General features: G+C 39.2%; 1 protein-coding gene, 1 long non-coding RNA gene and 1 pseudogene across 5 annotated transcripts; 2 read left to right on the plus strand and 1 right to left on the minus strand.

The window, feature by feature from the left end:
- Positions 1–16,535: 16,535 nt before the first annotated feature.
- On the plus strand, positions 16,536–103,654 carry LOC149259810 (RNA-binding (RRM/RBD/RNP motifs) family protein). 4 transcript variants are annotated; one of them, XM_089419176.1, is made up of 13 exons: positions 16,536–16,800; positions 25,671–26,134; positions 26,314–26,813; positions 42,644–42,742; positions 42,952–43,274; positions 60,575–60,681; positions 60,793–60,868; positions 61,032–61,104; positions 61,260–61,313; positions 102,729–102,797; positions 102,883–102,948; positions 103,112–103,180; positions 103,290–103,654. In XM_089419176.1, exons 3-13 carry the CDS (start codon positions 26,811–26,813, stop codon positions 103,374–103,376), a joined length of 1,026 nt encoding a protein of 341 aa, XP_089275302.1. In that variant the 5' UTR covers positions 16,536–16,800; positions 25,671–26,134; positions 26,314–26,810; the 3' UTR covers positions 103,377–103,654. The 4 variants fall into 4 exon arrangements, with proteins under 4 accessions (XP_089275302.1, XP_089275311.1, XP_089275286.1 ...); XM_089419185.1 differs by having other exon boundaries at positions 26,325–26,813; XM_089419160.1 differs by lacking the exon at positions 26,314–26,813 and having other exon boundaries at positions 16,537–16,800.
- A 63-nt stretch (positions 103,655–103,717) lies between these two features.
- On the plus strand, positions 103,718–113,544 carry LOC149259811 (uncharacterized). The gene is made up of 2 exons (XR_016257908.1): positions 103,718–108,414; positions 113,091–113,544. It is a non-coding gene; the product is annotated as an uncharacterized LOC149259811 (long non-coding RNA).
- Positions 113,545–128,153: 14,609 nt separating this feature from the next.
- LOC149259812 (myosin-11 pseudogene) lies at positions 128,154–129,200 on the minus strand (annotated as a pseudogene).
- Between the last annotated feature and the right edge of the window lie 14,979 nt (positions 129,201–144,179).

The raw sequence follows: 144,179 nt of genomic DNA on the forward strand, positions 1-144,179 counted from the left end.
GATGTCTTTTTATCATTCATGCCTCTAATTTCTTCCATTTTCCATTATTTTCCTTCATTTTCCTCCTCACATGCAAGCTATGACCTTTCACCTTCCTTTTCTCCTAATTTCCTTTATTTTCACAAAACAAATGCCAATTAATGCCTCTTTTCCTTTCCAAAGCCTTTGTCATTTCCTTTGCTAATTTCCCTTAGCCATAAACACATCAAGTGATGCCCACTAGGATATTTTGCCCAACATTCAGCTTGGAATAAGTGTCCCTTAACTGTGGTCTTATTTTGTCTTTATTAAACCTTTTTACATGAAATTTTAACTCGGATCTGTTACAGATGCATTGGTGTACTTTATAATCTAATGATAAGCGAATGATGACATTGTTAAGTTCACCAATGGCCTGGACCAATAATCTATCTAGTTGTATGATACATGCATCGGTTTTATCCTATTTAGCATTAATTTTCTTAGCTACAGATAGAGGCATTACATTTACAAATGACCCAGAATCAACCAAACAATTACGGACATTATAATTAAATATTTCAAATGTTAAGAGGAAAGCGGGGTAGAGAGTGTCGGTGTTTAAATTTACAACATTAACTACATATTCGAGAATTCCAAGAGACTTATCGGACACAACTTGAGAAGTAGAGACTTTGTCACCTCATAGGGTCTATGATGAAAATGCTTGGATAATCAACTCACGTTGGGCTGCTATCTTAGCGAGTTCAAAAATTGAAATGTTGGCATAGGCTCTCTTCATATCTTCAACGATGTTATAATCAATATTTTAATTTCTAGTAAGTAATGTTGAAGTATCTGGAGGTGTAACTTTGTCAGAAACTTCTGGAGTGATGGGCTTGTTCTTATTACTCATGGAAGCATTCTTAGAAGTTGGAGCACTCCCAGACTTGTTTCGTGCATTCTGAGTAGGTTCAGTTTGTGGTCGAATCTTTCCTAACAATTGTTTCTTTAACTACTACTTTGAAACTAGCTCTTTACTCCTCAAGTTATATCGACCAATTGTAGACTAAGGAAGAGGTTCACTTACCAGTGTTCTTCAACACTTTTCTTATGTGCATTGAGTACGATGTTAAATGTGTTAATTGAGTGCCTTGCACTTGTACTTTCCTCGGTCGCAGTAGGTTCATTTGTCTCTTCAGTCTGCTCATCTGCTAACAAGGTACCAACAATGTGATCTACCATAGCATTCATGTTGTGATTCCACTGTGGGCATGTCTTCTATGAATTCCTCTCCTGATGGAAGGTGCAATAGTTGTCCATGCCTAAACTTTCAACATTGAGCAAAACATTTGAGCTTTGAGTAGATTTGTTCGCTTGATTGTTGTTATTTCTCTTAAGGAAGAATGACTTGGAAGTCTTGTTGCTGGTAGATGCCTCGCTTGACTTTCTTTTTAATTTAGATACCTCATTAATAAGTTGCTTAAAAGAATTGGCCAAATTTTCCATGTCGAAAGGATCCTTTTCCTTGGTTCTAGTCGAAGAGGCTTGATTTTTCTTACCTGCATCCTTAGAGTCTTTAAAATCATTAGAGTCTATAATGACCCCAATAGAACACATATCCTTTTCCACAACAAGAGCTTCTGCAAAATTTGAGGTTAATGTCTCCTTTGCAACTCTCTTGACAAAAGCAGAGATATTGGTAGGCAAGGTAGTTGTATAATAATATTTAGTGATGTCATCGTGTGGTTTCACATCTATGGGAAATTTATTCAATATACGAGTGAATCTTTGATTGAAATATTTCTCTCTCTTTGTCTCCCATCTTGAGGTTTCCGAGTTCTTTTAACAACATGGTGGGAGTTTTATCATCCACAAAATTTTCTAAGAACAATTTCTTAAACTCCCTCCAATTATGAATGGAATTGGGTGGAATACTGTGATACTATATAGATTCTCTACCTTCTAGAGTGTACAGAAAAAGTCTACAAGCAACGTTGTCAAATTGTACCTCAAGCATTTGTAAGTGCATGTAGAAGTCGTTAATATGATCTTTAACTTTTGTCTTCTTGTCTGGATCAAACTTTGATAACAACTTCTCTAAATGTTTAGGCATGTGGTGAAGATTATCCGGGAGAGCAAGAGGCTCATGGCCCATCCAATACAAACCTTTATCAGTGATGTCTTCTCATCCTTCCTCTTCTTCCTCAGAATCTAAAGAGTCTTCTCCTTCTCTATTCAGATTTTTGTTATAATCAGGTTGTTCTTCATTAGAAAAATGAAAATCTCCCTTGTCACCTTCTAAACCTTCATCAATAAGTGGAAGATACCCTTGTTGAACTATTTTTTATGAAGGCTCTACTAACTCTTCAAGGGTGTCAATAACAAAATCTTCTGCTTACGAAACCAATACACCAGTACAGGTTGTCTCTTTCTTTCTTAGGTTACGAGGAAGACTATGAGCAACAGGAAGTAATCCAAGAGCTCTTGCGAATTGACGAGTAATTGGCTAGATTGTTTGGAGTTGATCATCGGTAACTTCAAAGGTTTGTTCTAGGCCAACATGAGAAGATTCTCCAACTTCAGGAATAGGAGTTGGGATTGAAATCAGACCGTTATTGCCTTACATAGATGCTTCATTGTTTGGGTGAGATAAATTGTCAACCATAAAAAGGTGGTTGCCCTCCTTCTAGTGCCAGAATGTTGATGGTGTTGGATCTTGCCAACATTTAGGGGATATCCTCGATATGAAGTTCCTATTAGACCTCACACTGTTTGGTATAAGAGTCCCATCTAAATTATGGCCCAGTGATCCATCTGAAGAAGTGGATGTTCATATCTTTAGCAAAAACAATCCACGGTGAATATGTTGTTCACATTGTCGATGCGCAGGCACAACCCGCTACCAATCTGGACTCTGACCTCATTACGAATGGGCATATGAAGAAGCGGGGGCATCTGAAACAGTTGTCAATAAGTTGAACTTGCTGAAACATCGATTCTGGACTTCTCTGCAATGTAGCTCTCGGGCTATCTAGTTCTGTAGCGTTCTGGCTGTGCCACTACCACTATGCATCTCTGCTTGACCTTCTATTTCTTTGGCTACCTTCTCGCGTTGCCTAGTTCACGCTCTGTGGCTCTACGACTCTTGGCGCTCTCGCTTTCCAGCTCTCTGGCACTCTAGCTTCTCTGAGTAAACCCACGGCACTATCTAGCTATCTCTGGCTATCTGGCCCTCTCGTGCTGCAGCTCTCCATCGGGCACAACCTCCTCATTGGGATGATTTTGGCATTCAGGCTCTCTAGCACTCTAGCATAGGCTCTCTGGCCCTTTTTACTCCAGCCTTGGCTCTCTGCATCCATCGTGTTTTATAACACGTTTGGGACAAGGCCGCATAAAAATCGGGGTCTGTTGTTTAGGAATAGAATGTTGTTGAATGGAAGGATCAGTCAGGGGCGATGAATCCGCCCTTCCTTCACAAAAAAACCCGAAATTGGCCTTTGTTTGTTTAAACAAACAAATACACGCGGAAACACAAAATACACGAAAAACATTGAAAAATCTGATAAACCAGACTTCAAATTTCATCAAATCGGGCTTATAAACCTATCAGGTTCGCGTTATATCGCAATCACATATCGCCAATGTTAATGGCCCTGTATATCGGGGGATCGCCGATCACCAATTTGCCGATTAGATCTGGACCTTTGATATGTTCCTTGATAAGATGGTCTAGATTGCATCGCATGTCGCTATCACATCGCCCCTTGGTATCTGGGATCGACGATCTCCCGATCGCTGATTTAATCCTGGCTGTTGATCGATTTCTGATCCGACGGTTGAGATCGCATCGCATATCGCTATCGCTACGGCTCGGGGTCCTGCCTTTGGCATCTGCCGATGCCGATATCGACAATCGCATATCGCTGGTTCTAAAGGCCCGATATCACAACTAGCATGCCCTTGACTCCGATTGATCGGAGATTGCTGATCAGGGGTTCTAAGGCCCGACCTTAAGTCCACCATTTGGACTCCTTCCAATGCGATTTGCCTTATAAGGTTTTAAACCCATTTTTATGAGAAATGCCTCCTTTTTCAAAGAAACTAAGGTACTCTCTTTTCGCGATAACTTCATCATCCAGACTCGGATTGATGAACCGTTCACACCTCCACGATTAGGATGACGAGATCTACGCTCTGGTCCTGGGCCGACATCATTCTAAACACTTTGATTTTTGAGCGTTCATAAACCCTTTTGGTCCTGTGTGTCTTTCTGGAGCCACCTGGATCACTCGGTTGCCATTTACTTACAGATTTGACTTGGCTTGAGCAACTAGCATGAGAGAGAAGTGCACATGTGCTTTCAAATGAGCAAGATAATATGCCTTGTGGAATGTTCAATTGTAGAATGTATCGAGGTTCTTTTATTGGAAAGGAACAAAAGTGATCCTTCAAGAGACAATTATTAGTATTGTTCTAGTGAAGACAAATGAACATATGTGTGAGGGAATCGTTAGACATCAAGCAAAATAGTTAACATGAATGCAACGATCATTATAGCATTATAACACATCCTCAACAAGATAAGCACCAAATCTACCGAAATAGTTCAATTTCTTTAGAACATAAGAATGACAACATAAATCGTAAACATTCTAAGAATAGTCTTAAAACATCCACGATCTATGCATGAAAATGTGTTGGCCACATGGGATTCAAGTATTAAGGAAAAGCTCCAAGATGCATGAGTACAATGAAAAACACGTTCTCCAAATAGTGGAGCATTAGATCCACCACTTGCTCTCTAAAAGAACTATCTCTGTCTCTCTAATTCCTTGTGGTAGAAGCCAAGCTGAAAAGTCCTTTGCTTGAGTAATGAGGCTTCTTTTATAACTAGGGGCATGACTTTTCATATACCTGTGACTCTAGAGTTTATCATATGACTTTTCAACTTCTAATGACCTTTAGACTTCTATACAACTCTTGGACTTCTAGATGACTTTTGAACTTCTTTATGACTTTTGGAATTACATATGTCTTTTGGAATTCTCCATGTGGCTCTTTTGTCCATATATGACTCTTGGACTTCCACATCTTTGTATTTACAATAATTACATAATTATTTCCACATCATCATGTGGTGACAATATGATAGGTCACTAATATTGATGACTTGGACTCATATTGACTAATGACATGGACTTTTTTTAGAGGTGGGAATGTTGCCACTTTTGTCTTCAATATTGCATGCAACTTTCATGTTGTTGTTGCCTTGCCCTCCAAAGGGTCTCGGATCATATGGAGTCTTTATGGATCACTTTGATCATTAGGATTCCAATGTTATTCACCTTGTCACATCATGTGTTCTTTGTTCTTGAATGATTCCTTAAGCTACTCCTTTTGACATATCTCTCCATACATCCTCGCCATGTTGTTCTAAAACACCTGCAACTAAGACCACTCAAGGAAAGAAAACATCAACCCGAAAATCTCCTATGCTAACATGTTTCATGCAAAATTTCTAACTGTAAATCAACAATGCACTCAGGGGAGGAACACAATCTGAAGGATGAAGGAGGCTTAATGATGCTTGTTGATGCACCATGCACTCAACTAGGAATGCCTAAGTCACAAGGAGGGTGCAGGGTGTAGTGTGAAGGCCCAAGGGGGACTTAATGTTCACTGTTGATGGGCCATACACTTAGTTGAGGGCACAAGGCATAGTGTCAAGGCTTAAGGAAGGTCAACTGAGCATTGTTGATGCGTTGTGTGTTCAACCAAGAGAGAGACTTGCTAGAGGGTGCAGTTTAGAAAGACAAGGAGAACTTGTTGCTTGGGAGTGTGCTATGCACTTGGTAGGGGTGCAGGGCACAGTCCAAACTGGGAAAAGGGGTCCCGACTGAGCCTTAAGAGTACGTTATGTGCTCTCTTAGCCTTGGTGGGATCAGCTTGTGCAAACCAAAATTTGTCGAAGTCTGGAAGATAATACAAGGGGAAAACACAATGAGTTAGGATTAAAATCAAGTGCAACACATACCAACTCATCTGTAAAACTTATATAGGATTAAATACTAAGAAATACACATCAAAACGCCAATTTGCAAGCATTCTCCAAGTTTGACAAACAAAGTGTGTACGACTATGACCAAAAGTGTCTTTTTATAACTAGTAAGTGTGTTATCACCATGGATTGTACCATAAATGTTTTAAACAATGTGACGACAATTAAGAACAGACAAGAACACTTGAAGCATGTAAAATAACATGAAGTGACATTTAATGAGCAAAGCGATAATTGATACAATAGTTGGTAGGTTCTAAAATTCGAATGTAGCAAAATTTTGGAGAGTGTTGCAATAGCGACAACTTATTGATAGATCTTGTTACATCTATCCATTAATAGAAACGTGGGTCCAACAACGACAACCTACTCATAGATATTGACAATTTGTTAGTGGGGTATCAGGTTGTTAGGTGTTGAGCATCGAGATTTTACAGTGAAAATCTTCATGAAAATCCCCCAATATTGAAAGTACTTGACAAGTCTATATATTCACAAGATTTTTCCCAATGGTTGAGGGTCAATCCACTAGGCCTTCAAAGGTGGAGTATTGGGCTGTCCAGAGTCAAGTGTCGAGATTTTATAATGGAAACCTCCATGCTAACCCCCAATAGTGACAATGACAAGCCCATTAATTAACAAGAATAATAGTGTAATAGTTGACATTTGGGCCATTAGGATTTCAAAAGAGGACTATTCGAGGTTAGATATTGAGCTTTAGGTATATTCATTGAGATCGCACCAACATAGAGTCCTGATACTAACAAATCTCAAATAGTTTGTCGGCTAACACACAATTTGTCCATCAATTAATTATGACTCATTGAGCCTTTCAGTTATCAGTTTTCATAATATTGCATGTTGGGAATTTGGGCCCTTTGTTATTAGGTGTTCACCATGATATTAACAACATCCAATAAGGTGATGATGTGGCATGTTGATGTAACAAGTTGTTGTGCCTAGATGATGTCTCGTGATGACATGGCACAAGGTAGGCCTTGGATGAGTGGTGTTGACATGACAAAAAATATTACCATGTGTTTGCCATGTGGATAGTACAAACATTGACATGGCACAAAAAGGAAAAATATTTTAGTGGGCATAACTTTGTGCTCATAACTTATAATGAAATGAAATTTATATTACTAGAAAGCTCTCAATGAGTCGAAGACGATAACGATCCCGAAAATAAGTTTTAAAGTGTTTGAAGGAGGAGGAGTTTTGATGATCCTCATCTCCATAAAGTAACCTTGGAGGTCAGGTCTAGGTACCCTACATCCTTAATCAGGTAGTAGGGGTTTGGGTATGTTACATTTTTTAGGAATGAAAATAATGGAAATGTTTCTTTCAATGCAATCCAAGCATAGAGTCTGTAGAGACATTTCCAATGAGGTATCACATTAAGGAATCAAATTTTGCAAGTAGAAGTTATAACTAAGGGAAAGTGATATTGCAAATCAACTTTCCAAGGCTCATCTTTAATTTTTGCACCTCAATGCCTAAGGTTAAGTTTTTTGCATTAGGGTTTATGCACTGCCAATGGTTTTTGCATTGAGGTTTATGCACTATAAGATTTCTACTTCTTACTATAATAAAAAATAGTTTTCTTTCTTTTTTCTCATGAAGGGTTTGTTTATGACTAAGTGGAGATGCAACATCTCTTCTCAAAGATAAGATACCACTATTATAGCCATTATGTATTATTATGTGTGTTGCAATGTTTTCCATTTCTTTTTCTTAATAGAAAGTTGGTTTGATTACAATATCATGCTCTAATTTTGCAATAGTGTCTTTTGTTTCTTTTTCATGATATTTTGTGTGCCTTCATTTCATTCTCTACTAAATTCAACTCAAAAACATTATTCATACTTTGTTGCCAAAAAAATCTAAATCAACCTCCATTTCTTTGTCCCCAACTTGTCCTAAACTATTTTCATCATCTAAACTTGATACAATAATTCCTCGTAAAATTATAACTTTTCTTTGCTCCTATAACTCCTCCTTTTGATCTTGCCATATCTCATGGTCACTTGATTTCTTATCTCCTTTCCAGTCTAGATTGGCTTTGTCACCTCCCCCAAGCTTCCTCCTCTTCACTACTTATTCTATTATCTCATTTGGTTAGTTTATTTGTGTGTTTTTTTTATTATCTAATTTATTATCTTGTTTAGAAAGGGTTATGATCTCAATGCTTGGGTACTGTTCAATGGGTTCCCCTATTGTGATGGCTCCTATTGATTAGTAGCTTCCTCCTCCACTCTCAAGGATGGTTTGGATGTACATTTCCTCCACATTGTTTCTTCTCTCACCACTGGCTCAATTATTTTTGCTACTTTTGTTGTGATAACACCTCAAACTTATTGAAACAACAATCTTGTTTCTCATACCATAACTTATAATGAAATGAAATTTATATTACTAGAAAGCTCTCAATGAGTCGAAGACGATAACGATCCCGAAAATAAGTTTTAAAGTGTTTGAAGGAGGAGGAATTTTGATGATCCTCATCCCCATAAAGTAACCTTGGAGGTCAGGTCTAGGTACCCTACATCCTTAATCAGGTAGTAGGGGTTTGGGTATGTTACATTTTTTAGGAATGAAAATAATGGAAATGTTTCTTTCAATGCAATTCCAAGCATAGAGTTTGTAGAGACATTTCCAATGAGGTATCACATTAAGGAATCAAATTTTGCAAGTAGAAGTTATAACTAAGGGAAAGTGACATTACAAATCAATTTTCCAAGGCTCATCTTTAATTTTTGCACCTCAATGCCTAAGGTTAAGTTTTTTGCATTAGGGTTTATGCACTAGCCAATGGTTTTTGCATTGAGGTTTATGCACTATAAGATTTCTACTTCTTACTATAATAAAAAATAGTTTTTTTTTTTTTTTCTCGTGAAGGGTTTGTTTATGACTAAGTGGAGATGCAACATCTCTTCTCAAAGATAAGAGACCACTATTATAGCCATTATGTATTATTATGTGTGTTGCAATGTTTTCCATTTCTTTTTCTTAATAGAAAGTTGGTTTGATTACAATATCATGCTCTAATTTTGCAATAGTGTCTTTTGTTTCCTTTTCATGATATTTTGTGTGCCTTCATTTCATTCTCTACTAAATTCAACTCAAAAACATTTTTCATACTTTGTTGCCAAAAAAATCTAAATCAACCTCCATTTATTTGTCCCCACCTTGTCCTAAACTATTTTCATCATCTAAACTCGATACAATAATTCCTCGTAAAATTATAACTTTCCTTTGCTCCTATAACTCCTCCTTTTGATCTTGCCATATCTCATGGTCACTTGATTTCTTATCTCCTTTCCAGTCTAGATTGGCTTTGTCACCTCCCCCAAGCTTCCTCCTCTTCACTACTTATTCTATTATCTCATTTGGTTAGTTTATTTGTGTGTTTTTTTATTATCTAATTTATTATCTTGTTTAGAAAGGGTTATGATCTCAATGCTTGGGTATTGTTCAATGGGTTCCCCTATTGTGATTGCTCCTATTGATTAGTAGCTTCCTCCTCCACTCTCAAGGATGGATTTGGATGTACATTTCCTCCACATTGTTTCTTCTCTCACCACTGGCTCAATTATTTTTGCTACTTTTGTTGTGATAACACCTCAAACTTATTGAAACAACAATCTTGTTTCTCATACCATTTCCCTATTATTCTCTCCCTTTTTTGGTCTTGATTTCACCTCCTGGAATCCTCTAGGGTTTGAGTTACTTTCGTCAATACATTTTTGGCTCAAATAATTCCCCCATCAAAGTGACCATGTTCATAACAAGACTTTCACTAAAACAAGACGTGTTCTTGGTTTATAATCTATATCCATCCATTATCAATGTGGTTAAGTATTGCAGATTAAAGAAGGGGATTGCAATCGTTCATATTGACATAATAATAAGTGTAAAACCTATACCTTATGGCCTTGGTTACTACAAGGATTGACAAAGAAGCTGAAATGTATTCCTGATGTTTTATAGTATTTCCTCGGTCTAAAACTCTAATAGAAATAACCATATCCTATACCATATTGAACCTTTTAAGAAGCCTTCTTTCATTGGGTTGAAGTGCTTTGAACAAATATCTTCAAAACAATAATGAAGAAGTGAATAAGTATGACTTGGCTTGGAAAATTTATTGCTCTATCCTCCGTATTGGAAAGAATGGTAGTTAAAAACTTTTGACATATAATTGTAAATTTTTAGAGCCCTTTACCTTCCATTTTCTTTTTTTCCACTAGAAAAATCGTAATCTTTCATTATACTTGAAAAATTACATATTGTAGATGCATGATGCATATGCTATAAAGTCTGTCAGCCTGAGGGCTTAGTAGGAGATCAAAAAAATATCAGCCTAATTACCAGAAACATCACGCAAGATGTTCATTTAAGTCCTTTCTGTTTTATGTAAATATTTGCCACGCAGGGCCATGTATATACTTCTGTCCATAATATAAACAAAAAATTGTACAATAACTTCAAAAATATATCATAATATTTAGTTCATGGGCTATCCGCCCTGTGGTAATGTGGGTCTATGTAAGGTCGATGGTAATATTGGAATGCATTTGGCCCTCGTTGCTCCTGGATCAACCACTCTCCTCGAGGAAGTGACGTGGCCGCCTTAGATAGTTCGTCAGCACTGCTGTTATATTCCCTGTAGATATGAGTGCAAGTGATATCATTAAAATGAGCCTTCATAATATTTATTTCATCCAATATATTGTTGAGTGTGTGAGTGTGGCAAGTAGTAATATTATTGAACCAGTCTATAATGATCTTCGAATCTCCATATATATGAATGTTCATGCAGTTATGACCCAACGAGAAATGAATGAGATGACGAAGAGTAATGATTTCAACAAAATTGTTTGAGCCAATCCCCAAACCCATTCGGACTTTATAGTAGTGTTGTTCGCTAATGTAAAGGATGAAACCACCTTCGCATCCCTGCTGTTGGGCCGCCCCATCAAAATATGCCCAAGGGGCATTTTTATCAATGTGCAGAGGGTTGTGAGGCCTTCGGGTTCGAGGTTGGTGAGGCTCGGGCATATCGTTGTAAGCTGATATGACTAGTGCAGATGTGTGCGGCCAGCTCACAGGTTTGTAATCGAAAATGTTCTGGTTCCGTGCCAACCATAGATACCAGCTGATGATTAGTGGGAGGATCTGTAATTTAGATCCTTTATGCCGGTGATACCAACTTTCCCAAGCTCTGTTTAAATCCTCGCCATCCCATGTGCCCGAGAAGCGGATAGAGTTAGAAATGTTTTGCCACAGGTCCATCAGGGCTGTACACTTCAGGAAAAGGTGTGAAGTCGATTCAGCTGCATTTTTACATAGTATACACCAGGTAGGCCCGTAGATGGCTCGGTGAATGAGATTTTCACCAGTGGGGACTTTGTCTTTTAGTATACACCCAAAAAATAGTTTGATCCGAGGTGGTGCTGTGAGTTTCCAAATAGCCCTCCACCAAAATGTAATTAAGTCTGGAACTTTGTGTGATATCAGCGCTAGATAGCCTGACTTTGGAGAATACATACCGTTGTCTGATTGGTGCCATATGAGTTCATCCTGTCCCTCTTTGATCCTAATGTGCGATTCAAGAAGAGCTGTAATATAATCATTCCATTCTTGGTGTCAGCATTGAGGAAGATTAATTTGTTGTGCAGATTTCCATCGTTGTGCAAAAATGGTAGTATTATGATGGTTCGCAATGTTAGCTAGGACCTTAATCTCGTGGGAGTGTAGATGTTGTATGAGGTTCCTGGATAACAGATGTCTGCCACCACTCCCAATCCATGGATCTAATCCAATGCGAGCCAAAGAACCATCATTTATTCTCCAAACCAGATTGTCCCTAATGAGTGGCAGTGAATGAAGAAGTGCCTTCCAGACAGATGAAATGCCAGTTTTGGGCCAGTTAGGAAGTCAGATCCATTCTGTGATATTCAGAGGCCAAATGTATTTGTGATATGAGATGCAAGTCCAAAGATTCTGTCCCGTGAGCAAAGTCCACCCCACCCCATTTTGGCGGCAAGAGCTTTACCTTCCATTTTCTATTTATCTACCATTATTGATTAAAATGAGCAAAAGCTCATGTTTCAAAAAATAATCACATTGTTTGTCATATATTTTATGTTCCCACCAAGCTTGAGAGAGGTGATATCTAGGCATGAGATTTTCATGACATTATTTAGATAAGCATAAGAGCGTCTGGTAGAAGAGGTTGAGTCCTTCCTCATTGACCTTGAGGCAACTACAAGAAACCCTTTTATTCTTACCATGACTTCTCTATAGGATAGTAGGGATGTTTACCCCTCACGAGGAACAAAATAATAACAATAAGAATATTAGATAAACAAGTTAAATAAAATGATTGAAAAAAACCACATTCCATTTACTTTCTTGAAAGCCTAGTTGAGGAGCTCTTCCATTATTTGCCAAATTTCATATTAAGACTTCCTTTGATGATTAATAAAACATTCTGCATAACTTTTGATTAAAAAAAGTGGGTTGTGCTAAAGTGAACATAAACAACACTATCAAAACCAAAAATCACACACCACCTTATGCCAAGACCCTTAAATACAAAGAGTCACAATAAGCATGTGTCCATCGTAACAAAGCACTCACATATAAAATACATGAACTATACAACCTAATCACAAATGATAAGAAACAATAATGCCAATAATAAACGACGATCATCGTGGTCACTAAGGGAAGGGACCTAACTGATCGCTAAAGGGGCATCATCCATGTGCTATCCCCATCCATTATATTGTCATATAGGGGCTTGGGGTTCTTTAAAATGGTTAGGGCCAAGGTTGAAAACTACTCACGTCTCTTGATTATGGTATGGATTAGCTATGCCCATGTTTTATTTGATCTCAAACTTGATATTTTGCTTACAGGTAAGATGCATTATCACCTTGGTCAGACTATGCTAGTGGGGCCAATATGGGAAATGAGGTGCCCCCTTGCCCATAGTACAAGGAAACCACTCTGGAACTCCAAGCATTGCTTTAAATGCCCCATTCCATGCAAATATTTCATACTTGTACAATAATGTCCAAGCACATGTTGACACATGTTAGTGCATTGCCGCACCATTAAAAAGTGCAAGGAAACTCTTTATCATTAAATAGAACATCACTGCTTTCACACGGATGAAGTAAAACACTTCAAAGTGAGATGACAAAAACATAAAATGGAATTTAAGAGTCAAAGGGAGATGGCTACCTTATAGAGAAACATTCCATGAAATGGATGCTGAGAGGTATTGCCAACATAAAGTTTGATCCTAGGTCCACACAAACTTGGCTAAAGGGCATAACCATACAAGATGCTTCAATTTCTCAATTTGCCACATTAGGGATAAGATGAGTTTCACACTTTTAGATATGTTGATCTTTTATGCAGTAGTAGACCTTTCAAAATTCCTCACAAATAAGAAACCAAGAAAAGAGGGCTTTCTTGAGCTCCAAGGCCAACATCTAGAGGATTCTCAATCATAACAAAAATGACCTTACTACATGGAATATCATCTCTACAATTTAGTTGAATAACTTTGATTAAATTTCAATAGGGAACATGGAAAAGGAGACAAAAAATGTATAATCTTTCTATTCGTATTGTTAATAATCCCACACATATAACAACTATAAGACATGGGTGGTTTAAGGCATTACTCCCACAAAAAGTTTTTCCAATTTGTTAGCTTTGAGATGTAAGGTCCTCAGTTCATGTGATAACGTTTCATGGTTTTGTGCTAACATCACTAATGGTGTTGATGTCATGTCTTATGTGCTGTCTTTTTATGATGTTACAAGTTATCTTGGTATTTGCTATAGTGACACAACCCTTTGTTGGGTTTTTGTTGCACATTAATACTGTTTGCTCATGTAAGTGTGTGTTGGTGATAACCTCACATACATTAAATAACTAAATGAATATAGTTTATAATGTCTCACTTGCACCAAAAGCTTTTCTGATTGGGATGCTACCTTTTCCAATTTAGATGCTGGCCTTGGGATGCAAGTTCTCAAGTTAACTTGATAACACCCCCCCTCTCTTGGATACCAACATCACTAGTGGTTTCAATGTCATCCCTTGTTGTTTGTGTTTGACTTCTAGTTCTCATTTATGTGTTGTTACAAACTATCTTGTTATAACGACACATCCCTGTGTACGATTTTCCTTCCACATTATTACTCATTTTTCTAAACAATTGTTCATGTGTTAATATTGTCATCGATGTGCGTTATGAGTAACACATAAATAACCACTATGAGATGGAGATGGTTTATAAGATATTACCACATTATAAACTTTGCCAATTAAAACACTGACTTTTGTGTGTAAGTCGCAGAGTTGATTGTTGGACATTGGATAAACCAACACTTCTCGTGTGTTTTGCGACAAGTGCTTAACTGTCTCTCTTGGATTCGTTAACTCCGGCGATGCATCTGTTTATTAACACCCGCGGGTTTTGGTGTAACGACAATCGTGATTCCAACAAGTGGTATCAGAGCCAAATGTCTCGAGTTCGAATCAAACCCGACTTGCATCGGGGGGAGGGGGTGGGAGATTATTGGACATTGGATAAACCAACGCTCCCTGTGTGTTTAACAACATGTGCTTAATCGCCTATCGTGGATTTGTTAACTCCGGCGATGCGTCTGTTTACTAACACCTGCAGGTTTTGGTGTAACGACAATCATGATTCCAACATTGATTTCATAACATTCTCACTCCAGTACTAACATTGCCAACAATTATTTTGTTATTCCTCATGGAGTGTCTTGCCAACATTTTTTGTGTTATTCCTTGTGCATTGTCTTGCCAACAATTTTTGTGTTATTCCTTGTGCGTTGTCTTTGGCTTATGGTTGTTGTGTATTTGATGTTACCTACATCAAAAGCTTTGTTGCTTAGAATATGGTTTTGGGGGTGCAAGTTCCAAGTTGACATGTATCATTCTCCCTCATTCTAGACATATATAACAACCATAAGGCAAAAATGGATTTTAAGACATCACTTGTATCAAAAACTTTGTTGATTTGAAAGCATGCTTGTTTTCAAGTACACAATTTCAATATCATGTCTAGAGTTACAACAAGTCAATGCTAACTTCCTCAACTTCCTCCCCACTTCTCTCTCTCTCTCTCTCTATATATATATATATATATTTTGCACATACAATTTTTGTTTTAAAATAACACGTATGACTAATTTTTTTTTTCCTATGCTATTTCAATATCGAGATTTTATTCCACATAATAACATTACCAAAATACATCTTTCATACCCACACCATTTCCATACATATCTCAATATTGAGATTTTGTTACACATAACAATGATTACAAAAACATGTTAGTATTAAATATAAAGAACATCAATCAGCACAAAATAAAAATTGCTAAAATATCAATAATAACACTTTTAAATATTTAAACAAGGGCTACATAGTAGCCAGTACCTTCAGCTTAGCTTAAATATAACTTAATGAAACAAAAAATAACAAAGACAATTTCATCACAAAAACAAATATTATAATTGTCTATAATTAAATTTATTCAAATATGTTTTTAATATAATAACAAGGCAACTTAAATTGAAAATATTGTGAAAAACTATAATTCATGAAAATAGAAATAATAGAAAAAGAAAAAGAAAAAGAAAAAAATTAAATAAAAAAGAAATAAAACTAAAAATAAAAGTAATTAATAAAAATAGAAATTACTAAACAATCCATAATAAAACATCAACCAATGACTTTACAAGTAAATAAATTTCAATAATAATGAAAAATAAGGCTTGCAAGACTGATTTTCAGAATAACAGATCTCGGAGACTCATTTCAGAAATTGAATTTCTACCAGGGGTTGAGAGCTAATAACAAGGAGGCGGACATTGAAGCCAACAAAGGAGCCCTTCTTACGGCTGGAGCTTTGCTCAGAGGCGGATAGGAAACATGGAAACCAATTCCTTAATTTAGAGAGCTGTTATGTTTTAGTGCGTATTGTTAAATCAGTGTGTATGTATCCACAAACTTGGGAAAATCTCTGAAATTGACCACATAGTAGCAACTAAAAAGAGATATGAGCTAAGCATAAATAACACGGCCTTGCAAGGTTGTGTGGGACTCGTGGCATTAGGCTTTCCTTTTGTAATCCGCTTTTTGGCATAAAGCCAATTATCTAATATATTCACTACCTGTTTCCGTTTAAAAAAATAAAAAAAATTAAAATCCTAATATTAAACTATAAATACGCATCATAAATTTTTAATCAAACACAAACCAATTCCAACACAAAATTGAATATACCTTCCCAGCCCTAAATATAATCAATTCAAAAACCCAAAATTAATCCCAAACCATACTTTTACAATTAATCAAATCACAATTTTACATCAAATTAAAATTCCATTTCATTTAAAAAAGCAAAATCCGAAAACAATAAAGCGACATGATAGCCCTGTTCCAAACACATCCTTCATAGCCATGCCGTTTAGTTGTAAAACAATTGTATTAAAAAGTAACATCTTTCAGTTATTCCCTCTATATATATGTACAGCAATCGAATGAAAAAGCAACATAACTAGATCTGTAGATTTTAACAGAAGAAAGAAGCGGACTGATCCAGCGGTCGATGTCGCGAACCTATTCGGACAAATAGAGGAAGTACTCCGCAATTCACCGACCTGAAACCATCTGCAACTTAATTAATTCTTGAATTCATTGAAGCGCCAAGGACTTCTGTAAGTAACAATTTCAATTCAGCAGAGAGTAATAGTATATACGCACGGTAGCATGTTCTAGGTTATCTGGAGAGGTTCTTCCCCTACTCTTCTCTAAATCCCCCTTGTTTTCTCACAAACCCTAGATTGGAATTGATTTTTTGCATCGCAGTATCCCTTCACACCTTTGTTATTTGCATGAACAGAATAAGCGAGCAACGGATGGTGAGAAATTTAGCCAAATCCATAAACTTTATCTAAAGATTTTCCAGATGATTAATGCCATTGCCGTGCACGATGCTTATCTTTATTTTTCCTTCAAATTTTATAATAAACCACAGTTTGCCAGATCGCTCTTCCTCGCATGGCAGTGAATTACCTTAATTTCCCTTAGTCTGTGCTAAAGGGCATAAAATATCTGTCCAAGTTGCAAAATTCAGCTAAGAACTCGTATGAAATCAGACTTGGTCTGCACTGATCATTATGTTCTTTTAAACTACAAAGTAGATTGAACTAGTTTTCTTTCCAAAGATATATGGTCTGGTTATCATTAGGGCAACTCTCCACTTGCTGATAAGTTTAACCAAGTTTCATTTTCTACTTGTTCACACATGTACGCATTCACACTGTGATTTTACAAGGTAGAGCCCAAATTGAAATAAATTTTGCCTAAGTTTAAAGTAGCGGTGAATCAGCCAGTTGAGGCGATTAAATGTTCCATTAAAGTTGCCCAAGACCTGCATCTGGTGCCGGCCAGCCCAGCAAGAGCGGGATGACCTGTGCTAGATTGGTACCCTTGTAGGTGAGGTAATGTAAAGTTTTGTAGATGTTCTATGCTAAGAGCAATTTCACTTTTCTCACAGCAATCATACAAATAGATAAGCAAAATGCAGATAGAACATATAAGCAGATCTTACAGAAGACAAATCAGAAACAAGAAAAATGTATGTGTTTGTTTTGGCGGTCAACAGGATGCTTCAACCAGCAAAGTCTCCTTTGGTCAGCCAGCCCAGCATGTGTCATAACAACCCTCCAACCAGTAGATGAGTCAACCCAAGTCAGTTCTACAAAAGTCAATGCTGTCCTGAAAAGTCAACGCAGCAGCAAAATGGTCAACCCTTTGACCTCGATTTTTGTGCCAGGTAGTATGGCCTTCAAAAATCGAACCTCCCACAAGTTTTCAGCTTGTTTGGACCAAGCGTTGACCAAAGTCAACGCTGGTCAAACTTTTGCGAAACCCTAGCAGCAGAAAAATCCTCTTCATCCTTCCCACGTGTGGCTGAAATTCGTCCTCTAGGTAGCTCGTACTTTTTAGGATGAGAGAGGAAGATGTGAGTTGTTTTTGTGATCAAATTCTCTCCAACTTTTCCTGTATATATATATCCATCAATGAGGGTGTGTGACACATCTGTTGGGCATGTGAGCCTACATTACAAAACTGGCTGACCTTTGCACATATAATTTATTAAGAATAATAAATTCAAAATATAAGTTCTGCTCATCGGATTAAGACTATTTTTATATGGATTTTACACCTCTCAGAAAGAGGAATCCAACAAAAATATTAGCCTCTTAATCTGAGCATCAGAACATGGAGTTTGGACCTAGTTATCCAAATTTAACACTCCCTCTCAACTAGGGAGAACTCCATCTATTAGTGCAATTAACATCGTGAGTCCTCCCGCCGAAACTTGCTTTGCTGGCTTCTTTATTTCAGAACAGAAGTGGGTCAGTCACAAAGACATCATTCCCCGACTGACATAATCAGTCCAGAGGTCCCAGACCTCACAAATCTTGATCCCAGATCAAGTGGTTGGACCATGCCATCCTAGATAGAGAGTACGGCAATCTCTGATGCGTCCATCAGTCTTTGCTAATAGTCTCTAGCTTTTCCACACCTCATTGGCCAAATGAGAGGTACTTCCCATGAGCCCTGAACTCAATGGGTAGGATGCATACGGGGCACAGATTAAATGAGTGGCGAACCAGCTCAATAATCACAAGGGTGGGGCAGAAGCATTATGAGTGCTTATAGCTCCGAGAAGCTCTCCCCAAAGCCCCCCAGAGCTCCCAGAGCTCATTGTCCAACAGGACCCACATCATAGGGTCTTTCCACGACTCTCACGGAAGGTTAGGAACTTGACCTTCCCCAGGGGCTTAGTGAGAATATCTGCGGCCTGCTCATCAGTTCCTATATGATCGAGCCTTACGGCGCCTTGCTGTACCATATCCCGGATAAAGTGGTACCTGATATCAATATGCTTGGATCGGTCGTGGAACACAGGATTCTCAGTCATACGAATCCCACTCTGATTATCACAGAGTATTACAGTGGTATCTAGCACATGTTGGAACAGCTCACTAAAGAGCTTCCTCAACCAAACTGCTTCACAACAGGCCATACTAGCAGCAATGTATTCGGCCTCCGCGGTGCTCAAAGCCACCGACTTCTGCTTCCTGCTCATCCATGAGATCGAAGCAGAACCAAGATTGAAACAGCATCCAGATGTGCTCTTACGATCCACCACACTGCCAGCCCAATCGGCATCAGTATATCCCCGAGTATCACACTCCCGGCAGTGTATCTCAGCCCATGGTTTATCGTGCCCCGAAGATATCTCAAAAGATTCTTGGCACCAACCCAGTGAAAATGATGAGGCTCAACCATCTGTTGACTCAAAGTATTCACTGCAAAACATATGTCTGGACGGGTGTTCACTAAGAACATCAAAGCTCCTATGAGTTGACGATACTCAGTAGGATTGGCCAAGATAGGCCCTGCAGCGCTGCCACTCAACTTCTTAAAGTTGAGTTCCATTGGTGTCGACACGGACTTACAGTCCACCATCCCAAATCTTTCCAGAAGCTTCACAATATACTTTCCTTGAGAAAGGAAAATCTCTCCAGGTCTCTGCCAGACCTCCAGGCCTAGGAAATAGTGCATCAGTCCTAGGTCTTTCATCTCGAACTCAGCAGCAAGCTCCCTCTTACATTGATGAATGAGAGGGTCATCACCTGTCAGGAGGAGGTCGTCCACATACAGCACTAGAATGAGAGGCTTTCCTTCCTCAACCTTAAAGTAAAGGTTTGGATCAGCATTGCTTCGAGTGAAGCCCAGCTTCATCAAGTAACTATCCATCCTCTCATACCAAGCTCTGGGTGCTTGCTTTAACCTATAGAGGGCTTTCTTCAACCTGCAGACATAAGTGTCTCGATCTTGAACTTCAAATCCCAGAGGTTGTTCTACATACACCTCTTCCTTTATTGCACCATGCAGAAAAGCAGTCTTGACATCCATCTGATGAAGACTCCATCCTTGCGTAGCAGCAAGGGCTATGATGGATCGGATGGTGGTATATCGAGCCACAGGTGCAAATATATCGTCATAGTCAATTCCTTCCTTTTGAGAGAAGCCACGGGCAACAAATCTTGCCTTAAACTTTTCAGCACTCCCATCAGATCCATGTTTAATCTTGTAGAGCCATTTAGCGGTGACAACAGATTTGTCCTTCGGTCTCGGGACCACATCCCAGACATCATTCTTCATAATAGCCTCATATTCTTCATGCATAGCATCCTTCCAGACTTGATGCTTGATGTCTTCTTCAAAAGATCCAGGTTCAGATTGTATAATAGTACTCATGGCAGCTAGATACCCTTGGTATCTACACGGCTTCTTGCTTTCTCGGAATGTTCCCCTTGGGGCAGCATGACCCTCAGCATCTTCGAGGGTGTCCCTGAGCCATGATGGCCTCTTTCCTAGAGAAGGGAAGGATCAATAGGGTCCATTGGCTCTTCAACATCAGGCATAGTCTCATCCTGGGGTTCTTCCAGATTTCCAGGTCTTTCTTCATGGTTTTCTTCAGATCTAGGAAGATCTACTACTTTCTTCAGGGAAGCATCTTCGTCAAAAGTGACATCATGGCTTATCTCTACTTCCCTTTGACCAGGTACATAGACTCTATATGCCTTAGAAGTCTCACTGTAGCCCACAAACATTCCTTTCTTCCTAGTAGCGTCCAGCTTACTTCTCTTTTCTTTCAGCACATGAAAATAGACAGGACATCCAAAAATTCTAAAATGTGAGACATCAGGTTTCTTACCAGAGAAAACCTCTTCGGGAGTTTTGGAGTCCAAAGCGGAATGAGGGCATCGGTTTTGAATGTACACAACAGTATTTGCAGCTTCTCCCCACAGAAACTTTGGAAGACCCTGGTCACATAGCATGGCACGGGCAGCTTCCACAATAGTCCTATTCTTGCGTTCAGCAACACCATTCTGCTCAGGAGTATATGCAGTGGTAGTCTCCCTCTTAATGCCAGCTTCTCTGCAAAAGTCTTTGAACTCATTTGACTCATATTCAGTGCCATTGTCAGTGCTCAAAATCTTGATCTTCTTTCCGGTCATATTTTCCACCAAGGCTTTGAAGGTACGGAACCACATGAAAGCCTCATCCTTCTTCTTCAAGAAGTATATCCAGGTTTTGCGAGAGAAGTCATCAGTAAATGTCATATGGTAAGAACATCCCCCAGGGATGTTACAGGCAACATACCGAAAGATCAGAATGGACCAGTTGCAATATCTCAGATGTCTTTGTGACACTTGAGGGGAAAGGTCCCCTTGTATGTTTTCCTTCAGCACAGCCCTTACATACACCTTTATGATTATTTCCAAAATCAGGCATCCTGTCACCACCTTCCTTGCTTCGGGAAGAGCCTTGTAATGAAGGTGTCCAAATCTTCGGTGCCATAGTTCGGTTTGACGGATAGTATCACAAGTCATAGCTCCCAACGGACTCCCTCCAACTTGGTAGAGTGTACCAACTCTAAAACCAATTGAGATAGCTTCCTTGAAGCTCTTCTTCCACATGAGTACCTTTCCATCAGAGAAAGTTACATTGAATCCTTTGTCTTCCATGGCAGATACAGACACAAGGTTCTTCTTCAATTTGGGTACATAGAGTACATCTTGTAGATGGAGGACTTGTCCTTGAGACAAGTGGAGGGTCACAGTCCCGGTCCCTTTCACAGGATAAGTGGCATTATCCCCAAGGGTAATTTCTAGATTAGTATCCCTTTCAACCATGTCAGAAAGTGCTTCCTTGAATCCGGTGATGTGTCTTGAGGCACCACTATCGATTAGCCAGACATCCATAGTGTCGGGCGGAGATGCAGCTGAGAGAGCAGATATTAGAATATACTCATTTCTTTTATCAACAACATTAGACTCCTCATACCTGGTATTTCTGGTCCTTTTAGAAGGTGGATGGTTTCCTTCAAAGTGAGCCTTCCTCTTTCCTTTGGATTTGTCATTTCTTTGATTCCCATTCCTTCGGTTGTTGTTGTTGTCGTCACTATCGGGAGAATTCTTCTGGAAGGGGCATTCTCTAGCATAGTGTCCAGTCCTATGGCAGGTGAAACATTTACCCTTCTTCTTTTGAGTCTTAGTCCTTCCTTTGTCCTTGGAACCACCAGAGTTCTTCTTTCGGGAATGAGCAACATAGGCAGCATTTCTTTCATTATCAAATTCCTTCATCCTTGTTTCTTCTTGCATACATCTAGACAGAAGCTCATCAAAGTTAGGGATGGTATTATTGTTGAGAATGGTAGTTGTGAATACTTGCCATTCATATGGAAGTCCTCCAAGTGCGGTGAGAACCATCTCACGATCAGCTATTGTCTCCCCAATAGCTAGCAGATTGTTCCTGGTTTCGGTCAACTTCATAAAGAAAGTTTGAATAGACTCGTCTCGGCCCTTCTTCATATTCTTCAACTTGTTCTTGAGGAATAGCACTTGGTTCACATTGTTTACTCGGAACATAAGTATCAGTTTGTCATACATCTCCTTGGATGTGCCTAGTTCAGATATGTAGGCAACCAAACTCTTATTTATGGATTCCCTGATCAGCAGTTTTGCTCTGATTTCTCCCTTCTTATACTTGTGTTTAACAGCAGCAGAGGCATTTGATGGAGGTTCTTGAATCTTCCCTGTCACATGATCTAGGAGATCATGATCTTCTAATTTGAGATCTAATAACATCTTCCAGGCATGGAAGTCATCACTTCCAGTCAGCTTGTCATTCTCCCTGAATTCAAGCTTAGAGGAATCCATTTCCTTTGATGATGATTGCTATAGATAGAGTTTGTCTTCACCTCAGCTCCGATTCCATGTAAAGTTTTGTAGATGTTCTATGCTAAGAGCAATTTCACTTTTCTCACAGCAATCATACAAGTAGATAAGCAAAATGCAGATAGAACATATAAGCAGATCTTACAGAAGACAAATCAAAAACAAGAAAAATGTATGTGTTTGTTTCGGCGGTCAACAGGATGCTTCAACCAGCAAAGTCTCCTTTGGTCAGCCAGCCCAGCATGTGTCACAACAACCCTCCAACCAGTAGATGAGTCAACCCAAGTCAGTTCTACAAAAGTCAACGCTGTCCTGAAAAGTCAACGCAGGGGCAGCAAGCTAAAAGTCAACGCAGCAGCAAAACGGTCAACCCTTTGACCTCGATTTTTGTGCCAGGTAGTATGGCCTTCAAAAATCGAACCTCCCACAAGTTTTCAGCTTGTTTGGACCAAGCGTTGACCAAAGTCAACGCTGGTCAAACTTCTGCGAAACCCTAGCAGCAGAAACCCTAGCAGCAGAAAAATCCTCTTCGTCCTTCCCACGTGTGGCTGAAATTCGTCCTCCAGGTAGCTCGTACTTTTTAGGATGAGAGAGGAAGATGTGAGTTGTTTTGTGATCAAATTCTCTCCAACTTTTCCTGTATATATATATCCATCAATGAGGGTGTGTGACACATCTATTGGGCATGTGAGCCTACATTACAAAACTGGCTGACCTTTGCACATATAATTTATTAAGAATAATAAATTCAAAATATAAGTTCTGCTCATCGGATTAAGACTATTTTTATATGGATTTTACACCTCTCAGAAAGAGGAATCCAACAAAAATATTAGCCTCTTAATCTGAGCATCAGAACATGGAGTTTGGACCTAGTTGTCCAAATTTAACAGGTAACAAGTCATCATCCTCACCATCGAACTAAATAAAGCCCCATTGGCTGCACTTTTTTTAAGGAGATACGAAATATCTAATTTGATTTAGATTTATATATCTGTAGATGGACCTTTGTCCTGGCCAACAATAAATTTATCCTTTTTTTTCATAATATGCCAGAGTAAAGTGTCGTTTTTCTTGAAGGACATCCCAAGGTTCTTCAGGATACTGTCAAACGGTGCAACTTCAAATCCAAGTTGGTTGACTTTAAACCCAATGAAAATATCTAACAGAATGCGGAATGAAGTAAACGAAGAAACGACTATAGATCAGTTTAATCGTTTCTAGGTGAATCATAGTTACCAAGTTTTGCCAAATCTAGGAGATCAGAGTTTCACACTCAGTTTAGTATAACAAATCATAATACATTGACTGCAGTGCAGTTTGCTCTTGTCTTCGGCCGCTGCATCATCTCAGCTTTAATTTGGCTTTCTGAGAACATTATCATTCCATTATTCAATGATTTGGCTTATATGAAAAATATATGGTTTTGTTCTGTTATGTTTTCCAGGGAAGAGCATTGTTCTCTGCAGCAAAATCTGGGAACATGTAAACATATATTAAGTAGTATTTAAGAAGGAAACTGCTGCCTTTTTCCGAGTATTAAAGATATATATTCCCATATTTTTCCTGAACCTAAAGGTTTTCATCCAAATTTTTCTGCAGGATACCAAATTTGAATTCGAACTTGGTATTTATGATGAAATAGCCCTTTATTGAGCTCTGCACAGTGTAAAGTGGCCCTTGAGTCAAATTTATAACAACCAAATATTTTGCATTCTCTGTATTTTTTATTAAAATGTTAATTTAACTTTATTCGTGAACAATGGAAAGTGTCGATATCTGGTATGTAACAGAGTGTTGCGATATATGGCAGGATTTCAAGTAACATAATTATGTTTCGCTCTTGACTAAGAATCTTTCGTAAATTGATGTTTCACTGTGTTGCCAAAACCACGAAACAGTTTTGGAATGCAAGATGAAAAGCTTCTGATAAGACCACAGTCCAAGGTGGGAATGATGAGAAATAAAGAAATCAACATAATCAACCACAAAAATACAGTAGTTTAAACATGGTGAATGTGGTGAGAGTCTAGTGAACATGTGGGAATGTGATTATATTTGTACTTTAGTACACTTGGGCATTCTATCCTTCTGTCTTTTAGCCGATTTATTCTAAATTGATCAGTCACTCACTTTTTTGTATTTTATTGGAGACTGTGTGTGAGTATCTTCTTGCATTGCTGGTATTTTGTTCATATCAGAATACAATCCAAACAGACAATTAAGTGAAATGAACATAGTGACCATGTTGAAATTGGCTTGGGAAAAACTAGGGAAAAATAAACATTTCATGAAAAGGTGACTCCATGTTAATGAAGATGTCTTGGATGACTGCAAGCATGGTGAAATTGCAGAAAACTATCATTTTGAATACTAAAGGTGTTTTCTCAGTTTTTTGGCTTTTGGAGTTTAAGTGTGGTAGTTTTGCAGTGTAGGTCTGGTTCCCTTTTCCTGTAAATACAATACAAAGCATTGAATTTTTTCCACATCTGTATTATTTTTCACATGTCATCCTTCATATTCCTATTGCTTTTGTAAGTGATAGTGTGTATTTTGTTTAGTGATTTAAGAGTTGGCAGTATAGGTCAATGTTCAAGATTGCAAATTCTGTGTCAAGCAAACAGCACAGGCCATAATTCCAAATGTTATTAAATTCATTAACGGCCAACTTGGTCATCTCTGGGGAGCTTAATATATTGTTATTTTGACGACGAGAATATGTTTATCACAGTTAACTGATATTTTGTTTGTACTGTGTGCAGATACTGTGATTGTCTGCATGAAAGCTTGGGTTGCAGAACCTTGATATCAATTGGAGGATGACCTTGAGAAAGGGGTCTATCACCATATTGTTGGCTTGTTTTAGATGTTGTGACTAATTTCAGCAGGACCAACAAATACAAATGGCCTATTAACATTTTGGGAACTTTATCACTTCCTTTTCAAGAAAAATATCACAAGTTCAATTCCTTTACTTCCTATTTCATAAGAAGGCATTCTTGCACCTTTGATGCTGAAAATTCAAGGATGTCCAGTGTTTGGTCTTCTTTAAGTTCTTCGATGTTTCAAGTTTGAAGTGAAAAACCGGTTATCAAGCATCCAAAGTATTAGAAAGATGACGGTTGATGATGAAAATTCAGTATATGTTGGTGGCCTTCCATATGATTCTACTGAAGATTCCATTCAAAGGGCCTTTGAGATTTATGGCACTATTATTGCAGTAAAGGTTGTTTCTGAGCCTCCTTAATGTTATTTTGTTATTGGTTTCTATGTTGACTTGGGAATCATTTTATTTTCCTCATTTCAATTTTCTTGTTGCTAATGAAATGAAACATAATGCTGTTTGGCTGTGCTAAGAAACTGTCTTATCTGTCTTTTAAATTCTTCTTTTCTGGTTATCTTTAGGCTCTATCCAGATATTCATATTCCAGATTTGCCTCATCATGCATCCTTATCCGAGATAGTTGGGCTTCTACACATGTGAATTTGACATCAATACACATCTCTTCTCAAAACGATTATTGCTTATCAACGGGAGTTTTTTTGCTCTAATATCGCTTTTAGTCCGGCAACATATGGCTTATCTTTATTTGAAACGTGGTACTTCTGGGCTTTCATCGATATATGTATACTTCATTACTGTTGTAATTGTGCATTATTGGGACTCTATTCTCGGCTTGAAGAGTGCAGCGGTGTTATTGTTGGACCTAATCAGATATTGGTCAGGTCCACTGGTGGTCCCTGGTGCCAGACCTAATATCAGAGGCATCATATACTGCATTATAAGAAATTATCAAGGTGCCAATGTTTCAGGAAAACTTGGGCAGCAGACCTAATTGTCAAGCTTTATTGTTTATGATCATTACTGTCTGGATTGTGATAAATTCTATGCGGAGAGCCTGATGGTAAGTTCTGAAGGCATAATAATATTTTCTGGGTGCTAATGTCTAAGTTTTGCTTTTGAAGAGTTGTTACTTCTAGATCAAATTGCCTTCTGATATTATAATGCAAAGCAAAGTGTTTATAACTTGGATCCTATACTGCACAGTAGGAGCTGTACATTTCAAAATGTGTATATTTTACTTATAGATGGCAACTGGTTATATGAGCTGTTGTTTTTTTCTAATTGTTCTTTCCATTCAAAACTCATTGTATAACCTACTTGAGCGCCATCCCACTTGTTTGCATCAATAGACCTTACCTGTCTTTTACCCGAATCATGATTTTCATCCATGTATAGAGGTGAACCCTCTGCACTCCTAGATAAGAGGAATACTCCTGCAGAGTCCTTACCTTGGTTTGACCTGAATCACAATTTTTTTCCATAGCCACCCAGTGTAGGTGAATGATCAAATATGTGAGGACATGCATGCAAATTATGAATAAGTATTTCTTTGTTCTTTCCGTAATGGTCCATGAAACTTGTCTTCAAACTTCCATTTCTATTTGATGCCCAAGGCTTTGTCACAGTCTTCAAATCCAGTTGTGCAAGTTGGGCATCAAACTGCTTTCTGTCATCCCCAGTATGGAGCAGTTCTGTCACTTCTGTTTCTTAAAGTTATAGGGCTTTGAATTACGGTGGTAACTACAGACTTGGGCAATAAGAGAGACTGACTAGGTCCAAATTTTTAGACTTATTGTAAGCCATCTTGTCTGGTTATTTGAAACTCTTAGTTGTTTCTGTTAGACACCTAATCCGTTAGGGTTATGGTGTGGAATATGAACTGTCATCAGGAATCTAAAAGACCTTGAAAGATGAATCCAATGGTCAGAACATCGTATTTAAATGTGTATCATATCAGTGAAATGTAACTCATTCTCATCTTTCAAATTTCTGAGTAGTCCAACAGTTTCTGAGCTTCAGAAAGTATCCTGAATGCTCTTTATAGTCTCCCAAGGTCATTTTCTGTCACAGCGGACCTGTGGAAGAATATTCCCTTGTGTTTGTTGGCCCCTTCCCTATAGCTTCCAGTTATGTTATTTATAATCAGAGTTGCCAATTGTGACGCCGGAGCCATGGTTTCGCCACCAGAACCTATTGACTCTCTCACCCTTATTGTATTGGCTGTATCAGCTGACAGGGCCAAATCTAGTAGATCCAACAATTTCTGATAGAACTAACCAACGTTAGAGAGTCCACTGCATGCATAGATGTGAAGAGAGCTGTCAGCTGATTATCAACTGCACTACCTCAACAGTGTAAATTTGGATTTGTCTACCCACAAATTTCTGGTTATTATAATGATCTCTTCACTTTTATTTTACTCATCTGGATGATGACTATGCTTCTCCAAGCTTCCCGTCTTAGAGATTCCCATATTATCTAAAGAATATATTTTCCTTCCTACATGGTTTGTAGCCTGATTCACTTCTGTTATATCAAAACACCTTCGAGAATCTGACAAATGATCATAAAGGCATGTGTGAATGCATGACTAAAGATATTTTGTCATGAATAACTGACTGTTTTTTGAATGAATATTACTTCCTGGAATGGATGGTAGTATGACAATTGCTTATCCACATGCAATTTTAAAATATGTTTCATTTAAGAAGCCAGTGTTATAAACATAACAACAACAACCACCTTGTGACCCATGTTCTCTAAGCTTCTTGTAGTTGAACATATTATAATAAATTTTCTTCAGGAGATTCCCTGTTATAAGATTCTCATAAGCCTGGATAATTGTCAATGAGGGATGACAAATTGTTAACCTCTCCTCTTGATTCTCTGCATCTAGACAAGTTTGCCACCTTTGCTGGTATCTGGCCATGAGGCCAAGGAAATGCTCTGAATCCTGATACCAGTGTCATGATTGTATTTTTAAAACTCTGATCTGTTCTTACTGAATTAACAGAGCAAATATAGCTTGGTCTACAACAATAAATTCAGCATTTGTAGTGCAGCAGGTTTTCAATAATTGTTGCTGCAAAAGTTAGCACAAGAGAAGGAATGCAGCAACTATATAGTCTGGAGCAACACATGATACCTGCAAATTCCACAGTCTGAATGGCAGATATAAAATATGGACAGAACAGAAATAGCACTGGGTCTCATCAACACAGAAATATGCTCTTGATAGGTATGGATGCCAACTCAGGCCCAGATTTTTTCATGGCAGTATGTATTATGGATGCTGCCCTTGGCTCAGCTTAGTCATTAAGGCACGAAAAAGACCTTGAAGCGTTGACAATTGTATTCCATGCATGCAAGTTGAAGAGGCAGCATGTTGATGTGGCCTTTGAGTTTGTGTCGGTGAATGATATGGCTAAATATGGAGGAGAGTTTACTACTATGCATAGCATATGGGGTTTTCCATTAGATCATTGAAGTGGTGCATGCTAAGGGCTATGAATAGTTTTTAGGGAATGGTTGTGGTCATTCTAGTGTGAATGCATGCTTGAAGCTGGATGCAGGTGCTCTTGCATGTGTTAGTTGGATGCTGAGTATGATTATTTTGGATGTGTGAATTGGAATTCGGGTGTGATTACTTTACATGCGTGTGATGGAAATTGAGTGGGTTACTCTCCATGTTAGGGTAGGAACCTGAGTGTGATTACTTTACATGCATTGGTTGGTAGCCAAGGTAATTATTTTACATGCATGGTTGGAAGAAGGGCATAGTTACTCTTCACATTGGGCTAGAAGTTGAGTGTAGTTACCCTACATGCCTGTGATGGATGTTACGCTGTTGTTACTCTATAAAGATGAAATATGGAAACTTGGTGGTCAACATTGATGCTCATATGGTACTGTGAGTATCGCCAAGCGTCCATGCTAGTGCTCATATTGGTGATAGTTGAAATTAAAATGGATTGGCATGTTGTCTACAGTGTACACTAGTAGGTGGTAATCATTCAACTAGGTCTTGGGAGGGGCTTTGTTCTTGCAAATGCTAATCCTGGCAACACATGTAAAGGTGAATGTGTGTAGGAATTATTGCCACAGGTTAAATTTTGTTAAGAAAAGTGGGGTTATGCTAGACAATTATAATCTAGCATGCCATATTGTGCACTGGGCTGGGGCAATGTTTATCAAGATTTCAAGCTAACTATGGAGGTGAAACTCGACTGAAGTTGGTGTTCTAATCTGGTAGGATAAAATTGGTGGCTAAGCATAACTAGAGAGTTTGGATTGCTATAATGTTTGAGTGGACATGAAACACTAAAATACTTGGAAAAATTTAGCTTCATCTATGGTGAAGGTGGTTGGATGAGGTGGTATGTGTTGAAACCATTGTAGAGCAGGTCCTTGTAGAGACTGTTAAAGAAAAAGATTCTTGTTGCATCAATGAGAAATCTTTTGGCCTTCAGATAGCTTTGTATTGCACATAGGCAAATTATACTATTGGTTGCCTTGACAACAAGTACTTCTAGGTTGGGGTTGATCATGGGGATAAAAACTCTTTATCCAGAAAGAAATATTAGACGCTAAAGGATGAGATAGAATTTATGCCACCAATTTGGCAATGGAACTAGTTTTTATGGTGAAATGGGGCTTGTGTTTGTAGTGAAACTTACGATGTGCTTGATGTTAAAATTGAGTATGTTCTTTCGGAATAACTGATTAAGATTAAACTTTCAATGTCGTCACAAAATGAGTATAAACACAATAGTTATAAACTTTCCTCTCCGTGGTACCCTAACGTGCAACCTCCCTCACTGATCGCATGGTCGCATTCATTTTCCTCAGATATGCATCCAGGGAGTGATTTTTTCAAAGACGCGACTGTGTGACCTCCAACAAGCTACCAAGAGTGCGACTTGTTTGAGAATCGCGACCATGCAATCCCCATAGGTCACAATCCCTCCCAAGTTGTAGGATCGCATCATGAGGCCTCAAAGAAGTAGCTATAGTGCGCTACCTCTTCTAAATGGCGACAGTGTGAACCTGTGTGCTTATTGTTTTGCTACCAACTAGTGGGCTTGAATGCGGAAATTGAATCTAGACTATGTTCAGTTTGATGTAGCCGCAGAGCAAAATATTTTGAAGTTTCAACTATGAAGACCCATTCCAAAATTTTGCAGAGCAAAGGCGAAGCATAGTCAAGAGAAAAGTGAATATATTATGCAGCGGCCTTTATATTTCCTAACATGATAGATGTGAAAGTTGTGACCATCATTTAAAACTATTGTAGAATTGTTAAATCATTACCTAACTATAATAAGTTCTATGTTTTACCTTTTATCACGAAATGGACAAAAAACAGATTTCATACATGAGTAATGGTCACCAAACTAAAGAGATTGTGTAAGAAGAAGCGTAAGGTGTATGTGGAATATGGAGAGCTCAAGGCATAGTTTCTCTAAAACAACGACACGATGTGATGATGGTAATGTGATGGTGATCACATTCTTAAAACACAAGGAATTTGTAGCATAATGTGCAACGCATCTATGTGAACCTGTGTGCTTCATCAAGCCTGCATACATTTTCCTTATTGGACATTAATGTGTTTGGGAAAGGGAAAAGCCAAACAATGTGTAGGCCAGTCCATCAATTAACAAGAAGACATAACATGTGCAGTTTCGACACCAAGGTCCAATTAAGAGAATGCAGTTTTGATTGGAAGCGCTCTAATGGTCTTAGCAAACTCGAGTGTGGTTTCCATCAACATAAAAAATGGTGCAGTTGGGAGAATGCAAGCATTAAAAATTTGGCACCAATCGATTTGAACAACTCATGACAAAACAATTCATGTGGGCACGATTGTCAACCTACACATTTAAGACTGGTTAAAGAAGGCATAAGTAAGAGGAATGTGGTTCTTGACAATCGCCCCAGAGACAATCAGACAATGCGGTCACACATATAACCTGTGGTACTAGCCTAGATAAGGTACTGTGCCAAACATGCTGGGAAATGTGGTTACATGTATGTTTTGCTTTCGAATCCGTGTTTACTTATTTCTTGCCATGTTAGTGATATATTGTGAACTATTTTGCAATTAACTTCTGGCATGTTCCTGTTTATTGTATGTTTGATTGGGTTTTAGCTCACTGATCCCTCTCATGGCATATCTCTTCTTATTGTTGCGGAGACTTGTTTATACCTCTTTTTGCAATTTGTTAATCTTGGGTTGATTTTGTTTCATTGTCTGGGCATTTTGCTCTTGTCCCCACTCCAAACACCTTCTCATTTGACAACCAAGAGCAAAAACTTTCATGGTGGTAGTCAGGCCCACATACTGGATGGGGCTCCTATCTCAAACGGTGTGAGGTCTAATTGGGACTTCACACCGGGGAGACCCCCCCTAGTAGTTGGCGATACATTTCGGCCTGTCAACAAATTGGCGCTAGGAGGAGGGCCAGATGACAAGTTGAGCCCTTAGACCCTGCAGTTTAGTCTCATATCTATAAATGGCTCCGTCCCAAATCTTGCTCCCGGGGTGTTTATTTGATTTGTCCATTTTTCAATGTTCAATCCCTGATGAGCATCACTATCACTTGTCTCAGTTAAAGTTTGATTGTGAGGATGGAACATCCATAACCGAACAAATTTTTGATTTCCTTAAGTTTTCCTTAAGAAATGATCCAAACAGAAAGACATCTTTGGACCAAGGCCCGTTGGAGGTGAAATCCACGTGACCTGAGTGTATAATTGATAGATATCCTCTCTAATGGATTGATTCAGTTCTTGTTTAGTCGACAAAAGATGGCTCGATGCATCAAGAGATAATCTGAATGGGGGAGGCGCTCTAGGGAAATGGTCACAGACTGGAAGAGTTGGGATGCCTCATGTAACCACCATCGAGCTTGGCCTGTTGACTAATCTGAAGTGAGGGCCTTTGAGGAGCAAACTACTAGGTAGGGGTAATGATCTCTCCCCATTGTAGAGTCTCAGAGAGATCTAACTTTGTGGAGGAAAGAGACTAGGCGGAAGATGACCTCAAGGTTGAATCGATGGGCCCCAAACTCTACCTGGATAATAGGCTGTGGAACTGTACGCTTGCATTGTATGATGCATTTGAGAAGCAAGGTTTGGACTCTCTCCGTCTGAGCCCAATCCATTTGTACCAGACTTGGCCCCTAGATCTTGGAGCCATAAAGAACTGTAGGTTGAATAATCACGTCCATGAGGTGGAATTTGGATGAGATGTTGTGAAACTGTCTCTTGATGAGGGCAAGAGAGCCATATCCTTTGTCGAGTGGAGGCTGAAGGGTCTATCTCATGCCAAAACGAGACCCTATGAACTGCACTCCTAGGTAAATATAAGATTTAGTGATCTCAATCTCTTCTCCCGAAAATAAAAATGCAAGTTCGTAAGAGAGCTCTTTGATGTGTTGAAAATCATAACCTGGTTGACCTTCAACTGTTGAAGGTCACAGAAATTGGCTAGGGCATCTAGTTGTATCTGCAAGCACTCAGGGGTAGAGGCTAATAAAACTAAGTCGATATGAAGAAGGCAACAATCCCTACCTGAATATATGCTCCTGGAGGAAAGACTCCAACCTGTCGATATAAATCCTGAAGAGGGTAGGTGAGAGAGGGCATCCCTGCTTAACACCAGTGGTACTCTAAATGAAATTTGAAAGGTCGTGTGCCATCTTTAGGCATCCGATAACAAACTCTGATGGTTGCCAAGAGAGTCTTGGAAATCCCAATGTCACGGAGTCTCTGAAATAGTGCCTCCCTCGACACTGTATTGAATTGTTATAATTGCAACTAGGGCCAACCTCCACATGGGTCATCTTATTTATGATAACTGATATTTTTCCTGGATTCCTCTCCCCGAGAGGTATAGGATTGATCTAAAGATCATCCGATTTTGACATGTACAAATGAAGTTATGAATTTATTTTGATTATGGTCAAATTGTCAAGGTCAACCAACAAACTTATGTAGTCTTAGAAGCCCAACAGTCACGTCTATTCATCCTCAATGTTGCATATAAATAGAAGGTGACTTAGCCTCATTTGGACACACTCACTTCGCACGTCTCTCTCTCTCTCTCCTCATTGATTGGGTACGGATTTCTGGGCCTCTCCCTCTCCACACGTCCAAAATTTCAGGAGAGCAAAATTTCAAGAGGCTGAAATTTCGGGAGGCTGAAATTTTAGGAGAGCAAAATTTCAAGAGATCGAATTTCTGGACAGTTTGACCAGTGTCGACTGTAGCTAGGACTGATCGTAGGTGGGCTGTTTGACTAGATTTTGACTGGGCTGAATTTGACTATTCTGAGGGTTGGTTTATCTTATTGTTTGGAGGCCGAAGTTGATTGAAGTTGACCGATTTGCGGATGGTCAAATCTACATTGTTGACCAATGTTGACTTTTCTGGTTATGGCTCTTTTGTTGCTGTGATAAATTATCAAATTTGTAAATTGTACTATCTCTCTCTGTTGAACTATTGAAGACTAAAAGAAGATTTGATCAAGGGTTTCCCCACATTGGGGTTTGTCCCTAGTTGGTGCCACATCTTGTGTCCTCTTGTCTTGGCTTGTTTTCTATTGTTTATGTTTATGTTCTATCTTCATTTTACTATCATGTTGATGTGATTGCTAATCTAAATATTGATACTGAGCCAATAAAGAAATTGAAGTAAAATTGCTCTAAAGCATAGAACATACCATTGTTGCCTAAAATTAACATGGTATCAGAGCTGAGGTGAAGACAAAGCCCAAGCAAGAGTGAAAGAGCAATCACCAAAGACAGTTGGACAAGGACAAAAGGCTCAATGGGTTCCTCATCCTACTTCCCGGCTAAAGACAAGCTCCATGATAAATCTGACTATCATGGATGGAAGATGTCTCTTGATTTGACCTTGGAAGAAAAAAAGAAGTGATGGATTATGTCCAGGGTAAAATCCATGAGCCTCCTTCAATTGCACTGACTGCTACGAAGACCAAGTACAATAGCGCTGAAGTCAAAGTGAAGAAGATTATTAGGGATTCCATTGACAAACATCTGGTGGCCTATATCTACGAATTGAAGACCTCCAAGGAGATCTAAGACAGGTTGGTCGGCATGTTCAAGGTTAATAATGCAAATCAAATTCTATTTCTCAAGAATAAGTTGAAGGATATTAAGAAGGGAAAGGGCGTGGACATTCAATCCTATTTCTTGAGGATTACTGAGATCAAGAATGATCTACTCTCGATTGGAGAAGTCATTCCTGACAGGGAACTTACTCTCACCACCTTTGGAGGACTTCCACCTGAGTGGTATATATTTAGAACCACTATAATCAACAATGATCAAATTCCAGGGTTTGAAGAATTGATGTCGAGATGCATTCAAGAAGAAACAAGAATGGTGGAGCAAGAAATGCCTTCTAATAGAAGCAACCCCATTGCATTCTTCACTCATGCCAAGAGGAAGAACAATGCAGGTTCAAAGAAGCAAAGTCAAGGAAGACCGAGATTCAAAAATGGAAGAAAGGGAAGATGCTTTGTTTGCAATAAGTTTGGCCACTATGCAAGGGAGTGTCCAAATAGAAGGGACACTTCGCATGATGATGATCACAATTATTCCAGGGGCAACTTCAACAACAATGATCAAAGGAATGGCAGGACCAATGGCAAAGGAAAAAGGAATACATGACATCAAGGAAATGGTCAACCCTCCAAGAAATTAAGGAAATCCAGGTATGAAGAATCCAATGTTGTTAACAATAAGCAAAAAGAGTACTATCTTATATCGGCCCTCTCCACTACCTCTCCCCCGGACACTTTGGGAAATTCGCTGATTGATAGTGGTGCCTCAAGGCACTTCACCAGATACAAGGAAGCCCTCTCTAATCTGATAGAAAAGGAGACAAACTTGGAGATCATCCTTGGAGACAATGCCACCTATCCCGTGAAGGGAGTAGGGAATGTTACCCTTCAATTGAATCAAGGTAACACTATTCATTTGCAAGAAGTACTATATGTACCCGATCTCAAGAAGAACTTGGTGTCCATTTCGACAATGGAAGACAAAGGATTCAAGGTGGCTTTTATCGATGGAAAGGTACGTGTTTGGAAAAGAAATTTTAAAGATGCTTTTACTCTTGGGTTTAGGGTTGACATTTTGTATCAAGTTGGAGGAAGTCCATTAGGAGCCATGTCTTGTGACACATTTCTACAATTTGAACTATGGCACTGGAGGTTTGTCCATCTTCATTATAAGGCCCTACCCGATGTGAGACAGATGGTGACAGGTATGCCCGAGTTCAAAGTAGAGCATGAAGGTGTATGTCCGAGATGTGCCGAAGGAAAACTTACAAGGGGACCATTCCCCTCAAGTAATATCAAGACCACAAATATATTGCAATTGATCCACTCCGACATATCTGGAATGATCCCCGTAAACTCTTTGGGAGGATACTTGTATTATCTCACTTTTACGGATGATTATTCTCGCAAGACCTGGATCTACTTCTTGAAGAAGGATGAAGTGTTCACCTGGTTTCGACACTTCAAAGCCTTGATCGAAAACCAATTTGAGAAGAAAATCAAGATATTGAGGACTGATAATGGGACCGAGTACGAATCCAATGAATTCCAAGATTATTGTAGAGAAGCTGGCATTAAGGGGGAGACTACAACACCATACACTCCTGAGCAAAATGGTGTGGTTGAAAGGAAGAATCGCTCTTTTGTAGAAGCAGTTCGTGCCATGCTTCATTGATCAAGGCCTTCTGAATTTCCTATGGGTTGAAGCTGCAAATATAGCCATGTATGTTCAGAACCGATGCCCTCATCAAGCATTGGACTCCAAGAGTCTTGAAGAAATGTTCACTGGTAAGAAACCTGATGTCTCTCATTTTAGAATTTTTCATGTGCTGAAAGAGAAAAGAAGCAAATTGGGTGCATCTGGGAAGAAAGGAATCTTTGTGGCCCTCAGGAAGATCAACAACCGTCCTATCCTAAGGAAGGATAAAGAAGCTGACACCGGAAATCAGGGTGCAAAAGAAGACGAAACGATGCTTGATGTTGATAGACCTATGGATCCTATTGATCCTCATCCTCCAAAAGGAGACCCTCATGGCTTAGGGAGACTCTCGAAGATGTCGAGAGACACATTGCGCCAAGGGGGACTTTCCGTGAAAGTAAGAAGCCGAACATGTATCTAGGATATTTGACTGCCAGGAGCATTATCATTCAAAATGAGCCTTCATAATTCGAAGAAGCCGTGAAGCATCAAGGATGGAAGGATGCTGTGAATGAAGAATACGAGTCAATTATGAAGAATGATGTTTGGGATGTGGTCCCTAGACCCCAGGACAAATCGGTTGTCACCTTTAAGTGGCTCTACAAAATCAAGCATGGAGTTGACGGAAGTGCAGAAAAGTTCAAGACTCGCCTTGTTGCTCGAGGCTTCTCTCAAAAGGAAGGTGTAGATTACAATGAGATTTTTGCACCTGTTGCCCGATACACCACCATCCGCTCGATCATAGCCCGTGTTGCCTCGGAAGGATGGAACGTACATCAGATGGATGTCAAGACTGCTTTCTTGCGTGGTTCAATCAAAGAGGAAGTCTCTGTGGAACAACCCGAGGGGTTTGAGGTTCATGATCGGGAATCTCATGTATGCAGGCTAAAGAAAGCTCTCTATGGATTGAAGCAAACACCTTGGGCTTGGTATGGGAGGATCGATAACTATCTGATGAAGCTGGGATTCACTAGAAGTGAAGTTGATCCAAACCTTTACTTTTAAGGTTGAAAATGATAAACCTCTCATTCTGGTACTTTATGTGGACGACCTCTTTCTGACAGGTGCAGACCCTCTCATTCACAAATGTAAGAGGGAGTTGGCTTCTGAATTTGAGATGAAGGACCTAGGACTGATGCACTATTTTCTAGGGTTGGAGGTTTGGCAAAATCCAGGTGGACTGCAAGCCTGTGGCTACCCCGATGGAACTTAACTTTAAGAAGTTATGTGGTAGTGCTGCTGGACCTGAATTGAGAAATGCTTTTGAATATCATCAACTCATAAGAGCACTGATGTTCTTGGTGAACTCCCGTCCGGACATATGTTTTGTAGTTAACACATTGAGCCAATACATGGTTGAGCCTCATCATATACATTGGATTGCCACCAAGAATCTTCTGAGATATCTTCGGGGCACAATCACTCATGGACTGAGATACACTGCCAGAGTTGTGAGGCTGCATGGTTATTCTAATGCTGATTGGGCTGGGAGTGTGGTGGATCGCAAGAGCACTTTTGGATGCTATTTTTCTTTGGGTTTTGCTTCGATATCGTGGATGAGTGGGAAGCAGAAATCGGTTGCCTTGAGCACCGCCGAGGCCGAATACATAGTTGCTAGTATCGCCTCCTCCAAAGTTGTCTGGTTGAGGAAGCTCTTCAGTGAGTTGTTTGGACATGTGTTGGATACCACCGTGATCCTTTGCGACAACTAGAGTGGGATCCGATTATCATAGAATCCCATGTTTCATGACCGCTCCAAGCATATAGATATCAGGTACCACTTTATCCTGGATATGGTACAACGAGGAACAATAAGGATCCATCACATTGGGACTGATGAGCAGGCTGCCGATATTTTGACAAAGCCCCTGGGGAAGGTCAAGTTCTTGGCCTTCCGAGAACGACTTGGAGTCCTGGAGAGACCCTCTTATGAGGGTCTTGTATGAGATGGACATTGAGCTCTGGGAGCTCCGGGGTGTTTGGGGTACTTCTTGGAGCGATGAGCAACCATAGGGTGAGTGGTTCAACCTTCCCCTAGTGGTTTGCTGCGTACAGGGTGAGTGGTTCAGCCTTTCCCTGTGATACCCCTTGGCGACATGTAGGCAGGATGAGTGGTTCATCCTTATCCTGCTGAGACATCCTACCGTTGCAGTCTAGGACTCATGGGAAGTACCTCTCATCTGGCCAATGAGTAGGGAAATGAGGATAGGGACCATAGTACTACCGATGGACGCATCGTGTACTACTGTACTCCCTATGCTAGGATGACCAATATTGATCTGGGATCAATTGGAACTGACTTTGGGTCAGTAAGAGTGGTATGAGACACTCTTTTGATTGGAACTGATTTCGGGCCAGTAAGAGTGGTATGACACACTCTCCTTTGATTGGGATTGACTTTGGGTCAGTAGAGAATGGTATGATACATTCTCGATCACTTCTTCTTCTTCATAGTTCAGCAGAGTAGAGCAGAGCAGTGCATTGATGGTCGAGATAGTACAGATTGGCAGATGGATTTCTCCCTAGTTGAGTGGGAGTGTTAAAATTGGAAACTAGGGCCAAAATCCACACAGGTCATCTTATTTATGACAATCGATATTTTCCTTAGATTCCTCTCTACGAGAGGTGTAGGATTGATCTAAATATCACCCGATTCTGACATGTACAAATGAAGTTATGAATTTATTTTGATTATGGTCAAATTGTCAAGGTCGGCCAACAAATTTATGTAGGCTCAAAAGCTCAACAATTACGTCTATTCATCCTCAACATTGCATATAAATAGAAGGTGGCTTAGCCTCATTTGGACACACTCATCTTCACACCTCTCTCTCTCCTTATTGATTGGGTACGAATTTTGAGGGCTGTTTTATCTCGCTGTTTAGGTGTCGAAGTTGACTTAAGTTGACCGATTTGCTGAGGGTCAAATCTGCACTGTTGACCAACATTGACTTTTCTGGTTAGGGCTCTTTTGTTGTTGTTATAAATTATTAGATTTGTAAATTGTACTCTCTCTATGCTGAACTATTGAAGACTAAAAGAAGATTTGATGAAGGGTTTCCCCACATTGGGGTTTGTCCCTGACTGGTGCCACATCTTTTGTCCTCTTGTCTTGGCTTGTCTTTTACTATTTATGTTTATGTTCTATCTACATTTTACTATCATGTTGATGTGATTGATATTCTGAATATTGATACTGGGCTAATAAGGATATTGAAGTAAAATTGCTCTAAAGCATAGAACATACCATTGTTGCCTAAAATTAACATGAATTCTTTTCGGAAGTTGACAAAGCAACTACAGAGTCTCGAAGAATGGTGGTAGGCCTCATCAATGATGGCTCAAAGTGTGTAAATATGTGGTCAATCGTCTAGTAGTTTGGGCAAAAACCTGCTTGTGCCCTAGCTCTGTGATTTTGTTGTTCTAACTCTCTAGAAAACCACTGATGTAGAATGGCAACGTAAAGTTTGGAGAATGTATGACCCACGATAATAGTTCTGTAGTTATTTGGATCCAAAATGCTCCCCAACTTGTGGATAGGATGGATGATGTGTCTGTTCCAGGGAGGCGGAATGGCAGAGCAAACCACTTGGTTAAAAAGAATCGACAAGATAGGACTTGAGGGGGCTTATTGCCATGCTTTAGGAATTTCGCTTGAAGGCCTCTTTTGAGTAACTCTGCTAGAGTTCAGAGCTATGGCTGCCCTCTTGACATCCAATTTCGAAAAAAGGTGGCATGAGGGGGGGGGAAGACGTGGATTGGAGGTTGCATGGGAATGTCATAGAGGGAGGCAGTATGTGAAAACATGGTTATGGAATCCAGTTCAGGTGGGATGGTTTGATGCTTGGGGAAAGGGGTATGCCAAAAGGCCTTGTGGGGGCAGTGGAGGGTCTCACGAAGCTCTTGTCTCCTTTGGGAGAGAAATATATGCTTTTTATGGCGAAGGAGTTTACGATAGGATGTCTGGAGAGAAGGGGAGGCAGAGGGATCCTGTGTGAGGGCAAAGTGAAGTTGCTTGTGGAGAGCTTTGCAATCTTCATCGTACCATTGATTCATGGGACACTAGCCAGGAGTGGGCTTACAAGTGTACTTGTGAGTCAAATGGGAGTAAGAGCCTAGTGCGGCTTCCACAAGGCTTTGAAAGTAATTCATACTTGGTTGTGGCAGTTTCCAAGGCTCTAAAATGGGAGATGGGGGGGGGGGGGAGCAGTTCCCTGAGATGGGTAGCGGATAAAGGGGCATAATCTCTATTGAGATGAAAAGTGGTATGGGGGGTAGTTTGGTGGTTAGGAAGGTGATGGAGGTAGCAGGAAGAGGGCGAGTAGAGAAGAGGAAAGTAAGGATGGCATGATCGCTTAGAAGGAGGCAGGAAATGGAGAGATGTTGGATATGTGGGACAAGACCATGGGTGGTCAAGGCATAATCCATGACACTCGCCCCCCCATTGTGGGGAAAACAAGTGAAATCTTCAGAATAAGTCAAATAACTAACACCAGATCTCAACCAAGTCAACATCTATGAGAGGATGGAATGTTTCCAAAAGTTGTCGCTAGCATTAACAAATTTACTTCCTGCTAGGCTTATTATTAAATAGATCCTGAATTTCCCTTTCAAGATTGAAAAAGAAAATCCTTTAATGATCAATCTTATTGCTTAACAGGATATTCATCGCTATATCTTTCCTTTGACTATTAGTGTATATCAATTATTAAATAAATTAAATCATCTTCTCTTGTATAAGTGATATGAGTGACAGACTTGTCATATCTCCTAAAACCCTACAACTTGTTTGTAGACAGCCTCCATACCCTTCTGACTGGACAGTGGAAAGTAGGGAAGTTTGCTTTTGCTTTAGGAAGAAATGATTGTGAATCTTTTGCCTCATTGGAGATAAAATTTGTTGATAGGTGGCTGAGTATGTCATGATCATGGTTGCCCCTCACTTTGTTTTTGGTGAACATCCCACTTTCCTTTCGCTTTTGGTGCTTAAATATATTCTGATGGCCAGGTTCATTTCCAGCAGGTACTACTTTTTAGAGTGTATCATGGGAACATCTAAGGCTAGAATTACGAATTTGTTCCAACTTCTATCTGGTTTTGGGTCTGGAATTTTTCTGTTTTATGAATTCAGAGATTCGGCCAGGATCTCTTTGCCTGCTTATCCCTAGGAAACTGGATCTATGATGAATTTTAGACAAATTTAGCATTTCCTTATAAGCCTAGCCATGATTCTCATCCCAAAAAGCCTAAAAAATTCTAGATCATTATACACGTAGTGTTGTTTTTTGCATGCATTTTTGTCAGGGAAATGGGGTTTTTGAAATTCAAACAAGAATGTAATGTAAAGTAACTTTAAAGTTTTATTTCATCTTTGCAAGCAACATTAATTATGCCGATGGGCATGTATATTGGGCATGTATATTTTGGAATAGGGCTTCCAGAGTTTTTATTTAATTACCAATAACTGCTAGGTGGATGGTAGGGATTTAACCTCCATAGAATATTCTAGAATATTCTTAGTAGTATACAGAAATCAAAGGCTGAGATTTATTTCGAAAGTAGTTATGCCTTTTTTGTCATTTTAATTAAATTCATTAATTAAAAGAAATGTCATATGAACAAGTGTCATTAAACGAGTTATTGTTTTTTGGGCATGTGGTATTTATACGCTATGGTTTTGGCCCATGATATTGTAACAAAACCTATTTTCAGATTAAGAATCTCCATGACAAAGTGGGGGTGAATTTCCATGGTTAAGAATCTTGTAACATGTTTTTTTTAAATGTATACATGTTTAATTTATATAGTAATTCTTTTTATCACTAATAATAATATTTATATTGAATAATGTGATAAGTTTTTTTTTTTTTTTGGTTTTTTAAAACTTGAGATGTATGATGAAGTAAGTGTTTTGATGCTTATTGTGGATTGATGCCTATTGACATTTACGAGCCATATAATTTATATGGCTGCGCTAGTGTATATTACATCAAAAGTTCATTTGCCTTTAGAGATTACAAAATGTCATTGTAATAGTTCTGATTTATCGCAAGAAATATTAAAAACTATGTGCTGATTGTTTCTGCTTGAGTGTATGCAGATTGTGAATGACCGAGAGTTTGGGGGTAAATGCTATGGATTTGTCACTTTTACTAATCCCAGAGCTGCAGTTAATGCAATCAATGACATGGATGGAAAGGTGTGCATTGCATGCCTTTGTATTTGGTCAAATTAGTTAATAAGTTGTTCTTACAGTATCATCATATTGCTTGTTCCACTATAGTGGCGTGGACAGATAGATTGAGTATTGGGGCTCTGGTGCATGATATTTGAGATCAATGTGCTTATAAGTTATCTGTTTCCATTTCTTCGATTTTATATTGATGGAGTACCAATTTGTATATCTAGGCAATCGGTGGGAGGACTGTAAGAGTGAATGAAGTAAAGAGTAAGTCATCAAGGGCCACATTTGCTCGAGAAAATCACTTTAGGGACAGGATCAGAGATAGAGACAGAGACAGAGAAAGGGAGGACAGAGATGAAGACAGAGAGCCGCAAAGAGAGCGCGTTAGAGACAGATATGAAGACAGAGAGCAGCAAAGAGAGCGTGTTAGAGACAGAGATGAAGACAGAGAGCAGCAAAGAGAGCGCGTTAGAGACAGAGCCAGAGACACGGACCGAGATAGCGATTTGGATCGAGATAGAGAACCAAGATTCAGAAATAGGATTGGGTGAGGTTCATATTTTATAGTGTCTTACAATTGTTTGTAATTTGTTAGTCTTCCAAATTACTGAGAGTAATACTGTAGAATATTTTTCCTCTCTTCAATTTTTTTTCTCCAAAAGTACCATTATTTTTCCAGCAAGATTTCAGAAATAGGATTGGGTGAGGTTCATATTTTATAGTGTATTACAATTGTTTGTAATTTGTTAGTCTTCCAAATTACTGAGAGTAATACTGTAGAATATTTTTCCTCTCTTCAATTTTTTTCTCCAAAAGTACCATTATTTTTCCAGTAAGATCAGTCTTGTTAGATTTTTCCCGATTCAGCCCTTTTGGTCAGCCAAAAATGACTTTTAATTCTTTGCATGCTTAACACTGAAGTGCCATCATATTTGTTTTTTCGCTGTAGCCTTTGATTTGGGTATAGTTCTGCTTGGTGGTAGATTCATCAGCTCTTAGGAAAGTATATTTAAAGTCATGTTTTGTTGTCTGGCATTTGATATTGGCTTCCAGTGCAGGTGAGCTACTAGACAGAAGGGAATGGCATTTCTCAGAGCCTATCTTTTCTCTTTCACTTTTGAAGCTATTTAAAGATTGAATAGTTGTCTAGACTCTAGATAGTGTAGCTAAAAATGTGTCTAGTGTGAAGGATCACTATTTCTTGCTATTATTACTAACTTGAAATTACTGATGACAACAAATCAACATCATGTCTTATCTTTGAATTGCTTTTACAACCTTAAATAGAACAACATCATCCTTTATTTCATCAATGTAGAACAACATCATCCTTTATTTCATCAATTCTAACACTTGCTCTCCAATTAAGAGAAAAACCCAGTTCTCTTTACAAGAGAGCTTTATTTATAACTCAGTGCAATGTCTCTTGGCCTTTCATCACATCCGGCTAAAGTGACTTTTCATCTTGCCTAAAACTTTTCAACCTTAACTCATTTTCGGATGTCTTATTCTACTTTGCCATTATTGGGTTGAAAAGTGTCATTAACTCTTTTACATGTTTTTTAATAGGAGAGTAATTTTTATAGAATTATTTCTTCTCAAGGGAAAATCATAGTTCACCGTGGGTTTAATTGGTGAAATTTACAATCAACATGGTTCTTCTTCTACCCATTTGAGCAGTCACATTTTCAAGGAGAGATTGTTTTTTTGTTGGCCCTGTTACATATAGTAGAATTGCTTTTGCACTTGTTGCTTGTGCATGCTGCTTTGATAAATTTCTCAGTAAATGCTGTGGATATTAATTTCCAGAGTTCACTAATGGATTCATTGTCTACCTTCTTTTGCAAATGCTAGATGACAGCATATCATGCGTTTGTTCGTGGGCTTTTGAGATTGTTGTTTATTGTAAGTGGATCTTGTGCTTATGTCATCAATCCCGTGCTTATGCCATCAATCCCGTGCTTATGCCATCAATCTCGAAAGGATGCAGAGTAGGGACTAGCTTTGGAAATGGGTGTTGAAGAAAGTGTAACTAGGTTCGGTCTTCATAAATGTAATTTTGATCTGTGTACTTGTAAAAAAAAGAATTATTATTTTTGTCATTATCAAGAATGGGTTTCTTGTCAATTTGATAGGTCAAGCACATGTTTAAGTGCTTCTAGTAAAGTCAAAGAGTCAATGTAATTGTTGAAGATCCATGTGGGCATGTTACACTATGTAAATCTATGTATTAGAGTCAAAGAAATATGTCAAAATAGATCCTCCAAAGCAAAGACAAGTCTCCTCTTCAAGTCGGCTCAAAGAATGAATTTTTGGTGCACTTAAAGTCGAGCTAGCTCAAGTCGGCCCAAATAGGAGGGACATACTCCTATATATAGGGCCATTCAACCTCAAAATTAGACCATCAAGTGATCTCTGAAATCAGCGAAGAAGAGAGTCAAGAAAGAGGTGTGAAAAAGGAGCAGAAAGGTGCTTCTAGGGCAGTGAAGAAGAAAAAAGTAGAAACCGAGTTTGGGAGGACTGTTTTAGGGCCTAATTCTGTCACACGTGCGAAGAAAGGAGGGCAGTTCTGCAGTCACATCAGATCCACAAGTGCAGCAATATATAGGAGTTCGATTGGGCTAAAAAGAGACTCCAAATAGCCTCCATCTCAAGTGAAGGAGGTCCCACATCTAGCAAAGAAAGGGAGCCAGTAAAAAGGTCTATCTCAAGCCTTAGATCAGCCAAATGTGCGAAGAAATCAGGTCCGCAGTAGGGTTAAGAGGATCAGCCTCTAACTCAGAGATATACCGGAAAAAGAGCCTCAATTCTGTAGTCTAAGTATCAAGGAGAAGGAAGATTGCCAAGTGAAGGAAAGTGAGGCATCGAAGAAGAGGCCTCTAAGAAGACCTAGGGTTTCTGCAATTGCCGGAAAAACAACGAAGGAAAGTGCCATTAGTTGCCGGAAGAAGTGCGAAGGAAGAGATCAAGGTGCAGTGCAGAAGAAGGCCTTGATTGAAGAACATAAGGTAAGGTTCAAAAGAGAGACTGTGCCTTGTGCTTGGAGGATCTACTGGTCAAGGGTCTAGGGTTTGGCATTTGTCAATTGAAGCTTCAATCAGAGAAATTTACAGAAGGGTTTTGCTCTCTAGGAGAGAGAGGTTTTACCTTGGCTGAGAGCCAACATCTTGTGTTCTTGTCTCTTTTGTTTTGGTAACTGTTTGATGAAGTAAAAGAACACACACTAATAATAATAAGAGAAGATTGCACTGTTAAGAAAAACAAAAAGTACCTCACAAATAGTTATCATCGTCAGAAAAATCATCCTAAACCAGATGCCCTAGATTCCTCAACATGGTATCAGAGCTAAGGCGACACATCAAGGAAGGGCATCTCAAGAACACAAAGGCTGAAGCATTAGATCTACAAGCAAGGGTTCCAGATCCATCAAAGACAAGGAGGATTTCCATCTCCTCTCCTAGATCCATCAATCTAAAGGCTTCTACTAGAAGGTACATCTGAGAAGGGTTCACATCAAAAACTCATCATCTTCAAAGAAAGGTACTCAGATCCCGACCCATCATTGAAGATCTTAAGGTCTACACATTAAGAAGTTTTCATCAACAAGCAAATCACTCACAAGGCACCTTGAAGGAAGCATATTGAAGAAGTCCAATATCCAAGAAGCCAAAGCTTTAATCGTCAAGGAAGCAGCGAGATCTCTTCACAACAACACTCTCAAGTAAGTATTTTTATGTCCTCTTCGGAACATATCAAAATGTCTTTTTGCAAGCAAAGCAACAAATTGGTTGGGATTGCTAATTTCCTTTCATGGAAAAAGAGGACTGATCTACTTCTCAAAGAAAATGAACTTTAGGACTACTTCAAAGGGAGTGTCATTGTTCCTGCTAAGTGTCAAACTCAAGCCCTTACAAAGTATAATAAGTATGAAACAAGGGCTCAAAGGATTTTGATAGAATCCATCAAGGACCCTCTCATTCCTTATGTTTCGAAACTTGAAACATCTAAAGAAATCTATGATAAGTTGGTGGAGCTATTCTCAGTTAGTACAGCTGGAGAAGTGATATCGTTGTGTAATGATTTATATAAAATGAAGATATCCAAGGAAGAAGGAATAACTCCCTACTTCATGAAGGTCTCTGAGATGAGAGACTAGCTACAAGAACTAGGAGAAGTTATGTCAGACAGAGAGATGACAATTGTGGTGCTCAATGCATTACCTGAGGAATGGGGCAACTTCACATCAAGTATATATGCCAAGAAGGAAGCTACCCCGTTGAATGAACTTTGGTCTCTATGCAAAATTGAGGAGACTAAACTTAAAGCCAAAGATGATGTGGGATCAAAGGAGTAGGCATTTGCTGCTATGGCCAAGAGAAAAGGGGAATTTTGCAAGTTTGGTCCATAGAGGAAGGGTATAAGAGATATGTCCAAAGTCCAATGCTTTGGCTGCCAAAAGTATGGACACTATAAGAGGGATTGTCCTAAGTTCAAGAAGGACAACAATAATAGGAAACGAGAAGATGCCCACATTACCCAAGAAGTGAAAGAAGAAGAGAAGAAGCATAAGAAGGAGAACCCTCCAGATCTCTACTATGACTGAGATCAACTTCTTCATGTAAGTCTTCTTTAAAGTTTTGGGTATCATAGGAACATGTAACAGTAGGATAGAATGCATGGTTTATGAGAATGGCATCTTCAGGAATATAGGAGCATTATATAGAGATAGCTTAGATAAAGATATTCATATAGGAAGGATGCAACCATTGAATGACCTCATCTATGCATAAAGGAATGATCATGACCAGGAAGAATCATCTTAGAAAGCCACTATCATCAACAGGAAGGAGCATTTGCAGAATGAGGACTATAAGGATCCTCCGGTGGAATCTTCAATAGAGGGTTCATGACTTTCAGGAAAAGTAGATGTCTTGATAGGAATTCCACTTTCAAGAAAAGGATGATATGTAGGTAAGGAAAGATGTGGCAAAGGAAAGGAGATTGAGGTAATCTCAATCTAGGAAGCTGTCAAAGGAAGCTGAGATCATCATGGAAAAAACTAAGATGAGGTATGTATGCATCTATGTTTTCAGTTAGAGTCATGTCATCATTTGTAAGCATGGGGAATTGCTCTGGAAGCATGGTCAAGAATAAGATGAGATCTCTTTCATTAAGATATGCATGAAAGCATGGTTCACACATTGAAAAAGACCAACATGAAAAATATCCTCATATGAAGTATGAGGTGATTGACAAGAGAACCTATAAAGAAGCATGTGGGAAAAGAGATCAAGAATAAAAGGACACCATGGACACTAGGAATCAACACCTAATAGATTTGTTAAAGACATCTCCTGGAAGAAGGCACGAGAATTCTGACAAAGGAAGAAAAAGATCAAAGGACCCTTGACACTTGGAAAAGGCCTTGGAGATGTGAAACATGTAGGATGCTAATGATTCAAGCCAACAAAATGTCATGATGAGAAGCCATCTCTTAAGGTATTATTTGATTTAATGTTATTTTTGATTTCTTGAATGATATCTGGATGAGTTCATGCAGGGCTTACTAGAACAAAGGTTGTAAGTACAAGTACAACTAGCATTCATGTGGTGGATGGAAATTCGTGAAAGAAGCATGATGGAAAAGAAGTAGCCATATGACGAAGGTTCTAGATATGTATCAAGAAGGGCACTTTCCATGAGGAAAGGAACAACATGACAAAACTAAGAAGGAAAGTGATCGATGGTTGATGCCCTACAGGGAAGAAGCTTGGATGAATTTCATGACATCAAGGAAAGAAATTGATCAAGCAGCTGAAGGACCCATAAGAAGAAGTTGCTGATGAGAGTCCCTACTTGAGGGGGCTCTGACAAGTCCCTAACTAAAAGGGAGCTTGGGCAAGTCCCTGGTCAGAGGGAGCTTGAGTATATTCCTTTACAGGAATGGACATATCTTCCCTAATTGAGAGGGAGAGATAGACACAACATTCTTGTCTTCACTCATGAAGAAAGAATGGAGGATTGGGTAATCATCTGGCATCCGATGCTCTTTGAGGATGTGTAAGGCATCCAAGATAAGAGTAGGCAAGAGGATTGATATTCTTTGAGGGTTGGGAACCCAAGATAAGAATAGTCCTAGAAGGTCATGCCCATTCAACACTCGGTTGGGTATGTACCTTGAGAGACAATGATGAAGGTGTCTATAGTCATTGGTCTCGCCAACATTTTGCTCTGATCTATTGAGAGATAGAGCTGTTAGTCAAGGCCTTGTTGTAGAACAATGTTGGTTACTATGATGTTATAACAGATGGATTGCTAATCCGATTTCTCTTATGTGAATTCTTCAGATTGAAAATGTCCAAACACCTTGTAATGATTTATGAATACCTCCCTAGTTAAGAGGGAGTGTTGAAGAAAGTGTAACTAGGTTCGGTCTTCATAAATGTAATTTTGATCTTTGTACTTGTAAAAGAAAATAATAATTATTTTTGTCATTATCAAAAATGGGTTTATTTCCCATTTGATAGGTCGGTCAAGCACATGTTTAAGTGCTTCTAGGAAAGTCAAAGAGTCAATGTAATTGTTGAAGACCCATGTGGGCATGTTACACTATGCAAATCTATGTATTAGAGTCAAAGAAATATGTCAAAATAGATCCTCCAAAGCAAAGACAAGTCTCCTCTTCAAGTCGGCTCAAAGAATGAATTTTGATACACTTAAAGTCAAGTCGGCCTCACTAGCTCAAGTCGGCCCAAATAGGAGGGACATACTTCTATATATAGGGCCATTCGACCTCACAATTAGACCATCAAGTGGTCTCTAAAATCAGCGAAGAAGAGAGTCAAGAAAGAGGTGCGAAAAAAGGAGCAGAAAGGTGCTTCTAGGGCAACGAAGAAGAAAAAAGTAGAAACTGAGTTTGGGAGGACTGTTTTAGGGCCTAATTCTATCAACATGCGAAGAAAGGAGGGCAGTTCTGCAGTCACATCAGATCCACAAATGCAACAACATATTAGAGTTCGATTGGGCTAAGAAGAGACTCCAAATAGACCTCCATCTCAAGCAAAGGAGGTCCCACATCTAGCAAAGGAAGGGAGCCAGTAAAAAGGTCTATTTCAAGCCTTAGATCAGCCACACATGCGAAGAAATCAGGTTTGCAGTATGGTTAATAGGATCAGCCTCTAACTTAGAGATATACCTGAAAAAGAGCCTCAATTTTGTAGTCTAAGTATCAAAGAAGAGGTCTCTAAGAAGACCTAGGGTTTCTGCAGTTGTTGGAAAAAGAGCGAAGGAAAGTGCCATTAGTTGCCAGAAGAAGTGCAAAGAAAGAGATCAAGGTGCAGTGCAGAAGAAGGCTTTGATTGAAGAACATAAGGGAAGGTTTAAAAGAGACGCTGTGTCTTGTGCTTGGAGGATCTACTGGTCAAGGGTCTAGGGTTTGGCATTTGTCAATTGAAGCTTCAATAAGAGAAATTTGCAAAAGGGTTTTTGTTGATATTTCCAAATGTTACACATTAGAAATCCCTACTGCATTATCTTGGTTATTTCACATACTTGTTCATTCCTTAACAAGTTATTTATTCATATAAATACTGAAAATAAACACAAATGTAGCCTTAACTCATATACAGATCAACAACTGAAATACTAGACAAACACACAAGGGACACTGTTATTTTTGGACAATCGTCCCCGGAAAAACCCAATGCGGGAAAATCGATGCAACAGTTCTGAGGGTTTTATTATTATGCGGTTTTCTTGAGTACAACTAGGGTGCCAAACTGGCTCACCCAACAAAGATTTTTACACGGCAGTAATACCTCTTCTCGGAGACAGATATTCAGAGTCTCAGCGCTAGTCTGCCCCATGAAAATCCTTTCGACGCTTCTCCAAGGCTTTGTGCAAGCCCTGCTAGCCTCTGTGTAGCTAAACTCTCTATGTCAGCTTTCTGCCTCTCTGCGTTAGCTCTATGGCCCTCTGCGTCACCCATGCAGGCCCCTCAGCCTCTACGCAGTCCCTAGTTGCCTTTGCGTGGCTCCTGCTGCCTCTGCTTAGCCTCCTCAGTCAATGCGCTGACCCTTTGGCACTATCTCTGCCTCTCTGCTATGTATTCACTGCCCCTTGCTGCAACTAAGATCACTTGTTTGAATTTTCTCAGCAAACCACGCTCCAGAAAATTGAATTGACTGATCAATCTTGGTGTATCTCCAACTGATCCTCAAGCCTCCTCTTATACTTTTCTTGTTGATTCTTCAACGACTGATATTAAGTCTCTAATCAACGACTAAGATTAGATTTGGCTTGATCCATGTCATTTAGAACCTTCTCACCCAGTTTTATATTCCAACAAATCAGCAACCGGATGATCAACCCCATAGTTACTTTGGCTGTTCCTTGTGATGGATAGCGAAAGCTGCTCCAAGCACTCCTTTGGAATTGCGTCACCCACTCCCGGCTGATCTGCTCTCAGTTCGCCCCACATAACCTCCATAGCGCAACCTCTTCATCCCAACGTTAACCTCTACAACACTTTGTGCTCTCTCTTTAGCCTTTGTGGCTTTCTGCGTCAGCCTTTGTGGCTTTCTGTGTTTGCCTCTACGGCTTCTGCATCCTCTGTGCTGGCCTCCTTATCCTCTGCGTCAACCCTCCTAGGCTCCGCGTTGCCTCTTCCGGCACTTTTGCTACCTCTCTGATATGTATTCTTCAGCGTCTTGCTGAACTGCCCCTCATTGCAACTGATCACTAACTCGATTTCCTTAGCAACCTAGCCCTAGAAAATCGAATTCTTGATCTCTCTTGATGTATCTCCAACTGACCCTCAAGCCTCCTCTTATACTTTTCCTGTTGAGTCTTCAACAATCGAGATTAAGTCTCTAATCAACGGCTAAAATTAGATTTGGCTTGATCCATGTCATTTAGAACCTTCTCACCCAGTTTTATATTAATACCCATTAATATTTTAATTTTCCTAAGTTTAGACTTAGGAACTCCATTAAAATATTAATTATTTTAATATCTCTCTAACCGGATGGAATTTCCCCAAACCATTTCTGGGTCTTGGAGATCTCATGTGCTTTAGCCTCTCCACCAATTTTCATGGCTAGAGCACATCCGATGCTACCACAGATCAATAGTTTTCCTCTCTAGGAGAGAGAGGTTTTGCCCTGGCTGAGAGCCAACATCTTGTGTTCTTGTCTCTTTTGTTTTGGTAACTGTTTGATGAAGTAAAAGAACACACATTAATAATAATAAAAGAAGATTGCACTATTAAGAAAAACAAAAAGTATCTCACAAATAGTTATCATCGTCAGAAGAATCTCATGCTAAACCAGATGCCCTAGATTCTTCAACATTGTGTAGTGTATTTCTTACCAATTCATTTATTGAAGTTCCTGAACTTTGAAGTGCAAGATTTCCTCCATCATCTCTATGGTGATCCAATGAAAATCAACCAAGGTGCTTTGAAGGCTAGTCATAAAGAATTAAACTCGTGGATGAATTCACCACCACATCAGTCACTATTTTGTGCAAAGAAGAGATTGCCTTGGCAAATTTTGTCTTCTAGGTTGGTTCACTCTCCACTACTTAGCTCCACTTCTTGAAATATCTGTTTCTCAGTACATGGCTTTTATATCTGCATGCATAAATTCTATCTTAGTTTTGGTCGTTTGTGCAAAAACTATGAATTCTGGACCATTAGTTGATTAGTCTCTATCCTTGCAATAACCTTAAATATTGTTGTACTCCATAAAACCTAGATTTTTTTTTCTTGTTTTCCTTTACAGAAAATGGCCAAGAGTACTCCTTTAAAATCCTGCCACCTAAGAGCTTCAAAGATGCAAACTCCAATTACATTATGCAAGGGTGTTTTGAATTAATGACCTACTTGTAGTCTATCAAGGAAAACCTTATCATCAACCTCAGATTACAGACATCTATGAATCAGACCATTAAGATAAGGCTGGTTTTCTTGTAATACCACACAAGGCTCTCACTTGATAGGGGAAATCATGATTTAAACATTTTGTCAAACATGCTGTGCATCCTTCCTTTGGCATGTTGTCAAACCTGGGTGTGCATCATTGGTTTCATGAGAAATGGTGGACATTTGGGTACACACATTTTAAGGGTTACATAGGGGGCTTGCAATTTGAGTTGAGGGGGATGCATCTGACAGGTAATGGGCGAGTGTGGTTGTCACGGTGTAGATGGTCCTGAAAAGTATCTTCTGGGCATTGACTAAAAAACCCCTTCTCTCATTAACTGCATTGGACATTGACATGATTTTGGTGTAGCTGGTTACATTAATCCTTTGGTCAATGAACTAGTCTAGGGTTCAAATCTTGCCTCCATTAGCAACACTAAATTTATCATAGTAGTGGACCCAAATTACCTTTTGAGGCTGCACCATGAACATCAATCCGGAGGCCAAAAGGTGGGTTACACTTTCAAATTTGGTTCTCTGATGCATAGAAAGATATGTTTCTTCATTTTGAGCTATTACTATACATATTTTGAACTTACAGTGGCAGAAATGCGATTACCTCCAGGGAGGTGGAGGTGCAAGTATTCTCTCTAAAAAGACTGAAGGGAGGCTGTGTCTAAGCAGAATCTAAAATGCTTATGTGAAATTAGATGGATTGTTTACATCAAGAAATTTTGTTTTTCCAGTCTTTTCTGGTTCACTGTTCATAATGAGTTCCACGAGTTTCACTACTTGGAGCTGAAGATTAATCTTTTATGGTGTGTCCCACTTTAAGAATTATCATAGGACTCAGTTTTCTGTTAATTATTTAATACTAGCCTTCACAAAGCTGGTATTTTTTGTGGGCCTATTAGTTTTACTTCTATTCAGTTTACTCTTCAGCATCAACATTCCAATGTCCCAAATCTGTCTAGGTTGTATATTTACTTTTCAAATCTTATGGCCCTGTATTAATAACTTTGATATTTCTTTTTGGATTGTTATTGTTTTTTTTTGCTGAAACAAGCACCGATCCTTCTATTTCATTAATCCAAACATAAAATTACATAATGTACAAAAAACCTGATCCTTTACAAGAACTCGGGAAAAAAGAATTCCTGCCAATGACAAAGACCCCCCCCCACTACAATGATCACCAGACATATGAGAAACAAACATGGAAAGACTACAAGAGCCCCCACCCACTAGGGACGTTCTAGAAAAAATACATTTCCCGGAGCCGACATACGACCACCGACCCCCCGACCGTGCAGTACCGACACCCCACGAAAGAGGGATAAAGCCCACCTGGCCCAACAAAACTGCACTTTCGATCCCAACCGATGATCCTGGCTGGATCCAACGGCGTGGACTCATATTGCGCAACTTAACACGATTGAAAGATAATTTGCGATCGAGGGTGGTTTCAAAGTCAACCACCTTGCCACGTGTTGCCATCCCTATGGGATCGCTCTTGAAAATGCAAAAACACAAACCGCTGATGAATCCTGCGATTGTCGGAAAACCGACTAGGGCATGGCTTCCAAGCCCGAACGCTGCAAGGGGGAAACTACCAGTTGCTGGAAAAACTAACCTCGCTTTCTGCCTATTCCTACTACGGAACCTGGACCCGATACTGTGCTTGTTTGGGGAAAGACCCAGCAAAATATCTTCCGAAAAACTGGGGATCCCATTCAACAGACCCTAGGGTAAAATGAGATACAACTTAGCTTGCCCATCTACCAAGTACATACTAATAGGTTGTGTATGTTCTTGCCGGAAAAATCAATTCATGCTTGTCATCCTGGCCCGATATCTAAACACTTCTCTGTCTTCTGCAGCTTGTTCATCGCAGAGAGCCTTTAAACGGTTTTGAGGTATCTCCTGCCACATTTTCGCCATCCTGCAATCTGCATTGTTCACCCCTTGGTTGGCCAAAAGGTCCGCTAGTTTGTTGGCAGATCGTTGAACATGGTTGAAACTAAGCGTTTGAAGCCTCTGGAGGTGACCATGGATTCTTTGGTAAGCTTGGATTAGTTTCCAGTGATTAGAGACTTTCTCTGGCTGAGTACCACAGTTGATTCTTTTCACAAAGTTAATGGTAATCTCTGAGTCCGCTTCTACAATGACATTTGAGCCTTGGTTCTGGATCAGAAACTCTAGACATTGTTCTAGAGCCATTAATTCTGCCATATTGTTTGTGGCTCTTCCTAAATGGCAGTGGAAGATAAAGATAATACTGCCCTCTTCATCTCTTAAAACTCCTCCAAAACCAACTGTTCCCGGGTTGCCTTTTGAAGCCCCATCAATGTTGTATTTCAGATAGCCTTTCGGTGGAGGTTGCCAGAAATCCTTCTCTGTATCCATAGTTGTGACCTTCCTGATTAGCCCTTGGGGAATAATCCCTTTCATTTCCAGTTGTCTGAGAATTCTCAGCTTAGTCTCAGAGGGGGGATTTTTGGGGAGATTGCGTACTGTGGTACTAACTGTCTCTCGAGCTGTTTTAGGATCAAATCAAATAGACAATGAGGTATAGCCTTTTCATTCTTAAATATTCTTTTATTCCTTTCTTTCCAAACATTCCAGATAATGAAGCTTGGCGTGAAGGCCCAGGCCAAGTTAAGGAACTCATTCTCCGAATAGTTTCCTCTCCACTTGTTTAGGGTATTTGTGATACTACTTTTGTCCCTATCTGTCTGTTGGAAAATGGTAGAGAAAGAATCCCACAGCCAGGTGGTGTAAGAGCAGCTGTTGAGAATGTGCTCCATAGTCTCCTCCTGCTCTTCATAGAGCTGGCATCTAGAAGGCCCCATAACACCCCTTTTCCTAATGTTGTCCCAAGTTAAAATTTTCTTATGATGAACCAACCACATGAAAAGCTTGATCTTCATCCAACCCTGGTGCTTCCAGAGGTGCTGCCAGGTCTTTTCTGGAACACTGGAATCAAGCCCAAGGAGAATACCTTTAGCTTCTTTAAGATTAAAGGTGCCTTTATTGTTATTGCCCCATCTCAATTGATCCTGCCCCTCTGTTACTAAAATCATCCTTTGTTTAAGCAAGCTCCCAAGAGCCTCTGCTTTAATTTTTATGGGGCTATCATCTCTGCAGTCAATTTTTCTCCAGCTTCTCCACTTTCCGGAGATCTGAGCAAGATCCCAGAAATCCTTGACTTTGTTTAACCCTTGGGAATTTGTTTCCTGCTTGAGGCTTAAAAAATCCTCTGTTAACAACGTTGGTTCTTGTTGCCATTTGTCTTCTCAAAACAGTGCAAGATCTCCTGCTCTGATTTCCTAGAAACTGTTTTTCTGAACAAGGCTTCTGTTTTCCCAGGCTCTATTCCAGATGTGAGAACCTTTTACATTTCCAGACATTCTTATAAGATCATTAGTATGCCAAGAGCTGGCATATTTCTCTTTCCAAATCCTTGCCCATTGGGCTTTTGGCTCTTGAACCCATCGCCACCAAAGCTTGGCTTCTAGAACTTTACTAAGAATCTCCTGATCATCCAATCCTAGGCCCCCGTAGCTCTTGGGTTTACAGATTTTATCCCAAGAGACTAGGGCCCATTTCTTCTTTGTTTCTTCCTTACCCCAAAGGAAATCTCTTTGTATGTTCCTGAATTGTTCTAAAACCCCTTTGGGAGCTGGAAGGGCTGATAACATGAAAACCGGGATAGATTGCAGAACTGCCTTTGTCAGAACCAACCTGCCTGCCAGGTTCAAGACTCTGAAGGTCCAATTTTTGACTCTGTCTTGCAACTTATTAAGCACCGGTTCCCAGATACTCTTGTGCATTGGTTTGGCTATGAGAGGAATTCCCAAATACTTTTTGGGGAGGGAATCGCTTTGGAAGCAAATTCCTTCAGGATTTGATTGTAGGCTGAAGCTTCTTTGACTGTGGGGATTCCTTGCAGCATGGTGTCATCTACAAATTGTTGGTGAGTCAGAGCTTGACCATTCTCAGATAATTGAAGACCTTTGATTTTTCCCATTGCCTTGGCATGCTTAATGGACCTTCCAAGTCCCTCCATCATGAGAATGAAAAGAAAGGGAGAGAGAGGGTCTCCCTGCCTGAGGCCTCTAGAAGGAAAGAAGATCTCTGAGGGAGAGCCATTCACCAAAATTGAAAAGCTAGAAGAAGTCACCAGAGCCATGACCCATCTGACCCAGTTGTGGTCGAACCCAAAAGCAGTGAGAACCTTCTTAATGTAAATCCAATTCACCTTGTCATATGCTTTGGCAATATCCAATTGCATGATCATCCCTGCCTGCCTTTTACTGGTAAGCGTGTGAACCACCTCATGGGCTTGAATAATGTTATTTAAGATTTGTCTGCCCTCCACATAACCTGCCTGTTCCTCTGACACTAAATAAGGAAGGAGAGGTTTTAGTCTATTAGCCACAACCTTGGATATTATCTTGTATACCACATTACATAAAGCTATGGGTCTATACTTATCTGCAGTTTGAGCTGACTCCTGCTTGGGGTTTAGGGAGATGGAGGAGGTGTTGAGGGCTTTCAGGATAGTTTTGCTATCCCTAGAATCCTCCACCACATTCAGAATATCCTGTTTGACAATATGCCAACAAGCTTTAAAAAAATCCACATTGAAACCATCCAGGCCTGGTGCTTTGCAATTCTGCATGTCTTTGAGAACCTCGCTGACCTCCTCTTTAGTAACCGGTTTATTGAGGTTAAAATTGTCCTCTCTAGACACCAGCTTAGGGATATGCCTTATAATTTCCCTAATGGATTGTTCCCTGTCTGGATTGTTTTCCCGAGTGATGTTTCAGAAATGCTGAACAAGCACAGCTTCAATATTCTTATGAGTGTTTTGTAGCTCCCCATTCTCGTCCTTTATCGTAGAGATTCTGTTGTATGCTCTATTAGCCATAGTGGATCTGTGGAAAAATCTTGTATTCCTCTCTCCTTCCTTGAGCCATTGAACTCTAGACTTTTGCCTCCAAAATATTTCCTCTTGTTTGCATAAATTTTCCCATTCTTGATGATGTTTGTTAGCCTGATCACTTTTGATTTTGTCAAAGCCATCTTTGATCAGTGCCTGGTTGAGTTCCTGAATTTTGATCTCCAATGATTTTTTGTTCACAAAAATGTTACCAAAATCCTTCTTGTTCCATTCTTTGAGCCTAAGCTTAACATGCTTTAGTCTTTTATGAAGGAGGTACATTTTCGATCCCTGGATTTGCAAGTCTTCAGACCACCATTTTTCAATGTTACTGATGAAATCTGGGTGGGAGAGCCAGATATTCTCGAATCTGAAGGGCCTATTCCTGGGAGAAACCATACCCTTGATTTCCAATTGAATCGGCCAGTGATCTGAACCTCCAAAGGGAAGGACTTTTGCTGTAATTTCTTTATCTATAAGCATGAGCTCCTTTGATATCATGAACCTGTCTAATTTAGAGGCTACCTGTGCCTCACCTCCTCTTTTGTTGTTCCAGGTAAAAAGGCCATTGCTCAATTCTGAATCAACCAATTTCATATCATCTGTGAATGATTGGAATGCTAAGGAGTCTTTGTTTAGCGCTCTGGTGCCTCCTTTTTTTTTCCGAAAGAGATTTGATCATATTAAAATCACCTCCCATGATCCAAGGAATCCCAACCTGTCTGTTCCTGAGATCTCTTAGGGATTCTAGCAATTTGAGTTTGTCCTCTATTCTTTGAGGGCCATAAACATTTGTGACCAGGAAGGTTTCTAAAACCCCCACTGGTTGAATGACCACTGATAAGTAATTTTTGGATGCTTCTGCATCTATTATGCTGATTTTCTGGGGATTCCAAAGAGTTAGAATGCCCCCCATTGTGTTTTCAGCTTTAACCTCTAGAAACTCAAATCTATTGAGCCATTTGCTATGAATTTGTTTTATTTTCTAAATGGAACATTTCGTTTCCTGGATGAAGATCATATCTGACATTTCTTGTTTCATTCTATAACTGAGCATTCTTTGTTTTATTTTACTACCTAGACTTCTGATATTCCAGGATGTGAACTTCATATTTAAAGATTTGTAAAGGAGTAACTGGTTAGGTCTTTCATCTTACCCGAGTCTATCATTAGCTTTCCACCCTCCATTAAGAGGTCCTTTTGCTTTTTCCTACCCCTCTTCTTTCCTGCATTTCTAGTAGCTAATCCTGGAGTTGATTTCATTGTTTTCACACCTTTGTACTCCTGCTTGTCAATGGTTTTTCCTTTATGTAAACCCCTTGCAGTCTTCTTGGGGTAGTGAATCTATCCCTCCCGTGGTTCTCTGCATCAAGAACCCTTCCAGATCTAGGTGTTCCTTATCTAGAATTTCCTGAAGTTCATTGTCCTCCAAATCTGTTTCACTCTGGGTCATTTCCTGATCCATCTCTAGTTCTGTTTCACTCATCATAGTTTCTTTCTTATTACCAATCTCTTGTGTTGGGTTGCAGTTTACTTCCTTTTCCTTTTCATTAGGGCCGTCCTCCATAGATTGGTCTTCATTAGCCATTTCTTCATTCTCTTCCAGTGCTTGATACCTATTTTGACTGGCCTTTTGACCCTCATTACGATGTTGCTTTGGTCCTTTTTTGCCTCCTTTTCCTCTACTTGCCGTTTTCTGAAAGTTTTCTGTGTCCTTCATTACATTAGGTTTGCTCTTGTTGTCTGCTCTACTAATAGGGCAATCTCTGAACAAGTGTCCATGTTTGTGGCATGTACGACATTTGAACGGTCTATGCTTATAGTCCACAGTTTGCACCCATTCCTCATCAAAAACTTCCAGGATGACTTCATCCGGAAGGGCTCTTGATAGATCCATTTCTACACAGATCCTTGCATAGGAAGTGTATTTGCCTCGTCTTGTTGCTTCCGAAGCTTTAACAAAACTACCTAGTTTATTGCCAATGGCAGCAAGCGATTCAGTTTGCCAGTAATCAAGAGGTAGAGAATAGAGCCTTACCCAGACAAGCACCGAAGTGAAAGTCTCCCGCTCTGGAACGAAGTTCATCATCCAAGGCCGCATATAGAGGCCAACTACTGCATAAAAGTAGGGTCCTCCTTCGAATATTCTGTCTTTGTCTTTGATGCTTGAGAACACCACGGTGAAAAATCCCTTTGACCTAAGATGAAGATCGATGCTTCCTCTGGGTTTCTAGTGTTACTTGATCCATATTTGTAAAGCCTTCACCGTGGGCCATAATTCCATGAATTTTCAGATAATAGCGTAAGTCCCCATATGTTCCCTGGGCGTCTGCAGTGCAGGATCGTTTAACACTACTCTAGGAGTGATCTGCATTTTGGGTCTGCACGGTCCCTTTTGTTTATTGTCCCTTGTTCCTAGCTTTTGTCTTCTTACTCCTTATCTTTAGTGCTGACATTTTCCTTGGGCCTGACCCCATCTGTCTTCTTTTACAGAACCTCTGCCATTACCCTGTGGGGACTTGCCTCTGCGGGCAACGACATCCTTGTAGGAGAAACCCTGGCTGCACGTTTTGTTTGTTTGTTTTTGTTGTTTATTCTTATTGCTGGTCATTCAATGATCCTCTTTTTGGATCGTTATTGTTGGACCTTTCCAAGGCATCATATTGTTTTCTATATTTCTTTCTAGAGGCTAGTCTAAGCTTTCCGAGATCATCTGCTTTCTTGTGGGCAATTTTGGAAAAGAGAATTGTGGTCCTCGTTAAAGGTCATGTGTTATCATTACTTTCATTATCGCACTAGAAAAGCTTTCTGAATTGCCATTTTCTTGGTTAAACCTAACAAGTTGCAATTCTATGCATGCTGAGCCTGTTGTGTAAATGAGAGCAGACGACCATTTTCTTAAAATCGTGGCTAAACATTTTTGTCCATTCAAAATTGTGACATCCAATTTAAATTGGCCATGGTATTGTATTTTATGCAGAACTGCACGCCGTATTTCTTCTCCAAGGGACCAGAAACCATCTCCTAGAAATTTGAATTCAACAGTGAGACGTTCTCTACGTGAAAGGGGGGGCCGATCTCCAAGAGGTGCAGCATTCTATTCTGGCTACAAATTTCTGAATTAGCATCATCTTGACTTTATTTGAATCTATTCCGTACTTATTTAAATTCATTGTTGGTGTTATATTGGTTTATTAGGAAGAAGCTATTCCGGCAGTTCATCAGACAAAAAGCGTAATGCATCTGAGTCTCCTTCCCCTAAGAGATACGAACGGTATGCTTCATGAGTATTTGTGAAGGTCCATTCTATTTTGTTCTCTGATGATTTTAGGTGTTCGGTTGATTTTCTCAATAATAATGAAAGTCTGCAGTGGATCATTCTTTCGAATATTAGCAGGTAAAATATTGTTACAATAACTTCTTCCATCATTTGTCAGCAGTTTAAAGATAGATGAAAATTCAAGCAAGCAAAAGCTGACGAGTACATTGAAAGAGAAGGATCTGGAAAAGGTTATATTTATAAACGATAATTCAGTATTAAATTTTAATTGTTGATAAGAAGATTGCTTCTCAGTTTCTGTGAGGTGAAATTCTCGTGTCTTACATATATACTTATGTATGTTGCTCAAACATATTCATTTCTATTGTCTGTGCTAATGAGATAGGTCAAGGAAGAACTGGATGAAGCTGTTCAGAGACGTGATGAGCTAAAACATGAGGTACATTTTTTGCTTATGCTGTAAAGTTGGGACCCCACTGAAGTTATTTTTTTCTTCCTTGTAACCAAGAACTCCACCCTCCAACCCATAGGCAAGAGAAATATATTCTTTTCTTCAGGGCTCAAGGCTGTACAGCAACAACGCTCGAAGCCATTACAATAATATTCTCAATACGAGTTCAACATGTCACTTGCAGAAATTGAACCCAGATGCTGGGGATACAATTGTTCATCCGAACCACCTGAGATAAACCCAATCAACAAGGACCCCTTTGAAGTTATCCATGTTATTAGGTCCATTAGTGTATTGGTTAACACATAAGCCATTTACAGATACCATGAACTGAAGCATGACGTACATTTGTTGTTTACACTGGAAAGTTGGAACCCCACTGAAGTTATCCAAGTTATTAGGTACCTTAGTGTATTGGTTGACAGATGAGAAATTTGTCCCACAATATTTCTAGAATCTATACACATCCCATATAAACGAGCAGGTATGCATAATAATACAATCTCTCCCTTTATTGTTTCAGTTACCAGGATGATAAATGCCATAATTACTTATGTACCATCTATTATTACAATGACTTTTTCTTCCTATCTATTCACCATTGCTTGCATCAAAAGCTTTCCACTCTAGATGTTGGTTTTGGGGTCAGTCCCCTAGTTGCAGTGATGGCATCTTCCCTTACTCTGGTACTAACATTGATGATAGTTTTAGTGTCATGTCTTGTGGTTGTAATCTAGGTAATGTTCGTAATTACAATCTCTTACTTCAATGGTATGTTCTTATGATAGGATTTTGTTCCTCTTGCCATATGAGTTTGCATTGTGTATGTTCATGGATGGATAACATGTTGAAAAATGTAGCTTGGGCAGGAACTTCTTGCACATGTTTCAGTGTGAATGTGAAGGAAGTGGATGCATCTTGTAATTTCACTTGAAAAATAAAAAATAAAAAGTGAAGTCTAATGTTTTGAAGTCGACTTAGTCCTAGGAATTTAAATGAAATGGTCTAGAAGTTTAGAACATTATTGACTTAGATTAGGATTTAATCTCAGCTATACACCTCAAGATTGAGATACGGGTGGCTAAAAATCCAGGAGATCAATTTCTCTCAAAAATCAAGAGGAAGAGTGCATTAAGAAGAAAATGAGCATATCTGCTAAGAGACCAAAACAATACTAGTAGGCCTTTCCAGTCTGGACCATTACTGTAGCTGACTTTTCCCTTATGCACAAGCTGTACACCTTCAGATCTTGCTGTACATTATTGGCTTCTGTGGATTGTTGGAGTGTGCTTCATTGTTGGGAGGAGAGAGAGTGATTTGTGAAAATTTCTGAATCTAACACAACAGAAACTCCTACTGCAATATCTGGTTTACTATTTCCTACTTTTTCTTTACATTAACAAGTTATTTAATAACATAAACATCGAAGTAAACACAATTGCAGCCTTCACAAATATAGAGATCAACAACCGAAATAAACTGAGACAACACAAGGGACACCGTTATTTTTGGACAATCGTCCCCAGATGCGGGAAAACGGGTGCAGCATATATGAGGGTTTTATTATTAAGAAGATTTCTGAATACAACTAGGGTGCCAGAAATGGCTCACCCTTTAGAGAATATTCTTGGCAGTAGTACCTCTATCCGAAGACATATATTCCAACAAATCAACAATTAGATGATCAACCCCACAGTGAAAGCTGCTCCAAGCACTCCTTTGGAATTGCGTCACCCTTTTCTGGCTGATCTGCCTTTAGTCCGCCCCACAGAACCTCCACAATGCAGCCTCTTCAGCCCAGCGTTAACCTCTACAGCCCTCTGCGTTGTCTACGTTAGCCTCTGTGGCTTTTTGTGTCAGCCTCTGCGTTAGCCTCTGTGGCTTTTTGTGTCAGCCTCTGCGTTAGCCTCTATGGCTTTCTGCGTCAACCTCTGCGTTCTTTGCGTCTGCCTCTACGGCTTCTGCATCCTCTGCGTTGACCTCCTTATCCTTTGCGTCAGCCCTCCTAGGCTCTTTGCGGCCTCTTCCGACACTTTTTCTGCGTCTTTGATATGTATTCTTCAGCCTCTTGCTGAACTGCCCCTCACTGCAACTGATCACTAACTCGATTTCCTTAGCAACCTAGCCCCAAAAAATGGAATTCTTGATCTCTCTTGGTGTGTCTCCAACTGACCCTCAAGCCTCCTCTTATACTTTTCCTGTTGACGATTCAACGACCGAAATTAAGTCCCTAATAAACGATTAAGATTAGATTTGGCTTGATCCTCATCTCTTAGAACTTTCTCACCCATTTTATATTAATACACATTAATATTTTAATTTTCGTAAGTTTAGACTTAGGAACCCCATTAAAAATATTAATTATTTTAATATCTCTTCATCTGAGTGGAATTTCTGCAAACGATTTCTGGGTCTTGGAGATCTCATGTGCCTTGGTCTCTCCACCAATTTCATTGCTAGAGCACATCCAATGTTACCAAAAATCAACACTCCCTCTTAGTGAGGAATGTGCTCTAGTAATGCTTCACCATAGAAACATCACACTAATCTTCCGCATCAGTACTTGTGTTGATGCTTGGCCTACTGCTTCACATTCCCTGCACTGCTGCTTCATGCACTGTTGCCCATGACATAGCCACTGCCACATCTGTACTGCAACTCCCTCTCAACATGCTGCATCATGCTGCCCATAGCACTTCCACTGCAAATTGTTGCACTACAACTTAGTTACCGAGAAGTAAGTAACTGACTTCACCCAAATACTGACATCTTGGTCAGTCTGGAAGCCTCGTGATGTTGAAGCTACCTCTGCTACTATCCTGTGCTCCCTTTGCTGCCACCTCTTCTGTGCCTCTCGCACTGTTGCAACCTCCATTGCGTTGCTATAGACTTCTGCGTTCTAGCACTGCCTTGCCGCTCCATCACACCTTGCTCCACTCGACACCTGTCATCATGCTACTGTCGTTAAGGGCTCTCGTAGCTGGATGTGATCCAAGAGTTTGGGCAACTCAAGGATCCTGCCCCTGCATGTAGTCCTCTCGAGTACAACTCTATATCTCCCCACCTCTTCTCTAGAGGCGCATTAACACTCATGGCACAATCGTCATCAATCTCGACATCCTTCTCTCTTTTTGCTGGAGCTGCCTTTGAGTCAGAAGCTTCTCCCTTGCCTTTCTTCCTGGGGCACTGAGATGCATAATGTCTCAGCTCCCCACAATTGAAGCACTTGACCTTGGAGATGTCCTTCTTCTTCCTCTTCTGAACCCCTTGCTGTCCCGCAGATGCTAGAGCCACATCCTCCTCCTCCTCTTTCTTGACTCGAACTCCCTTACCACTACTCTCCGCCTTGGTCAACCTTCTGATCTCTTCCCGTCAAAGAGCCGCCCACATCTCCTCCCAACTGGGGAGAGTCGCTTTGCCCAAAATGCTTTGACAAACGTCTCCCAGTCCTCGAAGACTGCATTCAGAGCAATGCTGACCATAAAATCTTGATCCGGTGTATAGACCCCATGGAAGTAAGCTGGTCGCGAATTCCTTGCAATGTGAGAGGGAAGTGATCTATCTCCTCTCCTTTCTGCATATGATATGACCTTAGCTGATTCTCCAATAACATCTTCTGCTGCGCGGAAGAGCCTTGGTGTAAGGTGGTCAGAGTCTCCCACATCACCGTTGCTGTTGACTTCTCAACAATATGTGGTATTACATGATCCTTGACCTCGTCTAGGATCATGCATTTCACCTTCGCCTGGGCCTCCTCATACTTCTCATTAGCATCAGGGTCAACTAGGACAACTACTATTTTCAAGGCATAGTCCTTGATGCGATGTTTATCCAGGATTGCCAGGATCCTGGCCTTCTAGATGACAAAATTGGAAGCCCCATCCAATCTGTTCTGATCCCTCAATCCGTTTACTGCCATCTCTGCTTCTCTTCTCTAGACTCCCTCTGAGTCCTGATTTCCCTCTCGGAAATCCTCTGGCCAACTGTTGAATCACTCCTCTCCAATCCTCTTTTGTCGCTGCAATCCGGGTGGAATTTTTCCAAACGATTTCTGGGTCTTGGAGATCTCATGTGCCTTAGCCTCTCCACCAATTTTCATGGCTAGAGCACATCTGATGCTACTAAAAATCAACATGATTAGTATCCAGGAAAGGCATAATTAGAGCAATCCGTATTGCTGTAGCTGTAGCCTCTCTTGCAATCCATAGTGCTGTATCTGTACCCTCTCTTACTGTTTGAGGTGATGTTATTAATCATACAAGTGCTGGTTCAAGCAGTTTATGTAAGCTTTGATCAAAGGTATGAAAAACTGATTAGAAGGAAAAATCCGTATATGTGCTTTATTTCTTTCATTGTTTATTTTTCAGCTACTGTGTGATTGATGCCATTTTTAGAAATTTAATTTTCTGTTGTTAAATAAATTCTGTTTTTGAGTTATTTAATGAGAGGACATTAGGACAACAGTCACCTAGGCTTGAAAAGTACACATGGTATCAGATCTATTTCTATGATTCAGATCTTAGGGGTTTGCATCAGTAAGTCAATTGCTGGGAAGAAGGACCAACAATTAAAGGGTTTAAATATTTATTTTGAAGGACTAATTATCAGATTTGAGAGTTTGTGCATTAGATATTTAGATGGCCTCAACGAGCATTAGATTTGAGGATGAGTGGATGCCGCCTCCAATTTCTTCTCATGGAAAGTTAGGGTTACACTCTTAAGAAAAAGGAATGATCGTTGGGATATTTTCAAGGATGTTGTGGCTTTGCCTACAACTCTATAGCAATTGGCATCTCTCATGAAGAAGGAAGTGATGGCCAAACCTAAGTTACTAGAAACGTATGGAGAAATTGCCTGAAACGTTGTTCTTGGTTTCCGAAATGTAAATGGGTACGATCTGTCGTGAAACGCTGTCAAAATGTATTTGATCTATATCAGTATTTCGGAAACTTTGGATCTAGTTAGGGAACCTTTTTTGGAGGCTTTAAATTTTTTTGGATCCGTTTCCGGAAATCTGCAAATGGATCACGAAATTCATGATCCGTTTGCGGATTTCCAGAAACGGATCCATTCGCAAAAGATAAATGCCGGGAACAGAGTCACTTTTTTTTTTCATCGGGAGAAGTCGAGAAAGATCAATGTTGAGGGCTTGACCCACTCTTGACCTATGTAACCCTATTTCCATTCGATTCATGCCTTTTTTGTTGAGCACTGTGAGCACCGCCCATCGTTGGCAGCTGCGTGGAGATTTGGAGTTGGAGGCAATCGCTGTTGGAGGCCACACATCGCTGCTTGGAGGTGGAGTTATCGGTCACTGCTTGGAGACTAGAGTAACGAATTGGAGGGCAAATACGCATAGCGGGCTAGCTGCCAATGGCATTGGTAAGTTTTCAATTTCAAGAATTTCTAAATTAGAAGAGACTATTTTATCCCAGGTAAGGGTTTTTCTATTCACTAACAACCAAATGAATGTGGATACTTTGGCTAGAGTTTAGGATTTCACACCTTGGGTCAAAGATGCGATTTGCTTGAGTTTTCCTAGCTTGTTGCTACTCTGTAGGTTTCTTTGACTTAAAAGTTGCCATCCCATTTCCAACCCCACCTTTGTTGCTAAGGAGTTGTTCTCCTAGATTAGGGGCTAGGAGTCACAAGGTTTCTACTTACGGGTTCCACTTGAGGGCTTTTCTGTTAAATGTAGGTATGTTCTATGCTTAGAGCAATTTACTTCAATTTTTGATATTAGCTCAATGTCAATATTCAGATTAGCGATCACATCAGCATGATAGTAAAGTGCAGATAGAACATAAACATAAACAGTAGAAGACAAGGCAAGACAAGAGTACACAAGATGTGGCAACAGCTAGGGACAAACCCCAATGTGGGGAAACCCTTGATCAATTCTTCTTATATTCTTCAATAATTCAGCAGAGAGAGATAGTACAAATATACAAATCTGACATTTTATGACAACAGTAGAAAGTACATCATTATGATAGTCTTTAATCATTAAGAGTGCTGTAGCATATCTTGATGCAACATTCCTCCAATTGCTATTTGCTCCAACAATTCTAGTTAGGGCACAAAATGCAGCCCTGAACTCCCTTGACTGTGATGAATGGCTGATCTGATAAGGGCACCCAAAGTTATCCTAAACTTCATAATCTTCAAACAGTCGTAAGAGAGCAGCTCTAAGAAACCCTTGCTATGATGCTATGGCCTATGGCCTAACACATAGCAACACTGTAGTAAATGTCCTCAAGACAATTACACAAACATCATCAATGCATTATTATATGATTGCAATAACTCGACTTAATGCTAGCACCCAATTTGCATGTGAAATGAGCCCTACAAAGATATGATCTAAGTCTGAGGGCAAACTTCTTCAACACACAGTCTCACCTTATGACTGTAACTTCCAGCCTTGCTAACAACCCTTTAATTCAAGCCTTAAGGCTGGCTTATTTTCCATACTGTCACCTACAAACAAATATTTCCACGTTGTCCATCTAGTCTTCTTCATGTTGTCAACAGGCTTCAATTAGTTGCGTTAGGGTCTCTCCTTGGCTGCAAATTAGATGTTTCCCTTGACTGCGTATTAGGCCTTTCTTAACTGTAGTTAGGGCCTCCTTTAGACAGCAGGTTAAGGGCTTCTTTATACTGCGTATTGGTGCTTCCCTTGACAGCTAATAGGTCTCCTTTTAAACTGCGGCCATACCTCCTTACAAGACTTCTGCTAGGGCTACTGCGACTAGGCTTCATTGATTGCAGCTAGGGCTTCATGACTGCGGCTAGGCTTCCTCTAGACAGCGTATAGGAGCCTCCTTCAACTGCGGATATAGGGCTGCATCAGACCTTCCTTGACTGCGACTAGAACTCCTTTAGGACAGCATATAGGGCTTCTCCTTAAGACTGTGATTAGGGCTCTTTTCTTTAGACCTCTCTTTCCACCAAAACCCAAATGAGTGGAGAGAGATCACAAGAGATGAGTGTTTCTAAAATGACTTGAAGACTCTCCTATTTATAATACAACGTTGAGGTTGAGTTGGCGTAATTTGCTTGCTGGCTGACCTTGACAATTTGTCAAATAATACAAATAAATTCATATCTCCATAAATAAATGTTGGAATCGGATGATCTTTAGATCAATCCTACACCTCTCGAAGAGAGGAATCCAAGAAAAATATCAGTTGCCATAAATAAGGTGACCCACATGGAGTTTGGGTCTAGTTGTCAATTTTAACATCTTCTAATTTCAAGGATTTTTTGATTCTTCCATTTGTAGGTTACGAGCATTGGTTGATTATGTTACCTTTTATTTTTGTATTTATTTTAAGTACAAGATTTTGGATAAGTACTTGTTATTTGTAATGTAAGCATCCAGTTTCGGACAAATTTGATAATGTGGTCTTTGATGGAAGACTTATTAGTTATTACCTGCACAATTGCTCTTCTAATTTCAAGAATTTTGTTTTATTTTATTTTGTAGTTTCGATTTACATCATCATCATGGCAACTTCAAGTTCATCCATTCATAATGAGGAACATGAAATTGAATCTGCCCCTAAAGTTGATCCAAAGTCACCAGTTTGGAAATATGTAACTATTGTAGGGAAGATCCAAGGAGGCAGATCATTGGCATGGGTTTACAGTTAGTGTCAAAAGGAGTTTAAGGGATCATGCACCCCGGTTAAAGCAAATTTACTTGGGTTAAGAGGCAACGAGATTCGAATATGCACTGGCCCACCTAAAGAGAATGAGACAAAGGGAAAAAGTTTAAATGAGGCAAATCTTGCCTCTCAATTCAAACAACCAACAAGGTTGGGAACATCTTCATCAAAGCCTCCACTTCCCTCTTATGGAATTTGCAACCTTGGTTCAAAGCGGTCTAAGTTGGGACTATTTGAAAAGATTTTTAATCAATGTTGCGAAAATCGTTATCGGGATAATATCGGCGACGAAAATAATTGGGAAAAGATCGTAAAAATCGGGAAAAAATCAGGAAAAATCATAAAATACAAAAATATTCATTTTTTTTTTCAAATTTTTAATATCTAAAGCATCTACAACATAAAATAAATACATTGACACATAAATATGATAAAAGAACTAATATATAAGATGTGTAATATCATTTCTAGTGCTACATCACACATAACATCGAATCATGTCCTAAATAGTAAGTCCTGACTCCTGATTCCCAACTCAGCCTCAAAATATTAACAAAAAATATAATAATGCATCTCATATCATGAGTCATAATGTCATATACAATGAAATGAACCAAATAACTAAAGTCTAATACCACTGATTTCCTCTGCCCCTCTTGCTTAAAAATGCAATAGCTTTTCCTTTCCCTCTAGATGTAGATGCCGGTGGAGTTGGTAGTGGACTCTGCTGTGCTCTAGAACCTGAAGAAGTAGGAGCTAGAGGAGGTAGACCACGTCCTCTACTGGTGGCAGGGGTAGCCCGGGTAGGTGGTGTCACTTCCTCCTCCTCCCCCTCTACGCCTTCCAGTACTTCCTGCTCTAACCAATCATTGGCAAATTCCATGAGAGGCCTCTCGGCCTCAACCCTCCATGTAGTAGTGGTGTCAATCCCATCCAATGAGATGGCATCCATATCAGGTATCCTCTCAAGTTGCCTCACCCACAATCGAAGATTATAGTAGACGTAGACCATGTCATTAAGTCGCTGGGACTCCAACCTGTACAAAGATCATAAAATAATAATTATAAAAAAAATATTGTTTAATGAATTCAAAAAATTAATTGGAAATTTGCAATATTTTAAGTTTTAAGTTTAACCTGTTGCGCTTCTTGTTGTGTATTTTTTCAAATACACTCTAGTTGTGCTTGCATCTTGAGGAGCTACATGTTTGGCTGAGGATTCGAATGGCAAGCTTTTGCAGATGGGGTACCCTGGCACCATAGATTCTCCACCATGCATCTACAACAAAATTACAAATAAAATTATAAATAAACATTAGAAAAAAATGAAATTTGAAAGTCGAAGCAAAGTATGAAGTTATGAACTTGAAGAGACGATGAAATTTGAAACAAATTAAAAAATACCTGGCATTTTAGTTGTCCTATCAGTCACAACCATCTCAATGCCAAATGTGCCACTTGCCATCCTGTATATCTTTATTTCTTTGGAGATTTCTGCACGTTTTGTTGGAGATCGCACCATCCTCTGAACACAGGTTAAGAATCCATCCATGATCTCAACATTAAATACGAACCCACATGGGTAAGAAAATGCGGGGTTCAGGTAGATTCCTGTAGCATGAATGAGACGATGGAGTGTGTTGTTCCATCGTTCATCAATCACTTCCCATAGGAGGAGTTGTTTTTGAAACCCCTCATCTCCCTTATTATCATAGTAGGCCCGAATGGATTCTTTGGCCCTGTCCATGGCCTCATACAAATAGCCCATTGCGGGCTTCTCACTATCAACTAATCGAAGAACCTTTACCAAAGGTTCAATAATGGTGCACACCTCCTGCACTCCTGCCCAGAAGTCTTCCTGGTATGAAACTAATCTGCATATGGCCTCTCCCTCTGGTTTACGGCTCATTGTCAAAGCACACCACTCCTCTGAAAGAAACATTCTCTTCACATCCCCACATAGAAGAGGGATTGAAGAGATATGAAACTGGTGGCGAACTGTGTAATGGCGGGGCGCACCAACTCCTTGTTGTTTGTGAATTTTCTCATTAAGCTAAGCACAAATGTATGATTATATATAAATTTTGTAATGTTTTTTGATGAGTCAACAATATCTTTGACAAAGGAAATTTTTCCTATGTCCTCCAACATCAAATCAATACAATGTGCAGCACAAGGTGTCTAAAATAAAGTAGGATGCCTCTCCATAAGCATCCTGTCAACAACAACATAATTTGCAGCATTGTCCGTTATGACTTGGACAACATGTTCTGCACCCACCTCCAAAATAAACACATCCAACAAATGACATAAAGTTTTTGCATCTTTGATATGTGAAGATGCATCAACAGATTTCATAAACATTGTCCCCTTGGGACAACTAACCAAGAAGTTTACAAGGGTTCTCCCCTTTTGGTTGGTCCAACCATCTGACATCACATATCAACCTGTTTGTGCCCATGATGCCTTAAACTCCTCCAATCAACGTTTTCATCTTGAAGAATGCGGCCTCTAAAGTCATCATAAGAAGGGATTTTGTACCCTGGGCCAACAGTTACAATAGCATCAACAACAGGCTGGAAAAATGAATTATTCCTGTAGAAACTTTTTCTACAATTATCTAGCTCTGATACCATGTAGAAACTTTTTCTACAATTATCTAGCTCGCTTTGATACCATGTAGAAATTTTGAATAATTTAACACATATTCAATGGAGATTATCCTGATCATGTACTAATGCGGAAAACATACACAATACATAAGCTCCTCTACGTTGATCAAGAATATAGCAGCATCAATAACAATAAAACATCAAGAGCATTCACACATTAACACAGTATGTATCACGGGGAAAGCATCTCGCTAAAAACCCCACACTATCTGTATATTAATGATTGAGTCATGTAACATTACACAGCATAATACTTCTCACAAGTATCTCCACCTCTGTTACACACAATACAGCTCAGATCTGATCTCCAAATCTCTTCCACTGCTTGCCTGCCTCCACTGCTCAATACCTGCTCAAGAACTGATGAGAATTGCTTCCCAAACTCGATTTTCACCTGCAAAATAGTCACTCACTCTTTGTGGACGTGAGCAAAGGCTAAAATGCGGGCCAAATACGTGAGCAAACTCATTGGCATACTCAATCCTTTGATTGTGCAAGATCTGGTGCACAACTATAGTCACAACTGATAGCAATCTGATTCTCTACCACCTGTCCCTGTTGAACTGAACATGCACTGACATGCAACTGAGTTAATAATTAGTTTAACAACTCATCATTAGTCTATCTGCAGTTAGACTAACTACAACCAGTTTAACTAAGTTAAACTGAACACAACTCCATCAACTGTACCTCCAGTCCACTAAACTCAACTCACTTGAGTTCTAACTGAAGTCATGCATGCAACAACTCAACTGACTCATAAGAAAAACGAATTTCCTTCTGACAGCTGCATGTGCCACTTCCGTAGCTCAAACTGAAGTGCTCCAAGAGAATAAGATTAAGTTTATAGTCCAAATATTATTGTGAGATAATAATATTTGACTTTTCTATTTTTGACAGCCAGTCTAAAAATAGACTTGATCACTCACACTGTGATCACTCACACTTTCATCAAAAATAGAAGTCCATCTATTTTTCCCAACTTGATCAATCATCCATAAACATAGACATGATCCATATGTCTAAAAATAGACATAGTCTAAAAATAGACTTGCGCCAAAAATAGCCTGCGGGCCCACTTAGTGAAGGCGACTCTTTTCACTAAGCTCCATCATCTTGTTGCAATCTCAACACTCCCTCTCGACAAGATATGGATTATCAGCAACCCCTATCCTGCCTCGGTGGTACTCGAATTTGCTCCTGGTGAGAGCCTTCGTCAGAATATCAGCATCCTGATCCTCCGTTGGAATGTACGAAAGTAACATGATCCTCCGCTGCACACAATCTCTGATATGATGGTACCTGATGTCAATATGTTTAGATCTATCATGAAATACAGGATTAGCCGAGAGTTTAATGCAACTCTGGTTATCACAGTAAATCACAGTAGGATCCAAATGAGAACCGAACAAACCAACCAGGATCTTCCTCATCCATATAGCCTCGCATGCAGCCAAACTTGCTGCCATATACTCGGCCTCCGCTGAACTGAGTGCCACAGATCTCTGCTTCCTGCTGTACCAAGAAACTGCTGTCGATCCGATACTGAAGACCCCTCCTGATGTGCTCTTTCTGTCTGTTGGGCTCCCTGCCCAATCTGCATCCGTGAAGCCACATAGCTTCACCTCATCCTCCTGTCTGTACCACAAACCATATCCCGATGTGCCTCTCAAGTAGCGCAATACATGCTTGCCCGCCTTCCAGAAGAGCTTGGTAGGCTTAACCATAGCTTGTGAAAGCTGGTTAACTGCATAGCATATATCAGGTCGTGTATTGACCAAATACATCAGCGACCCCACCAACTGTCGATAAACAGTGGCATCCACTTCTTCTCCCGAAGTGGCATCCTCCTTCCTCCAACCTCCAGGAAGAGGAGTATCAACAGGCTTGCAGCCATGCATGTTGAACTTCTCCAGTATCTCCCGAGCATACTTGCCCTGAGAAACAAACAGTCCACCACTGCGCTGCCATATTTCCAATCCTAGGAAATAGTGAAGGAGGCCCAAATCCTTCATCTCAAACTCTGTAGCAAGATCCTTCTTGCATGACAGTATCAACAGCTCATCACCCGTTAGAATCAAATCATCAACATACAGTACAATGATAAGCAACTTACCCTCCACCACAATTTGGTATAGGTTCGGATCCGCCTCGCTCTTGGAGAATCCAAGTCCTGTGAAATAGCTGTCTATCCGTGTGTACCAAGCACGTGGTGCTTGCTTCAACCCATACAGCGCTCTCTTGAGCCTGCACACATTCGACTCGCTGCTGAAGACTTCAAAGCCTTCGGGTTGCTCAATGTACACCTCCTCCTCAATGACTCCGTTGAGGAACGCAGTCTTCACATCCATCTGATGAATGTGCCATCCCATCTGCGCTGAGAGAGCAAGAATCGTCCGTATGGAAGAATACCTTGCGACAGGTGCAAAGGTCTCCTCATAATCGATCCCCTCAATCTGTGAAAAGCCTCGGGCAACAAATCTTGCCTTGTACTTATCCACACTCCCGTCAGCTGCCTGCTTAACTTTGTAGATCCATCTCGAACCTACCACTGATTTCCCTTCCGGTCTAGGAACAATCTCCCATGCACTGTTTCTGACAATAGAATCATACTCTTCCACCATGGCGTCTACCCATGCGGGATCCTCCACAGCTTCCTCGAAAGAGGATGGCTCAGTCACAACACACTTGCTCATAAGAGCCATGTATTCAGTGTACCGATCAGGTGACTGTCTCTGCCTGCGTTGGGCTGTAGGTGGTCCTACAACTTTCTCTGCATCTTGAGCCAGTCGCTCAGCTTCTGTCAAGCGCTTTCGCCCTCTGATGGTTGGCGCTGCATGAGTGGTCTCTTCCACTCCATGAACCTCGTCCTGTGGCTGATCCACGTCCTGAAGCTCATCCTTAGGAACTAATAGCTCCTCATCTGCATGCAAGTGTAGCTCCCTCTCAAGCGAACACTTCATGGCTTTCTCCTCCTGAAATTTTATATCCCGTCGCACAACAGTTTTACCACTGTCTGGCAAATACACACGATAGTTGTGGGGCGTATAAGTGTACCCCACAAATATCCCAACCTCTGCAGTCGGCTCCAACTTCTTTTTGGCATCCTTCGTCACATGCATGTAAACGTTAGCACCAAAAATCCTCAAATGAGAAAGATCAGGCTTCTTACCAGAATAAGCCTCCTCGGGTGTACTCATGCCAAGTATCCTATGAGGACAACGGTTCTGCACATAAACTGCTGTATTGCATGCTTCCGCCCACAAGTGAAGGGGTAGGCCCTGATCATGCAACATTGCCCGTGCAGCACCCACAATCGTTCTGTTCTTCCGCTCAGCTACCCCGTTCTGCTGTGGGTTATGGGGAGCTATGAGCTCTCTACGAATCCCTTCTGCCTTGCAGAAATCCTTGAACTCGTCCGAGATGTATTCACCACCATTATCGCTCCTAAGAGCCTTCACCTTCTTCCCCGACTCCTTCTCGACCAGTGCTTTGAATTCACAGAACTTTGAATATGTCTCGCTCTTCTTCTGCATGAAGAAGATCCAGCACTTACGAGAGAAATCATCAACAAAAATCACATAATACCTGTGTTTTGCTGTCGAAGCAACTGAGAAAGGTCCACACACGTCTGTGTGAATTCTCTCAAGGATCGTCGTGGCGCGACTATCCTTCTCGTGAAAGGTGGCTTTCACAAACTTCCCCAAAGTACACCCCTTGCATTGATCTGACTGCGCAAGTGTGCCTTTAGGAAGCCCTGTAGTGATCTGCTGCAGTATCTTCAAGGCTCCATGGTGAAGGTGACCCAATCTCCTGTGCCACAACTCGCCATCATCCCGGCTCACCAATCCTTCTGCCTTGCCTGCCATTGCTGCGCATCCATCTACATGCAACTGATAAAGGTTCCTCACTCGAACCCCTATCTTCCGGGTCTCACCAGTTGTCTTGCTGCGCAGGAAGGCCTTTCCCTCGCTGAAAACAACATCATACCCCTTGTCTTCTAACATCACCACTGAGATGAGATTCTTCTTCAATCCTGGAACATGCATGACTTCCTTCAATACAAAGGGTTTACCAGACTCCCTCTCAAAGGAAATGGTACCGATACCGGTCGCACTGTATCTACCATCATCGCCCATCTCGATGTGCACTCCAAGATCTTTGTCCTCCAGATCAGAGAACAAATCTCTATCTCCCGTCATGTGAAAAGACGCACCACTGTCCAGAAACCACACTGATCCCATCACACTTGAAACCAAGCATGCGATCAATGAAAAATCAAGCTCAAACTGAGAAGCTAAAGCCTCTCCCCCTGCAGATCCAGCAGCTTGCTTGTTCTTCTTCTTCTGCGGACAATTTGTGGCATAGTGTCCATGCTGGTGACAGTGAAAACACTTCACCTTGGACATATCCTGCTTCTTGCCTTTCGCACCAGACTGAGAAGCTTTCTTGCTCTTCCCTTTCTTTGCTTTGGCAGCCAAAGCACAATTCTCTTCATCAGCTCCCTTTGACGAAGATCCGTCCCTGGTACTCCGCCTGATCTCCTCCTGCACAAGATCTGACCATAGTCTTTCCCATCCTGGCAACTTCTCCCGACCATTGACAGAGTCCTGATAGGAATGCCAACTCTTCGGAAGACCAAGGAGAGCCAAGCTCACCAAGTCCTCATCATCGACAGTAACCCCCACACTTCCCAGCTCATCTCGACACTGAGTGAACTTCGTGAGATACTTGGGAATACTGTCTCCCTTCTCGCATTTGATGTTTCTGAGTTTATCTTTGAGCGCCAGCTTCCTCTGATCGCTCTTGCTTTGGAATAATTCTGTTAATGATTTCCACATCAAATATGGAGTAGCCTTTCCATGGAGGCTGGACACAATGTGATCCTTCACGCCCTCCAACAGAATTCTTCGACATTTTGCGATCTTCTTTTGCCAAGCATCAGCTTGAGTAGCATCAGTAGGCTTTGGGATATCCGTATCTATGAATTCCTTCAGCCCGTTATCATCCAATACTGCCTCCATCCTGTCCTTCCATGCAATATAGTTTGAGCTGCCCTCAAGAGCATACTCCAATCGCAATCCGTTGAAAGACATTGCTGCGTTGTCACCAAGAAAACACTGCTGCAAATTCGAATTCCACCAGCAACCAACTCAACTGCTTTCGATCAACCCTCGCTTGATATCCTGTAAAAATCTCTTCTACAAATCAAGCTGCTCCGATACCATGTAGAAACTTTTTCTACAATTATCTAGCTCTGATACCATGTAGAAACTTTTTCTACAATTATCTAGCTCGCTTTGATACCATGTAGAAATTTTGAATAATTTAACACATATTCAATGGAGATTATCCTGATCATGTACTAATGCGGAAAACATACACAATACATAAGCTCCTCTACGTTGATCAAGAATATAGCAGCATCAATAACAATAAAACATCAAGAGCATTCACACATTAACACAGTATGTATCACGGGGAAAGCATCTCGCTAAAAACCCCACACTATCTGTATATTAATGATTGAGTCATGTAACATTACACAGCATAATACTTCTCACAAGTATCTCCACCTCTGTTACACACAATACAGCTCAGATCTGATCTCCAAATCTCTTCCACTGCTTGCCTGCCTCCACTGCTCAATACCTGCTCAAGAACTGATGAGAATTGCTTCCCAAACTCGATTTTCACCTGCAAAATAGTCACTCACTCTTTGTGGACGTGAGCAAAGGCTAAAATGCGGGCCAAATACGTGAGCAAACTCATTGGCATACTCAATCCTTTGATTGTGCAAGATCTGGTGCACAACTATAGTCACAACTGATAGCAATCTGATTCTCTACCACCTGTCCCTGTTGAACTGAACATGCACTGACATGCAACTGAGTTAACTGATGTATTCTTTAGTTGTATTATGAGTTAATAATTAGTTTAACAACTCATCATTAGTCTATCTGCAGTTAGACTAACTACAACCAGTTTAACTAAGTTAAACTGAACACAACTCCATCAACTGTACCTCCAGTCCACTAAACTCAACTCACTTGAGTTCTAACTAAAGTCATGCATGCAACAACTCAACTGACTCATAAGAAAAACGAATTTCCTTCTGACAGCTGCATGTGCCACTTCCGTAGCTCAAACTGAAGTGCTCCAAGAGAATAAGATTAAGTTTATAGTCCAAATATTATTGTGAGATAATAATATTTGACTTTTCTATTTTTGACAGCCAGTCTAAAAATAGACTTGATTACTCACACTGTGATCACTCACACTTTCATCAAAAATAGAAGTCCATCTATTTTTCCCAACTTGATCAATCATCCATAAACATAGACATGATCCATATGTCTAAAAATAGACATAGTCTAAAAATAGACTTGCGCCAAAAATAGCCTGCGGGCCCACTTAGTGAAGGCGACTCTTTTCACTAAGCTCCATCATCTTGTTGCAATCTCAACAATTCCTTGCAACGCTGAAAGGAATATCACTCCAAAGAATAAGTTTGCCCAACAACTTGTTAGCTTGTTCTTTCTCAATTTTTTTAAGCATTGAAATGATAGATGTTTGTGAACCAGACGTGGTTCTAGGAACAAAAAATGATGAGGCAGCTATAGGGTTGGTTGTAGACATTGATGTTGAAGTAGAACAAGTGTCACTTCCATATTCACCCGAGCCTAACACTCTCCCTGCTAGTTGCTTCTTCACTTCTGCTTTGGCCACTCTCTATTGCTTTAATTCTTCCAATGATCTCATAGCTCTTCGGATGATTTCCGCATTTGTATTTTCGCAAGGCCCTACATCACGTCTAGAGATTTTTGCAAGGTGATACTTCAATCTATAAACTCCCTCTGACATATGCTGCCCACACAACTTGCAAGAATTAAAAAAAAATTACATACATGACATGATGACACAACACATTGAATTTTTGACAATTTAACAAACAAAAAAACCTCAACTCAATCCAAAATGAACTCTCTCCTCTCCATGCAACAAAAATGAAAAAAAAACACCATCAGATCTAGTAAAAAATCTTTGATAAACAATGGGTTATAGAAACCCAAGCAAAAAAAAAGAAAAAAACCAAAACAAAATGGCCAAATTTGGTGCCCATACCTGGAAACCACGGTTTGCTAGAGAAATTTGATCCAAAGACGAAGTTCTCTTGCTTGGGATGCTAAAATCTCCAACCTTCCTCCTCCTCTGCCCTAGTAGATGCCTTCCAGGGTTCCTCTCCTCCTCAGCTCTCAATCCACCAAGGTTTTCTCCTCCTCAGCTCCTAATCCACTAGGGTTTTTCTCCTCCTCAGCTCCCAATCCACGTTGCTGCCACTGTCTGTTCAAAATGAAAAAGAAAATTCATTTTTTGCCTTATAAAACTCGTCGTGCGTCACCCCCACGATAATATCAGATCGAATCGCAATTATTATGAACTTATCGCGATAATTTGAAGTTAGCGCGATAATTTCACGATTTTTTGTGAAATTTTTTTCATAGTAATCAGGCAATAATATCGGCATTTTCAAAAACTCGCGATTTTTTTATTGTTATTACGATAATATCTCGATTTTCGCAACACTAGTTTTAATAATGATGCTTGAGAGAAGGTAGATGTAGCTATAGGTCAATGCATTTATGCAAATGACCATCCCTCTAACCGTGTGTGATTTCCTTATTGGGCAAAGATGATCAAAGTAGTGAATGAAGCCCCAAAAGGGTACAAGAGCCTTGGATATGAAAAGGTCTGCACTACATTGTTGAATGTTGAGAAGTTAGATTTGGAGGCTAAATTAAGCCCCTTTCGTAATTCATGGCGCATTTTAGGGGTGGCCATCATTTCTAATGGATGGAAAGATCAAAGGAATAGGTCTTTGATCAATGTGATTGCTCAGATCCCAAAAGGGGCAATGTTTTTTGAAGGCAATGGATTATGAGGGGCAGCTTAAATATTCCCAATTCATTGTTGACATCTTGATTGAAGCAATTGAATTGGTGGGGCCAAAAAATGTTGTGTAAGTAATAACTCATAATGCAATGGTGTGTAGAACAGTATGTCTAATTATTGAAGGCAAATATTAGCACATCTTTTGGACCTCTTGTGCTTTACATTCATTGAACTTCCTATTGAGCAAGATGCAGAAGCAAATTGAGTGGATTTGAGTTATATTTTTGAAGAGGCAAAAGAAATTCAAGCCTTCATCACAAACCACCACGTGTCCCAAGGCATCTACAGGGAATTTGCGAAGTTGGAGCTCCATAAAGTACCTAAACTTTAAAGTTTGTTTCATAAATTCTAATTTCTATGACTCAAAATTCAAATATGTAAATTGGATTCTCAAATGTCATGATTTGTGAATCATAATAGGTATTCAATCAATTATGGTTTTTAATTTATTGAAACATTGGCACTTGCAGGTTGCTGAGACTTGTTTTGCTTATCACAAGGGTTATGCAGGTGAAAGAAGCATTACAATCAATGGTATGCAATTCTTTTTGGAATCAATTGAGGCAGTCCCAATTTGAAAGAGCATAATTAGTGAAAAGATTGGTTGTGCCGATGAATGGTGGGATTGGGTGGAGTACGTCTTAGCATTTATTGAGCTAATTTTGGATTTGCTACGCATGTTTGACATAGATATGCCTATTTGGGAGAGTTGTATGAGGGCATTGACTCCATGGTAGAAAAGATAAGGGTGGTTATAAATGCCAAGCAAGTCTTTTACAAAGAAGTAAAAGATATAATGACGAAAAGGTGGAACAAGATGACCGCCCCATTGCACCTTTTGGCCTATGCAGTGAATCCAAAATATTATTCTGTAGAGTGGTTAAGTGATCAAAAAAGAATTGCACCAAAAAAGACCTAGAAGTCTCACAAGGATTTAAGAAAGCTTTTAGAAAGCTATTTGTAGATCTTGATATTGGGATTCAGATTCATTCAGAGTTTTCTCATTTTGTGGGATCAGAGGATTTGGGTGCAAATCTTGATTCTATGCAGGACAAGACCATATTAAGTCCGATTGATTGGTGGAATTACTATGGTGGGGAACTTCCACATATCCAAAAATTGGCCATCAGGATCTTATCATAGGTTGCTAGTTCCTCTTCAGCAAAAAGGAACTGGAGTACATATGGCTTCATCCATTCGGTGAAGTAAAACAAATTGGGCTCCAAGAAGGTTGAGGAACTAGTGTATGTTCATTCGAACCTTTGCCTTTTGTCACACAAGAGTGACAAATACAAATTTGGGCCCACCAAACTATGGGATGTGGAACCAGAGTTGCCTGACTTGGATATGACATTGAATGCCATGTATCATATGACTTTGTTTGATGAGGAGGCACCAATAGTTGGATCTTCAAGTGGACATGGCAATAATGCTCCCACTCCTAGAGAGGATGTGGATCTTAATTACATGGATGAAGACATATTTGATGATATGTAAATGTAATTTATGATGATGTTTTAAACTTTTGAACAATGAACATTGAATACCATAATATGTCATATGATAGTAGACTGCCAGTCATAGTTCATTTTTTATTTTGTACTATGTAGTGTACATTATTAATTTTGGTGATGATATTGATGATTGAAATTTGAAACAGAAACTTGATGATATGTTGAATGTTATAATAATTATTGATGATGATGACAATGTATATTTTGAATTGATGATGATGATTTATTTATGTTGAATTCGTGATGATGATTATGTATTTTTAAATATAGAATCTAGATTCTATATTCTAAAGACTAAAATATGAATGGTATTATGAAATTTTTATTGTCTTATATATATATGTATATATGCCATTTCCTTACCGTATCGTAGTCGGATTTTTTGAAAATTTGCCTATCCGTTTCAAACCCTGTATCCGTATCATCAGTGCAATTTAGGGCCAAACAAATGATCATGCACACCATAAAGGATCATATGATCCCTCATATATTTGAGAATAAATCTACAAAGGAAATGTTTGACGCCTAGTTAGTGTTAGGGTCTTACGCTAACCCCTTTAACAATGTAATAGGCCTAAGGGGCCCTATAAGAGTCATGACCGGTTAGTCTAATAATAAAGCCCGTAAGTGGTTACCCCCGCATTAATGATGATTGTAAGTGGTTGACCCTCATTCTAAAATGGGGACCACGATTAGTTAGCTTAGTTAAGGATGATCAATAAACTAGCCATAATTAATAAATTAGGTGGACCACAAGTAGTTAGGGTTTTCGATCTTATGAAACTATATATAATCAGAGATAGCGAGGGAAGTTTTGTCTTGCGCTGTAATTGAGCTCTGCTCTATTGGAGGTTGCCCTGTTGAAGAGGCAACTGAACAATATTGCTGTAGATCTTAATAGAATATTTCACACTTCTGATATTTTTTGCAATTTAAGCATACTACAAGTGGTATCAGAGCCCTTTCCTGGGCCAGCTGCAACCCCAATTTTAGCAATTTTTTTGGCGTCTTTAAACTGCAAAGATCTGTTGTTATACGTATCAAACTGCGATTGGTGAAGCATACAGGCAGGAAATACAAGAGGTGGTCATGTTTGTTAGGGTCCTTGTAACCCTTGTTGGTACACCTTGAGTAGTAGCGCATTAAATAACACCTGTACACAAACTGCTCTTCCATGCACCTCTGGTATATCGGAAGTCCATAGTCAGGTAGTACGGCTAAGGGCACAATCAATCCTCCTTAGTTGGTGCTCTAAAAGATTGGGCCCATACTATTGTTGGACCCCTGTGGTATATCGCGATCTGTAACAACTGAAACTACCATTGTTCCCTCACTTCCTGTTGTTTGACTGTTAAATTCCTACACATTTTGCAGTATCTAGAAGTTGGGGTTTCTGCCGTCATAGTACATATTAGTGGGACCGCCAAATTCCTACACATTTTAAGTTTGGTTGTCCTAACATGTCGCTTGCAAGAAACCTATCCCACAGAATTCAAGACGACGAGCTGATCGCAGTGATACCATCTCTAGTATGCCTCCATTTTTCAAGCGGTCCCAATTTTTTTAGTAGTGCTTTCAAGTGACATACGTCAACAGATTCCTTGTCTTGCACCTATTCCAACTGTACTACTTGTAAGTAAGCCAAAATTTTGACCTGAGCAATTGTATGGTAGGTACGAGGGTTCAAAGCCATAGTCACAACCACAGCCAAAATTTTGACCTGAGCAATTGTATGGTAGGTATGAGGGTTCAAACTATGGAAAACATTAGCTTCACCGCCATAGTCACAACCACAGTCGCAGATGCAGTTGCAAAGGCCATGGAATCCTGGCACCTCAAGGCTAAATATCCCATGGGAGAGGGTAACAGTGCAAATGCCCACCTGGAAGGAGAAGTCAACCACCATCGATATGAAGGTTATCATCATTTCTAAGGAGGTCACCAATATTCTAGCAGTAAGGCACCCAAGCTTGACATGCACAAATTTGACGGTTCTAACTCGACAGTGTGGGTGGCACAAATGGAACAATATTTTCAACTCAATAATATATGGGATGACGAAACCAAACTACATGTGGGAGCTCTTTACTTGGACCAAGAACGCTGGCAGTGGTGGCAATGGCATCATAAATGCTACACAGGAAAGCCAACTTGGAATATGTTCTCTAAAGCCATTTGTGCTCGTTTTGATAGGGACTCTCACTTTTTGGGTTGCCTCACTAAGCTCAAACAAACTGGTATAGTACGAGACTTTATTACGGCATTTGAACAATTGGCCATCGGGACCAAGGGCCTAGGGGATGACTTTTATATAGAATGTTTCATCAGTGGCCTCAAGGAAGCCATTCAGGCTCATGTTTGAATGCATCAACCCGCTACTTGGTTGGAAGCTTGCCACAAAGATTTAGACACAAAAGTTGCTATTAATGCCCAATCTAGTCGTCTGTCATTCCCATCAAAGGCACGTCCAACCCCTGCTAGTGGCCCCACCCAAACCCTTAAGGTTCAAAAGGTGTCACCAACGGAAATGGCCGAAAGGAGAAGACAAGGACTATGTTACTATTATGATGACAAATATTCACCAGGCCACAAATGCAAGGAACAAAAGTTATTTTAGATTGACACGACTGAAAATAGCCAAACCGATGAGGCCCCATTTGTTGAAGTGCATGGGGAGGACGAAATGTAACTTAAAATGGACACTGAAGAAGTAGCAGATACTACAACAACACCAGATGAACCGATTATCTCACTCCATGCATTAGCTGACATTTCTTCTCCACAAATGCTTTAAATCAGAGGCTTTATTATGCATCAATTGGTGGTGGTGTTGATTAACAATGGCAACACACATAATTTTGTCCATAAATGGGTTGTTGAGGCCGTTCATTGTTTTGTGAGGGCAATATCCAATTTTCAGATCCTCATAGTTGATGGGGGGACCATGAAATGTGAAGGATGTTGTGAGAACATTAAGCTCCAGATGGAGGACTATCACCTTAAAACCCACATGTTTGCCATTGAAATGGGAGGCTGTGACATCGTCCTCGGAGCCAAATGGCTTCGAACACTAGGCCCAATCACCATGGACTTCCAGGAGCTATATATGAGCTTCAAGTAGAATGGACACACTCATACGCTTAGGGGACTCTAGGTAGGTGCACCTACTATCATCAACTCACATAGAATGGAGAAGCTCTTAAAAAAGGGTCACCATGGGGTAGTTGCTCAATTCAATGCAATCCAAGCCATTGAATCCAACCCCACCACCATTCCTCTAGATTTGCAACAAGTGTTGGGTCACCACCAATAGGTATTTGAAAAACCCAAGGAGCTACCCCCCTCTCGGGGTGAGCATGATCATAGCATTCCTTTAATTCCTGGTAGTCAACCACCAAATGTTCGCCCCTACAGGTATCCATTCACATAAAAGAATGAGATTGAAAAGATTATTCAGGAGCTATTAGAAGCAGGCGTTATTCGTCACTAGTAGCATGTGTCCCGAATTTATGACTTTCAACAAGCTCACCATCAAGGATAAGTTTCCCATTCTAGTAGTCAATGATCTCCTTGATGAACTCCATGGTGCCAAATTCTTTACCAAGTTGGATCTTTGTTCAATGTGTTGACCATTACGTGTCAACAACCCATAGCAGTACATCCCCTTTTTTTCGCAAAAGGGATAGCCTCTAATCGATTTGTTCGTGCCGTCTAGCGATCATCATCAGCTTGACTTCCAATATGTTATGTAAACCCATTCTACATGTGTATAATGTAAATAATCTCAACAGAACCGTGTCATGTATGTAACATCGAGGTAAACCTACCTTTTTAGTGATGATCTCCATTGTGGGAGGTTTTTTGTCTCACTGATTCATTTTCGAATAATCGACAGAGTTTTTCTCTCCAGTCTTACCCCAAAGCTGGAATGGATTTTGTCGCTAGGATCTTATGCGAGTCTTAGTGTTCTAGATCGAGTCTATGTAAAAGTAATTTGAGAATAATCCTATCTATTTGGTTAGATTATTTTATTACAAATTACTTGGTCTGCTGGATTATACTTGTGTCGTAGAAATGGATAATCTATGAGGGTCTATTACATATGGGTTTTCTCCATTATGATGTAAAAACTATGAAAATCATGATGTAACTTGTCTTGAGTGTTGGAAAAATAATTTATCCCCTCAGAGGTTAATTAACTAATTTTTTGGCCCAAAATTAATTAAAATCCTAAGCTAGAAATTTAATTAATTCTAGGTCGTTGGTAAATTTAAATTCTCCAAAGGCAAAATTCATAAGTCCTAAAAAAATTAAATTTTAAGTGGTCCAGGGCCTAAGGTAAATTAATTATTTTAATAAATTTAAAACTTTTGATCCCTAGGTTAAGCAAAAGTCGATTTCTTAGGGAAATTAACTCAAAAATTTAATTTTTGAGTTAATTAAAATGCATTTAAATGAAAATTTTGAATTTTCTCAAAAATTAAATATTTCGACGGATGAGATTAAAAGAAATTTTGATCTTCATTAGCGGTCAAGATTACTTTGACAAGGATCACTCGAACTAGCCGTTGGAGGATTTATCTTTAAATAGGAGGTCATTTGTCAGTCGATTTATTCGATTTTTGAGTCGTGTGCTTAGCAAGAAGCTCTGGTGTAATTTTTTATTCTGGATAATAAAGAAAGACTTTGGGGTTAAATTGTATTGGTGTTACTCTTCATGGGAATATTGTAAGATGTTTTATTTTCATGCATAAATTTTTCTAAAGCCATTGATGATAGCTTCTGAAGAGTGATTTGAGTACAGGGATTTGGCAGCGTGCAATACAATCATAATAGAATTTGACACATATTTCAAAGGCATGAGGCCCTCTTGGAAAATCAACAACTTTTGATACTATACTTTGTACACAGTGGCTCTTACATAGTACAAAAGACTGGTGCAGATAAAACTTTACATCTTTTGTATTTATAATAATATTGCTTACCATTTTTTTGCCACATACCTTTTACCACATTCTTTGAGGTGCTTCTTATAGCCAGTACATCTTGTGCTTCATCCCTTTATAGGATTGCCATAATCTTCGGAAGAATCTGCTACTGCACTCTGATTTTCCTTGTGATCTCCGCTTTCACCAAAAGTCTTTCACCAAAAGTCTGTCCCATACTCACTGTTGTGCAATCCTTTAAATGAGTGTTAGACTCCAATGTGACTTCAACTGTTTTGTCATGTGAGGTCCTAAGGAATTTTTTCCTGAGTGTAGATTCGGGGACAAAATATATCTAGTCTTCATAGAAGATGATCTCATCTTCTACCTTGTACTTGTCATCATGGATGAGATCGTCCAACAATTCATAGACAAACTTTGTTGGACATTGGGTTCAACGCTCCCCATGTGTTTCGCGACATGGACTAATCGCTTCTCGTGGATCTTAACTTTGGCAATTGTAGCAAAGACTAATGCTTGCTTGTTTTGGTCTAATGGAAATCATGATTTCAACTAGTGGTATCACAACAACAAGTCTCGAGTTCGAAACTCACTCGGCTCGCATTGGGGGCAGATTGTTGGACATTGGGTTCAATGCTCCTCATGTGTTTCATGACATGGACTAACTGCCTCTTGTGGATCCTAACTTTGGCGATTGCAACAGAGACTAGTGCTTGTGGGTTTTGGTCTAACGACAATCGTGATTCCAGCAAACTTATTTTTGGAGTACTCTACTAAGAGGTGGGCTCTTCAATCTCTTAGGAGCGTGCATATGTCAGGGCCAACGTCCTTTTTGCATTCCATCTTGTAAGCTTGTAAGCTGCTACTTGATGACTTGGGGATTGCACTCATACAAGTTGCCATGCAAGTTACCTTGCCCTGCCTACGTGATAACATTTCTTGAGCATCTTGAGTTTCATTGTTGGCCGATGTTGCCAAGAAACGGGAGTTCGGGGACTGGTATGTCACTTTTTGAAAAAGGGTGTGTGGGTTCTTTGGGGGTATATTATAATATATATATATATATATTTTATAAATTATAATATATATGAATTTGTATATTTTTCAACTTTAAACAAGAAAACCATAATATTTATGATTTAAACTTTAAAGATTTAAACATACACATCATTGAACATTCAACATTCACATTGAAATTTCAAAATTTCTAGTGTGATATCAAGTGCAAATTGGAGTTTACATATTAATAAGAATCATGATATATGTCCATTGTCATACTACATTCAAAATTTTCCTTAAGGCATCTCCAAACATGAACTAGGAAATTTAAAAAAACTAAAATAAAAATAGCTAATAGTGAACAATGGCTTCCTCAAGCCATGTCATCAGCGTCCATGTCACCAGCATCACTCAGATCTTCAATTAGCATGCTCTCCAAGTAGGAATCACTCTCATCTTGAGGCTCCTACTCATCCATAGCAACTGGAGGTAGCTCAATAAGGTCATCTGTTAAAATTGGCAACTAGGGCCAAACTCCATGTGGGTCATCTTATTAATGGCAGCGGATAGCGGATATTTTTCTTGGATCCCTTTCATCGAGAGGTGTAGGATTGATCTAAAGATTATCCGATTCTGATAAGTATTCATGGAGATATGAATTTATTTGTGTTATCGGACAATTCGTCAAGGTCGGCGAACAACCAAATAAACCCCACATGTGTTCAACGTTTTAGTATAAATCGAGGTGCCTTGAAAGTCATTTGGACACACTCACTTGGGATCTCTTCCTCTCTACTTGTCTTTGGGTTTTAGTAGGAGGAGAGATCCTAAGGGATAACGCTGCCCTAATGGAGAAAAGTTCTACGCTATCTAGAGGGAGTGCCCTAGGCTTTACATTGCCCTAATGAAGAAGCCCTAATCAACCTTAACGTAGTCATGGAGGAGACTACTATAGCATAGCGAGGAGAAGTTCTAAACTACCCTCAATGCTGGTCTAGAAGAGACCTAAGCTGCTGTCCTAAAGAAGAGACCTAGCCCTAGCCGCAGATCTAAATGGAGCCACAAACTAGCCCTAGCCGCAGTCATGATAAAAGTCCTAGCTGCAGGTGGAAAGGAGACTCAACCGCAGATGGAGGAGAGCTCTAGCAGCAGTTAAGCTAGAGGTCTGGCCTCAATTAAAGAAGACCTAAATCTGCAGTTAAAGGAGGCCTAAATCTGCAGTTAGAGGAGGCCTAAGTCCGCAGTAAAGAGAGGCCAGATTCATAGCAATTGAGGAGACCTATACGCAGCTAGAAAAGGAGACCTAGCCATGTAAGAAGGACCCTATGTGTGCTGTAGGTGTTATAGTGGGACAACAATATAGCTGTACATGATGTAATACATGGACAACAAGTACATGAAACAGTACATGGGGCAGCAAGGTACAACATGTCTAGCTGGGACAGCTAGTACATGGAGCAACAAGGTACAACATGTCTAGTTGGGACAACTAGTGCATGGAGCAGCAAGGTACAACAGATGGGACAGTTAGTGCATGGAGCAGCAAGGTACAACAAATGGGACAACTAGTGCATGGAGCAGCAAGGTACAACATGTCTAGATGGGATAGCTAGTGCATGGAGCAACAAGGTACACCATGTCTAGATGGGACAACTAGTACATGGAGCAGCAAGGTACAACATGTTCAAATGGGACAGCTAGTACATGGAGCAACAAGGTACAACATGTCTAAATGGGACAGCTAGTACATAGTGCAAGAATGGTACTTGGGACAGCAATGAAGCTTGATGGAGCAAGCAAACGGGACAACAGTATAGCAAACATGGAATGGCAATGTCACTAACAGTGGGACAATAGTATGGTACATGGGACAACAGTGGCAGCATAAGGTGCAACAGTACGATGTGTACAACATGGTCATGAGGTCCAGCAATGTGATGATGTGTACATCATGGTCATGAGGTCCAACAATGTGATGATGGGTGCAGCATGGTGCAACACAGTGAGGTGCAGCGTGATGACGAGATGCAGCACAATGATAGGTGAAGGAGTCACCTTGGAGAATCAGTTGAAGCAGCATGTCTTCAACTGATTTCATGTAGAGATGATCTATTCTCTTATCTAGAAAGTCTAAGTGTTGACTTCGGTTGTAAATGTACTATCTCTCTCTCTTCGCCGAACTATTGAAGAACATATAAGAAGAATTGATCAAGGGTTTCCCCACATTGGGGTTTGTCCTTGGCTAGCGCCACATCTTGTGTCCCCTTGTCTTGGCTTGTCTTTTGCGATTTGTGTTTATGTTTTATCTGTAGTTTATTTTAATGTTGATTTGATTGCTAATCTGGAAAAGATATTGAGCTAACTGTGAAAATTGAAATAAATTGCTCTAAGAATAGAACATACCTAAAATTAACATGGTATTGGAGCTGAGGTGAAGACAAAGCCCAAGCAAGAGTGAAAGAGCAATCACTAAAGACAATGGGGAAATGACAAAAGGATCAATGGATTCCTCATCCCTCTTCAAATTCACCAAGGGTGAAGTCAAAGCAGAGTATATTATCAGAATGGCGCAGTGGAAGCTTTTGATGGCCTACCTACAAATCACTTCAATGGGAAGTCTGAATCTCAGGGTGAAAGGAAAGGAAGATGTCTTGCTTACAATAAGTTTGGCCATTATGCGAAGGAGTGTCCAAATGGCAGGGACACATCTCTTGATGAAGATAAAAATCATTCCAGGGACATCTTCAATGATCGGAGGAATGACAAATAAAGCAGGTCATCAAGGAAACGACTGACTCTTCAAGGAAAGCAAGAAACCCCTGGTATGAAGAATCAAATGTTGTTTCTGATAAGATAAAGAAGTGTTATCTTGTATTGGCCCTCTCCTTCAGATTCTGTGGGAATCTGACTTACTGATTATAGTGCTTCAAGGCACTTCATCGGATAGAAGGGTGCTCTCTCGAATTTGGTAAGAGATGGAAACAATCGTGGGATTATGCTTGGAGCCGATGCCACTTATCCCGGAAAGGGTGTAGGAAATGTTACCCCTCAATTGAATGAGGGTAACTCGATTCATTTACAAAATCTCTTTTATGTCCCTAATCGCAAGAAGAAACCTGGTGTCCATTTCGGCAATGGAAGTCAAAGGTTTCAGGGTGGCATTCATCGATGGAAAGGTACGTGTTTGAAAATAGAATTTTCAAAGATGCTTTTACTCATGGGTTCAGGGTTGGCAATTTGTATCAAGTTGCAGGATGGTCCATTGGGGACCATGTCAATTGACACATCTCATCTATAGCATCAGAGGTATATTATGGGGCCCTACCCGATGTGAATCAGATGGTGACTGGGATGCCTGAATTCAAAAGGAGCATGAAGGTACATGTCTGAGATGTACTAAAGGAAAATCTTACAAGGGGACCATTCCCCTCATGTAGCAGGTCCACAGGCTTGGAACAACCCGAGGGGTTTGAGATTCATCGAGAATCTCATGTATGCAGGTGGAAGAAAGCCCTCTATGGCTTGAAGCAAAACACCCCAGGCGTAGTATGAGAGGTTTGATAGCTGTCTGATAAAGCTGAGATTCACTAGGAGTGAAACTGATCCAAACCATTGCTTGAAGGTTGTGGATGATAGACCTCTCATACCAGCACCTTCTGAGGACGACCTATTTCTGACAGGTGCAGACCCTCTCAGAAGTAAGAGGGAGTTGGATTCCGGATGTGGAATGATAAAATGCAAGCCCGTGACTACCTCAAGGATCTTAACTTTCAGAAGTTATATGGTAGTGATGCCGGACCTGATTTGGGAAATGCCTCTGAGTTTCATAAACTCATTCATGTTGATGTTCTTGGTGAACTTTCATCCGGACATGTTTTGTAGTTAGCATGATGAGCTCATATATGGTTGAGCCTCACTAGATTGGTGCCAAGGATCTTTTGAGAAATCTTCAGGGCACAATCTCTCATGGATTGAGATACACTGCTGGAAATGTGAAGCTGCATGATTATTTGAATGTTGACTGGGCAGGCAGTGTGGAGGATCGCAAGAGCACTTTTGAGTGCTGGTTCTCTTTGGGTTCTGTTTCGATATCCAGGATGAGCAGGAAGCAAAAGTCAGTTGCTATAAGCACCGCTGAGACCGAATACATAGCTACAAGTATGATCTCGTGTGAAGCTGCCTGGTTGTGGAAGCTCTCGAGTGAGCTGTTTGTACACATGATGGATACCACCGTGATCCTTTGTGTCAACCAGGGAGGGATACGATTGTTGAGAAATCCCATATTCTATGATTGCCCCAGCATATAGACATTATATACTACCTTATCAGGGATATGGTAAGTCGATGAGTGAGGAGGCTCCATTGCATTGAGACTGATGTATAGGTCGCAGACATTCTGTCTAAGCCCCGGGGAAAGGTCAAATCTGTGACTTTCCCGAACGACTTGGAGTCGTTGAGAGACCTTCTTGTAAGGGTCCTGCATTTACATGCATTGAGCTCTGGGAGCTCTGGAGGGGGCTTGGGGTACTTGTTGGAGCAACACACGACCATAAGGCGACTTACCCTCCCCTAATGGTGCGCTGTGTACAGGGTGAATGGCTCAGCCTTCCCTTGTGATACCCCGAGGCGACATAGGGACAGGATGATTAGTTCTCCTGTCGAGGCATCCTACCCATGTAGTCTGGGACTCATGGGAAGTACCTCTCATCTGATCAGTGAGCAGGGAAATGGGGTTAGGGACCATAGTAGTACTATCGATGGAGGCATCGTTGTATCTACCGTACTCCCTATGCTAGGATGACTTCCATTGATCTGGGATCAGTGAAACTGATTTGGGATCAGTATGAGTGGTTTGAGACACTCTCTCGTGATATTGATTTGGGATCAATAAAACTGACTTCAGGTCAGTAGAGAATGGTATGAGACATTCTCGATCAATTTTTCTTCTTCATGGTTCAGTAGAGCAGTGCAGGGCACTGATGGCAGAGATAGTACAGTGGGACATATGGATCAGCGGATGGAGTTCTCCCTAGTTGAGAGGGAGTGTTAAAATTGGCAACTAGGGCCAAACTCCATGTGGGTCATCTTATTAATGGCAGCTGATATTTTTCTTGGATCCCTCTCATCGAGAGGTGTAGGATTGATCTAAAGATCATCCGATTCCGATAAGTATTCATGGAGATATGAATTTATTTGTGTTATGGGACAATTTGTCAAGGTCAGCCAACAACCAAATAAACCCCATATGTGCTCAACGTTTTAGTATAAATAGAGGTGCCTTGAAAGTCATTTGGACACACTCACTTGGGGGGAGAGATCCTAAGGGATAATGCTGCCCTAATGGAGATAGGTTCTACCCTATCTAGAGGGAGTGCCTTAGGCTCTACGCTGCCCTAATGAAGAAGCCCTAATCAGCCTTAACGCAGTCATGGAGGAGACTACTATAGCGCAGCAAGGAGAAGTTCTAAACTGCCCTCAACGCTGGTCTAGAAGAGACCTAAGCTGCTGTCCTAAAGAAGAGACCTAGCCCTAGCCGCAAATCTAAATGGAGCCACAAACTAGCCCTAGCCGCAGTCATGATAAAAGCCCTAGCTGCAGGTGGAAAGGAGACTCAGCCGCAGATGGAGGAGAGCTCTAGCAGCAGTTAAGGTAGAGGTCTGGCCGCAGTTAAAGAAGGCCTAAATCCGCAGTTAAAGGAGGCCTATAAAGGAGGCCTAAATATGTAGTTAGAGGAGGCCTAAGTTTGCAGTAAAGAGAGGCCAGATTCATAGCAATTGAGGAGACCTACACGCAGCTAGAAAAGGATACCTAGCCACGTAAGAAGGACCCTATGTGTGCTGTAGGTGTTACAGTGGGACAACATGATAGCTGTACATGATGCAATACATGGACAACCAGTACATGAAACAGTACATGGGGCAGCAAGGTACAACATGTCTAGTTGGGACAGCTAGTACATGGAACAGCAAGGTACAACATGTCTAGTTGGGACAGCTAGTGCATGGAGCAGCAAGGTACATCATGTCTAGATGGGACAGCTAGTGCATGGAGCAGCAAGTTATAGCATGTCTAGATGGGATAGCTAGTAAATGGAGCAGCAAGGTACAACATGTCTAGATGGGACAGCTAGTACATGGAGCAGCAAGGTACAACATATCTAAATGGGATCAGCTAGAACATGGTGCAGCAAAGTGCAGCGATGGTACTTATAGAAACAGTGTGGAAAAAGTCGGGATTAAATCCCCAAAATGTGATTTTTTTTGGCTGGCCGATTAAATCGGCCGATTTTTTGCCGATTTTTTCCTAGTTGAAAAAGTCGGGATTAAATCGGGACTTTTTCCAAAAAATCGTGAATGAGGTAGTTTCTTTAACGATTTTTTATTTTTTTTTTGAAAAAATCGGGATTTTATTGAAAAAGTCTGGATTTTTTAAAAAATGAATATTTTTGTATTTTTCTTTTAATTTTGTCTACTTTTTCAAAAAACTCCCGACTTTAACGACTTTTTCAACTTCTGGACCCTTGCCGGTTTAATCCCGACTTTGACTTTTTCCACATTGCTTGGGACATCAATGAAGCTTGATGGAGCAAGCAAATGGGACAACAGTATGGCAAACATGGAATGGCAATGTCACTAACAGTGGGACAACAATAGGGTACATGGGACAGCAGTGGTAGCATAAGGTGCAACAATATGATGTGTACAACATGGTCATGAGGTCCAACAATGTGATGATGTGTACAGCATGGTCACGAGGTCCAGCAATGTGATGCTGGGTGCAACATGGTGCAACACGGTGATGTGCATCATGCTGACGAGATGTAGCACAATGATCGGTGAAGGAGTCACCTTGGAGAATTAGTTGAAGCAACATGTCTTCAACTGATCTCATGTAGAGATGATCTATTCTCTTATCTAGAAAGTCTAAGTGTTGACTTAGGTTGTAAATGTACTATCTCTCTCTCTCTCTTGCTGAACTATTGAAGAACATATAAGAAGAATTGATCAAGGGTTTCCCCACATTGGGGTTTGTCCCTGGCTAGCGCCACATCTTGTGTCCTCTTGTCTGGGCTTGTCTTCTGCGATTTATGTTTATGTTCTATCTGCAGTTTATTTTAATGCTGATGTGATTGCTAATCTGAAAAGATATTGAGCTAACTGTGAAAATTGAAGTAAATTGCTCTAAGCATAGAACATACCTAAAATTAACACCATCTGGTTGTATCTCCTCATCCACACACATAACATCATCTGTGTATTGGTCCGATCTCTTGAAAGGACCCTCCTTGTACCCAGGGTTTGAACCCCAAAGAACCCAATTTTGGGGTTCCAGGTACCCATCATCCAAATTCTCTGTACCCATCAAGACAAAAGAACCCAATTTTTTTTAATGGAGAACCCGGTTTGTATGGGTTCTTCTCAGAAGCACTCGTACCAGAATCTGGTACTTGGGGACGAGAACCCGAGACGGGTTCGAGAACCCCACCCCTGGGTTCGCAAACCCGTGCAACATAGTTCTTGGCAAATTGTTCAATTTGCCCCTCTTTTTCAACTACACAGTCTTGATACCCTTCAATGATTTTCGAACTGTTCAATTATAGACCTTCATCATTGCAGTAATTGGAATGCTTAATGGCATACTTGTTTCAAACATATAACTACTTCACATGTGGAACTCATCATTCTTACTAACCAACTTCACAGAATTTCCACTGCTTGGTACAATAGGTTGCCTAGTTTTCTCCAAAGTGGATCACTGAAAGCTCAAAGATTTTTTCTTTGCAACATATTGTTGCTTTGTCTGAATTCAAGTTTGCTTTGGAAATTCAGGATGATGGTGTTGATCCACATTCCTAGAGGAATCTGAATCTAGTATAGGTACATTTGTTTGGAAAGCTTTAGATGTTTGAGTCCAAGTACTGAGTGAAACTTTCATATTATGCATTGTAATCACAGGAGCTTCATTCAGAGCAATAGTGTCAGCACTAACCCTCTCTTTCACGTGGTCCTTCTTGCACCAGATTTGTCAAAGTTCCAAGGAAGAGGAAGAACAAACTTTTTTCAACAAGAATCAGATCATCCATGTGTCATAGTCATCCCATTCTGCAATTTATATATTGTAAATGATCTTAGTAAAACCACGAGTCTATGTAACAACCTAGGTAAGCCTATAATTTGATGTCGAATTCCATCTTAGGAGGTTTTTTAACCTCACTGATTTCCTGTGTTTTCTGACACGGCTAATTAGAAGAGTTTTTTCCCTCGAGCTTAAACCCCCAAAGCTAGGGTGAAATTTATTGTCGAATTATTAAGTGAGTCCTAGTGTTTTAGTTGAGTCTGATGTAAAAATGGCTTGGGAATAATTTAAGCTAATTGGCTAAATTATTTTATTACAAATCACTTGGTTTATTAGATCATATTGAGTATGGATTATGTCTCTCGAGGGTCTAAGACAAATGTGTATTCTCTCTTTGAGTCTTGTAAAAGAAAAATCATATGTACTAGAGGGTTGGAAAAATAATTAATCTCGTCATGTGTAAATTAATTAATTTTTCTGGCAAAGTAAAATTAAATCCTAAGCCAAAAAATTAATTAATTAGAGTCAAAATTAACTTGTCTAGGAAAATAAATTCTCCAAATGGAAAAATTTGTGGGTCTTGAAAGAATCAGTTTTTGAAGGTCCTCCACCAAGGGAATATTGTCTTTTTCAAGAAAATTTGGATCCTTGGACCTTGGTGGCTAAGTCAAAGTCAAAATTTTGAGGAAATTAGCTCTAAATAATTAATTTTGAGTTAATTAAAAGGGAATTAAATGATATATTCGAAATTTCCTCAAAAATAAGAAATCAAATGCCATGATTAAAAGATCTTGAAGTGTTTATCAACGACCAAAATTATTTTGACAAGGATCAAAAGAAACTAGCCGTTATTTTTCCATTTGGAGGATTTATCTATAAATTAGAGAGTCATTTGAGTCTCTAGTCATCTTGACATCTAGCTAGAATTGCTGCTGAAACATTGTGTAAACTATTGTCCTGCTAGGAACTATTGTTTCTATCATAATAAAAGACTTTGGAGTGCAATGCAAGGTGTTCTTGCTTATTGTCTTTGGTGCCACATTTTCTCATAACCCTCCATGTTGGCAGGAGAGCCAGTTTTGATACCACTGTAATGTCCTTAGGGTTTCAAAGCAAGAAGTATATTGCACTACTTACACAAAAATATTTACAACTCTTCCCCAATGTCTATTAAAATGCAACAATGACTAGATAAGTAGTATCAACATGATACATAATAGCATAAAAACTTCAATAGTTCCACTTTAATCTAGTCGATAGTATGATACATGATGTTTGGGTTCTTTTTTTTATGACAGGGCAATAATGCAACTTCCTGATCTTCCTGATGCTGTCATATCTTCCAAAAGTTATCACATTCTGCCTTAGAATGATGGGGACCACCAGGCTAAAAGATAGGAAGCCTTCATGGATTAATTCTTCCAAAGTTTATCAGAAAGGTTTTGCACTACTGTATCCAGCTTTAGAAACTCATTCATGTTAGCCATAGACAACATAATACTTTTCCTATTAATATTGAAGCAAACTGTGGTATTTGGTCATTTGTCTCGACTCTCTACAAGTCCATGTTGAATGCCAAAATATCCCTTCTCCACTTTAATGATTTTCTTGACATTTTGTGGATGCCGTGGTAGGTGTTGCATTGTGAGTAGGCATTCATTGTTCTTTCGATAATCACTCAATGCCTTCATTCTAGGGGTTTGATGCTATGTCACATGGTTCGGGTTCAGAATGTTTAAGTTCAATTCAAATCTGAATTTTCTGGTAAGGTTTGAAAAATAAGCATATATTTAATGGAATTCATATATATTACTCATTATATATAAAAATTAATATGCTTTAATATAATTTTTTTTAAATAAAATATAATTTTATATAAAATGATATATAATTTTATATTTATGTAAAAAATTTTAAGTAAAAAATTTTATATTATAAAATCACATGTATATAAAAGAATTGAAATAAAATATTATTTTATGTAAAATTATATATAAATATATGTTAATGTAAAAATTGTAAGTAATAAATTTATATTATATAATATAATTTATAGAGGATAACCGAGAACAATTGGGCCCTCATTGGAAACCATGAGCGATCTCCCTGATCAATGATTGGTTGCTGAACCCACACTCTCTTAGATATGGTACTCTCCATTCGTCCTGGCTTCATGCTTCGTTTGGCTAAAAGTGGGTTCTGTGCTGTGCCAACCGTTGGGGGCTGGGGATGATTTGTTCAGTGAATGATAAAGGAATAAGGAAGAAAGGCATTCGACGAGGTTTGGATCACGAGCAGAGGCCCTGAAGTGAGCACTTTAATAATAATAAGAATTGTTGACGTTGAAACCAAATCCAAAATCAACTAGTGGGGAGTGGGTCTCAATATATTACTGGTTGAAAATGATTTTAATTATTAAATGGTAATGATGGTGGACCAAAACCTTACGTGAATTTGAACCTTGTTTTGAAGTTCATGAACTTCTTACCTCAGTGTTCGAGTTGACTTAGGTTTGATGTACACTTAGTGGGCTTCTAGTAGAGAATTGGAAGGCAACTAGTGGGTTCCCTTTGGAGTCATAATAGGTACTCGTTGTACTCCTTATTGGGACTACTTTGGACTTCAAGCAGGATTCAAAGTTTTTCCATAAATTTCATAGTTTTTATTTTTCAAGTGTCATTGTTCATCTACAGCTTGCGTTGTCTGATGGACTCTTACATGTCTCCCATGTTCCTCTTATCTTCTCTGTCTTATTCTTCAAATCATGTCATGGAAAATGCTGCAGTAGAGTCTAAAATAATCCATTGGTTTCTGCTTCTATGTGAAAGCATCTAATACTGGGGGTGGCCTCATAAGCTTCTTGCAACTAGTTTGCTGGATGCGTTGCAGTGCCCACTTTATACATTTCTTCCTCCTATACAAATTGTCCCTGAGCATTTTGCTTTGATACTCCATCTCTAGGTAATTACTTCATGCTGTATATATAGGTTATGGTTGGATTATGAATTTGCTCACTGTGGTTCTTTATATGGTTTTCTTGAAAGTTGCTTTTGTCTTCAAATCTATAATTATGGCAATTTGTTCTTTCCCTAAGCCATCATTGTAGATGCCTGTTTTCCTGCAATAATATAAGTAGCATATACCCACTGCAATCACAGAAATGCTGCATAATGTGTGGTAAGGAATGCATATGGATGACTGCAAATCCTTGAACTTCTGTTCCTGCTACCTCATCTGCGACATGGCTAATGATCCCTAATGGAAAAGATCAGTTTGATTTGCTGAGTGAATGAAATAAGTGCCTGTTATCATGTTGACTGCCCCAAGTCTTATGATTGCTGTAAGAAGAAGATTCAAACTCAATCTTCCATTTTGAAATCTGTGTTGCATTAGTTATTTCTGGTATGGAAAATTTGCATTGCAATAATTTCTTTTATTAAATGATCTTTCGGTTGTTTTTACAGATCTTACCCTTCTTTGTGTCTTCTTGTGTAGACTTGTAATAAGATTGCATCAAGTTGTTTCAAGACTCAAATCCCTTGTTGAGAAATATGATCCAATTATTGCTGTCAAGCTGCATCTGTATGCAACAGATCTCATGTTTGTTATAGTTGAATCTTGTATTTTGTATTGTTTTTTTTTCTCTTATAAATTTTGTCCAATTCATGACTTTGGACAATAGAGTTAGAATTTGGAACCTCCATCTGGTCCAGGCCCAGTGTTTTCTAAGTCCACAACACTGCCATTGTGGGGCAAATTATAGTGATAAGGATTGCAAGTCACATGACACAATGCTTTCTGGTTAGGACTATTTATTTCTTTGCCTGAACTTTGCCCCCAGAAATTGTCTGGCAGGTTATTTTGCTGATAACGTTTTACAAAATTACAGCCTCTAGATATTTTCCATTAAGTTTATTATTTACCTTTTGTTTATTGAAATGGTTTTTGTCCGAGTAGACTAGGAACATGTCTGTACTATAAATTTTGCTGAAAAGAGGTAAGAGTTGAAATTCTAGAGTTTCAATAATATATATTATGATTACAGGACATGACAGAAGGGAGAAAATGCTTTATTAAATAGTCAAAATTACAGGATTTTCTTTTCATTGGAAGTGTACAGTGTTCATGAGTTTTTGGTTGACAATTCAAGTATATTAAAGAGTGAATCCTTACAGGTTTGTCAGAATTTTTAAATTTGTGGAAAAACCATCTCTACAAAGTTTTTGAAAATAATGGATATCATAAAAACATTATCCACAAAACTATTCAACAATCCACTATCAAAATTCAAAAAAGAAAATTTCTGGACAACCCAAAAATCACCTTACCCTATATAAAGGAACCACTGACAAAATTGCAAAAATTCTCATCCAGTGTTGCGGGGGAGCGCCCCCCCCCCTCGCTCCCGCTCCCGATCCGCGCTCCGGGCGGGAGCGACTCGGGAGCGGGTCGGGAGCGTGCTCCCGAAATCGCTCCCGAAAAGGGAGCGATTTCGGGAGCGCGCTCTCTAAAAAAAATTTCGCTCCCTGCCTTTTCGGGAGCGTTTTGCCTTTTTTGCATTTTTTTTTTTGTAGTAATGTTCGAAATGCAATTTTTTTTGAAAGAAACAAATAGTTTTTGAGTGGGGCAACTTAATGATCAAGTCTAGGCCCTAGTATTGATATGCTATTCATGGTAATGTTAAATTCTTAAAGTAAAAGTGACATTCCTTTTACTTAAATTTTTAACATTACCATGAAATGACTCAGGATGTTTGAGAGTGGTTTCGTCCTCATTGGATTTCATATGGAGAAAGTAGAATTTTAGATTTCATTCAAAATCCAGCAGACTTATCAGTTTTTCAGGATTTCAGGATTGGGGGATTGCAATGTTTCCATTGAATTTTCTCATGTATTAGGGTATGGAACTCATATTTAATCAAGAGTACCAATCCCACTATGTACCTTGATGTTAGTGACATTGGTTGTCGAACTCCTCTATCATGACCCTTCTAAAAATGTACGCATCACTCAAACAAAATCTTGACTTGACATGCTATGCTTTTTCTATCTTATGTTAATGCTTAGAGGGTGATATTAATGACAAAGATCCCTATACAGATACAAAGGTAATGACAAAGATACCTCTGGATATTAATGCTTGGAGGGTGATATTAATGACAAAGATCCTGATTTTGCAACAAGACTGAAAAATTAGACATTTCTCGTGGTGGCAAGAGGCCCAAGCATAAGAAATAGATAATAGATTTACTTCTCTTTTCTATTTTCTAGTAGCTTTTATAACTATTGACTCTTTCATATTTATTATGATATTTTTTTAAACAATATATGACAATTTAAGTTTGAAGTTGGCAATTATAACTCATTAGTAACGAATTATGAATATGATGCTTCATGAAAGTTGAAAGTTGTTTCATTTCATTTCATTTTATAACATTTCATTTCATGTTAGATATTATTTGTTGTAATGGTTACACTTAGCTTACAAGTACAACTTTGGTGATCAATGATGATAAATGTTATATATTGAATTTTGAAAGCTTGAAACTTTAAGATTGATGAATCATGAGACTCAATATGTTGTATGTTACTAACTTGCGGACGTGGTTGATGAAGATTATAACTTCTAGATGATTGTTGTTATATGGTTCAATCTATGCTTTTTTATGTTTTTTATATCTAATTCATCATTCTACATGTTTTTGTTGACATATATGTATCAAAAATTAAAAAATATAAAAAATATATATATTTTTAAAAAATCGCTCCGGGATTCGCTCCCAAACCGGGAGCTTCTGAAAATGGTCGCTCCCGCTCCCGCTTCCGCTCCCCGCTTCCGCTCCCGCTCCCAAGTAACATTGTTCTCATCAAATATAATGTCAATGTTGCATTCTCTCCTCCAAACACATTCTGGAAAATGATTGACTCTGTCAAAGATTTAATAGACTCAAAACAACACAAGGAGTATACTCTATTCTGTGTTCAAGTGGAAAAATATATATAGGTGAAACTGGAAGATCTGTGGGCATAAGATTAAAAAAGGACATAACTGACATAGCAAGGAATAGAAGTTAGAACAGAAAATTCTGCCCTTGCGGAACATGCATGCTCCTCCTCACACTACATTTGCATGGAAAATGCAAAACTAATTCATAGAGAAAACCATTATTTAAAGAGAAGAGTAAAAGAGGCCATAGAAATAGAGTCTCCAGAGTCCAAACACCATCTGGAAAATGATTGACTCAGTCAAAGATTTAATAGACTCAAAACAACACAAAGGAGTATACTCTATTCCGTGTTCATGTGGAAAAATATATATAGGTGAAACTGGAAGATCTGTGGGCATAAGATTAAAAAAGCACAACTGACATAGCAAGGAATAGAACAGAAAATTCTGCCCTTGTGGAACATGCATGCTCCTCCTCACACTACATTTGCATGGAAAATGCAAAACTAATTCATAGAGAACCATTATTTAAAGAGAAGAGTAAAAGAGGCCACAGAAATAGAAAAATCATCGAACACAATGATAGAGACGAGGGCTTAAAATAAAGTAACTCTTGGAAACTTTTATCTAATAAAATTAATAATAAACCTTCATTAAACAAAATTAATAACCAAAATTATCAACCAAAATCAAATTAATCATCATGATAAGCCAACATAAACCAAAATTTCCCTCAAATAACTATTAATTGCTCAAATTATTCACGCTTTTACTTCCCAATTGTAAACTACAATTTCCCTGATGATGGACTCAACTGGAAAGTCCGAAACGTTGGTTAAAAAACAATAACAGGTTTTTCCACAAATTTAAACAATTCAAGTATACTCTTATGGGAAAATGAAATCACTAATATAGCAAGAAATATTTAAAATGAACAAATTAATATAATGACAATTCAAAGTTTTTTAGTATAATCAAACCTATTTTCTGAGCATTGTATGCATGTTGAATCTATTTCTTCCTATTGAATAATGTCTCCTCTCTTTTCATGGTTTTACCTTTTTGGTCCACCCTTTGCTGATGTATTTCTCTTTAGTTCCTGTACTGTGTATCTATAATTTTTATTAGCGTTTAGGAGTGATCTTCATACTCCCACTTTCTGGTGTTCATTGACTGTGTTTTTTAGTCCTATTGACCTATTCTTTGGTAAATTTTGGAAATTAATAAAATTATTTTATCTCATGTTGTCTTATCTAGCTGAGTTTATCCCGATAAAATATTCAGGTATTGGTTGCTTTTGAAACTGTTGAAATGTAATGTTATAGCTCATCTTTTCCAGGATAGCAAACTAGTATCTCTTCAGATGTGATTTGTGTGTCGTAAAATGTGCAAGAGACTAAACGTGATGAATTTCCATGCAATAAATACCAGGATAGATTCTTATTAGACTAGTGTTAGCTCTGCTGTTTTCGACTCCAATACCAACAGCATGATCCTATTGTTGTTTAATTGAATTTACTCTTTTAGCTGTGTAATTGTGTTCGATACTAGCAGCGTAACTCATTTGGTGATTAATTGAAACTGCTTATTTTTCTGTTTAATTGGAAATTCTTCCCTCTGGAAACAGGTTGCTAGAATGGAGGAGGAATCTTATAATAAAGAACTCTTCATGTCAGAGATGCAGAAGAAATCTCAGGTAACATTGATAAAGTGAAAACATCTTAGTTAACAAAATTACCATTTCACATAAACCTGAATACTAATCACTTTCTGATGATCAGAAACTGGAGGAGTCTATTGCTATTGCTAGGAGGACAGCTTTACAACGTCGAAAGCAATTAAAAAAGGCATGTTTCTATTTGCAGCATTGTTTTCCATGTACACATGCTTTATCAATCAGACTGTATCGGATCTTGATTTTTCAATTTCTTTGGCTTGTTTGGATATGTATTCTGCATGATATTTTATCTTCTGATGGTCTAATTTTCCTGTTTTGAATGGTTTCTGTAGTTGCAAAATTGTTTTATACAGTTCAAAGACTACTCTGAAAAACTCAAAAGTTGTGAACAAGAGATACAGGTAAGGCCCTAGTAATTGTTATTTTTCCTGAATTCAATGTTATTTGCTTTTCACTAGATTGTGTCTATTTAAGCTTCCATTCAATAACACTTTCATGCATTGTGAACAGTTGCTTGTCGATGCATCTGTTCTTGAATTGAATGGTTTGGACGATGGGGGTGATGAGGATGGTCATACCGCAAATGGGAATGCTTAATCCTTTTGCTTGGTAACAACAGTGAGATCTTATCCACAGGATATATATTATTGAAGTCAGTTGTAAATGGATATTTCTCTTTTTAGGAGGTAATTAGGGTTTGTTATTTTTACCTATGACAGCTGGTAGCAAGTTCTAAAGTAAAACTAATTGTTCACTTTGAGATCTGTCTATATTTCATTTTTTCGAGACTTACTGTTTATGTATTTTAACTGTATTTATAATTTTAGCTATGTGTAATGAAATGAAAGGTACACTTTTCATGGTGTGAAAACTTATCATGTGTGGATTTTCAACTTTTTGAAGTGGCTTCTTGTTACTAAATGCCAGTGTCAGTTGCTATTTAATGAGATAAATTACCTAAAAGATTAATATTTATATATTCTCAATTGTATTTTGACTTGAGGATTTTTATTATAACCATATCAAATATAGTCCAAATTTCAAAATTATGTGGTATTTCCTGTTGGAATGATAAAACTAGGTCTTCTGCAAACAGATAAGTTGCAAATAACAGGCTGTTCTATAAATAAGATGGAAGAAAATTTTATGACTAACTGAAATTAAAATTAAATGGTGCTTTACAGTGTCATCGAGATACATCTTTATTTGGTTCTAGTTATAGCAACTTCGTTCTCAGATAGCTTCTCTTTATGGTATTGGTTTTCCCCTGAAAAGATAAGGAAATGGCCCATTTCCATCGTAACCTGGGGACGATACTGTAACTTACTGACTTTAAGCTATTCCCAAATGAGGTTGTTTTCCAAGAACTGAGTTGCTTCCTTTCCACATCTTCCTGGCTATATAATTTTTTTTTTTCTTGTGAATTATACCTTCGACGGAAAATTTTGGTACATTACTTGTTGGCATTATTTATCCACCTTGACAGCTGTTAGTAGTTACCTTAATAGGAAATTCTTGATCCGCTCGGGCATGTTTTCCATTCCTAACAATTCCTATCCTAGGTGCAAATAATGAAGGTTCTATTTCTACTTATTAATTAAGCTCGTTGACCTATCAACGACCTGCGAGTACTCACTGGGTCCGTGTTTGACCTGTGAGTAGTTGCAGGTCAAATGCACTCTTGGCAAGTCAACTCAGCACAGGCGAAAGAACATCCTTAAGAGACGTGAGAGCTTTAAAATATGACACCTGTTGTTAATTTTGAGTTAACATGTTCTTTGCTTATGTCAGTTACTTCATAAGCCCATTATTCATTCCATTGATCCATTAACAATCACATTAATCATTATCTTATGACAGCAACTGATGAAAGCACATTCAACATAACGGCAGAAGACAAGTCACGGCAAGAGAACACATGAATTGGCTCAAGCCAGGGAAAAACCCCAAGATGGGGAAAACCCTTGATCAAATCTTCTTATTATAAATATCAAAACTTAAAAGTTCTGCAGAGAGAGAGAGAGTACAATAACTTAAAGTCAAAACAACTCTACAATTGGAAGATCCAACCTCAGACAAGAAAATGGCTCAAAAGGTAGCAATTCCTGCACTTTGTCAACAGTAGTCACTCTTGGTCTTGTTAGGGCTTCTTATAGAATACTTGCTGTCTCACTCAACTGTTCCAAAGCATCTTCTTTCAAGTGTGATTTACCTTGGCATACAAGGAGCAGCCCTCGCTGGTCCTTAGGATTAATCTGGCGGCCTTCCTGAACAAGCACCTGGAGCTGTGGCCCATCTGCACAAGAAGAACCCTATACACAATAGCTCTGAAACATCTTCTATTTAATCCTCAGGCCTGCGGCAGTCTTCCTGTTGGATCTCGGTCTACTATGGAGGATAAATACTGCCCAAAACACATATTAAACCAGCCCAGATTTACTCCTGAAAGCTTTGGTCTCCTGCCTAAAAATCTCAGCCCTGATATAGAGGGAGAACTCAAAACAGAATAGCCCTCATCCTCCTCGAATTCGGCTGCCTCAGACATCCAATGGAGCTCTTGGACGTGTGCATAAGGATGTCACTAAATGAGGTTGGAGGATGCCTATATATATAAATAGACATGACGATTTGTCCTTATGGAGAAGCTGACCTTGACACTTGGAGGCAAATTCAAAATTTCAAAATTTCAATTTTTCCTGCCTTTGATAAGGTTGTCTTATAGATTTTTTTTTGAATAATTAAATATTTTTCTTTATCCAAATTCGGTGAACTTTAGGTCGATTTTGATCCTCTTAAGGAGAGGGATATAATGCAATGATTATCTTCATCAGATGAGCTGCCCAAAGTAGAATTTGGCCCTAGTTGTCAATTTTAACACTCCCTCTCAACTAGGGAGAATGCCACCTGCCAATCCATCCATCATCATGCCATCTTGTCATCATACCCCATCTCTGCATCTCATCTCAACTTTGCTGAACACTGATATAGATAATGAAGAAGAAATGATCGAGAGTGAGTCACAAGACCTTACCACTCTCCACTGACAAAAATCAGTTCTCATAACCAAGTGTCAAACCCCAATCGGACTTGATCCAGGGTGATCAAGTTGTTTGAACATCATGCATCCTATACATAGGGAGTACGATAGTACACGTTGCATCCATTGGTAGTGCTATGGTCCCTATCCACTTTTCCCAACTCATTGGCCAGATGAGAGGTACTTCCCATGTGTCCCGGACTACATGGGTAGGATGATACTGAAGCAACAACAGGGAAAGAATATATCACATCCTTCTCACAACCACACGTAGGGAAGGGACGAACCACATTCTACAGCACATATCACAACCATCATAGAGAAAGGATAAACCACATCCTATGTACCAACAAATCACCGAGAGTAAGGAAAGGATGAACCACGTCCTACATGCATGCCAACCAATCAATCGTAGGAATGATCCTACTCGTGGGGAAAGGATGAACCACGTCCCACCGACATGTCAACCATCGATTGTAGGGAATGAGCATCCTACATGTGGGGAAAGGATGAACCACGTCCCACCGACATGTCCACACGTGACAACCAACAGATGCCTATATGCATCTCTCATTGGGGTATCTGCAGGAGAAGGTGAACCACTCATCCTGCTCATATGCCATAGGAGAAGATGAACCACTCATCCTATGCACATCTCCTCAACCGTAGGAGAAGGTGAACCACTCACCCTACACATGACAACTAACATAGGGGAAGGTGAACCACTCACCCTATGTGTCATATATCATCATGAGGTATCACAGGGGAAGGTGAACCACTCATCTTGTACCTAGTGAACCTATAGGGGAAGGTGAACCACTCACCCTATGATCGCTCATAACATCAAGTACCCCAGGCCCCCAGGAGCTCCTAGTGCACAATGTTTTAATCGGTACCCTCTAAATAGGGTCTAATCATGACTTCCAGCCTCTTTTTGAAGGAAGATAGTACAAAAATTTGATCATTCACCCAACAATGATGGGAGCTTGGTAGCTTCCAACTGTACCATAAATAATAAATATAGTGGTACCTGATAGCAATGTGATGGGAGTGAAAGTGGAACAAAAGAAACATCCTCAACCAATCGGCTTTACTATAATAAACCATGCATGCAGCCTCAATAGTGCTCTGAGATCAACAGAAATATAGATGTGCTCTTTCCACCCACTGCAGTGCCAAAATATCCATGGGATCTTAGATTCTGGCAGTGTATCTTTGACAAAAATATTTCAATTGACAGCTATCCAATATATATGAGGCTTGTCCATGGATTGGCTCAGAGTCTTCATAGCACGAGGCATATGACTGATAGAGTGTTTATTAAGAACACCAGGGAACCCATATGCTGACCAGCAGCTTGACATTTCATCAGACCTTCACAGGGAATAGTGTATCAAGGCTGGTTCTTCCATCTTTGACCTTAGAAACAACTCCCTCTAATACTGATAAAAGAGAGGGTCATCATCAATAAAGATCATATCTCCCTCTGAACATTGGGAAAGTACGCTTGCTCATCAAGCTATTTGCACCCTGCTATTAATCCTTTGGTCCATGCACCAAAGTCAGCCAATCATGCTGCTTCTCAAGTAACAAAGATATCATCATTAGAGTCATCAGACATCATATCATAATCAGCTGTCATGAATTGCCTTAGTCAATGCCCTTTGACATGGTTATCTTTCTTGAAATATTCTATAGCTCCCTCTGAAGCCTTATGTCAGTTGGTCATCTAGCTTTCAATGATGAGCTTGCTAAATGATTTCTGCCACGTGCATTAAACTACTCAATCCATTATAAGGATGATCTTCTCAACCAGGCATCTGTATACATATGACCATTTCTATATAAAGAGAAGCTGACAAGTAGCTTTTACTCTGCCTTCTGAATTACATCATCTTCCTTTGAATTCTCAGGCCAGAGGAAGTATAACATCAACTGCTGCACGAGGAACAAATAATGCTGCTACATCAGGGATGTCCAGGGCCAAATCATCTGCTGAGTTGGGCAATTTACCAGAACTTTTGCTAACCTGCTCATGCCTATCTCTTGTCATGGAGATAAATAATGGTGATAGTTTGGACAGCCCAGATCAGAAAGATCAGTAGCTGTTGAAGCCATATTGTCAGTAGCAAGATATTCATTTATGTTGTATTCAGAGATTCCATCAAATGGTAAGTTTTCTTTTTGCTATTATAGATTGGGTCATTGCAATCAATATATGCACAGCCACTTCTGTACATCATTAAAGGCCTGCAATGGGATGTTAAGCTCTTATAACTTTTCTTCAAGACTGAAGACTTCAAAGGTACTTTATCCCTTATCCAAGATACCAAAGACAAAGGTACTGGGATAAATTCCTGTGGCTTCTTCATAGAGGATCAACATTCGAAAGATGACATTTCTGCTTTTCTTAGAATGGTCTACTTGCTTTAGACTGATTCTTCAAAAGTGATGCTATCTTTGACTTTAATGATAGCTTCAGGTCTACAAGTTTCCAGGGAGACTGACTCAAGAGATCTTTTTGCCAAAGATAACAGAATGCCTCTACAATACTTCTGCAAAGTTGAATTCTCTCTGATGCAGAAATAATTTTCCAAGGTAACGTCCCTTACAGGAACTTTAAACTGAAACATATATTTTGAACTGCTCAGATTGGTGCATGAAAGTCTCCTCAGGTAAACAATAATGGATGGAAGTGCCTTCTTGCTTCTTTGCTGATATATAAACTTATGAAGGACCCCTGATGCTCAGAACATGCTCTAGACTTCTTTGCTAGTTGTTGATTTAAGTCTGCCACAAAAAAAATAAAAACTGAAACCTTCATACGCTGAAATATTGCCCCAACAAGACTGCACCATTTTACAAGAAATAGATCATTGACCTAACTTATTTGTCGCATAAAATGATGCTTAGGAATAAGCCCTTAGCCATATGATGACTCAGATCAGAGATCATGATGTAAAGCAGGACTTTCATGCTATAGTACATACTTCAGTCTTGATGAATCCTTGACCTTGAAGACCCTTAATCAATCAAAGGTTTGAATAGAAGCCAGAACAGTATGGGGATGACCTTATTTTGATGCAGAGGATGATGCTCAACACAAGTGATTAATACTGAAACCACTGTACTTGTGTCCTTTTGAAACCTTTATTAATGTACTGTTTAAAATGAAATTCTCGTGGATGTGTACCTGAACCTTATTGCTACAGTTAATGATACATCAGAAACCCTGTACTGTCATGACAACTATAGATGGAATCCATACTTATTGTTTAAATACTCTTACTGTTGAAGATCAGCATTCAATACCAAACTTAGGTCAGCAATAATAGAACAAGATCAGACTTCAAATACTGGAAGGAAGGTTTCAGTAATGTATCTTCAAAACATTATTCTTGCTTGAAGGAGATTCTCGTCCAGGATGGAAGCAATAAGCTCAGTGGCTACTATGCTTCAATGATTATACAACATACCTCTTGGATGACCAACCTTCCGATTTATGAGAGATAGAACACTGTTTATTGTGACAATATTTGTCTCAAAATTCAGGACCAAGCGTATAATATATAGATCCCTTACAGTCAGCTTCACCCTCTTGACAGACACAGAGATGAGTACAACTATGCCAAAATACATCACTGCGGATCGAATGCTCACTCTTGATGCAACTTCAGAAATGATCTAAGGATTGACAGAGATATAAGCCATTACAGTCTCTGGAATATACAGACAGTCTAAGAATGATTGAAGCTTGACAAGACTAGAATTGATCTTCAGAGAATGTGTGCAATTTCCTTAGAATAGTTCATAAACAAGCTCTGGATCAGCTTCGGACTTAGCTCAAAAGTTCCTCCATTAATACGGACTCGAGCTTGATTGGATAGGTCTGCTAAATAATCCTCCTAGCATGCCGAAAATATACACCTTACATACCTTGTTGACTTCCAACTGCAATGCTCGAGTTGCTCTTAGATTTGGTGCCCATATTCACTGATTAGGGCTTGTAGAAGGTATTAAGAAAATATCACAGATTTGCCATTCTTGAACTCGGTCTTGCGCTACCACAGAGGGCAGAAGACTTTAACAAAATTCCTCAGATGTTTCATAGTGATTGCATTTTCTCATGCTTGGGCTTGTCCTCACCTGAGCTCTGATTCCATGTTAATTTTGAGTTAACATGTTCTTTGCTTAAGTCAGTTACTTCATAAGCCCATTATTCATTCCATCAGTCCAATAGCGATCACATTAATCATTATCTTATGACAGTAACTGATGAAGGAACATTCAACATAACGGCAGAAGACAAGTCAAGACAAGAGAACACATGGATTGGCTCAAGCCAGGGAAAAACCCCAAGATGGGGAAACCCTAATCTTCTTATTATAAATATCAAACGTTCATCAGAGAGAGAGTACAAAAGTCAAAATAACTTGACAATTGGAAGATCCAACCTCAGACAAGAAAATGGCTCAAAAGGTAGCAATTCCTGACTTTGTCAACAGTAGTCACTCTTGGTCTAGTTAGGGCTTCTTATAGAATGCTCGCTGTCTCACTCAACTGTTCCAAAGCATCTTCTTTCAAGTGCGACTTACCCTGGCATACAAGGAGCAGCCCTCACTGGTCCTTAGGATTAATCTGGGCTAGATTCAGCCCTCCAGATTGCCACAAAAAATTACTTGATGTCTGTGGCTTATCTGAGCAGTGATTTGACCTTAGAACAAGCTTCTTTAGGCCTGTGGCCTTCCTGAAACAAGCACCTGGAGCTGCGGCCCATCTGCACAAGAAGAACCCTATACACAATAGCCCTGAAACATCTTCTATTTAATCCTCAGGTCTGCAGCAGTCTTCCTGTTGGATCTTGGTCTACTATGGAGGATAAATACTGCCCAAAACACATATTAAAACAGCCCAGACTTACTCCTGAAAGCTTCGGCCTCTTGCCTAAAAAACTCGGCCCTGATGGAGAGGGAGAACCCAAAAGAGAATAGCCCTCATCCTCCTCCTAGAATTCAGCTGCCTCAGACATCCAATGGAGCTCTTGGATGTGTGCACAAGGATGTCACTAAATGAGGTTGGAGGATGCCTATATATACAAATAGACATGATGATTTGTCATTATGGAGAAGCCGACCTTGACACTTGGATGCAAATTCAAAATTTCAAATTTTCAATTTTCCCGCCTTGATAAGGTTATGTGTTATAGAATTTCTTTTGAATAAATACATATTTTTCTTTATCCAAATTTGGTGAAATTTAGGTCGATTTTTATCCTCTCAAGAAGAGGAATTTATTGCAATGATTATCTTCATTAGATGATCTGCCCAAAGTGGAATTTAGCCCTAGTTGTTAACACCTGTCTACTGTAGATTAGTCTTTGTATGGCATTATGCCAACTTTTCCAAGTTTTTTGCTGTCACCATTGTGAAATCTTAAACAAACAAAACCTGCAATGTTGCCGTGGATAGTCTAGCATCCCTTCAGTGTTTAGTTTAGAATTCCACCTTTTATAGTGAATCTTCAGCTCTCAAATAATATCTAGGCATCTTATGATCATTACAATGCTGGTATTTTCCTGTCAACTTTATAAAATATCTGTTGACTGACATGATAATGTCACTGTCAAATGGATTTCATGGAATTGTGTTGTCTTGTCTTTTCAATTTTTGCACTAGATAATTTAGTTTATTCTTATGATTTTATGGGTTTGGACCTACCATCATCATATATTAGGTATTATAGAGATATTGAGAGGAACATAGTGCCGTGGGGATGCTAGCAGACATATCTTTTGCATCCAGGTCATAACTAAGCCTTTCCAAACAATTGCTAGACATATAGAAACTAAATATCTACGTACCAGTCAGCCTGGCTATTGCCTAATGAGTATAGACAGCGTGAAGATTCGGATAAGGATGTGGGATAATAGGAAGAACTCAAATGTCTCTGACGTAAATCTATAACCAATTTATATGTGCCCACCTATGTGCTCTGGAAAGTAAAATACTCAAATTCATAATAATATCAACTTAATTGAAGAATGAAAGAATGTTTGCCAAATGCATCATGCTCATTATTAATTTCAAAACAGCTAAATTTGTAACTCAATGTCAATGCCAACATTCATGATGTAACCCGAGTTAAGACAAAAGAAAAAAATAACATCAATCATAAATACTATGCTCTCCGTAGTATACAATGATTCACCTTTATATTAATATTCCAGTCTGCCCAAAACCCAACTTATAATATCAGTATCTCCATGCGCATTTAGAAAACAAATGTATATTTCCATTGTATGGTTTCAAAGATTATTGCTCAAGTTGATTTGGCACGTATACAGTGACCTGTACCATCGCATTATGAACAAAACCAAACTTATACTATCAGCTTCTCGTGTATTTATATACAAATATATATTTTAATTGTATGGTTGCAAAGGTATCTCTCAAGTTCATTTGGTACGTGTACAATGACTTCAATCTCATAGGCATTTGTTCAGATCGAGTATTTCCTGTTATATTGTAGTAAGTTACATTTTTCAGTGAAATTTGGTTAAAGGAAATCAATTATAGGCTCCCGAGTCTCCCAACAAAAAGGATGGCTATAATTTTGACTAACTGTTGGCAAATTTACGTCACAATTGTATGCTTAATAAACCCTACAAGTTGTCATTGATAAGTGATGAATACTTGTTACCTATCATTTTAAGGTTTCTTAAGATGCCTTTCAGAATAAGCTGCCAGAAATATTTGTAAAAACAGAAATGACCCAAAACAACAAAAATAAAGCTATTTGGAAACTATTTGTGAAAGAATTATTTTTTGCCATTGTTATCCTTACAAATTTGCATTGCACAGTAGTGGTGTACCTTTGAAGATTATAGATCGACCAAATAAAATTCCAAGTTTCAACTCCACTGCCTAAAGACTTGGATTTGAGAGTGAAGTTCAAATTTTTTGAACTACCTCGTGTGAGGTTTGTGACATAAAATTGCAACTTGACTCTATTTGATCGTATTGTATTGGCACAAGGGATTAGACCCTTCCTTTTTTTATTTTCCGGGGAATCTGTTGTGGGACAGACAAACTCCTCTTCGAAGATGTTCCTTTCTCCATTGACAGGATTTGCAAGAAGGCTATTGCTTTTTTTCTGGAATACATGCAGCCCTCTGTTATTGACAAGAACAGGATTATGGCTGATGTTGACTGTCTGGACAACCTACCTACTGGTTTCTTTGATGGGGCTGAACAGAACTCTGTATGTGGTTGCAGAGCTATATTAGTCCTTGAACCTGGCATATTTTATGCTTTCAGTTGGTGTGGTGGCCGGGGGACTACTTCTAAAGCTGAAGTGATGGCATTATGGGGCCTCTTTACTGTGCATTCTGGCTTTCACATAGGTCACTTTCCGTCTTTGGAGATTCCAGGGTCACAATTGATTGGGCCAATAATAAATCTGATTTCAACTCTCCTGCACTCTCCTGCTGGTTAAATCACATCAGGGTTATCATTATGTCTACACAATTCAACTATCTCGCATTTGCTCATGTTCGGAGACATCAAAATCACCTGGCTGATAAAATGTCCAAGGAAGGTTTATTGAAGACGGTGGGCAGGATACAGTACCAGTTTTTCATTTCATGGGCTCTGCAGACCTTACGTCTGTTCTCTTTTGGATGGCCTGAATTCCTACTGATGGTGAGTTGACATTTTTTTTATGATGGAACACAGCAGTAAAACAGTTAGTCTTCTCTTTGTGTTTTCAAATAGATTAGAGATCGTGTTTTGTCAGGCAATGCATATGTAATTTTGTGACCATAGTTTTGAGACACTGAGTCAGGTATATTATGTTGCTGTAAGGCTCTCATCCCTTGTATATAGTCTTTCTGGTTTTGGTTAGAAGCACAATGTCTGTACATCAGCAAGGTAGTCGTCATATCCACATATGTACTGTAGCATGTAAAATGGTTTATTAATATGAGCCAGCCTGTTTTTTCCTTCTGAAAAAAGGGATTAGACCCTGAAATCATTTGAAACAAACAGAATTTGAACATACATTGTAATGGCACAAGGGAGTAGACCCTGACACCACTTGAAACAAATTTGAGAGGTTTAGAACAAAAGGTTCAAAGGTTTTAGAATACAAGCAGAACGCAATTTTAGAATATAACAGTTACAATGTAAATTCTAATATTTTAAAGGACGGAGGATTGCCTGCGAGTGTTTAGGGTGGATTCAGAAGTGACTTTTTACCACATGCAAATAAAAACATGTGGTGAGTTTGTCATTTAAATTTGGTGGATACCTCAATTTTGAACAAGATAGAATTCAGCGTTCTTTTAATTGAGTTGAAATGCCTCACAGATTGAACATAACTCTATGCTTATTAGAGTTTCATTGTGGCTGGGAGCTCCAGAATACCATTAAATAAATTTTCAATTATATTTTATTATCATAATAAGCACACTCTATAATTTATTATATACATGTATAAATTAACCCTATGTTAGAGACATATATTGATATTTATTATATTAGCAGCATTTCTTTATATTTTATTATTATAATATTTAAGGTGTAAAATCACATTGAAGCAGATCTTTCAATGCTTAATCTTTTGGTGTTCATTTACTTGGTAATTGTTCCTTCTGTGTGGTAATTGTCCTCACATAATCTGGCAATTATACTCAGATTTGGTATCAGAGCATTTTCTCAGGTTATATCATGCAGTTTCTATAAATAGCAAACAATTTTTGAAAGCAATGAATCTTTCATCAAATTTGAAATATTTTTCTCTACATAAATCCTTTTGAAATATTTTTCTCCACATAGATCCTTTGTCTAAAGAATGAAGATATTTAGAATCTTTTGTTGGTATTTTTTGGTTTTGCAATTTAGATACTCTCCTTTCATCTACTCACCATCAAAATACATGTGGCATGGGAAGCCCACGAAGAATAATATAAAAACTTTATTATTATTATTAATTGATTATATATTCCATAATGTTAGGATATTCTGACACATAGGAAATAGTTAAGTGTAATTTGGTATAGTGTAGAGTTAGGTAAAGTGTGTTTCTTTATTATGTACTTTTGTAATTTATAATCCGACGGTCACGATATGTTCTAGACATGAAGTGATCTGACAATTCATTCTCTCCTCGGTATTACCGACACTTGATTCGTGGCTTAACACCCGATTGCTCCATGATTTCTATTTAAAGAGCATGGAGGGTCATTTGTAAGGTGACCGTTCATGAGAGAAGCTTATGTAAATTTTCTTTCTTTTACATTAATAAATTCCCTGAAGTGGCCGCGTTGGCTTAGGCCGTGGACTGTTTCCCTCTTTGAGGGTTTTAACCACGTCAAGAATACTGATGTACTGATACGTGATCTGTTTGTGAGCGATGTTCTTTGGTGTTCTATCTAAGAAACTTACCCTATAAATTCCTACATGGTATCAAACCTATTTGAGGGCCGCATCCATTGGTGATCCAAATCCGAAGTCGGTACAATTGCATCCGATTGTCGTTCCCTAGATCTACTGTTTCTGACTGGGTTAACCACGTCAAGAATATTGATGTACTGATATGTGATCTGTTTGTGAGCGATGTTCTTTGGTGTTCTATCTAAGGAACTTACCTTGTAAATTCCTACATGGTATCAAAGCTATTTGAGGGCCGCATCCGTTGGTGATCCAAATCCGAAGTCGGTACAATTGCATTCGACTGTCGTTTCCTAGATCTATTGTTTCTGACTGGTTTCGGGTTGAGATGACTATTCTATTGTGTTAGGAGCATCTGTTCCAGTGAGGAACCCTTTTCATTTCATGCCAAAAGGTTTCCGGTAGCTCTAGCGTCATTTTTAAGATATGGCGGTATACAATGTTTATTTGCAATTTTAGTTATTTATCTCTCTGTTTATTTTGGTTTATTTAGCTCTCTGTATTTTATTTTCGGATCTATAACTCTCATTTCTGCGTATGCTCTTTGCCCCACGATTCTGTGCGATTTGGGCAAATCAGAAACAAAAATGAAGGATTTTTCTCATACGTATGTATGTTCTTTTCCGCAGTGCCATAGTGTGATCTCTGAAAATCAGAAACATTGAGGGAAATATTTAGTTTCTGGTGAAAACTATATTCAAGGCATAAGGTTTGGTTGTTTTTTTGCATGTCCGTGTTGGGTTGTGTGTTTTTTTGTTTTGTAGGCAAAAAGAGTTTTTTTCAAGTAAACACACTCCAAAGCTTTAGTGACTAAAAAACACCCTTTCTTCTTTTCCAAAAATTACTAACCTTTTAAACTAGCTCATTTGGTCCAAAGTTACTTTATGAGAATAGAGGTCTTGGGTTCAAGTCTTTCTTTTTGTTGAGTTACTTTTTCAAAAAACACATATAACTTATGTTGTAAAGTTACTTTACGTAAAAATGTTCTCACCCATTATAAAAAATGAGTCACTTATCATTCTAAAGTCACTTTATCTTTTATTTAAGTTACAATTTAGTGGGTAGCTCATAAGGTACCATTGTAAAAGTGACTTTCACTTATTTATAAAAGTAGGCCACATAAAATATTTTTTTAAAAGTGAGTGAATTAGATTAAAGTTTGGAAAATATTTTTTTAAAAGTGAGTTAATTAGATTAAGTTTGGAAGCGGAGCTAATTAGATTAAGTTTGGAAGACGGGGGAAGGGGATTTTTTTTTAAATATAACATTATCATTCACTTCCGCACATTCACATACTTTGTTGGCATTTTCAACAACTTTTCTTCAAAAAGCCATACTTTTTTCATCCAGAAGTCATTTTCAGAGTCTTTTTTTTGAATCGGCCTAATTTTTCGAGATCTTTTTATTGGAACATTTAGTTTCAGCATCTGCAACTCCAGTTTTTGTTGAAATGGAAAATCCATGCCAAGTTATTCTTGACAACACCAACTACTTCCAATGGGTGTCCTACATGGAGGATTTACTTAGAAGTAAAGGTCTTTATAGAATAGCCTTATGCCAGGAGTCTAAACCTAAAGATGAAGATAAGCAAGCCAAATGGGAAAACATGCAAGATCAAGTACGTGGGTTGATAGGGATGTCTATTTCTCCAGACCTTAGATTTCATATCGTAGAACTTGATATCCTGATGAAACAATGAAACAACTCAATAAAGTTTTTGGAATTAAAAATGAAATTAGAGACCATCAACTCGAAAATGAGTTGCTTGCACTGGACCCCAATATTTTTTCTCCCATTGAAGATTTTTTGTCTAAGTTCAAGACCCTTAGACTTCTCTTGGAATGTGTTAAGGTTAAGAAAGAAGATGGTAGCCTTTATCTATTCCATTCTTATTAAGTTAGGACCAATCTACTTTGTGTTTGTTTCCACCTTCCATTTTACTAGAGAAGCCTTTATTTCAAGGACAAGACTACAAGTCTCCCTATTGATCTTCTTAATCTTGGAAACTCTTCTAAGAAAGCCTTAGCCGCCCAACAACAACCAAATTCAAAGAATCCTAAGAAGCAGTATCCTAAAAAGAAGAAGCAGTATCCTAAAAAGAATGGTCCTAAACCAAACAAGGGTCCTAAGCAATTTCAGTTTCAAAATGAAAAATCAATTCAACAAAATGATATTTGTATTTAATGTTCCTACCTTATCCTGCAACCTTCTATCTGTATATGTTAATTTTAGGTATGTTCTATGCTAGAGCAATTTATTTCAATTTTCACAGTTAGCTCAATATCTTTTCCAGATTAGCAATCACATCAACATTAAAGTAAACTACATATAGAACATAAATATAAATCGCAGAAGACAAACCAAGACAAGAGGACACAAGATGTGGCGCTAGCTAGGGACAAACCCCAATGTGGGGAAACCCTTGATCAATTCTTCTTATATGTTCTTCAATAGTTCAACAAAGAGGGAGAGAGAGAGAGTATGTTTACAACAGAAGTCAACACTTTGACTTATTTAGATAAGAGCATAGATCATCTCTAAGAAGATGATACATGAGATCAATGGAAGACATGCGGCTTCAACTGATTCTCCAAGGTGACTCCTTCACATATTGTTGTGCTGCATTTCGTCATCATGCTGCACGTCACCGTGCTGCACCATGCTGCACCCATCATCACTACGTTACATCTCATCACGCTTCATTAATCATCACTGTACCCATCACTGTACTGCATTATGTGCCATTGCTGCACCATGTTGCCATACTAGCCTATGTGTAGGTTGCACCTTGCTTGCTTGTTGTCCTTAGCATGCTTGTTGTTGCATGCTAGTTGTCCCTTGCATATTAGCTGTAACATTGCATGCTTGGTGTATTTGCTGCTAAGAACCATACAACTGTCCCAATGTTAATTAGCTATCCTTTGCATGCTGCTCTCTTTCGGAGACAGATGCTCCCGCTGAAACCCCGGATAAACACTCCGACAGTTCCCGGTAGTTCCAACTTCTGCCCTCTGCGTCAGCTTTCTTGGTAGTTTCGACTTCTGCCCTCTGTGTCAGCTTTCCCAGCAGTTCTGGCTTCTGCCCTCTGCGTTAGCTTTCCCGGCTATTCCGGCAGTTCCCGGCAGTTCCGGCTATTCTCGGCAGTTCCGGCTTCTGCCCTCTGCATCAACTTCTCGGCTGTTCCGACAGTTCCCGACAGTTTCAGCTGTTCACGACAAACTTCTGCCCTCTGCGTCAGCTTTCGCGACAGTTCCGATTTCTGCCCTTTGCGTTAGCTTTCTCGGCTGTTCTAGCAGTTTCAGTTGTTCTCGGCAGTTCTGGTTTCTGCCCTCTACGTCAGCTTTCTCTGTAGTTCCGGTAGTTCCGGCTTCTGCCCTCTACATAAGCGTTCCTGGTTGTTTCGGTTGTTCCGGCAGTTTCGGCTTCTGTCCTCTGCGTCAGCGTTACTGGCAGTTCCGTTCCCGATAGTTCTGGATGTTTCCGTCAGTTCCGGCTTCTGCCCTCTATGTCAGCTTCCCGGCTGTTTCGACAGTTCTCAGTAGTTCTGGCTGTTCCTGACAGTTCCGACTTCTGCCATTGAGTCAGCTTTCCCGACTATTTCGGTAGTTCCCGACAGTTCCTTTTTCTGCCCTCTGGATTAGGGCAACGTTATCCCTCAAGATCTCTCCTACTAAAACCCAAAGACAAGTAGAGAGGAAGAGATCCCAAGTGTTTTGAAATGACTTGAAGGCCACCTCTATTTATACTAAAACGTTGAGCACAAGTGGGGTTTATTTGGTTGCTGGCCGATCTTGATAAATTGTCTCATAACACAAATAAATTCATATCTCCATGAATACTTATCTGAATCGGATGATCTTTAGATCAATCCTACACCTCTCGATGAGAGTGATCCAAGAAAAATATTAGCTTCCATTAATAAGATGATCCACATGGAGTTTGGCCCTAGTTGCCAATTTTAACACTCCCTTTCAACTAGGGAGAACTCCATCTGCTGATCCATATGTCTGACTGTATTATCTCTACCATCAGTGCCTTGCACTGCTCTGCTCTGCTGAACCATGAAGAAGAAGAATTGATCGAGAATGTCTCATACCATTTTCTATTGACCCGAAGTCAGTTTCATCTGAAGAGTGTGTCATATCACTCTCACTGGCCCAAAGTCAGTTTTATTGATCCCGGATTAATATCACAGGAAAGTGTCTCAAACCACTCATACTGATCTGGGTCCCAGATTAGTTTCATTGATCCTAGATCAATGGAGGTCATCCTAGCATAGGGAGTACGGTAGATACATTGATGCGTCCATCGATAGTACTATTATGGTCCCTAACCCCATTTCCCTGCTCATTGATCATATGAGAGGTACTTCCCATGAGTCCCAGACTGCATGGGTAGGATGCCTCGACAGGAGAACTAATCATCTTGTCTACAGGAGAACGAATCATCCTGCCCCACAGTCGCCACGGGAGAACTAATCATCCGGGCCCACAAGAGAACTAATCACCTTGTTTCACAGTTGCCATGGGAGAACTAATCATCCCGGTCCACATGAGAACTAATCATCCTGTTCCACAGTTGCCATCGGAGAACTAATCATCTCGGCCCACAAGAGAACTAATCATCCTGTTCCACAGTTGCCATCGGAGAACTAATCATCTCAGCCCATAGGAGAACTAATCATCCTGTTCCATAGTCACCACTGGGTATCACAGGGGAAGGTTGAACTTGTCACCCTGTACATAGCGCACCACTAAGGGAGGGTGAATCGCCTTGTGGTTGTATGTCGCTCTAAGAAGTACCCTGCGCCCCCCTTGGAGCTCCCAGAGCTCAATGTGTGCATCATACATGACCCTCATAAGAGGGTCTCTGAACGACACCAAGTCATTTTCGGAAAGTCAAGAATTTGACCTTTCCCCGAGGCTTTGACAAAATGTCTACGACCTGTACATCAGTCTCAATGCGATGGAGCCTCCTCGCTCATCGACTTACTATATCCTAGATAAGGCAGTGTCTGATGTCTATCTGTTGGGGCAATCATCGGATACGGGATTCCTCAATAATCGAATCCCCCCTCTGGTTGTCACAGAGAATCATAGCGGTATTCATCATGTGTACAAACATCTCACTTAAGAGCTTTTGCAACCATGCAGCTTCACATGAGATCATACTCGTAGCTATGTATTCGGTCTCGACTGTGTTTATAGCAACCGATTTCTGCTTCCTGCTCATCCATGATATCGAAGCAGAATCCAAAGAGAACCAACACTGAGAAGTGCTCTAGTGATCCTCCACACTGCCTGCCCAGTCAGCATTCGAATAATCATGCAGTTTCATATTTCCGGCAATGTATCTCAATCCATGAGAGATTATGCCCCGAAGATATCTCAAAAGATTCTTGACACCAATCCAGTGAGGCTCAACCAAATATGAACTCACCATGCTAATTGCAAAACATATCTCTGAACGGAAGTTCACCAAGAACATCAACGCGAATGAGTTTATCAAACTCAGAGGCATTTCCCAAATTTGGTCCGGCATCATCACCATATAACTTCTGAAAGTTAATATCCTCGAGGTAGTCACGGGCTTGCAGTTTACCATTCCACATCCGGAATCCAACTCCCTCTTACTTCTGCAAGTGAGAGGGTCTGCACCTGTTTGAAATAGGTCGTCCTCAGAAGGTGCTGGTATGAGAGGTCTATCATCCACAACCTTCAAAAAATGGTTTGGATCAGCTTCACCCTTAGTAAATCTCAGCTTCATCTGACAGCTATCAATTCTCTCATACTACGCCCGAGGAATTTTTTTTTCAAGCCATAGAGGGCTTTCTTACACCTGCATACGTGAGGTTCCTGATCATGAATCTCAAACCCGTCGAGTTGTTCCAAACCTGTGGACCTGCTACATGAGGGGAATGGTCCCCTTGTAAGATTTTCCTTCGGTACATCTCAGACATGTACTTTCATGCTCTTTTTGAATTCAAGCATCTCTATCACCATCTGATTCACAGACCTTCGGTGCTATGTGTCAATGGACATGGTCCCCAGTGGACTTCCTGCAAGCAACCATGAACTCAAAAACATTTTTGAAAATTCTATTTTTTAACACGTACCTTTCCATCGATAAATGCCACCCTAAAAGCTTTGACTTCCATTTCCGAGATGGACACCAGGTTCTTCTTGTGATTAAGTACATAAAACAAATTCTTGTAAATGAATAGAGTTACCCTCATTCAATTGAGGGGTAACATTCCCTACACCCTTTCTGGGATAGGTGGCATTGACTCTGTATAATCCCAAGATTGTTTCCGTCTCTACCAAATTCGAGAGAGCACCCTTCTATCCGATGAGGTGCCTTGAAGCACTACGATCAATAAGCCAGACTCCCAAAGAATCTAAAGGAGAGGGCCAATACAAGATAACGCTTCTTTATCTTATCAGAAACAACATTTGATTCTTCATACCTGGGGTCCCTTGCTTTCTCTGAAGAGTCAGTCGTTTCCTTGATGACCTGCATTACCTGTCATTCCTTTGATCATTGAAGATGTCCCTGGAATGATTGTTATCATCATCAAGTGATGTGTCCCTACCTCAAACACTCCTTCGCATAATGGCCGAACTTATTACAACCAAGGCATCTGCCTTTCCTTCCACCCTTAGATCCGGATTTCCCATTGAAGTGATCTTTACGTAGGCCATCAGAAACTTCTGCTGTGCCATTCTGATAATATTTTCTGCTTCGACTTCACCCTTGGTGAATTTGAAGAGGGACGAGGAATCCATTGATCCTTTTTTCCTTTCCCAACTGTTTTCGGTGATTGCTCTTTCACTCTTGCTTGGGCATTGCCTTCACCTTAGCTCTGATACCATGTTAATTTTAGGTATGTTCTATGCTAGAGCAGTTTATTTCAATTTTCACAGTTAGCTCAATATCTTTTCCACATTAGCAGTCACATAAGCATTAAAGTAAACTACAGATAGAACATAAATATAAATCGCAGAAGGTAAACCAAGACAAGAGGACACAAGATGTGGTGCTAGCCAGGGACAAACCCCAATGTGGGGAAACCCTTGATCAATTTTTCTTATATGTTCTTCAATAGCTCAACAAGGAGAGAGAGAGAATACTTTTACAATAGAAGTCAACACTTTGACTTATCTAGATAAGAGCATAGATCATTTCTAAGAAGATGATACATGAGATTAGTTGAAGACATGCGGCTTCAACTGATTCTCTAAGGTGACTCCTTCACTTATCGTTGTGTTGCATTTCATTATCATGTTGCACCTCATCGCGCTGCACCCATCAGCACTATGCTGCATCTCATCACGTTTCATTAGTCATGACTGTACCCATCACTGTAATACATTATGTGCCATTGCTGCACCATGTTGCCATATTGACCTATGAGTAGGTTGCATCTTGCTTGCTTATTGTCCCTTGCTTGCTTGTTGTCCCTAACATGCTTGTTGTCCCTAGCATACTTGTTGTTGCATGCTAGCCGTAATATTGCATGCTTGGTGTATTTGCTGCTAAGAACCATACAACTGTCCCAATGTTAGTTAGCTATCCCTTGCATGCTACTTTCCTTAGGAGATAGATGCTTCGGCTAAAACCCTGGATAAACACTCCGGCAGTTCCGGCTTCTGCCCTCTGCGTCAGCTTTCTCGGCAGTTCTAGATGTTCTCGGCAGTTCCGGCTTCTGCCCTCTGCGTCAGCTTTCTCGGCTATTCCGGCAGTTCCCGACAGTTCCGGCTTCTGCCCTCTGCATCAACTTCCCGGTTGTTCCGACAGTTCTCGATAGTTCTGACTTCTGCCCTCTGCGCCAGCGTTTGCGGCAGTTCCGACTTCTGCCCTTTGCGTCAACTTTCTCGGCTGTTCTAGCAGTTCCGGTTGTTCCCGGAAATTCCGGCATCTACCCTCTGTGTCAGCGTTCTCGGCAGTTCCGGCTTCTGCCCTCTACATCAGCTTTCCTGGCTGTTCCGGTTGTTTCGGCAGTTTCGGCTTATGCCCTCCGCGTCAACTTTCCTGGCTGTTCTGGCAGTTCCTAACAGTTCTGGCTGTTCCCGACAGTTTCGGCTTTTGCTCTCTTTGTCAGCGTCCCAACTGTTCCGGCAGTTCTCGATAGTTCTCGCTGTTCCCGACAGTTTCGACTTCTGCCCTTTGCGTCAGCTTTCCCGGCTATTCTGGAAGTTTCCGGCAGTTCCTTTTTCTGCCCTATGGATTAGGCAGCGTTATCCCTTAGGATCTCTCCTCCTACTAAAACCCAAAGACAAGTAGAGAGGAAGAGATCCCAATTGTGTTGAAATGACTTGAAGGCCACCTCTATTTATACTAAAATGTTGAGCACAAGTGGGGTTTTTTTGGTTGCTGGTCGACCTTGACGAATTGTCCCATAACACAAATAAATTCATATCTCCATGAATACTTATCGGAATCGGATGATCTTTAGATCAATCCTACACCTCTCGATGAGAGGGATCCAAAAAAAATATCAGCGTCCATTAATAAGATGACCCACATGGAGTTTGGCCCTAGTTGCCAATTTTAACAGTATATCATATAACTCATTCAGGGGAAGGTAACACTGTTCATGAGAGAAGCTTATGTAAATTTTCTTTCTTTTACATTAATAAATTGCTTGAAGTGGCTGCGTTGGCTTAGACCGCATATTGTTTCCCTCTTTGAGGGTTTTAACTACATCAAGAATACGGGTGTATTGATCTGTGATCTGTTTGTGAGTGGCGTCCTTTGGTGTTCTATCTAAGGAACTTACTTTGTAAATTTCTACATGGTAGTGATCCCAACCTTATAAACCATGTGAAGTTCAACGTTAAAAAGCAGTTTGAAATGACAGACTTAGGACACTTGCATTATTTTCTTGGTCTTCAAGTCTTGCAATCCAAGGAAGGTATTTCCCTTTCCCAGTCCAAGTATGCATGTGATCTTCTACGCCACTTTCACATGGAAGGTTGTAAGCCAACCCCTTCTCCCTTTTACTCTAGAGCCAAACTTTCAGTCACTTGTACTTCCCCTAAAGTTGATGCTACGTTATACCGTTAGCTTGTAAAACTTTTGTATCTGACTCATACCCGTCTTGACCTTTCCTTCGCTGTTGGCCTTATTGCTCGGTTTATGCAAAACCCACATGAAAGTCATTGGAAAGCAACTAAAAGAATACTTCGTTATGTTCGAGGTACAATTCAGTTTGGGATTCATTACAATGCAGAAACATCTCCTCTGTTGGTTGGTTTCACTGATTCCGATTGCGTTGGTGACCCTGATAATCGAAAGTCTACTACAAGTTATGTCTTCACTCTTGGTTTTGGACCTATTACATGGGCTTGCAAGAAACAAAGTGCCATTTCTCTTTCATTCAGCAGAAGCAGAGTATCGTGGCGCCGTAAAAGCTAGTAAGGAAGACCTGTGGCTTCGTCAGATCCTGTTAGAGTTTGGCTTTTAGCAGCAGCATCCGACTACACTTTGCTGTGATAAACAAAGTGCCATTCAACTATGCAAAGATCTAGTCCAACATCAGCGCAACAAACACATTGAACTACACATGCACTTCATCGGAAAGCTCATTCATGAACATGTTCATGAAGTGCAATATTGTTCAACCGATGATCAAGTTGCAGACATCTTTACAAAAGCTCTTACAGAGGCGAAGTTTACTAAACTAAGATTTATGGTTGTGGAGTTCAGAAAGTTGTCACTTATGTTCCACCAAGGTTCTGGGACGAGGGGGCGAGGGAGCGAGGGGGCGCGGGAGCGGCCTATGCAAAGCTCCCTACCATTTTTTAGGAAACGTGGGGGAGCATCAGGGTCTTAAAAATTTATAAATATAAAATATAATTTATTAATTGAGTCCACTATGACAATTTGGTTTGAATTGAAAAGCTGCAAAGCATGATCATTGATATGAATATCATTTGACATTATCCAAATTTATAATATCATATAAAATAATAAATTTAATATTCTAATTCAGCTTGGTCAAATTCTAATTTAGATTTTGGTCAGACAGAGGGAGAGCTTCAGCTTGATAAGGTAGCCACTGAATTCTGTGAAAAGGTAAATGAACAGATCAGGAACACTGCATTGGCAGTAGAAGGGGCAACTACAATGGGTTGTCCAGCTGTATTGGATCCAACATCTAGAAAGTTTGTTATATTATATATAATATAGACAGTACACCATATGCTGAAAGAAGAGTTTTAGTTCCAGGAGAGATGAGAAGATCACATGAAAGAGTTTCTGACAGTTTACTATCAAATGACATTGACTGCAGGATGACCATCTGCGAACCAACTTGGGTGACCAACGATGGCATGGATAATTTGTCTACCTTATTAGAGCAATGCCATGCAGTTCAAACTTCAAATAATTTTCAGACCTGAGAATTCAAGCTGAGCCACTGTGCTCTGTGTAAATTTTGTAACTATATAAATTCATATATAACGACAGTTCCTGAGATTTCTTGCAGTAAACGCATGTTAGTCTATAGTCCACCCAATTATTTCCCACATGACATAGGTGCTGCTTCCATAGTTTGTATGTCAAATGTCATGCAAATTAAAAACACAAACTGAATGTCTCATATTCTTTGCCTGTCACTCCAGTTATCTCCCCACTGTAATCCAGCCATCACTTGAGAAAAAAAGGAGAAGTTTTAAAAGGGAAAATTCATGTACGTGCTATATGGTCCAGCAAATTTCCATGATACTGACCCTCTAAAATAACGCTTGTTGAAACCAAAAGACAGCACAAGACATTATCCCCATACAGAACATGAGTAGCTTTGTACCACTTTAGGTCTATTAAATCATAAACTATAAGCAAGGCCATTTTTTTGGGAGCGTGGGAAAACGTCCCCTCAGGGAAGGGAAACGTTTCCCTGGCACGTCCCCCTGAGTTTCCTCCATTTTGGGAGCGTGGGGAAACGTCCCCTACTTGTCCCCAAGTCCCCGGAGCGCGGGGGAGCGAGGAAACTAGACCCCTAGGGGGGGGCGAGTCCCTGTGGAACACTGGTTGTCACTAAGGGGGAATAGGCTCTAATGCCTCCTTCCTTCTCCTATTGTGTCATATTTGTACATCCTTCAATCTTATTCCAAGTTGTTCTTAAGGGGGGATGTTAGGATATTCCGACACATAGGAAATAGTTAAGTATAACTTGGTCTAGTGTAGAGTTAGGTAAAGTGTGTTTTTTTTACTATGTACTTTTGTAACTTACAATCCGATGATCACAATATGTTATAGACATGAAGTGATCCGACGGTTCATTCTCTCCTCAGTATTACTGACACTTGATTCGTGGCTTAACACTTGATTTGTCTATGATCTCTATTTAAAGAGCATTGATGGTCATTTGTAAGGTGACCGTTCATGATAGAAGCTTATGTAATTTTTTTTTTCTTTTTCATTAATAAATTCCTTGAAGTGGCCGCGTTGGCTTAGGCCGTGGACTGTTTCCCTCTTTGAGGGTTTTAACAACGACAAGAACACTGTGTACTGATTTGTGATCTGTTTGTGAGTGGTGTCTTTTGGTGTTCTATCCAAGGAACTTACCCTGTAAATTCCTACACATAACATTGCAACATGCCATCATTTCCACTGTTTGACTTTATAGGACTTCAAGTTTTTATCTACTCACAATCAAAATACATGTGGCATTGGAAGTCTGTTGGACACCTAATCCTCAATGGGTTAGTGTGGAAGCTGAATAGACAAAGTAGTCCAAGAGACCCTGGGTTGTGAAACTCAACAGCCACATAATGTACTATAAATGTATATCATTTGTCAATAAAAATCGTACTTGCATGTTTTATCTTTCATATTGTTCTTACTGCCCATGTGTGTTTAACATGGTATCAGAGCAGGCGTATTCCTGCCCTGCATAATTAAGTTGAGCCATTTGTTTTATGGCCTTTCTGTGCAGTTTATTTCTGCCATGAACTTCATGAATATTTTCTCATGAATATTTCTTCAGCTAAATTTTAGTTGCAACTTGTTAATACATGCTGGTGTCTGGTGCCTGAAATCCGCTGCTGACTGACATCTTTAACCCCTGTCTGCCATATTCCTTTTATACAGACCTGCACCTTGTCTGCCACATTCACTTGAACGATGAAACACTCCTCTGCCTGACACTGCCAGCGCTGTCCAAGCTGTCCTGACATGGAAACGGTCATGGTTTCATAAACGTTTCAGAAGCGCTGTGCATTCACCTGAATGAATTACTGCTCCAGGTTGAAACGTTCCTCCGCCTGTTCCTCACCACTAAACATTCAAATCCTGTCTGGTGATCGCTGGAGTATGCATTAGAAATCGTTTTGGTATTTGAACGCTGTTATACGCATATTATTGTGGTTATAATACCTGAACACTGTTATACGCATATTATTGTGGTTATAATACCTGAACGCTGTTATACGCATGCGTGGAGATGACATGGTATGCGGCGAGCGTGGAGTCCATTGAATACGCGGTTTACAGAAATGCTATGTGAAACGCTGTTTTATAGAAATGCTATGTGTTAAAACACTGCTTTACATAAACTCTTTTATATATACGCGGTTTTCGTGTGCCTGTATAATTCGATGTTCTCCATAATGCAGTACTCTTAGCACTCTGGACTTTGAATCCAACGACCTGGGCTTAGACAATAAGGGATGTATTATTTGTCACATTACCTGAGGATTGAGTTGTGTTTTCATATTTAATTGTGCGCAGTGGGTGCAACTATTCTCTTCAGTCGTGTACTCTACTGCTCTGAGACAAGATCTGGATAAAAATCCAATTGTATGTTGCAAGGGAATAGCTGCTCATGCGCTAATAACGCCATTGATCAAGAGATGAAAATAATAGAAAATGTAGCCTTCTTTATTACAGAGTACATGGCAACAAGAAATGAAAAGCTGAATTCTCAAGAAGCTGAGATGGTAGATTGATATTGACAGAGCTGTTTCTTGCATAGACTTTGAGATGTCATCCATAGAGAATGGTATACTCAAGTCGTCTTCCAACAAGAAAAAATTTCCATGAGCATCGTTTGAATCTTCTGCCATCAACATTTTCATGCTTGCAATAACATCTGGAGACACACTGTGTGTGCCATATTCATCGTCCCAGTACATGGTACTGATTCTATACAATTGTTGTATGCTTAAGACCAGACAGAGATTGTGGGCAATTTCATCCAAATATTTCTTTGGCTTTTGATGTATAACCAAAAATCCCACTGCTTGTCTAATATGCTTGAGTGCATCCCAGGTTGAGCCTGCATACTCTTCCTTTGCTTCACAACACCAAAGTTCTAGTTCAGCCAACCCTGCTTTTACATATTCTCCATTGCTAAATGAGCAACATTCACGCTGTAAAAGGAGGCTGTTGAAAAGCTGTACATTGATGTATGCAAATGTCTGGGTAAATACCTTACGAACAAGAATAGATGGGACATAATTTCCACGCATAGTTTGGAGAAGATTGGTTAGGCTCTTGATAATGCTTTGCCAATGATTGTTGGATGCTTGCTGTGTGTTTGCATTTGCTTGGGATCGAGATATCTTAACTGCGCTTGCTCTTGGTGTTCTTGGGACCTGGATACATAGGCCAAGCAACACAGATATTTCCTTCTTAAGATTGTCACGGATAATCCCATATATTTTTTCAACATAAGCTGTAAGTTGCTATTTGAATAACAAAGCTGGATACTTCGCTTCCACTTGGCGTACAGAATCCAACCCAGCAATCATCCCACCAGTTCCAAATGGAAGGCCTATGCCAAATTTATTAAGGAGTCAAATTGGAGGCTGAAATACTCATTATATCCATAGGTGATCTGCATCTAAATTGTATTCCTTGTGTTGCATTTGCGAAGGGGACAAATCCAGGGGCCATTGCTAGTTGAGGATTTGAAACCAATGATGCCATTACTTTGCAAACAAATGTTAAATTTGAAGAATTATTGAGTTTTGACCTTCCAAAAAGGGGCTTGACAAATCACTGCGTTAAAGATACATTGTTGATCGTTTCAGAATTTTCCTGATTCTAACACTGGGTGAAGATACTTGATTCTCTTGAAGCTTTAGTTCAGCTATGAGAAATCAGTTTGCAGGGTTCGATCTAGCTTCCTTGCAATTGATTATATTTAGTATCTTGATGACACAAACCAGGCTCTACTAAGACTATCCACAAATTTCATTTGCAAAGAAAGTCAAAGATTGACTCTCTTTTTCACAGTGTGAGTAGTTTGAATAATTTGAGAAGTACATTAAAGCAGCAAGTCATTTGCTACATTGAAATTGGTACTGTACTGTTGACTAATATAAGCCAGAGGACCAGCACTGTACAGTTTGCTAAGTATTTGGACATATAAGGAGGTCTATCACTATTGGTTCAACGTGCTAGAGACTCATTCCAATGCCTATGACCTGAGCAAGTGTTGGAGCAGCATTCTGGGTCTGAAAGTCCTTGCTGGAATTTACTCTCATTGCTTATCTTCATTGCCAGAAAGTGGAAAGTGGCAAGATCAGAGAATTGTGTTATAATTGTTGAAGTTTTGATAGCCATCATTTCTGATTTGAAAGTGAAGGAGTATTTGAAGGATCCAAGCAAGTTTGCAGTTGCTGCTACCCAAGTTGTGGTATTAAAACTCATTATAGTCTCTGTCTACATATATATGCATTGATTCCTTGATTCATTTGCTGCACATTTATAAAGGATATTACTGTGTACTGTGAGTGGGTATTACTTTTCTGCACTGAGTAGTAGTTGTGATCAGTTTTTAAGGTGTAAATCTGACATTGAAGAAAAAAAATGGCTAGAATCAGTGAAGTATTAGAGTTCCTCAAAACTCTCATATTGTCTACTAATCATGATATATTAAAAGTCAGCAAAGTTTCTCTCACAGACATTCAGGTCTGTCTACAAAATGCACAAGAGAAAATTGATTTTTTGTAGCTTGAATCACAGCTACAGCAAGAAAAGCTACATCAAAATAGACATCATTCTGACCCTGTTTTTGTTCAGAACATTGAGACAACCACCTATCAACAACAAGTCAATAATGTTATAGTTCATTCAAATAAAGCAGCAGTTGTACATGCAGATGCAGAAATTCAATCTGCACTTCCCAAGCCCATCATCAGACCTTGGGAACAGCGTGTCCACAACAAGCACAGAATTGGTCTTGGATATGACAAGGACTTGTCATTTCATATTCCAGACTACTCAAACCCCATTCAGTTTCAGAGTGCTGGATTCATTCATGATAGTTCACATGCTCTTCATGATAGTTCACCTCCAGCTGTTCCAGATTCTGCCCCTCTTCCACAACAACAACAACAACAACAGATTGTGAAATGCCAACACTATGGCCGAGTTGGCCATCTGAAAGATCACTGTTTTGATCTTCATCCATGTAAGCACAATCATAAAACCACCCATTCTTCACACAGATGCTTCAGAAACAAACATCCTGCAAGAACAAAGATTCATCTTGGATGGATCACTTCTTGGCAATGGGCATCAACAGCCAAGAAAATACTCCAATCACATGTCAGAACTTGTTCCAGAGTATTGAACAATCTTGCAGTTGAGTTTTCTCCATCATCTCACCTTGTATCTGATAGGGGGGGAAATGATGGTCATCTACAAGCTTCAAAGCCACATCAAGCAAGCCTGAGCCACAACCTGCCACACCAGTTTCAGAGTTGTAGCCAGAGACAAAGATGCCTGTGAACATGCCTTCAGTTGGTAATCTGGGACACTTCCCCTAGCAGAAGACTCCATCTTCTTGCCAGTTTCGGAAGAATTCCAGGAACAAAATTGAGAACACTTCCTCTAGCAGAAGACTTCATCTTCTTGCCAATTTTGGAAGAGTTCCATGAATTGCATTAATCATTCCAGAGTTGTTGGTCATCCTTAAACCATCACAGGTTGAGACTTCCCTTTTCAGGTTGAAGTTCTCCCTTTTATGCGGGGTGAGACCTCCCTTTATTGGTTGAAGGTTTCTCTCTTCAAAACAATAGGACCACTTCCTCTAGCAGAAGACTTCAGCTTCTTGCTAGTTTTGGAAGAGTTTCGGGAACTGCGCTAAGCGTTCCAGTGTTGGTGGTCATCCTTAAACCACCGCCCTTTATACCAACATTTCAGAGAGCACATTCAGCCTTGTGCTGCCATGCATTTTTGCACATTTTGTATTACAGCTCTCTTCTTGGACTCATACATAACCCTTCGGATTAAGGGGGGAATGTTGGACACCTAATCCTCAATGGGTTAATGTGGAAGCTGAATAGACAAAGTAGTCCAAGAGACCTTGGGATGTGAAATTCAACAATGACATAATGTACTATAAATGTATATCATTTGTCAATAAAATTTGTACTTGCATGTTTTATCTTTCATATTGTTCTTACTGCCCATGTGTGTTTAACAAAGTCCACAAAAAATAATATAAAAATATTATTATTATTATTAATTTATCTTATATTCCATAACATTGCAACATTACATCATTTCTACTGTCTTGACTTAGCACTGTATTAACAAAGCGATAAAAAAGAGGCTATGCAAAGATGCAAGTGTTTGGAGGTTATATTTCTCAGAGTGGTATCTAGAGCCTTAAATTTGAAGATGTTTTATGTGAAAATATTATGGTAAGGGATTTTGATCTCATTGTTGTGACATGTGAAAGGTTCAATTATTGTGATTTGTGAAATGTTCGAAATTTTATTGAAGCGATAGTTTTTGGGGGCACTGGTTTGCTTTTAAGTATTTTTTAAGCGATAGCTTTTGGGGGTATTGGTTGGCTTCTAAGTATTTTTTTGCCTTGTTTATGAGCTTCAGAGTGTCTTGGGAAGCTTGTTCCAAGTACTTCATAATGCTAGTTAAAATGGATGATATTGTCGAATTCAAATTTGACGACATTGGTTGTCATTTAAGTTTGGAAACTGGATTTTCACTTCGAATAAGTGGTTCCAACCTGCATAGATCATCAATGAACATAAACTTAATATAATTTGTTTCAAACCATATGAAACATAACGAACTAGTAGGATGATTTGATGAAGGCTTTGAAGGAAAATATATTCTATGCAACTTATCAATTTGATTGCGCTAAGAGAGTAGAGATGTAATGTAATTTCTTATAACATTTTGACTCCGTCAAAATAAAATAAAATAAAAATAAAAATAACCATATGTTAAAATAAAAATAATTTCAAACTAAAATAATAAAAATAAAAATTATACGTTATTATTATCTTGGGTTGGGTTGTTAAGGTAGACTTGATTTGGTCAAGTTATGATGGTTTTTTTGAGTTTTAGGTTTATTGGAACCCATGGTATTGACCCATAGTATTCATGTGGAATATAACCTTATTTAAAGGGGGAAATTAAACCAGGCTAAATCCATCTTAATTCCAGATTTACCAAGAGCCATGAAGGATCAAATCTCTTTTAACTCTATTTGCATCTCGAGATTTGATCATTCTCAGTGTTTGGTAGATCAGGAATTAAGATGATCTAGGTTGGTTTTACTCAATCTTAGTTCACTTTATGCTAGAAGTTCAATAAAATGTGAAATAAAATTTGAGAGGTTTCATTCTTTGCAACTATAGTTAGAAATTGTTGAAAATAAAAACAATTTGGTTGGATTACATATTTAGCTACACTTTGGCTTTACGTACTAGCATTGTGTTTAGTCAAATTTCCAAATTTGTTGAACGGCTTACATATTTAACTACACTTTAACTTACCTTTTAACTTACCTACTAACATTGTGCTTAATCAAGATTCCAAATTTGTTGGACATTTTTAAAAATATCTTAAGCGTAAAAACTAGAATTCAATCTTTTACCTTTGATTCTTAAACAAATAGCTAAACTAAAGCAATCCATATGAAATTGACTTATGCCCGTCATCTTCATCCCCATTTCCCATCCAAATGGAATCTTTCCTCATCACATGCATATAATCTGGTGATTCACACGTCTATTAATCATTCTTCCTTTCATGTATGAATGATTTTAGTTGTTGGTTCCTCATGAGCTTATAATGTGAAGCATGACGTACGTGCTTTGGATGAATGGAAATAAACATCTCTTTCGGTATTGATGTATCTATCTGTTGTTCTTTGTCATCGGTAATTGTTTACCTTATTTTATTGTTTAAAATATTTCTTTATACCTTTCTCAATGTCTTATTAAAAGATAAATGAAAAGGTCTAAAAATTGTATGTATAGTGAAATAAATGCATTCATTTCTTTTTCATCACTGATTTCTATTCTTAATCCAACTCTTTTATTACCAACATCTTAATTGATATAATAATGTACATGGACCTATTTATATTAACGATTTCTTTACATTGATTTTTCTTTCTTTTACCATGTTAACATATTAATATAAACATCTTAATTGATATAATAATGTACATGAACTAATTTATAACTTGCGATTTCTTTATGATGGATTGTGCTTGTAATTTTTCTTTCTTTACAATGTTAACACGGTATGCATATGCATATTAACTTTACTCCAGAAAGAATTTAAATTTCAATTAATACTCATTGTTCTTGCCGCTTTAGATAACATACATGATATTTGAGAAAGTTATATATCTTCAGTGTCAACCCACATTAGAATTGTTAATATTTGAGATGCATGGCGTTTTTGCATTCATTCCGTGTGTTGTTGTAGATTTCTAATTGGGTGGCACATGTTTTTATGCTATGAAAGGATATGTATTTGTATTTAATGTTAATGCGGCTATGGCATGTTTTTAGCTTTTGTAATTTTTTTTATATATTAAAGTACGAATATTTTTTTTTAAATGTTGGTGATTTGCATGTTTATTTTGAAAAATATTGCATCAATTCTTCATAGGCATGTTTTTGAGACTTTGAATTTTCTTATGCCTTTGGTTTGCACATTTTTTTTAAGACATTGGTTATTTAACGGTTTTCCAAGTTTGTTTTTTTGTTTTTCTATCATTTTTTTAAATAATAAAAATAATAATTTGAAGTTAAATTTTTTTATATGTTTATGAATTGTTAATTAATAATTTACAAAAACAATGATAATTGTCAATTTTGCATATACATATTATTAAAAATATACCTAACAAATTTTATAGATTTTATATTAAAAACGATATAAAAAAAATAAAAATAATCCATTAAAAATAAAAATTAAAAAAATCAATAAAAACGGAATTGAAAACAAAATTAAAAACCATCAACAAAAAATATAAAAAATTAAATAGAAGTTAAAACATTATTAATTTTTTTAACACTAATATTAAAAAACAATTAACAATTATTAAAAAGAATAATTAAAAAAAAGCAGTCAATGCGCGGAATTGAAAACAAAATTAAAAACAATCAACAAAAACTATAAAAAAATTAAATAAAAGTTAAAACATTATTAATTTTTTTTAAATAATAATATTAAAAAACAATTAACAAATAAAAAAAATTGAAAACAAAACTAAAAACAATCAACAAAAAATATAAAAAATTAAATAAAAGTTAAAAACTATTAATTTTTTTTAAACACTAATATTAAAAACAATTAACAAATAAAAAAAATTTAAAAACAAAGTAAAAACAATCAACAAAAAATATAAAAAACAAAACTAAAAACAATCAAAAAAAATATAGAAAATTAAATAAAAGTTAAAAATTATTATTATTTTTTTAAACACTAATATTAAAAAACAATTAACAAATAAAAAAAATTGAAAACAAAACTAAAAACAATCAAAAAAAAATATAAAAAATTAAATAAAAGTTCAAACATTATTAATTGTTGTTGTTGTTTTTTTTTAACAATAATATTAAAAAACAATTAACAAATAATTAAAAAAGGCAGTCGATGGGTGTAAAGGCGGAGGCCGACTCCCAAAATTGACCAACAACCAGTTGGGGTATTAGTTGATATTAGTTGATTTCGATATGCATGAACAAGTTATTGGTTTATTCCGAGAATTGACCCCAAACCCTCAAGGTTATAATTATTTATATTTTAATAATTTTTTTTAATATTATTATTTTATTTTAAATAATTTTTTACATATTTTTATAATATTTTATTTTTTGTTAATGTTTTTTTTTTTTTTTTTTTTTTTACAGGAATGGTTATGGGATTTCATTAACTGATTGGCTGAGAGCCACAAATTCGGTTACATAAGGAAAGGCAGATTTCTGCATGCCTTTTCAGCAAGAGGAATATAATGCCTACTCTCATCAGGCTCTTCTTTTTACATTTAATATAGTGTACTTCTGTTGCTGATTTCCCGAGCTGAAAAATACAAACAAACTGTTGCAAAAGGATGCAATAGAACATGACTCTTTAGGGGATTGGATCCCAAAGGATTTCCTTATCTCTGAGAATAGAACCGACAACTAAATGGACTGCCTTGTTTGCCTCGATATCTGCTTCTTTGTTATTTGTTCTCAAAACATGAAAGTATTTCAGTTTCAGGGACTTTGCCATGCCTTTGATCCTTGAAATTATCCTTGCTAGCTGCAGGTCCGCTGGATTAGAGTTAGTCGCCACTGCTTGGATGATAACCTGGGAATCCCCAAAGACATTTGCCTCCTTGTAGCCCAGCTCTTTGAGGAGTTTGATTCCTTGGAAAAGGGCCATCGCTTCAGCTTGAATGCTTGAGGAATGGCCTAATCCCCAAGCAAATCTGTGCAAAGCTGTTTCATCTGGGTTTATGATGAGTCCTCCAGCTCCAGCAATACCTGGATTCCCTTTGGCTGCCCCATCAAAGAAGAGAGAGGGAAGAGTTTGTTTGGACAGCCAGTTTTGGAAATCTACTTCATTTTTCCTGACTTGCCATTCTTTGCGAGATGGAGGAGGGTTGATCGATTTTGGAAATTTGAAATTGAGGGCAGTTCCCAGATCTATGTCTTGCTGGCTTAGATTTGAATCATCTCCTTTGTCTTCCAGCCACTCAACAAGCTGACTTTTAACTGAGTTGACAACTATTCTGAAGTCTTGTTCCTTATTTTGGAATATCCTTCTGTTCCTTTCCAGCCAGACTTGCCAGCTGATGAATTTTGGCAGAGCACTCCACGCTGTCCTGATTGTTTTATTTTTTGGAAATGAGCCTGGATATCTGGCCATCCAGCCCGCAAACAATTCCGAAACTGAGGAGGGGAAGGTGAATTTATGCTTCCAGGAAACAAGAAGCTCCTGCCATATGGAAGCTGCGAAATTGCACTCGATCATGAGGTGGAAGGCGGATTTTGAGTTTTCCTTGCAAAGAGTGCATCTAGACGGCCCAAAGATGCCCCTTTTCTGAAGCCTGTCTTCAGTTAGAATTTTTTGATGGCAGAGAAGCCAACAGAAGTGGTCGACTTTAGGAATTGAAGGTATTTTCCAAATGCCAACCCAGGGGGCAGGATTGGGAGGCACGTGAGGCCTCTCTAGACATTTAGCATAGCCCTGGGCTACCGTGTAACCTGTCCGATTTGAGCCCCAGCCTCTCACGTCCTGCCTGCGTGCATGAATTGGAGCCAGCCCATGCAATTGCGTGGTGAACGTTGCCAGATCTGATCGTAAGGCAGGCGGAACTGGGAGCTGTTTCCAACCCGTCCAAACATCGCCCTTCCAGATTGAGAGGTCCCACAATGTGTTGATGCTAGCCTCTGACATCCAGCGCTGCAACTCTGTCATGCCTCTCAATTCTGCCAGCGGGGGTCTATTCAGGATACTGTCGTTCCAGAGATGGATGCGTCTTCCATTGCCTGGAATCCAGAAGGAATGATTCCTTATCAACGAGCCAGTTCTGCTGATGAACCTGTTGAAAGGAGTTTTGAAATGATTCTTGGGCTGATCCAGGCATCTAAGTCTCGGTCCTCTGAAGTACTTCCTCCACAAAGCAACTTGCACCCAACCTGGATTTGGAGCTATGATTTTCCAAATCAATTTGGCTCCCATGGCTAAGTTTTGAATGCTGAGATCTTTAAAGTTCAGTCCTCCCTCCTGAGTTGGGCTAGTGACTATTTCCCAATTGACTAGAGAAATTCTCTTCTTGTTTTGTTTGCCTCCTTTCCAGAAAAACTTTCTGATTAGTTCCTCCATCTTTTTGATGATTCCCACAGGCGCCAATAAAACCGAGAATTTGAATAACGGAAGGCTGCTGAGCACAACTTTAATGAGCACTGATTTTCCAGCTATGTTGAGCCAAGAGGATCCCCAGGCCTGCATTTTTGCTTTGAATTTGTCTAACTGGGGATACCAATCTTTACTCAAGGCCCTCTTGTGGAAGATGGGCAGTCCCAGATATTTAAACGAGGACCAAGAAGTTGAGGCTGCAAATCCGAGGCATCTAGCAATGGTGCTTGCAGTTGAAGCAGGGATATTCCAATAGTAGATATGGAATTTGCCATTGTTTAATACATTGCCCGAGACCTTACAATAATCTTCCAGAACTTCTTTGAATTTGACTGCTGAATGAGGAGATGCAGCCCCCAGCAGTAATGTATCATCCGCGAAGAGGGCGTGATTGATGCTTTTTACCCCTCTTGCAATGCACAGGCCAGCAATGTCATGATCTTGCTGCTTTTTTTGGAGATAAAAGCTGAGAACAGAAGCCTGTAGGACGAATAGGAGGGGTGAAAGGGGGCACCCCTGCCTCAGCCCTCTAGTGGCTTTGAAAAACTCAGTAGCCCTACCGTTCACCAGGGGGGCAATCCAAGGCTCTGAAATGCAGGCTCTAATCCACTTGATGAAATTTTGCCCGAATCCCAGTTTTTGCAACACCTCAAACAAAAAACTATGTCTAACACAATCAAAAGCATTTGCTAGATCTAATTTAATAACCATACCTTTTTCCTTTCGGTGTAGGCTGGAATGAATCGCCTCTTGAACCAGAACGAAATTGTCCACCAGCTGCCTGCCATGAATAAATCCACCTTGGTTGTCCGGGATGATTTTGGGAAGGATTCTTTTCAACCTGTTAGCTATCACTTTGGTTATCACTTTGTACCCAATATTGCATAAGGAGATTGGGCGAAATCTGCTGAAAGAGTTTGCTCCTTTCTCTTTGGGAATGAGGGCAAGAAAGGTTGAATTTGTGCAGCCTCCAATCTTCTGACAGTCCTGGGACTTCTGAATCATTTTGAAGAACTCCTTCTCAACAATCTGCCAACAGGTCTGGAGAAATCTAGGCGTAAAACCGTCCGGTCCCGGAGCTTTATCGGGATCCATTGCGAAAAGTGCCTCCTTGACTTCCTTTTGCGTGATTTTGCCTTCAAGTGCCTGGTTCATTTTGGAGGAGATAAGGCTAGGGACAACGTCCAACAGAGTAACGTTTAGATCAACTCCTAAATCTTCTCTATACAGCTGCTCAAAGTGCTCTGAGGCTGCCTTTTTTATGCTGGCAAAGTCCTTCAACACGCAGTTGTCTTCTTTTATTTCAGTGATGGAGTTGCGGCCTTTCCTGGCTTGGGCTTGTTTGTGGAAAAAGGAGGAGTTTCTGTCTCCAGATTTGAGCCAAAGGCTCCTGGACTTGAGCCTCCAATATTCTTCTTCTGCCAAACAGGCCTTGTGGAAACTTTGCTGGAGCTTGGCCTCCTTTTCCAACTCATCTTTAGTGATATCCGCTGTTTCAAGATGGAGATGCTGACTTTCTAGAGCACTTTGTATTTTTTTCCTTTCCGCAGCAGGATTGGGCAGGGTCTTAGCCCAATTTTTCAGCATGCCTTTAACCCTTCTGAGTTTTTCCTCCCAAACAAAAAAGGCGGATCCCTTGATTAGCTCTTTCCAGCAGTGTTTGACCTTTTCCATAAAGTCTGTCTCTTTGATCCAGAGAGAGCTGAATCTGAAAGGTATGGGCCCCAGGTCCTTGGGGGTCAGCAGCTCTAGGCTGATGGGCTTGTGATTTGAAACGCTGCTGTGAAGAATGCACATTCTAGCTTCTAATCCAAGAAGTAGGAAGGAGCTTTGGACCAAAAATCTGTCAAGTCTTGCCGCTATGTAACCCGGGCCAACTCTCTTATTTGACCAAGTGAAGTTACCAGTAGTCGGCTTAATGTCTATCAGATCCCAATCTTGCATGAGGTCTTCCGCTAATTCTCTTGTCAGATCCCTGACGATGCTGCCTCCTCTTTTTTTCTGACGAGAGGAGGGTGAGGTTGAGGTCTCTGGCTATGATTGTATTCTCCAACATCTCTAGATCTGCCAAGTCTTTGATGGAGTCCCAACATAATTTTTTCTCACCTGCATTGTTAGGAGCATATACATTGAACAGGCAAATAATTTCTTTAGATTCTAAGTGCTGCATTTTTAAAAACATCCAATGAGTGTTCAGGTGTTCAGAGATTAATGAGAACTTATTAGGATTCCAGAGCGACCCAAGTCCTCCCGATGCTCCACGGGCAGAGATTGCTTGTGCTCCGTCTTTCTTCCAAAATTTTTTGCTTGCCTGGAGGAAGGCTGAATCCTCCAATTTAGTCTCCTGGATGAGAAGGATGTCCGGGGCTTCCAGTCTTATTAAGCTGTTCATTGCTTCTTCCTTGGCTTTGGTGCCCATTCCCCTACAGTTCCAGGAGACTATTTTCATCATTTACTTTTGCTGTGATGAGATCCTTTGGAGCTCTGGGTTTGGATCTTCTTCATCTTTGGGGTTTTTGCTAGGAGTTTCTCTAGCATTGGCTGGCTGCCCTGAAGTTTGTCCTTATAAGTTTCATGGTCTCTTTTTTCCTTTGCTGACATGCGTCCTCTTGTAGATCTTCTAGGGGTAGACTGGGATTCACCTATTTCCCCTTCTTCCTCCGATTCCTCGGACTCTTGGGTTTCCTCTTCTTCTTCTGATATCCTCCCTTTGGATCTCTCTGGTACGCTTTTGGAGGGGGAGGCTTTGGGTGGAGGGATCTCCTTAGGGATTTCTGTCTCCTGCGTGTTCACAATTTCAGATCCAAGGATCTCAAATTTGTTTCCTTGACTTTCCATGGATGGTTTCTGAACAGGGCCCGCTTGGGGAGCTTTCGCATTTGTATTTGCATTCTTCTTGTGTGAAGTTTTGGGATGCTTTGCCTGATTCCACCCTTCTTCCTTCCCTTTTTCTTCCACCCCTTTGGACGAGTAGTCTCTGGCAAAGTGTCTGTAGACATGGCACTTCTGGCATTTGAACGACAGCTGTTCATAGTCCAATTTCTGTACATGAGTCCATGGACCTACAGCTATTTTGATGGCTTCTGGTAGTCCGACCTCCAGATCTACCTCCACACAAATTCTGGCACAGTCGTACTGATCTTTGCTGTTGGCCTTGTCTATGAATTTCCCAAGAGAGTTTCCTATATGTTTCAGTAGTGGACGGGAAGATTGGGGAGTCTTACCCATACCGGGACCGCTGTAGGCACATCCACCGCCGGATCGAAGTCTGGCGTCCATTTATTTAAATACAGACCTTGAGGGCCCATGAAGTAGGGGCCATTCCTGAAAATGAGATCTTTGTCCTCTTTTGCAGAAAATTCAAATAAGAAATATCCTCTTTCGAGGAAGTAAGAGGTTACCTTGTTTTTTATCAGAGGAGCCCAGTTCCTAGCGACCCAGTTCTCAGTTGATTTCGGGGAAGGCCATAGTCCTGTAAACTGACCGACCAAAGCACGATCTGCCAGAGACAAGGCTACCTGAATTGGACCTTCAGGTGGAAGGGCGATCTCGGGGATATCTTCAAGTTTTTTCACAAACTTAGCAGCTTCCACGCATTTCTTCTTTGGCAGAGAGGCCAGCAAGGTTCTGAAGGCCTCAACGGCGGAAGGCGGAGGAGGGGAGGAAGACCCCTGAGGGGGAGTCAGCTCCTCCATGAAGAGCAGCAGGTCCAGCCAGCCCGGCCGCAGTTTGAAGCAAAGCCCCCGGCGGACACGTCCGCAGGGATCGGGACGCACAGAGAGCGGGCGCGCTCGCAGATTCAGAACGCGCGAAAAGCGGATCTCGCAGGTTGCAGAGCAGGCCATGTTTTTATTTATTTATTATTTTATATTTATTTTTAATTAAATTATATATATTTTTAAATATATATAATTTATATTTCATTATTTTTTATACTATTTTTGCTTTTAATGTTTTTATTTATTTATTATTTATTTTTAATTAAATTATATATATTTAAATATATATAATCTATATTTCATTATTTTTTACACTATATATATATATATATATATATTTTTTTTTTTTTTTTAAATTTTAATTTTATGAAATATATTTTTATTTATTATTATTATTATTATTTTTTAAAACTTGTTTTTCATTTTTTAAATATTTTTATTATTCATTTTCTTTGTGATTTTTTTGGTTTTATGGATTATATATATACATATATATTTGGTTTTATATCTATCTATATATATATCTATCTATCTATCTATATATATATATATATATATATATATATATATATATATATATATATAATTTTTTTATTATTAATTAATTTTAAATTTTTGTTTTGTTTTTAAGTTTTAATTTATTTATTTTTGTTGTTGTTGTAGGGGTTGTGCCAATGTTCGATGGACAACTTGACCCCACTATGTGTAAATTTGATGACTCCACTATGTGTCATTTTGATAGTTGTTTTTATTTTATTTTATTATAATGTATCAAGTCTGCCTCCATTGTGTGTCAATTTGATGGTTGATTTTTAAGTTTTTATTGCAAAGAGTAATTTGATAATTGATTTTTAAGTTTTTGTTGTATTTTGGAAAGTTGTTTTACGTTTTAAAATAGTTATACTTGTTACATTTTGTATTACGACTCCTTTATTCAGGGATTCATGTTCTAGGTATTGATTTAGGTATTCATTTTAATTTTTTTTAGTTATGATATTTGGTCTTATAATATGTTGAAAATTTAAGGTTTTATAGAGTCATGATATTTGGTTTTAATTCGATGGTTGAAAAATGTAAAAATTTTAAGGCTTTTTCATAGTCGTAATGTTTTATCTTTAATGTTATGGATGAAAAGTGTCCAAATTTTAAGTTTTTTCAGAGTCATGATATTTGTCTTTAACACTATGGTTGAAAATTGTTGAAATTTTTAGGTTTTTTGAATTTGTGATATTTTATTTTTAATGCTATTGTTGAAATCTATCAGATTTTTAAGGTTTTTGGAGTAATAATATTTTATTTTTAATGTCATTGCTAAAAGATGTTGGAATTTTAAATTTTAATAAAAAAAAACGTTGATGCAACATCAACACTTTTCGTTTTCGGGGTGTTTTTTAATGTTTATTACACAAAAAATTTTAGTTTTTAATGTCATTGTCATAAAAAAAATGGAATTTTAACCCAAAAAATAAAAGAGAGTGTTGATGTTGCATCAAGATACATCAACACTTTTTTTGGGTGTTTTTTCATGTTTATTGCACAATTTTTTTGGTTTTTAATGTTGATGTGGTTTTTGGTTGTTTGGAATTTTAATTGATGACCCCACTATGTGCCAATTTGATAGTTGTTTTTATTTTATTTTATTATAATGGATCAAGTCTGCCTCCACTGTGTATTAATTTGATGGTTGATTTTTAAGTTTTCATTGCAATGAGTAAGTCCGTCCTCATTGTAGGTTAATTTGATAATTGATTTTTAAGCTTTTGTTGTATTTTGGCAAGTTGTCTTACGTTTTAAAAGAGTTATACTTATAACATTTGGTATAATGACTCTTTTATTCAGGTATTCATGTTCTAGGTATTTCAGGTTGTTTTTTCATGTCTTTTGTGCAAAAATAAGGGGTTTTTGGGCTAGAGTTCTCGTTAAGTTGATAACTTTGTTATAACTGATTCACATTTTCCTAAGTATAAAAACCAGAAATACAAATAACTACTGCATTAGAAACTTAAATTGCAAATACAATGAGTTTTCTAACTTAGTATGCACAACATAAAATAAATAAATGAGAAGACAAAAACATCTCATACACAAAACACAAGATATAGCTAGGAAACCCCAACTCCTGATAAAACCTACAAATTTGTATGTGTTCTAATAGCTCAACAAATAAACTCTCGAATTTTTTGCAACAAGGGAATGCTTCCCTTTTACAACAAATCTGACGTCAATAACTGATACAATCCTTACAAATTTATGCTATTGTACGCTTGCATTGGTTTTGCCTTCTGCACATAGATACTGTATGACCGTGCTGGTTCTAGATTAGGCCAAGTCTATTCGGCCCCTTTCTTCCGCATCTCTTGAATCACTGCTATGATCAGTGATTGCTGCAAACCCTAACTTCCTTGCTAAGCCTATCACACACTCCTTGTACTCTTTGAATTAATCTCCACTTCACTTTATCTCCTCTTATAATTTCGATCCAAACCCTAAGGCTGAGATTAGATCATGATGAAGGACTAAAATTAAATCATAAGTTAACATGAATTTTTAATTTTTCCTAGGTCCAACTTTAGGAAATAGTTAAATAAATTAATATTATGCTAAAGTCGCTGTCTTATGGATCACTTTGCGAACCTTAACATTTAAACCAACAAAAACCTTATTTCTCTACTCCAATCAACACTCCCTCTTGGAGAGGAAGGTGTTATGCACTACACCGAACTTCTCTCTAAGGTCAACAAGTATGCTCGGCAAAACCTTGGTCATAATGTATACTATTTACTCCTATGTTGGTATGTACTGGAGTGAAACCGTTGGTATGTATGCCTTGGTTAGAAGCTCCAACTCCCACAAATTTTCTGCAGGCTACGACCCACTAGAGGCTCCTACCTCAACATGCTCCAACCTGTTCTTTATCAAGCTACCACTTGAAAAGAGACTACAATCCCTTGAATATCCCTTGATACATACAAGAAACAACATGTTGGTTTACCTGGTCTATAACTTTGCATACCTCCATATTTGTCTCTGCTTCTTCTTCTCCTTACATCTAATTCACATC

The sequence above is a fragment of the Pinus tabuliformis genome, chromosome 6 (assembly GCF_031772625.1).
Source record: "Pinus tabuliformis cultivar Carrire ecotype Pingquan chromosome 6, CPIR1, whole genome shotgun sequence".
In the NCBI taxonomy this organism is placed as follows: Eukaryota; Viridiplantae; Streptophyta; class Pinopsida; order Pinales; family Pinaceae; genus Pinus; species Pinus tabuliformis.

Excerpts from the sequence above, each read along its gene's own strand:
- LOC149259810 (XM_089419160.1), top strand. The coding sequence starts at position 26,024 with ATGACGGTTGATGATGAAAATTCAGTATATGTTGGTGGCCTTCCATAT. Across the intron at positions 43,275-60,574 it reads AGATTCAGAAATAGGATTGG|AACTGCACGCCGTATTTCTT; the intron begins GTGAGGTTCATA and ends TATTTTATGCAG. Across the intron at positions 103,181-103,289 it reads GTTGTGAACAAGAGATACAG|TTGCTTGTCGATGCATCTGT; the intron begins GTAAGGCCCTAG and ends CATTGTGAACAG.